General features: G+C 30.8%; 2 protein-coding genes across 2 annotated transcripts; both read right to left on the bottom strand.

Moving 5' to 3' along the window:
* Positions 1-19,748: 19,748 nt before the first annotated feature.
* On the bottom strand, positions 19,749-30,450 carry LOC132746250 (carbohydrate sulfotransferase 9-like). The gene is made up of 3 exons (XM_060735332.1): positions 30,219-30,450; positions 22,647-22,702; positions 19,749-21,161 (listed from the first exon to the last, which is right to left on the bottom strand). The coding sequence occupies exons 1-3, from the start codon at positions 30,328-30,330 to the stop codon at positions 19,938-19,940; spliced, it is 1,392 nt and encodes a 463-aa protein (XP_060591315.1). The 5' UTR covers positions 30,331-30,450; the 3' UTR covers positions 19,749-19,937.
* Positions 30,451-52,920: 22,470 nt separating this feature from the next.
* LOC132746251 (carbohydrate sulfotransferase 9-like) lies at positions 52,921-68,811 on the bottom strand. The gene is made up of 3 exons (XM_060735333.1): positions 68,585-68,811; positions 57,299-57,354; positions 52,921-54,284 (listed from the first exon to the last, which is right to left on the bottom strand). The coding sequence occupies exons 1-3, from the start codon at positions 68,673-68,675 to the stop codon at positions 53,061-53,063; spliced, it is 1,371 nt and encodes a 456-aa protein (XP_060591316.1). The 5' UTR covers positions 68,676-68,811; the 3' UTR covers positions 52,921-53,060.
* Positions 68,812-124,996: the final 56,185 nt, after the last annotated feature.

Raw genomic sequence — 124,996 nt, forward strand, 5'->3', positions numbered from 1 at the left:
TACAAACTGAACCATGTGACATTATTATTTGAAAAATGTCTACAAAATGGTAAATAGCACTATACGTATTTAAAACAATTTATGATATTTTTATTGGGAATATAATTATACGAGTATATATTACAAAAATTCAGAATTATATCTTTTAAATTCTTATTTATTAATTGATCAAACTTATTTAATGTTGACCAATGACAAAAATACTGTTAAAAATATTTTGTTCTGAGCTTGAATGTATTTTAATAAAACTTTATTTTCTGATGCAAACATTGTAACGAATTTTGAGTTCATAGGGAAACAAATTTCAGCATTTTATGAATTCGTATAGAAACAATTTTACTGACGGTTGAAAATTGATAAAATTACACATTTTAACTAGTTTCTTATACCACAAATTGTTATATTATATTAGCTTTTAAAATTAATAAAGAATTATCACATATGTTTTCATTAAACAAGCATTGTGTGTCCATAGAGGACAATATAACCATTTTTATTCATATCACCATTGAATAAATAACCATTTTTTAGCTCACCTGTCACAAAGTGACAGGGTGAGCTTTTGTGATCGCTTTTCGTCCGGCGTCCGTCCGTCGTCCGTCCGTAAACTTTTACTTTAAATGACATCTTCTCATAAACCACTAAGCCAATTTCATCCAAACTTCACAGGAATGTTCCTGTGGTGGTCACCTTTAAAAATTGTTCAAAGAATTTAATTCCATGCAGAACTCTGGTTGCCATGGCAACCGAAAGAAAAAACTTTGAATATCTTCTTTTAAAAACACTGAGAGCTAGAGCTTAGATATTTGGCATGAAGCATCTTCTAGTGAGTGTCTACCAAGTTTGTTCAAATAAAAGCCCTGAGGTCAAAATTGGCCCCGCCCCTAGGGGTCATTGATTTTCTCTATATACATATAGTAAAAGCTTAAAAAACTTCTTTAAAGAACTCAAAGAGCTAGAGCTAAGATATTTAGCATGAAACATGTTCTAATGGGTGTTTACCAAGTTTGTTCAAATAAATTCCCTGGGGTCAAAATTTGCCCGGCCCCAGGGGGTCATTGATTTTCCTTATATGTGTATAGCAAAAACTTCAAAAATCTTCTATGAAAAAAACCAAATAGCTAGAGTTTAGATATTAAGCATGAAACATCTTCTAGTCAGTGTCTTTCAAGTTTGTTCAAATAAAAAGCCTTGGGTCAAAATTGGCCCCGCCCTGGGGGTCATTGATTTACCTTATATTTGTATAGCAAAAACTTAAAAATCTTCTTTGAAAAATCCAATTAGCTAGAGTTTAGATATTAAGCATGAAACATGTTCTAGTGAGTGTCTACAAAGTTTGTTCAAATGAAAGCCCTGGGGTCAAAACTGGCCCGCCTCTGGGGTGTCAATGTTTTTATCTATATTTGTATAGTAAAACATAAAAATCTTCTTTAAAAAAACCAATGAGCTAGAGCTTAGATATTTAGCATGAAGCATCTTCTTATGGTTGTCTACCAAGTTTGTTCAAATAAAAGCCCTTGGGTTAAAATTGGCCCTGGCGGGGGGTTACATTTTGTGTGTGTAGTAAAAACTAAACATCATGAAACATCTTCTAATGGGTGTCTTCCAAGTTTGTTCAAATAAAAGCCCTGGGGTTTAAACTGGACCCGTTCCAGGGGCCTATATACAGGTGAGCGACCTCAGGGCCATCATGGCCCTCTTGTTTAAAAGTTATGATCAGCAGTTTGATTTTGTACATTAAACAGAAATAACAGTTAATTTCTGCATTTATATGGACTGACATTATCAATTCAAAGCAGAGACATAATTTATATTACATAACTCTTAGGGTGACCATACTTTAAATTGATTTCAGAAATGTTTGTACTGCTATAAAAATATCATAGTTAAAGGAAAAATCTACAACAGACTGTACATACACAATATCTTCTTCTCCTTGACTAGAGGTATAACTTGATATAGCCTCTATTTCAATAACATCTATGTATGAATGATTTCCAATTAGAATAAATATCATTGTGTCAATGAATACAACAGCTGGCATTTGCTGGTGTAAAACAATCCTATTTGATACTTTGGAAGATGAAACCATTGACAATACTAAGTTTAGGATAGAAGGCAATATGTCACCAAGTATATACGCAAGCGCTGCAAATGTTCTATATTCTTATTTCGTATGTTCAGATTTTTTTATTCCAAAAAAAAATAAATAAAATAAAAAAAAGATAATAAATAAATAAGTAATCTGATCTAAATTCATACCTCTGCAGGATGGAAAAGAATAAGGACATGTATGAGATGAGGTATCAGATGAAATTGATTTGGGTAAAGATAATCATATAATCAAAAGTTGTGTATCCGTCAAAAGTAATTATGACCAGTCTTAAAGGCATATTATGCCTCAGAGACGATTGAAAGTAACAAAATTTTATTTTGCCTTCCATGCAAAATACAAATTCACTATAATAGTCATTTTTATATATAGTTTATTGTCATTTTTACTTTATAAAACAGCGTTTAATTTTGCACAATCATGCATCGAATGAGGCAAGTAATGATCTTTGTTTATTTGAACAAATGTTAAATATAGGAGACAAGACGGCTTTATCGTCCCAGCGTCCCTGTACAGCAGGTGCCAAACTACTTGACATAATATAACACTCTCGTCAGACGGCTAAAGTAGATGCTTCATAGTCGTTCTATAAATCGTTTTCAAGTGGTAATAAAATATGAAATTCTACAGTATGTACCATGTTAGTACTCACTGTAAATTATAGGACCAATTTCCTGACAGATCTAAAGTACGTCCTTCTTCAACAGCAAATAAATCAATTGCCTTAATCGCAGATCGTTGTCAGTTATATTTCACTTGAAGAATTATAGCAATTCGGACGATCAAATGAAATCGAACGAAGGGTTTTATATTAAAAAATCGTGTCACATTATTATTTCAGTGCGTCGTCTTAAATGACACAGTAAACAGTTTAAATCTGCATTTTAATGTCTTGAAACGGTTACTAGATGGACAACCAATTGTATCTTTTTCAAATTGTTATACAATTTATTTTTATTTCCTAACTATTTATGCATACCTAGTACATTTATTTATAACTTTATTGTGACAAATTTTTCAAGGGCTATACAACATGGGGTTTCATGGTAAAATAAATTTCATAAATTTATTTTTTTAAATGTCCCAGTTTCTTTAAAAATAGGAATAGGTGCAATATTTGGGGATTCTTATCACTTTGTCATACTGTATGTAGGTCATATACTTTTTTGCCATTGCAATATTAATACTCATTTTTCATAACTTACTGAGAAGCTATTTAACAATGCAATTTGTTACAGTGAATATGCTTTGATATTAACCTGTTGATTATAGAAAATCAATTTGATATAAATAAGACTACAAAGGGAAGGAAAAGTCCGCTATGTAATCCATCAGTACAACAAGCCGGATATTAATTAAAGGAGTTGAATATGTTTACAGCCAAGATGTTTTATATGTAAAACGCGATGAAAAGAAACAGCAGGGTTTTATTGATTATCTTCTTCGATGTGAAACTCATGAGGACAAGAGTAACTAGTAAGTGCTATGGAAATGATATTTATATAAATTTTCATTGTTTAATATCATCAGGTATAAGTGTAAGAAGATTGATGACACGGTTATTACGCCTCATATAGCACTTCGGAGACATCTTACTACAATTGCAACGAATATCAACAAAAGGAAGTTGTATACGTCAAGATGCCTCATCACCTGCATCTTCATCATTAAAATCGCCATCACTTTCATCATGACCATCAACATCATAATCATAATTAACAACAACCTAATAATCATTATCATTTAAATCAGCATCACGTCAATCATTGTCAAAATCATCATTAATTCCAGCATTATCATAACCAACCATCATCATTTACATCAATACAATGAAGAATCATTTTTCCCCTGCATTTTCATTATAATCAGCAAAACATCACCTGAATCATCATCATTATTATATGGTAACTGTCACCTTATTTACCATGAGGATCATAAATATCACCTGTATCAACATTATGATCATCCGTTCTTCCATCATCAACAAAATAATAATAATCATGACATCCATTATCAAAATCTGCATCATCATCATGAAAATAATATAAGTTATCACCTCCAACAATATCATTATTGTCATTGCTCTATTACATGAAAGACCAATGGGTGTTTTAATGTTAAGAAAGGGGACCGAAATTGTTGTTTGATGAGACATATTGATATTTCAAAAATAACAGTTTTTAACTATAACATCAATCAACATCAGATAACTTGACTTGCTTAAATAAGGCCCTTATTTAAGAAAAAAATGCGTTTCACTATTCCGCATTAGTGGTGGTGATGATGATGATGATGATGATGATACTTCGATGATGATGATGTACAGATGATGTTGATAACTATATACTGGTGATGATAATGATGATGAACCATGTATTGATAATGTTGCTACTTTTGTTTGCGGACTTATGATGATAATGATGTATTTCCCATTGATGATGATAATGATGCTGAAAATGATGATGATGAAGATGGATGTAATGATGATTGTACAAATGATGATGATGATGATGATGATGTTGATGATGTACAATGTTAAAAATGACTAAACCTGTGTGTTATAATATTCACCCACATATGCCAAAAATATTAATTACTTGTTGACACTTGGGGATAGGTTAATGATGGAAGTGTTGACGATTTTGATGATGACGGCGATGATGATTTTTATAATGATGCAGTGATGATGATTTTCATGATGACAGAGGTTTTGCTGATTTTGATGAATATTGTTATGCCTTTGATGATGATTGAAATGTTGTTGTTGATGATGATGATGATGATGATGGTGATCAGGCACTTTTTCTGGGTGATGTTTTTTTATTTTCACCAACTATAAGACTTCGACTTATTTCGTTGAAGTCAGGCATCACCTTTGAATCGATGCATGTTTTTCGGAGAAAGTTCCCGGGAATTTTAACCGTGGGTACATGTACTGCAAATATATTCCCCTTAAACTTTCTGTCCATAATCCTATAGTTGATGTAATAAAAGAGGTCTTAAACAGTGTAACTTGCCTACAAAATTAATTATTAATTGATTGGTTTTATCGATATCAATTACACGCACTGCTTGACCTTCTTTCAAAATGGTAGATAAAATCAACTTTTGTCCTGGAAAAAAGTCAACCTTTGTCGTGGGAAAGAAGTCTACTTTTGCCCGGTTGGAATGTGATATAATCCAGATTTTATTATTGATTAAGAACATATGAGCACATAAATTAAAGTAACTCATATATCTTACGTTACAAAATTACTTAACGTTAATTCTTAAATGGGTAAATATTGACATGTATCTCATTTCTGCAACACAATCATGTTATAAATCATACATTATTCAAGTAGGAATACTAGAACGGCCTTTTACAAAAGTGACAAATAAAGTACATATTAAATAATGTGTTTTTATGTTGAAAATTAGATATGTAATGCTTACGCCAGCAAGTCAATTGGATTAAACAATAGATAAAAAATATATTTGAGCCGCGTCATGACAAAACCAACATAATAGGTTTGCGACCAGCATGGATCCAGACCAGCCTGCGCATCCGCGCAGTCTGATCAGGATCCATGTTGTTCGCTATCAGTTTCTCTACTTGTTATAGAGTTTGTAAGCGAACAGCATGGATCCTGATCAGACTGATCGTCGCAAACGCATTATGTTTGTTTTGTCATGGCGCGGCTCATTTCTTCTTCTTTATTTACAAACAAAATTAAAGTACATAAATTGCATCCAGGATCTAAGGCTCGTATGAAACTCTCTTCAGTTAGCGCTATGCAATGACATTTGGAAGGAGAGTGCAATAATGAAAATGATTTGGGATGATGATAACAATATAAATGCAAATATTAATCATATTTAAGATATGACATAAGTTATATTTACAAATCACATGTATTTGACTTAACTACAAACAACTTCAAACAACTTCATGTCTACATTGTCTTGATTCAAATTGTCCAGGAGACTTGATAAGAAGGATATCATGTTTGTATGTATATGTCTTGATTGCGAGTCGTCAATCACATCAACACCTTCTGTGTTGTGTCTTTATTTTGAAAAATTAAGGTTTACACCTTTAGCCTTTAGTTAAATGCCGTTATTCAGCTGTCAAAGATCTGTATAAAAATCATTTCGCTTTTTATCATATTGCCCAGGATCTTCAAGTTGACCAGACTGAACTTTGCCTTCACTCATAAATGACCTTCATCTTGCTTTTTATCCTGATTCGATGTGTTTCGGGTTAGAAATATTTTTTATCTAAATTGATGGCGTCCGAGTTTGTTTCGCTGGATTTGAATATTCCTTGATCGGCTGCATTTTGTTTAATTCACATTGTCCAGTTTGTTCTTTTCGTCTTGACTAATAATCGTCGCTTATTGCGGACAACTCTTTTGCTTTGATAGAGACATACATTGTTCTTAAAATTGATGTTCTTTGCTGTTAAGAATGAATAAATAATAATTGTCCGTCCAACATTATAATCTATGATAGACATTGTATGGTTATGTTTTTTTGTAACTTATATAGTTAGAAAATAACAAGAATAAAGATCAACAAGGCATAGGCAACGTTCACAGGACGCCGCCCCCGGACACACCCAAGTAGGACACCAATGGAATGTGCACAAGGTTTGATTTTACACGAATCCTATCTCAGTTCATATTTGTACTAGCTAATGACGTCAAACTAGATACCACAGCTAACCGTTCATAATAACATAGGAATATCTGATAGTGTTGAAATGTTATTATTATGTTAAGCACCCAGTATTCTTTTATATACAAGAGATAAAATTTCATTTTACACGCTCCATAAATATTTCACGTTTGCACTAAGTAATCTGGCAAAAAAGTAAAGAAACTAATTCTACCGTTATATATGGACAGAATAAAAATTAACTAACGAATATCTTTTAAATTTGTTTGCGACATCCTGCCAACATTTTGCATATTATTATGAGTGTGTTTTAAGAAAAAGAAAACAAGGAATAAAGTAAGTAAACTTTGTAGCAGTAACATGCAAATTGTACGAATAATGAGCTGAAGTTAGACAGGAAACAAAATTCACGTTATTTGTCTCATTTGAAGAAATATATCAATTTCCATTGTTGTCATGTCAACTTAGTTAACGTTTTCAGATTTAAAAGAATGGTATGGGTATTACATAATCATCTTTTACTTGTTGTTTTATGCCTGATTCATGCTTTTTTCAAAACAAAAGTACAATGCATAAAACATTTTCAAACAGATACATATTTGTTTTATACTTTTATACATGTTCCTAACTTTAAAATATATTTAAGATATATGTTACGATTACATTTAGACATATAGCACAATGTTAACTACACGATAGAATGTATTTGAACTTTGCATAAGCTAAGAATATGATAACAACATTGTCTGATCAAGCCTTGAAATATTGTTAATGTGTTAAACCAAAACGCTTACCTTTATAATATAAAATTAAACTGACCATCAAGATGCTGTAAATAAGTAATAGCATAGTTGAAGATCTTTTTGCTTTGTTGAGTAAATTCCGAATTTTCTCCATATTTATTATTCTTTATGAAACAGCTTTAAGAAAATCCAACAATACTCTATATTAGTTATTGAGAAATATTCATGTTTTAAGTGTGCAAACAGATGCTAGTGAAGAAAGAGTAATAAACAAATCAAGGCATATTAATAATTCACAAATTATCGCTCTTTTACTTGACAATAAGTTTTTGTCTGTCTTGAGTAAATAAGGTTTATCAGAGATATTATACGTTTTTACGATATTATGAATACATCATAGATATATATAAGTATGGAGTCAAATAGTTCGTATAGATATCAAATAATTTTGTAAAATTGCGGATGAAAGTAATGTGGAAGTGCTTATTACTGCCTGATGAATTGTGCTCCTGTCGCCAGTCATTCCGTAAAAAAGAACAATTATTTGCGTAAAATGTCAGTGTTTCAAAACTAATTGTGTTTTGCTTAACAGTTTAATAACAGTCATACATTATCAGTTAAAAATATTTTGACAGGTTATATTATACAATTATTGACTAGTGAGCCATTGAATATGATGTGATATTCACCGGCAGATGACATATTGACCGAGGCGATTGTTTTATTATATGAATAGGCTAAGAAATAAAAAAAATCACAAAAAGTACAACCTTATATACATGTACAAATTTTGCCTCGTTGAAGCGCGGGAAAAAAGACGCACGTGTTAGGCGTGCAACGACTTCGCGAACGCTGCGCATACAAAAGTAATTCAAGTTTATACTCAACATTGCGGTGTAGCCTTTAAGTAAAATGGTAATGTATTGATATTTTAATCGAGAAATATGCCATAAAGAACAAAAAGCAACAATTTTTTTTAAGTAACACGCGTATTTAACAGTCTACGGTGTATGAGTCTCAATCTATTTTTAGACTGGGAAAATCCAATTCAGCCAGTGAATATGATACTATACCCAGTAAATATGATTTTATAAAAAGTTCTGTTGATTATGTTTGGACCAATGAGATTGCAGATATATTTAAATCATATAATAATATTAGTTATAAAGAATATTAACAGGTTATAATTATGATCTTATGATAAAGGCTGTGTGGAAATTAAACCAAAGCCGCTAGGCGAGAATTATATTGCAAACAACCGTTTATATATGGCCATATTACCTGACAAAATATTTATAACGAATTTATAATGCAGCAAGCATGTTTCTTATGGAGGCTATTCGTTGCCAAAAATCCAGCCTTGTTGATCTGAGTTGAACAGTTTGTTTACGGACAAAATACAATTGTATTTCTTTGTATGTAAACTCCGATGTTGCATTTTTGGATTGAGTTTGCCGATTTAACATTGTAAACATGCATTTTTAATAAAAAACATTTTGTTAAACGACAAAACATTAACTGTTTTGCTGATAGTACCAATACCAAGTGTTCATCTTAACATGCTGAATACTCATTGTTTGTGTTTACGCCGACAAAAAAGAAGTTACTTTCTTAGCTTTACATTGTCGAGTCATCATGATTCGGATAAGCATAATACAGCTTTACACGTTTTTCAATTGGAGATCTAGATACAATAAGCTACGACCATTTTCCCGCCCACTACATTATCGAAAATAAACGTATTTATCCGCTCATTTTCGGTATTTACCGTCGGTGACAATAAGGAAACAAAAACACGCACCGGCGTAGATTCCGTTTACCGTTTAGTTATACATCAAACATAATTCACTTGCATGATTACCATTCTATGCTTTTATACAATCAACCTCAGCGGACTTTAAATGATTATAGGCATATGGGTTTCAAAACGTTGTAGATACCACATGTCCTAGAAAAAGAAACTAAACAAAAAATAATAAAAAACTCACCAGGTTACTTACTGCCTGGGGTTAAATATTTTTCAAGGAAGTAAAAACTATTAATAGCCTATATTCAACGACAAATAAATTTTACTGACGAGATTCCAATTTGCATAGGAATGAGTAACATTTACAGTTAAGCTGCTACCTTACCACTTTCAAATTTTCAAGTCATATCTGATAGAGATTTTGATACGACTAAATACTAATACAGACCAAATTCTGGCTGTTGTCTTTCCTAGTAGTATCATTTACTATTACAGTAATATCCTTAACTCTAGCGTATGACTTGATAAGTTAAAACTTTTTACAATAGTAAAATTAAAACCAACATAACTATTTATTTTTACCTTACTGTATAGATATATTTTCCGATTTTTACCAATTTTTTTCAATAATAATATTTAAATGAGTACAAAGGTATGTATATTGATTATCAATTTATGTATACTTTGTTTATTTTATCTCTTAGAAAGCCATCACATACACAACTTAATAAATATTCTGTGCAGTATTTCATGTACATAAAAATAGTTCTCTGCTTTTGATCAGATAGACAGCAAGTCTAGGTTACAGCTATTGGTAGCATGTATACACAGTAATTGATTAAGTACAATGTATAAAAAGACCTGAACCTACGCCAGCTTACATATATTTAATTATAAAAGGCAAAATTACATCCTATGACTCAAAATACCTCCCAATGGAGGTAAAAAGAGATGCTAGGGTACACTGAATATTTATTTCAACATTAAAATGGGACAAAATCACAAGTTGTTGGTTATACAACGGAATTATCGATAGTAAAATTTGAATTTTTCCGTGGTTAACACTTAGTAAAAAATATGGGGTTTTCTACAAGCCAACGTAGTCCTTTAAAGGGCACAGGCTTACTGTTCAGTTCTCTTTATTCGTGTTGCCAAAAGTGACTACTAGTACTTTTTGCTGAATGTAAAAGACATGCTTAAGAGTACAACCGTGTAACGTTTGAAGGCACACTATCATTAACTTCAAATAGTGGTATGTGTCATTATATATGGGAAACATTCCCTTATGTAAATTCACTAACTTTAGTTTTGCATATTATTATGCTCATTATCAGTATGAACGTTGTTAAATTGTTGCATTATATCTAAACAAATTTTGCATTACTTGAATATCCTGTACTAGAATACGTTTTAACAGTTCAAAGTCAACTGTAATGCAGTTGATGTATGTGAAATTTATAACAGTTTATATGTAATTTGAAATATTTTTGTACCAGCAAGAGTTACCTCTCTTTATATTCTGCTTTTGTGAAAATTAGCTCCGTCTATAAATTTTCGTCTATTTACGTGAATATTCCATATATGGAAGTTGCAAAATCGTTTACAAATGTTAAAAGCGTCAGACTGTAAAAGGCAAGTGTGGTGTTGTCAATCTGAGAGTGTCAAGTTGATGCAGTAACATTCTCAACGTCATGATGCACAGCAACTGAAATAACCTTTATTACGCCAATACCTTTAGCTGTCTTTTCATATTCATATTGAAGTTCCTCTTCAAATATGATGCGTATTTTTATTTATGCCATAAACAGCATCCGAGACATATGGTGAATTTAAGTTTCTTGAACTATATTCTTATAATTGCTTCTCAAATTAGATAGGTAAATGACGAATGAAATAATTTGTAATAAAACAATAAAAGATATTATAATAAGAACATTAAAGAAATGAATTTCTTAACACTGTCTTTTTTGTGTTTCATAAAATAACAACAACATATAAACAACAACAACAAACAAACAAACAGGAACAAGAAAAAACAAAAAGCAGTACCTGTTTGTTTTTTATTGAAAGTACCCTCTGCCAACGGTTACTTAAGTAACGTGATATGACGTTGTGAGTGGTGGGTTTCGGGAGTAAACTCGAGAGGATTTTGTGATAACTGTGACTTCTCTCGGATATATTTTAAGAACGACTTCACTCGGACCTATTTTAAGAACGACTTCACTCGGACCTATTCCAAGAAAAACTACACTCGGACCTATTTTAAGAACAACTTCACTTGGACCTATTTTAGAACGACTTAACAAAGACTTATTTAAGAACGACTTAACTCGAACCTTTTTTAAGAACGACTACACTAGGACCTATTTTAAGAAAGACTTCACTCGGACCTATTTTAAGAACGACTTTACTCCGACCTATTCTAAGAAAAACTTCACTCGGACCTATTTTAAGAACGACTTCACTCGGACTTATTTTAGAACGACTTAACAAAGACCCTCTTTAAGAAAAATTTCAATCGGACCTATTTAAAGAACGACTTCACTCGAACTTATTTTAAGTGAGATTTCACAAGGACCTGTTTTAAGAACGACTTCAATACGACCTATTTAAAGAAAGACTTCGCTAGGACCTATTTTAAGAACGACTTTACTTGGACCTATTTTAAGAACGACTTCACTCGGACATATTTTTAGAACGACTTCACTAGGACCTATTTTAAGAACAATCTCAGTCGGATCTTTATTAAAAACGACTTCTCTCGGACCTATTTAAGAACGAACTCACTCGGACCTATCTTTAGAAAGACTTCACTAGGACCTATATTAGGAACGACTTCACTAGGACATATTTTTTCGAACGACTTCACTAGGACCTATTTTAAGAACAATTTCAGTCCGACATATATTAAGAATGACTTCCCTCGGACCTATATTAAGAACGACTTCTCTAAGACTTATTTTAAGATCGGCTTCACTAGGACATATTTTTTCGAACGACTTCACTAGGACCTATTTTAAGTACAATTTCAGTCCAACTTATATTAAGAATGACTTCCCTTGGACCTATATTAAGAACGACTTCTCTAAGACCTTTTTTGTAAGAACGGCTTCACTAGGACATATTTTAAAAGGATTTAGCTCAATACAGGATTGGAGCAGTACCTCTAGACGCTTGCAGAAATCATGATCACAAAATAGACAAATATCGTTTTTTTCGCTGAATTTTACATGTTCCCTTGATTATCGTACTTGATTCGGTGTGAAAAGATGAATTAGACCTGTTAAAGTTCATTCCGTTGGGTAAAAAGACAAGATTTTAGCATTTTATCATTCAAGCGCCTTGTCCGGTATATACCGGAACACGGAATTTAGTGTGGTGCTCCAATCATTTTTTTAGTCACAGCCATTTTAAAAAACGACTTCACTAGGACCTATTTTAAGAACGATTTCAGTCGGACCTATATTAAGAATGACTTCCCTCGGACCTATGTTAAAAATGACTTCTCTCAGACATATTCTTAAAACAATTTCACTCGAACCTATATTAAGAACGACTTCACTCGGACCTATTTTTGAAATACTTAACAAAGACCTTTTTTAAGAACGACTTCTCTTGAACCTATTTTAAGAACGACTTCACTCGGACCTATTTTAAGAAAGACTTCACTCGGACCAATTTAAGAACGACTTCACTAGGACCTATTTTAAGAAATACTTCACTATGACCTATTTTAAGAAGAACTTCACTCGGACCTATTTTAAGAACAATTTCACTCGGACCTATTTTAAGAAAGACTTTACTAGGACCTATTTTAAAAGCGACTTCACTCGGACCTATTTAAAGAACAATTTATTTTGGACCTATTTTAAGAACGACTTCACTCGGACCTATTTTAAGAAAGACTTCACTCGGACCTATTTTAAGAACGACTTCACTAGGACCTATTTTAAGAAAGTCTTCACAAGGACCTATTTTAAGAACGACTTCACTCGGACCTATTTTAAGAAAAATTCCAGTCGGACCTATATTAAGAACGACTTCTCTCGGACCTATTTTACAACGAATTCACTCTGACCTTTTTTAAGAGAACAATTTCAGTCGGAACTATATAAAGAATGACTTCTCTCGGACCTATTTTAAGAAAGACTACGCTCGGACCTAGTTTAAAAAAGACATTATTAGGACCTATTTTAAAAACGACTTCACTCGGACCTATTTTAAGAACAATTTCAGTCGTATCTATATTAAGAACGTCTTCACTCGGACCTATTTTAAGAAAGACTTCACTAGGACCTATTTAAAGAACGACTTCACTCAGACCTATTTTAAGAACAATTTCAGTCGGACCCCTATTAAGAACGACTTCTCTCGGACCTATTTTAGAACGAATTCACTCGGACATAATTTAAAAACGACTTCACTCAGACCAATCTAAAGAACGTCTTCTCTCGTACATTCTGCCTATTTTGTGTGAAAAGTATAAAGGAGAATCTTTTAAAGTTTAAAAACCGCCTTCCATCAGTTTATTAAGTACATTGATTATTTATGGACACTCAGTCTTGTTTAAAGAAGATAACAAAGTACTTAGAGAAAATAGGAAATAGGTGAGAATAACCCAGTCTTTATTTGTGACTTTCTCCTTAATTTTTAAGATACGTGTAGAAGTAAAGAAAGTGCAGCGTAACCCGAGGTTACATAGCTATTTGATTTTCAAGAGGGGCGTAGCCCCCGAAAATAAATCAGATTGCCTAGTGTTTTGATGTTCTATATTTTTTGTCTTATAGGCAAAAATAATAAAAAAAAGCTCCCTGTCGTCACAATATGAAACCTTAGAAAAAAGTAAAAAATGAACGAGAATCTGAAAAATTATGATATTTCTATCGCTATCTCTTTCTCTGATGTCACAATAAGTAAACCCCCCAAAAAATTTTTTTTTAGTACTGAATGTCAGTAGCAAAATGCAAACGAAGTAGTATTTTGACTCTTCCGTACCTAATCACTATAACTGTACGTATTACCAAAAGGAAACATTGAGGTAATCGGTCAGTAAACTATTACGAGACACCGAAAAATAAAAAAAGTTGCTTTTTAGAAGTACATGTAAAACCATTTATTTTATGCTTTTGAACGGATAACTGATTTATCCGTCACGGTTAAAATAATATTTGATAATTTCACAGTGAAAACTTTCAATGACGAGAATACTTTTTTAAGATTTTCCCCATGTGGTACCTCAATTTTATTTTTGTTGACAATTTTGACATTGTCATGCCTGTTTAGAGAAAAGCAAATCTCGAATTGATAAATTACTTGAATTTCAAAAGTAATAAAAAGAAAAAAACTTACTTCAATTCATATAAAATAACAATCACAAAATATCGTCTCTAATGTTTTTGTTTCATTGTTACAGTCTGAAAAATACACTTCCTTCCATATGCAAAACTGCTCTTGGTGACATGTGAGCATAATTATCTAAGTATCCTACGAGTAATAACTGCCAAATGCAATATGAAAAATTGAAAAGCAATGACAGTGATCAGCCCGAAGAAAGAGTAAAAACCCAGCGTTTATAAGACAGCATTTCAACAATTCCATGTTATCCTAATCCGTAGCTGCTTTTTGAATGTTTACACATGTGTCAACAATTATTTATTGTCTGTATCAACCCTCAAATAAGTTTCTTTTCTTATAAAATGATGTATGATTAACAAATCCAAATGATATCCATCTGAATCAAACACAATTATTTTCATCTCGTTTAATACACAACTTTTATAAATGTCGGTCGCTTATATTCAAGCCTGGTCTAATATAAATTCGCTGTAAGTAACGGAAAAAAGTTCGAATGGTGTGACTTTTTCTTCTACTAGAATTGTTTGTTTTTATTTTTAAAACAACGGATCATTCATGTTTTGGAATGAAATAAATGATATCATCGCCATTTAACGTTGATTTTCGAACTTATTTTTTTCAGCTCAAGACTTCTTGTAAGTCCACAAAATGAGGCTACCAGTGAGGAAGCAGATTTTAAAATTAAAGTTTACATTGAGAACATTTCATTTAAACTTGTTTTTAAGCATAAAATAAAAATGAAATTTGTGTGCTTGTTGTGTAAGATGTAATTTTATTTCATCTTATGATCTTTAAAAACGGTATTCTCCCTCGTGGCTACGCCACTTGTGAGAGTACTGTTTCTACGTTCACTCGCTGAAATAAAATTTCATTTTACACACAAACATACAAAAATCCTATATTTCTTCTTTAAGCGTAGTATTGTATGGCATCATTTTGTTTGTCTACGACATTTCGCAGTGTTTGTTCACTATAATGGGGGCTATTTATTTCTGTACAAATGTTTGAATTGAAAATAATTGATTTATAGAAATAAAAGAAAGATCGTTAAAGTTGGTATTACTGTCTACTACTTAATGTTATATATGGACACTAAAACATAGTCTTGTTTGAATAAGCATGCCAGGTGCTTGAGGTTAATCATTAAAATGTGAGATTATATTGGCTATTCTATTTGTTTTCATCTCTTCAGTTAGGTGTCCCATAAAATTTCTTTATAAAACTATAGAATCAATCGAAATAGATACTTGCTTTTTGCAAAATGAATAAGTTGGGAATAAAGTCAATAATGTTCAGATTTATAGAGACTTCAGAGATTCAAATAGTTTATTTGGTAAACATAATGTTTCTTGTATATAGATACATAAAAAGAACATGAAAATTAAAATTTAGCTTTTCAGCTTTTTAAATATTTAATTCTTCATTAATATGCAAATGCCAAGTCAATTAAATAAAAACAAACATCATCAAAAAACTTTGAACCTTTTCATAGATACATAATTTTACATTGAAATCAATATACTTGGCCGATGAATTCAAACCCCTTTACCATGTGGTTTAAAATCCAATGACTTTAGATTCTTGCATGTAGAGAAGCTATCCTGCTAGCTTACGGAAAAACCGTGGTTCTATTATGGTGCATGTTCGTGCCTGAAATAATGAAGGGGCACCGGATGTCTTCCTCCACAGTAAAGCTGGAAAGTCGCCATATGACCTATACTGTATAAGTGCGATATAAAACCAAGTAAAAGAAGAAAACAAAAGAAACAAAGATTGTCAATATTGAATATTGAACAATTAAATACATGAAACTGTACGAAGATGTTATGGATATCGGGTGTACCTTTTATATTCATTATGACACTTTTGTTTAAACATAATTCTGGAAACAAAGTGATCCCTCGGAAGCATTAATCACAACAAAATAACATGAGAATTGCAGACTCGGTTTGATTGAGTCTGTACATGAGGGATAATGAATAAGTGCAACATCCCTCACGCCCCCTAGCACCGGCTTGAGCGGTATTCAATTCTCAACTAAGCCTAAACATAAAAATTCACTGCGAGATTTAGGCCTTACATTTAGAGTTTAAAGGAGGAGCTCTTTTGAGGTCATGTAGCCTAACACATAAATTTAAAGTCTTACATAGATCGAGTGAAGTACTTAAAATGCAAACATCTGCAAACGATAATTAAGAAATGCCCCCAGAATTAAGTTAGATATCGAATTTGTGTGCGATTCTTAACCGAATTTGTGCGAAAAGCGTTGCAAAAATTTTCATTTTGGGATCATTTTTTTATACTGAAATTATTTGTTCTGCCAAAAACTGGGCGAGGAAATGATCTTTCATGCAAATAAACCTTAGTGAAGTGACAGTTTTTTAATGATACGTTTTTGTGGTAGACATTTAAACATATTTCCCTTAAAAAAATTGTTAACGACTATTTTTAAAAAGTAGGTTAAGCCCCGCTATAAACAATAGCTCAGTAGCCGCGGTGCAATGAAAGCCAAGGGAAATACTAAAACATAAAAAAAAATCTTAATAGAGATATAATAAATAAAGTTAAAATCTGCATTTTAAGAGGAGTACTTATCGTATTTAAGGTCAAGGGGAGGAGCTATAAAATATAATGCCAACATGGTATAACATAGGCTGAGTATCTTATTTCTATATTTACAATGATAAAACAAAAAATATGATAAACAAGATCGACAAGGAAAGGCGGCATTCAATGAACGCAGCCCCCATCCGACCCAGCAACAAACTAACATAAACATATCAAACATGAACTGGTAAGCGCGAATGTAAAACATGTGCCAAGCATGTATGGCCAGTTAAACAAAATGCGTATTGCCATAAATTATGTGAAACATATGGTTCTCACATTTTGTCTAGTTATAACCTCTATTTATAACATGCTTTTCAGTGGACATTGAAATCATATCTTATAATTTCACGGTTAAATTATAAGATATGATTTTCACATTAGCCGGACTACACTTGAAGATGAAAGAATATAACTTTAATTGGAAATTCATGCCGTCGTGAGAAAAATGCGCTTAATTAAGAGAAGCACATGAATATTTGCACACGTAGAAAATTTATTTGCTTTATTTGTACGATCAAATAATACTTTACTCGTGAACACGAGATAGTTCTTACATTTTTAATCTTGGCTACGCTAATATGCAAAACAAACAAATATCATCTATTTACTGAAGGTGTACAAATGAATAAATAAAACAACACCTAATAGGATCAATTTATACCTTAGACATTTAGCTTTAAAAAATGGTATTGAACGGTGCAGAACGCAAAGAGTATTTTATTATACAAATTACTACACATAGACAGAAACACATGTTCTGCAAAACTATATTGTAGAACAATTAACAAAGCGAGCTCTTCAGATCTAAATAAGCAAAGTCGATCATTAATCCCATTAACAATTCATCACGTTAAACCCCAGTCACACTAGAGCTTACGATTACTTGCGACCACCGCCGACTTGTAAAACTGACGATCATCAGCGATTGTCTGCGACCGAAACCATTTTTGCACAGATAAATTTACTTTTGCGAGTATCGTAAGACAAGTCATCATTGACAATCGCACGACGGGTCATAAGTAAACGTACGATGGTCTCAAGATTGCGTGGGATTACTTACGACTACCCGTGACATAACATGCGATCACCTATAACTTGTCGTACGACCATCACACGATTACTAAAGACTACGTAAGATTATCAATGACTAGTGGCGATTTGTAAAGACTGTCGTAAGATTGTCGCACTTCCGAACGACCATCGTGCGACAGCCTTAAGACCTTAAGATCACTAGCGACCTATTTGATCGCAAGGAGGTTTTTGTGCAAGCTCAAAAACCTCTCTACGACTGAAATTGGTCGTGCGACCTAAATAAGATAACATGCGACTGTCAAAGATCATCGATGACCGTCGTAAGACGTTTTAAAGATTGTCCGCGACCAGAGGTCACTGGTGATCGTGAACTGGTCTTCACTGGTCGTAAGCTCTAATGTGACTGGGGCTTTACTTTTATACCATTTTTAAGATTGCATACCATATCATTATATGTCATTTACTGAAAATTAAAGCAACACATTTTAGAAACTTTTAGATATTTCCCCAGGGAACATTATGAAATCCTATAATTGTTATAAAGATAACGATATTTGTGATTAGATAAAATATTTATATAAAACATTTGAAAATGCTGGACATTATTTTGTACAACAGATATGATATTGTCGACTTGATTCACTGTCCACAAAAAAATGATTTGGAGTAATCAATCCCAAATAAAAAAAAAACACTTTAAAATCTAAATATACATGTATAATCTTTGGCACATTTATTATTTGTTCAAATGCAATTAATTTTAATTCACAAGAACATTTTAGAATAGGCTTTGATATGCCAATATTGAAGGTCCAACTGGGTATGCATTATTAAATCCCAATCAAATGGAGACAGATTACAATAAGGCTCAATCAAGTGGTCGAATGACTGTAGAGAGAGTTTTTAGGATGTTAAAGTAAAGATTCAGGTTTGGATAATTGTTATGTGAACAAAAAAAAGAAATAAAACAGGGATAGGAAAGTAAGTTTTAGACATCAAGAGCTTGGGACGTAATTTATAGACACTTAGATCAGCCCTGTTCACCCAAACAAATATGCTGACACACACTTATGGTCCTTCTAAAAACGCTTGTCGCGTTAGATTACTTGTAAGAATTTCAAACATACAATATTATATTTTTATATGAGTGGTACTATTTATGATAAATTGCATCATAGTTTTGTGATTTTTCTTCTTTAAATGTGTGAGAGTAAAATTGTAAACCCACACAACCACAGATTGTTAACTGGACTGTAGGGATAGGTTATCCTACTTCAGAGCATGCTCGTTGATTGGCTCATGTTTTCTGGGGATTTACTTATTGTGATGACAGGGAAAGGGATAACGAAGAAAAGTCATATTTGGATGCTCGTACATTGGTTACTTTTTCTGGGGTTTCATATTGCGACGGCAGGGAACGCGTTTTCAATGTTGCCTTTGATACAAAAGAAAAATAACACCAAACGACTCCGCAATCTAATTTATTACTAATTTGTTACTTATTACATTCGAAGGAGAGAGTTCCTTAAAAACATTATAGCTGTCAACTCATTCCATTTTCTTGTATTTGATTGTAATTATATTGAGTATATAATTATGTTTGATTGAAGTAAAATCAACTACAGTAATTTGTTTATTCGTGATACAGTAACAAAACTAAATGAATCACTAACATTCATTAATCAAACAAAGTTCTATTATATCCAAATAATTTAAAATCATACTCATACACAGAAATTATGTCATTCAACAAGTCCTTTGGTATTTTCCTGTATGCATCTAGCATCATTGTCCGTTTTTGTTTTTTTATATTGATACCCAATTTTTTTTGATTTTCTATAGTACTTAAGACAAAATCTGTAAATATTTCAGTCGTGCTATTGAGAAATGCTGTCTTGAGCAAATCATTCCTCGGGAAAGCCGTTCGTCTGTCTATATAGCCGTTATATTGAAAAGCTAACCACAGTCTCTTAGCAACATCGATTTTTTTGAAACATCCTTGTCGAATGGCATTTTCTAAATCAAAATTATATTTTGTTAAAGTTGTAACTTCTTCATGAACCATATCTAGTTTTGTTGTATTTTCCTTTAGAGATTGTAAATTAAACTTAGTCAATATGTAGTCGGCATCTAATCCAAACGATTCTTGTTTACCGATGACGTCATATTGCACGTGACAAGGGCTACACACCTTGTGCAATCTTTGCCAATGCTCATTCAATCCATTTTTATACGTCAGCTTTATAAATGTGAGAAACTCCTGAAAAGTTACATTATTTGCACAATATCTTTCATAATCTGTGGCATTTGGTCGAAGTTTTTTCACAACAAGCAAAGCGTCCGATCGCCAAAAGTCGGGAAGAAGAAACTTGTCTATATATGCTGACCATAACCTTGTGAACGGATCACGAACAAACATAAATGACTTTCCTTTTGTCATCAGCATCCGAGCGATTGGATTTTGCACCTTCCACTGTTGAATGTTTTTCATGGGACCGTAATGTACATAATTTCTATTTATGTCTGAGGGCTTTTGTACATTTTGATCTGTCCGGTAGTCTTTCCCTAGAAAACGAAAAATACGTTTCCAGAATGTACACCCAACCTTTGGGACTATACAATAATGTATATCCTCTTTTTCATATGTCAAAACTGTGCCACTCTGACGAATGTTCTGCCAGTATTCATCTTGCATGTAATGCGAACATCTCTGACGTATTAATGATAATCGTTCTTTCATAATTGTATCCTTTTCTTGAAATTCTGGACTTCTATTTGTATTACCAGATGAACTTTCTTTTTGTTTTGTCAATGATATGTCTTCTTGCCACATTAATTGTGTTTTTGTTGTCAAATTTTGCAATGCACCGTCTGTTTCTTTTATAACACGTACACTCGTATCCTGAAATAGAATAAATAAATGAATGAATGAATAAATAAATAAATAAATAAATAAAAATAAATAAATAAATGGACATTTTCCGGTCGAGGAAATTTAAAGGCACTTTATGTCTCAGAAATGCACATTTTTGTCAATTCTTAAGAAAAATCAAATATGTGTTTGATAAAAATTAAATAATGTATTTAGACCACACTGAGGGAATTAATGTGCCATAAAGTAGCAAAATGTAAACAAAGTAGTATTTTGACTTCCATACAAAATACTCATTCTCTATAACCATACCAATAACCAAGAAAAAAACAAATACAGAAAAAAAGGAAAAATGGGTGCTAAAATGTATTAATATTTGAACAGTGTAAAATGATACCAAAAATAAACGTTTCTGAGAAATGAAAATGATTGCATTATTTGGCTTTGAATGATGTTTGGAATAGAAATAATGATTCTTGATACATATAACTTCAAAAACATTCTTTTTAATTTAAACTAGATTTATACAATGTTATAGAGGAATTATAAATATTACATTTTACTTAATTTATTGACTTGTGTTCAGGGTGTAAGTCATTTAGCATAACCTGTATCTTTATATAAACGAGTGTGAACATTTAATAAAAAAACTCATTTAAAATTTTCTTCTGGCGTTTCATGCAATTATAAATAATGTATTTGTCACGTCGAGACAGAACGTGGGTGAAGCGGAATTATCTACTGTTCATTAAACAAATCTGAATATATAGAAGAAAGTTAAATCATACCCTCATAAGTCAGAACATAAATTTGAATGCTTTTCATACTCCTGATGTTCAACTTTGATTAAAACCCTCCACAATTAGTTATGCGTTTTTGTTGTAACAACTGACATAGAACAATTCTTAGTGAAACGCTACTAATTTAAAACATGAATTTGAATATTTTTCATACTTCTGATGTTGAACTTTGAAAACTTTGAATGGACCCTACCCCCAACACACATTTATTTACATGCTTATTCGTGTTTTTGTTGTTGCTATTTTATTTACTTCGCTGGTGTTGTTAGTTTTTTAAGTGATGAAAGCTCTTGGCAAAATGCATGTAACATCATGCAAACCTTTATTATATTATACCGGTATCTCCTATATCTCATATATATGCACCTGGATAAATTTGATTTAACAGACGTTGGTTTTAAAGGATCTCCACCGAACTCAAAAGCCTTAAAAATCAATTTAAATTTCCTACATAGATCAAGTGGAACATTTGAAACAGGCAGATATGCAACAAAAATACAATAATAATGAATTTATTGCATCGCTGTTCAATATTGGACAATTTATTTACAATTAGAATAATTATTCTAAAAAAACAAGTGTAGGCATGATCTGAAATTTTGCACACAAGGACCTCCATCAAATGGAACATAAAGAAAACAAAAAGATTTCCAGTCGAGGATAAGTATAGAACATTTCTAATTACAAACATCAAAGAGAAATATAAATAGCTTACAATGTCGGCACTGATTAACGATTGCTGGGACGGATCTTCTTGGAATAAAGAAGAATCTGCAAACATAGAATAAATGTAAATTTAATATATAATATCGTAACATATGATTGATACAAAATTCAACAACAACAACAATAGCAGCAGCAACAACAACAGAAGCAAAAACCCATAGACTTTAGCTGTTTTATGCATCAAACATTAAAGTATGAAAAAAAAAAACATAATTAATTTCAGTACAAAGTACAAAGACATTAAAGCTAAAGGTAGTTAAGATTCAAAAATAATAAAAAAGGTAAAACAAAAGACAAACATTAAGCGTAATAAGAAATATTTTAGAATCTTATTGTAAATTTTCTAGGCAATTTTATTTTTTATAAATCTAAACAGCAATTTAATTGTATGTTTTTTTTTCTATTGGTTATAGTTCCGTTCGAAAGGTAAACATATGCTACATAAAAGCTAAAAGTTAACATGTATTTCATTGACTTCATATTGCTGATTTTATTGAAATAGTTTGGCTTATCTAGAGGCATGCAGCCATTAAATATCATCAAATGTTGATAAAATTATGACTTGATTTCACTTTTCTACGGACAGTTCAACAAAAAAGAAAGGATGGTGCGTCTTAGCCAAAGACAAACAATTAAGCCGTCAGAATAAAATACACAACACATCATTGGTTCATTGTTGGAATAGTCAAATTATTGAAGACATTTATTCAAAACACAATTTGTGGAAATTGTATTCATTCATTTATTTCAAGTTTATTTCAATCATTAGATCGTCTTTTTTTATACTTTTATTCTAATTAAAAAAGTCTGAAATTGTTCTTGTTCTATTTTAATAATGCTAATTGTCTTGATTATAACAAGTGTATTCTTATTTACAACTTATGTCAAATAAATTATTTTGTCGTTCCTCTCAGGAAAATAATTCTGTTTTACTTATAGTTTTCTTTGTATGCACCAAATTTTGCTTGTTTGAATTGTGTATGTACAAATATGTATTAATGTAATTGTAAATAAAATAAGATATATAATGCCACTGCTATAAGAATTGTTAAGATACTGTTTCTTTCTCTTGCTTTTGGGCAATTTTCTACATTACTAACTAGAGGGCAAGGACCTTCCTAGGCATGCCGTATTAAATATGAAAGACATCGAGTTAAAAGAAAAAAAAAATAAATCTATTTTTACATCAATGACCTTGACTTGCCAGAATAGGAAACCATACAAGGTCCTATTTTCAAAGTGATAAAAAGGAAAATAACTGGAACAAATGGATTGCACAGTTATATAACTTTGAATATGATGTACTTTGTATGGATAAGTAAGTATGGAAATTTTAAAGCCACTAGTATAGATAGAAATTTAACATTTTCAAAGCGCTGGAAAAAGGTTTGTTTTGCATTTTCTTACTCTCTTAAAAATGTTTGTGCTATAATAATCGAAGATCATACAAAGTTTAGATTAATTGCAATATATAAAGGTCTTTTTTTCTGGCTGCCTATATGTCGATATGTAACTGTAGCATATGCCTTTGAGGATTTTAATTTTATTGTTATGACATAAACATCATGTATTTTACTTTAGACAATAATTGCTTACACACAATATTAACACATACATTAACAAATATTAAATGAATAAAATATCAAATATGAAAAAAGTAATAACGCATTTATGATATTAGAGTCATTACATAAAAAAACATCAACATGTCATTACTTATATTGAAAATTAGACAACAGCTTCAACTTTTCTACTTTGGACAGGAACAATTAAAAAATGACACTGGCCCCGTCTTCACAAAGATTTAAGGATCAGGATCAAGATAAGGATCAAATCTAAAAACTCAAATATTCTCCACCGTTTATCCTCATAGATAAATGATAAAAAAAGGCCTTGAAATAGAATATTTATGAAATTTTAGAATAAATCTATTGTTATTTTTGCAAGATATAGACATTTTACAGTTGATCCAAATATTGATCTTGATCCTAAAATTGATCCTTATTTTGATCCGATTATTTTTGTATTTGTTTTATTATTCATCAATTTTATCCCAAAATTGGTTTGTTTCTTTGCAAATCAGCAATTGTTTACATTTTGAATATGTAGCATTTAATTCTAGCAAAATATGATCAATATAAATTATATAAAATAAAGTAAAGAAAATCAGGATCACTTGATCCTGATCTTTTTTTTACTGAAAACAGGGCCAGACTCTACAGCATTCATGTTACTTGATTTCTGTCTCCCTTCTCCACGAAGAAAATCTTAAACGTGAAATAGCTATTAACATTTTAATGTATGCTATACTATCAAGATACTTATCTTTCCCAAATGTGCATTTAATTAAACAGTACGTGACAGGTTTATTTGAATTATTAATTTCTGAAAACCAATATAGCATGTCGATGATTATAAAATAGATAAGAAAAAACTAATCTTGTCCTATTGCCTTGGCGAATATGTCATCTGCCGGTGAATATCACATCATATTCAATGGCTCACTAGTCAGTAATTGTATAGTAATAGAAATATGAATAAATAGTCAATATTGTGTAAAATATTTAGTTCAGCGTTCTCTAAAAAAACACATTTCACGAGTTATCATTTGTACAACGGATATTATTCCTCATTTTAACAGCATATTTATTTTGACAAATTAAATATTGTTTAGAGCAAAATGTCACCAATGACAAATAAACTATTAAATCGTCTGGTAAAATGAAAACTGAATATCAAATCACAAGCGATTAAATGGTGGATAAGTTCTGTGGCAGATTTGGCCTGATATGTTTTGTTATATGATTATGTAAGCAGAGAATGCAATAATTAAAAGTAATTGATATGAAAAACACACAATTATTTCCTTGGAAACGAAGACGGTGATTTGGTTTAAACATTATTTATACAGCATTACATTTAACATGTAAACAATATTTACAAAACATTTTGGGATTGGACAGAAAGCTATAGAGCTTATGAGTGTCCTCAATTTACATTGGCACAGTTCAAAGCATTATCATACACAACGGTTAGTTGAAATATTCAACGGCATACACATAATAGTCAAGTTTTTTTTTTACAATGAAACAAAGAGCAAAAAGTATAAAGCAAAAAAGAGAAAAAAATGATTGAAAAATAAAGCAACCCTATAAAAAAGACAAAGTGATATTTTAGTATTTTTTTCGTTTTAGAATTTAACAAAATAGACAAAATAATATCTTATTTGATTGCTTATAGTTGCATATTAGCAGATACACAAAATAGAAATCACTGAATATTTAAAGAATAAAAAAGATATAAGAGAAAGGGAGGAAGAAATTGATGAACAATGATGGAACAATAACAAGGAACTCAGATGCATAATCTAGTAACTATCCAATATGTTTAGACATCTCTGATCTTAAGTACGCTCAAGGCGTTTTTTTTTTATCTCTGATATAGTTTTGAACTGATTTAAAGATTGATACATAAAAATCATAAGATAAAGTTGTGGAACCGGTACGAATAGAATTGATTGAAGGAATATAAAATTGGGAATAGTCCTTATAAATTCAGGTCGTAGGTTAGTATATTTAGAGCATCCAAGAAAGCATTTTCTCTCGCACCGGAGAGTTGGAAATACTCTTATCAAAAAGACGGCAGAAAGTGAACTACATTCTTTCATGAAAAAAATGTAACTTGCTCTCACCGCAAAGAAAATGGACATGTACCCTTGGCATATAAATATTTAGAAGTCGCTTAAATGACGTTAACGTTTTAGCAGTTTGTATTTGAAATGGAAGAGAGTTGTAATCACAACAAATAGTGATTTATTAAAGGATATAAAGACACTAATTTGGAAGTATATTTATGGATATTTACGATTTATTGCCTTATAATAGACAGCTTAGAGAACTTAAATCGTGATATTTTTCATTCTATTTGATTAGGCGGTTCACCTATTTCAATTTACGATCCTCTTTCATTTTTATCAGTTATTGCTTATAATGAAGAGGCAGATGAAAAATTGTTATATTCATTTCTAACAAATGAACTATGGAATTGAATAAAAACTATTAGAAGCAATTGAAGGTTTCTATCAACTGATAAAAGAAGAAATTCAGGTTCACAAAACAACCATTTTTTTCCTTAAATAAAATTTTCATGTTTCAGGGTTTCTTAAGGTAAATAGTTGTTATCTGGATATAAATTATTCTTAATAGAATTTACGGTGTATTTAAAGAAAGATGATATGATGGTGTTAATTTTTTTTTTTTTTTTTTTTTTTTTTATTGGGGGGGGGGGGGGGCACTTAAAATCTTTAAATCATTGAGAAAATGTTTGTTTTTTATTGGTAAGATTGCTGTCAGACAGCAAAATAACCTCAAGCACGGAAAGTCAGATACTGTACTTTTTCTTGTGCTGAATAATCCTTTATGCATCGTTGTTGTTGTTATTGTTGCCGTTGAAACTGTTTTTTTTCCAGTTATACATATCTCTTTTTGGCATTTTTAAGAACATTGAAGGCTTCCGAGGGATCACTTTGTTTCCAGAATTTTGTACTTCACAACAGCAGGTGTCAAGTGCCGTGCGGCAGCTGTAAAAAGTTGCCCCGTACTTCACTTCAGTGTTGTTATATTATCTGGTCTTTCGGGATCATTGATGCCAACACTATAAAGTGTTGAGGATTGAGTACCGCTCAAGCCGGTGCTAGGAGGCGTGAGGGATGTTGCACTTATTCATTATCCCTCATGTACAGACTCAATCAAACCGAGTCTGCAATTCTTATGTTATTTTGTTGTGATAAATGCTTCCGAGGGATCACTTTGTTTCCATGCAAAATCACATCATTAATTTGTTAATATTTACTTATCACAGGCCGCTTCAATACTTAATAAAGATGTTTATGCTTTGCAAATATTTATTTATGCGTGAAAATGTTTTCAAGATACTCAAAATAACTACATTAAGCATCTATTAAAGCTGAACACCTCCATTGTGTTAATTATATGATAAATAATAAATAATAAAATTAATTGAATAAAAAATAATAAAGGATAAAAATAAAAAATGTTGTAAAACGTTTGTCAAGTGCAGCATTGCGTGACTTTTAAAACGTGTTGACTGTAATATACTCGTATATTCTAGGTTATTCCTCGTAAACTACATGCCTAAGGATAGAATCCAAAGCTTATCGAATATTTAGACGTGCGTTATTTATAATGCATTAAATAATTAAATAACAGATCAATAAAATCTAACTACAACTAAATCGACAGAAAATCAATATATAATCGATTGAAATATATCATTATCAACCATTTCAAATTTAACTACTCATTCAATTCAATTTAATTTCAATTTAATTCATTTATTCCACTCAGATCATGCAAGCATGACGTCATGAGGTAACAATATATTTACATAATAGATGAGGCTTCAGAATCAGACAGTATCATTATAACGCGATATATGAATTATTAACTTAAATATTGCTGGAGAATTTGCAATTGCATGTTAATACACAGTTCTGACATACTCAGAAGAGCTATTTTAGAAACATGTTTATCAAGTAAAAATACTTATAAGCAGAGTATGCCTCAGAAACGAATCTTTTTGCCTTGTTCAGAAAAGACACAAATGAGTTTTAAAACAATTAAAAAATTGGTTAAAAGAATTTTATATATCTTTCACCTGAGCAAAGAAGCTACAATATTGAAATAATTTGTCATAAAAATAGTAAAATGTTAACATAGTAGTATTTTGACTTCCATACGAAATATTACGTATATAAAACTGTACTAATTGCAAAAGGTAGCAGCGGCAAATGATAGCTCAGGTGATAAGTCTAATAAGTAACTCTAACAGGGTACCAAAATATAAAAGTTTCTGAGAAATAAAAATAAAAGCATTTCTAAGGCATAGTGGGCCTTTAATAATTCAAATACTTTCAACAGAGATTACCTTCAACATAATTTACAACGTTACAAGTAACCCAGAAACTTGATTGTAAAAAAAAACATGTAGCACATCCTGATTTATTTGTATCTTTTAAAGTTTGCATATCATAAAAAATGTAAACACACATAAAAGCTATGTTCAAGTCGTATGAAATGTTTTATAACTTTTGAAATGTTTTATTATTTTTGTATAACTATTGTCATACCAGGCTTTTTAGCATCTTAATCCTAACAAAATGCAAAATCATGAAGGAACGACGAAGTAAAACATTTTCGTTTTCGCCTTTGGCATCACCGCCTTTTTTCACTGTATTGCCACATTCTTTACAATCCGGTTGTTCAAGCGTATGCTCACAACATTAGGAACGGTGAGTGCTTACAAAATGTGACAAAGATCGTAAATCAAATGTAAAATCATTGTAGTTAACATACTCGTTATATTTGACTCTATAACTACAGCGTGAGTTGACTTATGGCACATGTGAAATAAAAATTGGCATGCTGGAACGTATTGATGTGCGAGGATGCGATGGGCAAAAAGACAAAAGCAATATAAATTATGCAAAAATACGAAAATATGACAAATAAGAGGTATACACGCGAGACATATTTTGTCGCATAATTGCGAAGTGTTTTCGTCTACTAGCTTTTTCACCTTGAAATTAAAAGATGCAAAAATACTCAGGATTACAAAGTCAGAGTTTGTCCGCTGTTCGAACTCTTAAATGGCGAAAAGCGAAAATACGAAACGATGAAATGAAGTAGATATTGAAAAAGAAATTGAAAACAAGATATTTGGTAAAAGAATATCCAAAACAGAATAAATCAAACTGACATTGAAAATGATAACATTTTGCATCAGGTGGGCATTACTTTTTCAATGTTAAATGATATTAATAAGATCTTTTTTCTCAATATGTCACCAAGTTAGAACTTTCTTTTGTTAAATGGTTGTTAGTATTGCTGTTATTTCTCTTTTACATGCTATTGCATAACATAGCATAGTATATAACATAATAACATAACCCAAAGCATAGCATAGCATAACATAACAATAAATGTAATTACATTCATAGTCATATCAAATCGCATATTAAACAAACATATAAAGAGCAAATATATGATTAACAAAGGATTATTTTGTAACAATATCTCTTACATTTCAACATTTTCTGTAATTAAGTGAACATTAATATTAGACCACCTCTGTCAGAAATAATTTCTTAACAATTTCTTGTCTGGAATTTATTGCAAATAAGAAGCTTTATAAATGAATTTACTTACATTAATAGTATTTTTAGTCTATAAAGTGTCACATTCATTTCTCTTTATGCGTTAAATTTTTAACGCATATTTCTGCCAGGTTTGTTCATTTGTGCCTTAAATATGATATTTATGATTCTCAATCAATAAATTAATCAAATAGAGATCGTTAAAATAAACACATTCTTATTTATTGATACAACCATCCTGTCTGTTATATTACAAGTATATTTTCGGTTATTTAACTTTATCAAAAATATGTTTTATGCAAAAAACGATATGATATAATGTAACATTTGTATGCTTTGATAAAAACGGTTTAATTTGATCTAAAACAAAAATAAACTGTTACATACCATTTTTGATAAAAGTAAATACTAAGCACATTATGATTATTGTTTGTCCAATTAACAGTGCTTTAGAAAAACCACCCTTTTGTAATCTCACTTTAATAGCTGAAGATTTCATCAAGTAGATACAGTACACTACTTTATGTTTCAAATACAGAATACTATCCCCACTGCCTTTTAATAGTATTAAAATATCGCACAAGTATGGGAATAAATCCGCTTCAAATAAAACGTTAGCTTCGAGTGTTTCGCTATTCCTTTCATTATCTGTTCTGGATAGGGGCGTCGGCAATTTTTATACAAAACATACTATTTATCGTCTAAGTATTTTTTTTACAATCAGCCTTTAATTTTTAAGCGTAAACTGTCCGCTTTGATAATATTCTGTAGTGATTCTGGTGCAAATCATTTTTTGTCTTCTATTTTTCGAAGTAAATGGGTTTTAGGTTCCTCGTGAATACCGTACCCATAAATACATTTGAAAACATTAAAATAGAGAAAATAAGAATCCCTAAAGAAAGCCCAACACGGCAAAATTGAAAATGTTGCAGACTCGGTTTGATTGAGTCGGTACTGTCAAGTGCAAACTACCGTCCACGCTCCCTAGCACCGGATTAAGCAGATTTCAACATTTTAACATGAAATGGTAAAATGTTGAATTTAGAAATATCCACAGATGTGTTCATACGGCGGTTATCATGGAACCTTCAATATGACACAGTAGTGCCATTTCATGAAAAGCGGTATATGATCCCCAAGTAATAAAAAGCGTGTGCCCTATACGAGAAAACAATGGGCAGAACTAAACAAAAACAGTTTTCAACAGAGGTGCTTTCAATAAATGACGTCAACGCAGTCGATAACTCACTCAGTCCTGTACTGAATTTCACAATAATTAACAATGGAAGAATATAGATTTTTAGTGCCAAATGATTAAAAACGAGGCTCATGAAATAGTAGACAAATACTTTATTCAAATAGGTGTAATGTTAAAAATTTCAAATACAATAAATTTTGCTCAACCTTTTCAGCTTCAACTAAAGACATGATAAAATGAGTGTAGGTTCAATACTGGCTTTACTGAACGAGTTGAATAAAATTATATTATGCAAGTCTCAGGCGAGCAGAATATTATTTTATTCATCAAGTTCAATAAATTTTAGTAATGAACCTATATGAATACAATATTCTATTTACTACATACCCAAAATAAGAATTGTTTACAGCAGAAGCAATCATTTCTTTTTAAAGTGACGCACACAAATTGAAGCTGACATTACCGTACATTAATTAACGCTTACACTATGTTTTCATAATGCAAGTGACGTACGTCAAAATATATGCACAACTGGGCACTACCATTTTTACGGAAAATGTGCTATTATAGTATATAAAACTTGCAATCAAATAAAATGTTGTTATTGTTGTTGTTTTCCTTTGGCAATTTACAACTTCTATAAGCTTTGAAGAATAACAACATCAGATAATATTTGAATATATTTAAGAGAAAGTTTGTTTTTCTAAAATCATTTTTGTTCGTTAAATGATATGCTTAAATGGAGAGAAATAAATTCCCTAAAGAAAGTCTTAAACGCAATTGAAAATGTTGCAGGCTCGGTTTCACTGAGCCTGTTCATGGACGGTACTTTCAAGTGCAAACTACCGTCCACGCCCCCTAGCCTAGCATCGGCTTAAGCAGTATTCAACATTAAAACAACATGTAATGGTAAAAAGTTAAATTTAGTATCATCCGCAAATGTCTTCATGCGGAGATGATCATGAAACCTTCAATGTACATAGAAACAAATGGACGATTCTTAAAAATCTGGAAAAAGGATGATCCCCCGAACAAAAGTAAATATGTCTTCTTCAAACGTTTCTAATAAAGTTTTGATAGTACAAACCTTAGCATCAGTAAAACTATATTTTATAAGTCAGTATACAGATTAATAATAAAGACAGTTTAAAAGCGCTTTAAAGTTTTAAAGTTTTTTTAATCAAACTTTCCATATTTGTAATTTGATTTTTATATAATCATGATAAAAGTTTCATGTTTAAAAGTAACAGGTGTCATTGAAATAATTTTTCTACATAAAACAATATGATCATCTTAAAGCTTAAAATAATTAATTTTACCTTTATAGCATATGGTCACATCAAATAGTAAAACCATCCTTACTAGAATTAGAATATATATGTATTATTCTAGTTTTAACATGTTTATTGTAATCTTCATCTTCAGTTATCGGTATTGATTTGTAGATATCATATGTTTAAAAAAGGATAAATATTTGATTTAGAATATGAACAGCAAACTTCCCAATAAAGAGGGGTTTAATCCCTCGAAAAATTGGAGGTTGACACACTTTGTTAAATAGATAATTTATAATTAATTTTTTCTTGGGTGGTTTCTTATTGTAGTCTTCGCATCAAATTATATTAAAAAAAGAAAACAAAAATATATTAATAGGAAAATGGTATTTTTGCCGGAGACATTTTCTCTCTTTTTTAGAAATACTCGCATAGAATTAAATCGAGACATTCGCTTTATGATACTTTTACGACCTGACGCATATTTAACAAATTATTGTTATAAAATGCGAAATGGACTTTATTTCGTGAAATGGACATACCGCCTACGTAATGGACATTTGTTTTACAAGTTATGGTCTAACCTTGATAAATAATATCATTTTTATTATTACTTTACGTTTAACATATGACATAAAACTACAGATTGAACTACTTAATATTACCTTAGAAGTTTTTCCTAATTAATATTCACATTTCTGAAAAAGAAATCGTATCTAGCCTCTACGAAATGGATTTTTTGCTAACGAAATGAACATTTGTTTTACATTTTATGGTTTAACTGTTATGAATAGTATCATTTTATTACCTTACGCGTAACATATAATATAAAACTATAAGCTTAACTATGGCATTTATATCATCGAAACGGATTTTTTAAAATCTTATCTAGGCTCTACGAAATGGTACATATTCAAAACAAATAATGATTTTCGTTTTTTATTGGCAATTTAAATATATTTCAATAAGTTAGAAATATATCTTTTAGATTTGTTATTCATTATTAAGTCAAACTTATTAAATGCTGGCCAATGACAAAAATACGGTTGAAGATATTTCATTCTAAGGGCGCGGTATTTTTTAAAAACTTTATTTTCTGATTTCACATGGAAACATTATAACAAAATTTGAGTTCATTTGAGTTTCAGCATTTTATGAATTCGTGAAAATAAATAATTCAACATTTTCTGAAATTGATAGAAATACACATTGTACTCAACATTTTTCAAACACCTAAACAACAAAGTTCTTGTGCAAAATATTTTATATCTATAGATTTTTACGTAAACTAGAACAACATTTTACAAACGTCTGCAAAAAGCAACAATAGTCCGTTAAATTTGTACATACGTCTGAAACAATCATCTTTTCTAATGTTCTTGTTTGTTGAAAAAATAAATTTTTAGTTAGAATGTAAAGATACTTTTAATATTTAAAATTATGCAAAATAACATGTAGAAATTTTAACTGAAACATGAAAAAAAAACTGAAATAAAACACCGTCACCATTTTAATGATGACTTGCTGTTTTCAAAATGACTGACATATGAACTACGTCTGGCTCATTTGAACTGATTTTGACTAAATATATTGTTGTTTCCTTGTGTCATACAGCAGGAAATACCTATATGTTACAGCTTATGACAATTTTTGTGCCATAAGTTTTATGTGTTGTTTTCTTTCTTGCTTCAAATCGTTAAGTACCGTAAACTAAGAGGAGCACAGTATATAACTAGTACTAGTTTCTGGTGTCACACACGAATATATCATATTTTTTTAAGTTCATTTAAACAGACTATAAATGTTTTCATGTAAATAAGCATTGTGTCTATACGCTGTGTGTACATAGAAGACAAATTAGACAATATAACCATTTTATGATTCATATCATCGTTAAGTGATTTACCATTTTTTTTAAAGTGTTATGAACTGAATTCATATAAACAGTTAGATCTTTTATATTAAACAGAAATAATAGCGAGTTTCTGCATTTATACGGACAAACATTATCAATTTAAAAAAGAGACAGTTTTTATATGTCATAGCTCTTAGGATGGTCGTGCCTTTAATTGATTTCTTCTATGAAAATACAATGGTAAAAAGAAAAACTACAACAGACTGTTCATAAAAACTGTTTTGACAATATCTTCTTCTCCTTGACTAGAGGTATAACTTGATATAGCCTCTATTTCAGTAACATTTACATTAAATGATTTCCAATTAGAATAAATATCATGGTGTCATTGAATACAACAGCTGGCATTTGCTAGTGTAAAACAGTCCTGTATTTGATACTTTGGAAAATGAAACCATTGACAGTACTTAGTTTAGGATAGAAGGCAATATGTCACCAAGTATATACGCAAGCGCGGCCAATGTTCTATATTCTTATTTCGTATGTTCAGATTTTTTTATTCTAAAAAAATAAACAAAATAAAAAAAGATAATAAATAAATAAATAACACAAATCTGATCTAAATGAAACCGCAGCAGGACGGAAAAGAATATGTAAATGTTTGAGATGAAAGTATCATATGAAATTGATTTGGGTAAACGTAATAATATAACCAAAACTTGTGTATTTGTCAAAAGTACAGCAATTCCAATCAGAAACGAATGAAAGTTACAAAATGTAAACAAACTTTTATTTGGACTTCCATTCAAAATACTTATTCACTATAATATTATCATTTTTTACTTTTTAAAACAATGGTTAATTTTGCACAGTCATATATCGAATAAGGCAAGTATTTTTTTTTTATTTGAACAAATGTTAAATATAGGAGACAAGACTTTATGATCCCAACGTGCCTGTACAGCAGGTGCCAAACTATTTGACATAATGTATCACTCTCATCAGACGGCTAAAGTAGATGCTTTATAATCGTTTTATAAATCGTTTTCAAGTGGTAATTAAACACGAAATTCTCCAGCATGTACCATATTGGTTCTCACTATAAATAATAGGACCAATTTCCTGACAGAAATAAAGTACGTCCTTCTTCAACAGCAAATAAATCAATTGCCTTAATCGTAGATCGTTTACACTTATATTTCACTTGTAAAATTTAGAAATTTTGACGACCAAAGCATATACATGTATAACAAAAAGTTATATATAAAAACTTCGTGTCACATTATCATCTCAGTATGACGTCATCAATGGGGCGGTTAACAGTTTAAATCTGCATTTTTAGTGTCTTGAAAGGTTTCAAGATTGACAAGCGAATGTATCTTTTTCAAAATGTTATTCAATGTATTGATATTTTCTAACTATTTATGCATACATTTATTAATAACTTTATTACGTCAATTTTTTCCAGGTCTATATAACAGGGGCTTTCCTTTGGTAAAACCAATAATAACAGATTTAGATTTTTTAAATGTCTCAGTTTCTTTAGAAATAGGAAAAGGTGCAATATTCGGGGATTCTCATCTCTTTGTTATTCTGTTTATAGGTCATAAATGTTTTTGCCATTGCAATATCAATACTCATTTTTCATAAGTAACTGAGAAGTTATTTAACAATGCAATTTGTTACAGTGAATGTTGCTCTAATATTATCCCATTGATTATAGAAAATCAATTTGTTATAAATAAGACAACAAAAGGGGAGGTATAGTCCGCTATGTAATCCATTAGTACAACAAGCCAGATATTAATTAAAGGAGTTGAATATGTTTACAGCCAAGATTTTTTATATGTAAAACGCGATGAAAAGAAACAGCAGGTGTTTATTGATTATCGCCTTCGATGCGAAACTTAAGATGACAAAAGTAACTCGTAAGAACTATTGAAGTGATATTTATATAAATTTCCATTGTTTAATATCATCAGGTATAAGGATAAGAATTGATGCCACGATATTTACGCCTCATATAGAACTTCGAAGACCTGTCGACAGCTTACTACAATTGCAACGAATATCGCTCCTAACAAAAGGGAGTTGTATACGTCAAGATGCGTCATCACCTGCGTCATCACCTGCATCATTATCATCATCAAAACCGCCATCACTTCCAACGTGATCATCAACATCATAATCATACTTAACATCACCTCAATAATCATTAACATTAAAATCATCATCACGTCAATCATTGTCAAAATCATCATTACTTTCATCATTATCATAAAAAACCTTCATCATTAGCATCATTATCAAGAAATATCTGCCTCAGAATTATCATTATAATCAGCATAGCATCACCTGTATCATCATTATTGTTATAAGGTAACTGTTATAAAAATTAGTCACGTTTATTCTTCAATGGGTAAACATTTACATATACCTCATTTCTGCACACATTTATGTTATTCATCCAACATTATTCAAGTAGAAATACTAGAACGGCCACTTACAAAAGTGTCAAATAAAGTACACATTAAATAATGCTTTTTTATTGTTAAAATTAAATATGTAATGCTTACACCATCAGGTCTCCGATAATGCTTTAAACGGTTGGTTTTAGCAAGATTTATTTCATATTCTTCCATATGTTTAAACAAAATTATACAGGATTGGGTAGAAAACTCTCTCCAGTTAATGCTATGCAATGGCATTTGGACGGGGAGTACAAAAATGAATATGATTTAGGATGTTAATTAACAATATAAATGCAAATATTGATAATACTTATGATGTAACATAATTTATATTTACAAAAATTACATGCATTTGACTTAACTACACACAACATGATGTTTGCGCTTTTTGTCTTGGTTCAAATTGTTTAGTATTCTGGATAAGAAGCATCTCATGTTTGTATTATAATGTCCTGATTGCGAGTCTTCAATCAAATCATCACCTAGGTTTTTGCCTTAATACAAATCATATTTATCTTAAGAAATATAGGGGCTACACTATGGATTAAACTCACTACAGTGACACTACTAGCATTATATATATATATACGTTTGCAGAAATCATTTGTATTTTACCAAATTGCCCAAGACCTGTAAGTTGATCAGCCTGAACTTGATCTTGCTCTTTATCATGATTCGTTTTGCCTCTGGTTAAAAATTCGTATCTAAATTGATGTCGTCGAAGTTTGTTTCCCTAGATTAAAAATATCCCGTGATTTGCGGCATTTTGCTCTTTTTTTCTTGACTAATAATCTATAATTCGTGTCTTTTGTATTGAGTTAAATCGTTGCTTTTTAAGTACACTTCTCCATTGTGAAAGAAAAATGTATTGTCGATAAAAATGTTGTTCTTAGTCATAAAGATTAATAATTTATACTTTACGGTCCAACATTATAATCTATGGCATACATTTATAGTTATGTTATTTTGTAATTTATATAAGTAGAAAGTTCAATAGAATGTGCACAAAGGTTTGATTTTACACGGATCCTATTTAAGTTCATACTATTACTAGCTTATGACGTCAAACTAGATACCACAGCTGTTCGTTCATATTAAAATAGGACTATCAGATAGTGTTGAAATGCTATAATCATTTTAAGCACCCGGTATTCTTATATATACAAGAGATAAAATTTCATTTTTACATGCTCCATGATTTTTTTCTTGTTTGCACTACCTAATCTGACAAAAAGGAAAGAAACTTATGCTACCGTTATATCTTGACAGAATAAAAATTAACTACTGCATATCCTAGAAATACGTAATATCAAAATTAGTTAATCTGCAATACCCTGCCAACATTTTGCATGTTATTATGTATGTTTTTAGAAAAAGGAAACAAGGAATAATGTAAGTACACTGCGAATGTTTCAAAATTCAAAATTGTACCAGTCCATGTTAAATGTTGAATTATGCTTCAGCCGGTGCTAGGGGGTGTGGACGGTAGTTTGCACTTGACAGTACCTTTCATGAACAGGCTCAATCAAACCGAGCCTGCAACATTTTCAATGTTGCCGTGTTGGGCTTTCTTTAGGCACTCTTATTTTCTCTATTTTGTAGTAATAACATGCAACTGGTACGAATAATAAGCTGAACTTAGACAGAATACAAAACTTGCATTCTTTGTCTCATGTTAAGAAATATATCAATTTTCATTTTTGCCATGACAAATGAAATAACGTTTTAAGATTTTAATGAATAGTATGAGTGTTACATAATAACCTCTTGCTTGTTGTTAAATGTCTGTTTCATGCTTCTTTCAAAACAAAATTGAGATGCATATAACATATTCAAACAGATACATAATTGTTTTATTCTTTATACTACACGATAGAATGTATTTGAACTTTGCATAAATTTAGAAAATGATAACAACATTGTATGATCAAGCCTCGAAATACTGTAAATGTTTTAAACCAAAACGCTTACCTTTATAATATAAAATTAAACTGACCAAAATTAGTAATAGCATAGTTGAGGTTTTTCTTGCTTGGTTGAGTAAATTACGAATTTTCTCCATATTTGTTATTATAATCATATGAAACAGCTTTAAGAAAATCCAACAATGTTCTATATTTTTGTTATTGAGAAATATTTATGTATTAAGTGCGCAAACAGATGCTAGTGAAGACAGAGTAATAAATAAATCAAGGCGTATTAATAATTCACAAATTATTGCTCTTTTACTTGACAATAAGTTATTGTCTGTCTTAAGTAAATAAGGTTTATCAGAGATATAATACATTTTTACGATATTATAAATACATCATAGATATATATAAGTATGGAGTCAAATAGTGTTTCAAAAACTTATTGTGTTCTTCTTAATAGTGTGATAACAGTCATACATTATTAGCTATAAAGATTTTGACAGGTTATATAATTAGTTATAAAGAATTTTGACAGGTTAAATGATCTTATGATAAAGGCTGTGTCGAAATTTAAACCAAGTCGACAGGCGAGGATTATATTGCATAAGTCCAAGTATTATTTAAGTCCATAGTACCTGCCACTAATATTTATAACGAGTTTATAATGCAGCAAGCATGCTTCTAGAGGAATGTAGTAAGATTTCTTCATTAGTGTATATAAATCAATATAAACGTCCCGATAAACAAATGAAGCGACGTTACAAACGTGCAGTATTACCAGGCCCTATATAATACTTCACGTTTGTAACGTCACTTTTCATTTGATAATCGTGTAGTTTATATAGTTTTATATACACATCTGTTGTCAATTCATGAAGAAACCTCACTTTTCTCACTAAAAAATGATAATGTCTTATGGGAAGCTGGTTTAAATGATAGCGAGAATAAGCGTTCGAACAGTGCTTTGAATTATAAAACTCCCTATCTAATATTACAATCAAACCTTGTATACAGATTCATATAGATGATACAATATCTCAATGTTTATTATCACATCGCACGACAAGATTCTTGTTATATTAAACTTCAAATTCTAATAAGTGACAACAACTCAACTTTAACCATGATTTGCAGCACGTGAACGTACATGTATAATATACAATTGGAAAGATTATTGATTTTTTTACCAACAATCTATTTTCTCACGATTTGCACGTGCAATAAAATCTTAAGCAGGATTCAAGTGGTGAGGGGCAAATACTTTGAAAGCAACAACCTTTAATCACTCTATGTTGTTTGAAAAGATATTTGATGAAGGTGCAAGATATACAGAGGAGGAAATAAGTGACATCAAAATAGAGAAAAACAGAATCCCTAAAGAAAGTCCAACACAACATAATTGAAAATGTTGCAGGCTCGGATTGATTGAGCCTGTTCATGGACGGTACTGGAAAGCCTTAATGTGTCATATGTGTTTTCCATCTGCAAAGCAAAGTTGACGTAATGGAAAGTTTGCACATGTAGGATCATGCATTTCCTAACTTCTGACCAGAAAAAGAAGCGGATTGAATCTAAATAAATACTTTAACTTGTTCATGATTAGAAGGCAGATAAAGACAAGTTAGATCGAATTAACGTATCTGTTATTTGTATTCTTAATATTGTGTTCATTTCCTTATCCAAAAGTTGACGAAATGGGCCGAAAACATGCGATTGCTATCAAATATAATCATCGTTTTCTAAGAATAGCATTTTTCTTGGTATTTTTTATGAGGAAGCGAGTTATTTATTGACTTTAATTAATACTTTCACCTTGGCATAATGCGATGAGATCAACCGTTTTTTCTATTTAATGAATTAATGGGTTTGCTTCATTATCAACAATAAATGTTACATAAACCACCATACAGGATGATTTCTTCAAGTTTTATAAATTCAGATTGAACGACGGAAATACGTTTATATTGGATACCATTGTATTGAAAATTCAAACTCTAAATTGATTGTAACATTTTCCTCAGTATATAGTTACCATTGGTGTTATTAGTGTACATCATCATAAGGTAAAGTGAGATATCAAGAAAGGTATACACTTTATAACGTTTATATTTTCCTATTTGTCTTAAATTATTCTCCAAAATTTCTTTAGAATGTTTATTGTATTACTTTTCCAAAATTATAAGAAAGCTTATATTGCAGCTAATGCTCAAAGAAAAATTGTTTGACCCAAACTGAAAAACTTTTGATAATTTTTCAAGTTAGCTGACTACGGAATTGCAGGATATTGCAAGGTATCAATCTTTTAGTGATACAGATATTCCAAAAGAATGAGAAAAGAAATAACTGATTTTATTGTTTGTAAACAATGTATTAAATTAAATGGTTCATCAATTTTCGTGACTGTTAAGTATTGATATACAATGTCAACACCTGTACATATATATTGAAGTGTCATTTTTAAAATCCGTTTTTATAAAGCACCTTTTCATTTTGAATAGGCTCCATACATCATTTGATAATAGGCGTGTTCTTCAAATCATTAATTTGAAATAGCTTATTTATCGAAATGACCGGGCCGTTCAAATTGTTTTACGGTGTTCTACTATACATTATATATGAACACTTACTTTTGTTTATAGAAGATATTAGGTACTTATCGCATATGTCAAAAATGTGAGAATACTTAAGATCTTACTTATATCCATCTTTCAAGTAGATATTCATATTCTATTCAAGTATGTATTCTTTAAAAATAAATTGTCTAAATGGTTACAGATAAATGTGAAAATTTCACTTTTTGTGACATATTCATACGTATTTGTCATACATGTGACGTATTTGTATGCGTGAAATTTGATATTCCACAGAGCTATTATTTAAGAACGAATTTAACAGTCAACTTACAAAATAATATGTTACATGTGACATCATTTCGTAATATCACTTTAAAGGAACCCAAATAAGGTTTTTGGTTATGACGGGACTGGCAATCATCTTTCAAGATTTTTTATTCCTTTCGATGTATATCAAAATTTCAAATCAGTTACTGATTCCTTTCTTTCCTGAATGATTATTCTAATTGTGAAAAAAATGATCAAAAAGACATAGTATCTCGTGCACACCAGATTAATAAAAACACACACATGACACATTTGTGCCACCGTATGAAATAGCATGAAGTACGATTTTCATTCATTTTTTTCTGAGTACATTTCATAAATGTGTTTGTATATCTCTCTGAATTAAGTGATCAAGTAGAACTATGTATGAAATTCATTTTTAAAAAATTCTGGAAACGAAGTGATCCTTCGGAAGCATAAATCACAACAAAATTACATAAGAATTGCAGACTCGGTTTGATTGAGTCTGTACATGAGATATAATGAATAAGTGCAACATCACTCACGCCCCCTAGCACCGGCTTGAGCGGTACTCAATTCTCAACACTTAATAGTGCTGGCATCAATGATCCCGAAGGACCAGAAAATATAACAACAATGAAGTGAAGTACGGGCAACTTTTTACAGCTGCCACACGGCACTTGACACCTGCTGTTGTGAAGTACAAAATTTTGTAAACAAAGTGATCATTCGGAAGCATAAATCACATCAACATTACATAAGAATTGCAGACTCGGTTTGATTGAGTCTGTACATGAGAGATAATGAATAAGTGCAACATCACTCACGCCCCCTAGCACCGGCTTAGGCGGTACTCAATTCTCAACACTTATTAGTGCTGGCATCAATGATCCCGAAGGACCAGAAAATATAACAACACTGAAGTGAAGTACGGGACAACTTTTTACAGCTGCCACACGGCACTTGACACCTGCTGTTGTGAAGTACAAAATTCTGGAAACAAAGCGATCCCTCGGAAGCATAAATCACAACAAAATTACATAAGAAATGCAGACTCGGTTTGATTGAGTCTGTACATGACATCATTTAGGCTGTTTGACCTCAGTGGAGTTCCTTTAATATCTTATTCATTGTAATCTAAGTGAATTTGAAAAAGATGTTACTCAGAAATTATACAGAAATAAGTATAATTGTAAACAATAATTAATGTTGCAATCCTGATCCTATCAACCCCTGGGGAAAAGGATGCCTTTGAAGTTTTATCCGGTAAAGACCACGCGCTGAGCGGACAATGGGGTTGTTCAATCAACATTGCTATCCGCAAAATGAAAATATCTCTCAACCTTTCAACATCAATACAATCAAACCCTGTCGTTTTCCACTGGATAGTCTCTTGGCTGAGGACCAAACCGATGCCATGGAAAGGACCGAGTTCGCATGTGACGACCTGGCTAAAAGCTTACTGATATATCATTATGGTGTCACAAACATTTAATTCAGTTCATTTTGATTAAGCAACTAAATAGCCCCTGAGCTGTCAACTGAATTTTATTATACTGTATATCTCATTGACATCTTTTTACTAGTTTCTTTGGCAGTAACTTATAAAAGGGTATTTTGCTAAGACGTCGGATCCCCACACCTTTTCTTTGATTACTTTTTATTTCATGTAAACAACCGTTACCGACATACGGCAGACTACTAAGAACTTTTTTTAATACACGCTTTTGCTCTTTGTCGCTGAAGGATAAGTAAAATAAACTTTTTATCTTTTTTTGTTTAATTAAATTACTTTTTTTAAAGAATTTCACAATTTTAGAGTTTTCAAAAAGTCTAATTAAAAAGGGGGAAAAATAATTTGATATCCGACCTCAGAACTCTCTTTCAAAGGGGCAAACTTATATTTGATATTCCCCACAATAATTGTTATATTCATCACAATTATCAAATTCCATCTGGATTATTATTGTATTAATAAAGGCTGTGCCTGTAATCATTGCAAAAACTCTCTTGGATAATGATCAACTACATGTGTTAATTTTTTAGTACTTTACTTTTTTGTATTCATAAGAGGGTCTTGATGTGGCGAGAAATAACAGATTCATTTTTTTTTCGCAAAGCCTTCAATGTATGCGCATGCTTCACTGATGATGATATGCATATATAAATCACCATTAGAAGTAATTTCATTTGGCTTTATTAACGCAGATTAAACATGGAAATACACTTTGTTGGTGAGAAACGTTACTATATCACTTCACTGAAAATGCAAATTCCATATTGATTGCAGCATATACCCATCGTATAAAGTAACCACTAGTATACGAGTATAGTTTATACACGAATACAAGGTAAATTGATCTATCATCGTACAACTGAAATAACCTTTATCACACCAATATCTTTTGCTGTCTTTTCATATTCACCTTTGAAGTTTCTCTTCAAATATGATACGTATTTTTTATGCATAACATAAACAGCATCCGAAACATATGATGAATTTAAGTTGCTAGAACATTATTCTTATAATTATTTCTCAAATTAAATAAGTAAATGACGAATGAAAAAAATTGTAATTAAAAAAAATAAATTTCATAACAACATTAATAATATGATTATTTTAACAATATCTCTTTTTGCGTTTCATAAAAATACAACAGAAACAACAAACAAACATGCAAAAGCAGTACGTGTGTGCGTTTGATTAAAGTACTACAGTTTTCGTTATAGTTAGTTCAAAAGTGTCAAATCTCTGCAGCAATCACTTAAGTAAATCGAGAGGCGTTTTTTAAACGACTTCACACGAACATATCTTTAGAGCAACTTCACTCGGACCTATTATAAGAACGACTTCACTCTGACCTATTTTTAGAACGACTTCACTCAGACCTATCTTTAGAACGACTTCACTTGAACATATTTTAAGATCGACTTCACTCGAACCTATTTTAGAACGAATTTACTCGGACATATTTTAAGGGGGAATTAACCCGGAAATATTGTTGGAACGACTTCACTCGGACTTATTTTTAGATCGACTTCACTTGAACCTATTTTGAGATCGACTTCACTCGGACCTATTTTAGGACGACTTCACTCGGACCGATTTTAGAACGAATTCACTCAGACATATTTTTAGAACGATTTCAATCGGACATAGTTTAATATCGGCTTCACTCGCACCTATTTCAAGAACGACTTCACTCGGACTTATTTTGGTGTATTTTCCGTCTGTTTTGGATGAAAACTGAAAAGTATAAAAGAGAATCTTTCACAATTGACAATCGCCTCCCATCAGTTTAATAAGTACATTGATTATTTATGGACAGTCAGTCCTGTTAAAAGAAGATAAAGTTCTTAATGAAAATAGGAAATAGGTGAGAATAACCTAGTTTTTATTTGTGACTATCCCTTTAAATTGTACTGCAATATATTATATGGCATGGTTAACTTCAGATACGTGTAGAAGTTCCGTCTGTTTTGGATTAAAACTGAAAAGTATAAAAGAGAATCTTTCACAATTGACAATCGCCTCCCATCAGTTTAATAAGTACATTGATTATTTATGGACAGTCAGTCCTGTTAAAAGAAGATAAAGTTCTTAATGAAAATAGGAAATAGGTGAGAATAACCTAGTTTTTATTTGTGACTATCCCTTTAAATTGTACTGCAATAAATTATATGGCATGGTTAACTTCAGATACGTGTAGAAGTTATAGAAAAAGCATCGACACACGAGGTTATCTGATTTGCACGAGGTGGCGTAGCCCCCGAAATTAAATCAGATTACCTTGTGTTTAGATGTTCTTTTTCTTTTGTCTCAGAGGTAAAAATAATAACAAGCTCCCTCTTGTCACAATATGAAACCCCAGATAAAAGTAACCAATTAACAAGCATCTGAATATGATATTTCTATCGCCATCCCTTTCTCTGCCGTCAATATAAGTAAAATAAAGATATACAGAATCCCTAAATTGAAAATGTCGCAGGCTTGGTTTGATTGAGCCTGTTCATGGACGGTACTGGAAAGTGCAAGTTACCGCCCACGCCCCCCTAGCACCAAACAAAATGAAACAATCAAAGGGCATGAGCAGGAGTGCGGGTACCTGATACCTGCACTCCAGTTAATGCACTCTGCACGTACATGTTGTATACAATTTAACACTGACACTTTTTCAGCAGAAAATGTCCCCAAACTATGATACAATGGGCCTGTAAAGATAAAAGATAACATTCAGCATTAAGTTTATTCGAATTTCGAAATGGGTAATCCCTCGATAGCAATAAAATAAAAAAACAAAAACGTAACAAACACACCCGCACACTTAAAATAAAATAAATAAAAAAACTTATGATAAATAAATGAATGAAAAAAAAGTGAAAATAGCAGGCTCAGTTTTACTCTGTTTAATATGCAAGATAATGAAATATGAAATGTCTGCTTCACACCGTGGCACTCTCAAAATTCTGGAAGCAAAGTGATCCCTCGGAAGCATCAATCACAACAAAATAACATAAGAATTGCAGACTCGGTTTGATTGAGTCTGTACATGAGGGATAATGAATAAGTGCAACATCCCTCACGCCCCCTAGCACCGGCTTGAGCGGTACTCAATTCTCAACACTTTATAGTGTTGGCATCAATGATCCCGAAGGACCAGAAAATATAACAACACTGAAGTGAAGTACGGGGCAACTTTTTACGGCTGCCACACGGCACTTGACACCTGCTGTTGTGAAGTACAAAATTCTGGAAGCAAAGTGATCCCTCGGAAGCATCAATCACAACAAAATAACATAAGAATTCACTTTTCAAGTTCACTTTTCTGATTTGGATGTTGATCTCCCTTTTTATCAGCTATTAGGGAAAATCAGCTGATCTCTCCTATGTGATCAAGAACAGACAAAACAAAACAAAAACAAAACAAACTTGCACTTTCATGTCTGAATTTTAGAATAACATTTCAATGGTGAGTTATTAAAGGCACAATATGCCTTGGAATCGAGACTATTTTCCTTCTTTAAAAATAACTAACGTGTTGTGTTTTACAGTACTGAATGTCAGTAGCAAAAAACGAACAAAGTAGTATTTTGACTTCCATACTAAATATCACTGTACCTCAACGTATTGCCAAAGGGAAACATTGAGGTAATCGGTCAGTAAACTATTACGAGACACTGAAAAATAAAAAAAGCTTTTTAGAAACACATGTAAAACCATTTATTTTATGCTTTTGAATGGATTACATATTTATCCGTCACGGTGAAAATTATATTTGATAATTTAACATTGAAAACTTTTCAATGGCTAAACTACTTTTTCAAAGATTTTCCCAATGTGGTACCTCAAATTTATTTTTGCTGACAATTTTGACATTGTCAGTCCTGTTCAGAGAAAAGCAAATCTGGAATTGATAAATAACTTTAATTTCAAAAGTAATAGAAAGAAATAAAAACTTACTTCAATTCATTCAAAATACCAATCACCATATATCGCCTTTAATTGTTTTATTTCATTTTTACATTATGAAAAATACACTTCCTTCCATATGCAGAACTGCTCTTGATGACATTTGGGCATATTTATGTATCCTACGAGAGCAATATGAAAAATTGAAAAGCAATGACAGTGATCAGCCCGAAGAATGAGTAAACAACCCAGCGTTCGTAAGACATCCTTTCATCAATTCCATGTTTTCCTTATTCGTAGCAGCCTTTTGAATGTTTACACATCTGTCAACGATTATTTATTGTCTGTGACAATCCTCAAGTTTCTTTTCTTATAAAATGATGTATGATAAACAAATCCAAATGATATCCATGTGATATTCCCGTAAAATACACAACTTTAATAAATGGCGGCCGCTTATATTACACATAGCCTGGTCTAATATAAATTCGCTGTAAATAACGAAAATAAGTTCGGATGGCGTGATTTTTTCTTTTACTAGAATTGTTTGTTTTTATTTTCAAAACAAAGGATCATTCATGTTTTTGGAATGAAATAAATAATATCATTGCCATTTAACGTTGATTTTCGAACTTATTTTTCAGCCCAAGACTTCTTGTACGTCGACAAAGGTGACGCTACCAGTAGGGAAACAAATTTTAAAATTAAAGTTTTTAACTTGTTTTTAAACATAAAATAAAATTGAAATGTGTGTGTTTGTTGAGTAAGATGTGATTTTATTTCATCTTGTGATCTTTAAAAACGGTATTCTCCCTCGTTGCTACGCCACTCGTGAAAAGTTCACTCGACGAAATAAAATTTTATTTTACACATAAACATACAAAAATCCTCTATTTTATTGGACATTATTGGTCTTTAAAGCTGCACGCCTCCAGATTGTAATGTATGGCATCTTTTTGTTTGTCTACGACATTTCGCAGTGTTTATAAAGTATCAAGGGGAAGTTTATTCCTGTACAAATGTTTGAATTGAAAATAGTTGATTTATAGAAATAAAAGTAAGATCGTTAAAATTCGTATTTCTGTCTATTACTAAATGTTATATATGGACACTAATACTAAGTCTTGTTTGAATAAGCATGCCAGGTGCTTTAGGTTAATCATTAAAACCTGAGATTATATTGGCAATTCTATTTGTTTTCATCTCTTCAGTTTAGTGTCCTATAAAATTTTATATAAAACTATAAAATCAATCGAAATAGATACTTGCTATTTGCAAAATGAATAAGTTGGTAATTAAGTCAAAAATGTTTCAGATATATTGAGACTTCAACGATTCAAATACTTTATTTGGTAAACATAATGTTTCTTGTATATCAATACTTAAAAATATGGTAATTAGAATTAAGTTCTTCAGCTTTTTAGATATTTAATTTCTCATTAATATGCGCACGCCCAGTCAAATAATTAAAAACATCATCAAAGAACTTTGCACCCTTTCATAGATACATACTTTTACATTGAGATTATTAATATACTTGTCCGATGACTTAATGTTGTTGAATTCAAACCCCTTTACCCTGTGGTTTCAAATCCTACAAGTTACTTTGGATTCGTTCATGTTAGAAAAAAGAAAAGAAAAAATAGGGGGGTCGGAGAGGGGGTAGGGAGATTCAAAATATTCTATCTGATAAACATAATATTTTTTTGTATGCAAACACATACAAAGTATGAAAATTACAATGTAGCTTAAATAAATCAAAACACCATCAAAGAACTTTGCTCCCTTTCAGAGATACATAATTTTAAAGGTTGAAAGTCACCGTATGACCTATACTGTATTAGTGCGATGTAAAATTAGAGGGGGAAAAGATTGTCAATATTGACTTTAATAACACTGTTAGTTCATAGGATACGCCTGATATATAAATTATCAATGCTGCTTTCGTTAGAACGATTGTTTTCATTGTTTTTATGGATGTTTGTACAATTATATGCATGGAACTTAATTTAAATTCTTACATAGATCAAGTGAAGCACTTAAAATGCAAACATCTGCAAAGGATATCTCACAAGTAAATTGAATATCGAATTTCGTACGATTTTTAGCCCAATTTGTGCGAATAGTGTTGCAAAGCTTTACATTTTGTGATCATTTATTTACTATGAATATATTTTCTGCTAAAAACTGGGCGAGGAAATGATCTGTCATCCGAATTAACCTTAATTAAGTCCCTTTAAGACAGTATTTCTAATGATACGTATTTGTGGTAGATATATCACCATATTTGTCAAATAACAATTTTGTTAACCAGTATTTTTAAAAAGTATGTTAGCCCCACTATAAACAAAAGTTCAGTAGCTGAGCAATGAAAGCCAAAGGAAAACACTAAAACATAATAAAACTTAATAAAGATATAAAACAATAAAGTTAAAATCTGCATTTTTAAGAGTAGTACATGTACTTATCTTATTTAAGGTCAAGGGGAGGAGTTATAAAATAGCATGTCAACATGTTAAAACGTATGTTGAGTTTTTTCCCGATTTACAGTGATAAAACAAACTTACATAAAAAATCGAATATGAACTAGAATGCGCGAACGTAAAACATTTGGCATGCATGTATGGTCAAATTACGTGTAGCCATAATTCTTGTGAAACAGATGATAATTACATTTTGTCTAGACTGACCTCTATTTCAGTGAAAAGTGAAATTATATTTAATAATTTCATGGTGAAATTATAAAATGTAATTTTCAGAGAAGCCGAACTTCATTAGAGGATAAAAAGTATATGATTTTAATAAGTGGAAATATGTGCCGTCGTGAAAAAATGTGCTTTATTACGAGAAGCACATGAATATCTGCACACATAAACATGTGTTTATTTTGTAATATTTCACTCGTGAACACCAGCTATTTCTTACATTTTCACTCATGTCTACGTAAATCATGAACTATTACATCTGGTGTTCACTCTGTGAAATATATATCGATTTTACATGCAAAACAAACAAATATCCTCTATGTTTAAACTGAAGGTGTGCAGAATATCATGCGGGTATTTACTGGATAAATGAATGAATAAAACATCACCTAAATAGGATCAATTTATACCTTAGACATTTAGCTTTCAAATGGTATTGAACAGTGCAGAATGTAAAGCGTATTTTATTATACAAATTAGAATTACTAATAGAGACAGAGATACACGTTCTGCAAAACTATATAATGGAAACAATTAACAAAGCGAGCTCTTCACATCTAAATAAGCAAAGTCGATCATTAATTCCATTAACAATTCATCTATACATTACTCTAATACCATTTTTAAGATTGCATACCACATCATTATACTTTATTTACTGCAAAAATCATTTTAGAAATTTCCCATGGGAACATCATAATGGATCTTCTAAAAATTGATCTGAGTTTAGACTATTGCCTAGGTTTTCCCTTTCCTTAAGGGAGGGGAATATCCAACCGGCATTTCATTATATAGTGTCAGTGCTTGTGAATACCTTCCCCACACGCACACACACAAATTTATTATTTGTTCAACGGCAATCAATTTTAATTCACAAGAATACTTTATATTAGACTTTGATAAAGCCAATGTACTAACATCCAACAATACATTTAAAATAGTTTGTGAAGAATATTCATATTTATTAATTGAAAAGCAAACAGTTAAAATAAAACAGATCGCAATTAGATTAGATCTCCAAATGTGTGTCTGGTCAGTATTTAGAGTTTACAATTGAATAAAGTTTAGCTACTTTAATAATGTCTACATATATTCTAATTTCTATAAAATTTACACTATAACTTATTGGTTTGCGTTAATATTACTTGTATCATAGTTTGGAGACCTTTCTGTTGAAAATGTGTCAGGGTTAAATCGTATACATATACATGCACAGTGCGTTAACTGGAGTGCGGGTATTAGTTACCCGCACTCCAGAGCATGCCCATTGATTGGCTCATTTTTGCTGGGGTTTACATATTGTGACGACAGAGAAAGGGAAAGCGACAGAAATGTCATATTCATATGTTCGTTAATTGGTTCATTTTTGCCGGGGTTTCGTATTGTGACAACAGGGAGCGTGCTTTTATGTTTGACTATGATACAAAAGAGAAAGATCACCAAAACACTCGGCAATCTGATTAATACTCGGGGGCTACGCCCCCTCGTACAAATCAGATAGCCTCGTGTTACGGTGCTCTTTCTATTACTAGGAAACTAGTCTCTACTAAGAGTGAAAAATAAATGTAAAGAACTGATCAATGGAATAAATTGCATTTGAACAATTGTGAGTTTGTTGTCATTCACCGTAAACTACCATAAGCCAGGAAACAAATTGCTGAAATAAGCAAATAATTGATCGATGGCATGCAGAACACAAGAACAATATATGGATATGTCCTTTTTTCTACTTTCGTAATTATTTTAAGAACATGATTTCTGCTTTGAAACTGGCTATTCATTGTTCAATTCCAGGATACGCTTGTACCGTTCGAATTTGATTGGTTGAAATAATAACAAATAAAAAATGTGATAACATGTAGTAAGTTACAGCTTTAAAAGTTTAATATGTATAATAAGTTCTTATTTTATGTAAATTAAGGTTTCCAAGTGGCAGAGATCTGATAGACGTGTAGCATGGTTTTTATCAGAAATGTAGAATATCAATCATTGATGAAGCAGTTGACGGTTACTCTCATTCCAAAAAAATGTCACCCCTGGTGGAAATGAGAAAGTGTTTGTGTGCAGGAAAGGCAATGTTTGTTTTGTGAACTTCAAAAGTGAAAAATGTGATTAAATGAGTAGATTAAACGTCAAGAATTGTTAATTGTCAAATCTTAAAATATGAACATGACCAGTTTATATCTTCAAAAACAATCAGAAGCTAATAAGCTGAAACCTTTCACCAAGTTTGTCATAAATAGTGCCTTAAAGAATTGGCATAATGTAAAAAATACGTGGCGGTGTCGTAAATATTCAAGACTCTGTAACCATTTTCTCTAGTTTGCTACCAATTTTCTTACTTGAACCAAGTGTGCAACCACATCACGTCCTGTCCCGGGTCCTTGATTGAATGAAGTCATGTTATACACTTGTGTAGTAAAACTATTGCTATATACCTTTGTATTCTTATTTTCTTCAGGCAAAGAAATGAATTCTTACACGATTTTAAATATATAGTTTCATTTTTTTTGTATTACCATAGTGTCTTTCAAATAGAATTCTATTTGAAAGACCCTGATTATCATAATACTTTATCATTATCATTCATATGCTTTGTAATTGAGACCAACCAGGCTTTATGATATTAAATTACTGTGCATTGTAACCTTGCATTTTATCTACAAAAGTAAACTAAAATAGATATCTATTTGCTTAATATAAACATAATTTATCAGCTAAACAGGGACACTAAGAAAAGGATCAGATTGGCTACCGCTTTGAGGATTCTGGGTATGCTTTGAAGAAGTACCTATTAACTCCCCTTTTAAATCTAACAAATCAAATGGAGACAGATTACAATAAGCCTCATTCAAGTGGTCGGATGGTTGTAGATATTTTTAGTAAAGATTCAGGTTTGTTAAATTTTAATATGAAAAAAAGAAACAACCAGGGACTGGAAAGTAAGTTATAGACATCAAGAGCTTGGGACGTAATTTATGGACACTTCGAGCAGACCTGTTCACTTAAACAAATATATTGATATACACTTTCGGTCCTTCTAAAAACGCGGGTGGTGTTAGAATACTTCTTAGAATAACAAGCATACACTATTTTATATGTATGGTGCTATTACATATTTCATCATATTTTGAAGACATTCTCACTGAAAATGTGTGAAAGTCAAATCGTAAACACACACATGCACAGTGCGTTGACTGGAACGCAGGATAATGAAGAAAAGTCATATTCAGATGCTCGCACTTTTGTTTCTTTTTTTCTGGCGTTTCATATTGTGACGACAGGGAAAGCGTTTTTAATTTTGCTTATGATACAAAAGAAAAAGAACACCAAAACACTCTGCAATTTAATCTATTTCTTATTTATTACTTATTTCATTCAAAGGATATTTCTTGAAAAAACTTAAAGCTGTCTGCCCATTCCCGTTTCTTGCATTTGATTGTAATTAAATTGAGAATATATGTTTGATTGAAGTAAAATAAACTACAGTCATTTGTTTATTCGTGATACACTAACAAAACTAATTAAGCACTAAACTTTCATTAATCAAACAGAGTTCTATTATATCCAAATAATTCAAAATCATACTCATATATAGCAATTATGTCATTCAACAAGTCCTTTGGTATTTTCCTATATGCATCTAGCATCATCGTCCGTTTTTGTTTTTTTATATTTACTCTCAATATATTTTGATTTTCTATAGTTTTTAAGACAAGATTTGTAAATATTTCAGTTGTGCTATTGAGGAATGCAGTCTTGAGCAAATCATTCTTCGGGAAAGCTGATCGTCTGTCTATGTAGCCGTTATATTGAAAAGCTAACCACAGTCTCTTAGCAACATCGATTTTCTCAAAACATCCTTGTCGAATGGCATTTTCTAAATCAAAATTATATTTTGTTAAAGTTGTAACTTCCTCATGAACCATATCTAGTTTCGTTGTATTTTCCTTTAGAGATTGTAAATTAAACTTAGTCAATATGTAGTCGGCATCTAATCCAAACGATTCTTGTTTACCGATGACGTCATATTGCACGTGACAAGGGCTACACACCTTGTGCAATCTTTGCCAATGCTCATTTAATCCGTTTGTATACGTCGTTTTGATGAATGTGAGAAACTCCTGAAAAGTTACATTATTTGCACAATATCTTTCATAATCTGTGGCATTTGGTCGGATCTTTCTCACAACATGCAAAGCGTCCGAGCGCCAAAAGTCGGGAAGAAGAAACTTGTCAATATATGCTGACCATAATCTTGTGAACGGATCACGAACAAACATAAATGACTTTCCTTTTGTCATCAACATCCGGGCGATTGGGTTTTGTACATTCCACTGTTGAATGTTTTTCATGGGACCGTAATGAACATAATTTCTGTCTATGTCTGAGGGCTTTTGTACATTCTGATTTGTCCGGTAATCTTTTCCTAGAAAACGAAAAATACGTTTCCAGAATGTACAACCAACCTTTGGGACTATACAATAATGTATATCCTCTTTTCCGTATGTCAAAACTGTGCCACTCTGACGAATGTTCTGCCAGTATTCATCTTGCATGTAATGTGAACATCTCTGACGTATTAATTGTAATCGTTCTTTCATTATTGTATCCTGTTTTTGAAATTCTGGACTTCTAATTATATTACCAGAAGCATTTTCTATTTGTGTTGCTAATGATATGTCTTCTTGCAACATTAATTGTGTTTTTGTTGTCAAATTTTGCAATGCACCATCTGTTTCTTTTAAAACACGTACATTTGTATCCTGAAATAAATAAATGATTAAATAAATAAATAAATAAATAAATAAATAAAACTGTAGCTTGTAATATTTTCAATAGAAATTAAACAAAGAAGCACTGGCCTGAAAAAGCTGGACATTTTCCGGTCGAGGTCGGCTATTTTCGGTTCGGAAATTTACGGAAATTTAAAGGCACATTATGCCTCAGAAATGCACATTTTTGTTAATTCTAAGAAATATCAAATATGTCTTTGGTAAAAATTAAACAATGTATTTAGACCACATTGAAGGAAATAATGTGCCATAAAAAAACAATATGTAAACAAAGTAGTATTTTTACTTCCATACAAAATACTTATTCCTTATAACCATACAAATTACAAAGAAAAACAACAACAACAACAACAACAACAAAAAAATCAAACGCAAAAGTTGTGCTTAATTGAGTTAATGTTTGGACATTGTAAAATGATACCAATCATGAACGTTTTTGAGAAATAAAAATGATAGCATTTCTGAGCCATAATAGGGCTTTAATAATATTCGGAATAGAAATAGTGATTCTTGATACATATAACTTCAAAAAACATTTATTTTTTAATTTCAAAATACATATATACAATGTTCTAGAGGGATTATAAATATTATATTTTATTACTCTTTATTGACTTATGTCCAGAGTGTAAGTCATTTGTCATCACCTGCATCATTAGATATACAAGTGTGAACATTTAATTAAAGATTTTCTTCTGACGTTTCATGCAATTATAAATAATGTATTTGTCACGTCGAGACAGAACGTGGGTGAAGTAGAAATTATTTACTGTTCATTCAATGTATGAATGTATAAAAAATAAATGCTAAGTGAGACTCTTAAACGTCAAAACATACAGGTTATTACTCCTGATGGAAACCCTCCACAATTAGTTATGTGTTTTTGCTGTACCAACTGACATAGAAAAAAAATTCTTTGTGAAACGCTACTACTTTAAAACATGAATTTGAATGTTTTTTCATACTCCTGATGTTGAACTTTGAAAACTTTGAATGAACTCTACCCCAACACACATATATTTACGTGCTTATTTGTAAGTGTTTTTATTGTTGATATTTTCATTACTTCGCTGATGTTGTTCTATTTTTCAAGTGATGAAAGCTCTTGGTAAAATGCGTGTTACATAATGCAAACCTCTATGATATTATAACGGTATTTCATATCTCATATATATGGGCACAGATAGATTTATTTAATTTAAAAATATTCGTTTTAAACGAACTCAAACAAGGTCAAAAAGCCTAAATACATAAAATTTGAATTTGCTACATGGAGCAAGTGGAACATTAAAAACAGAAAGATATACAAAGATATTTTTGAAATACACTTATAATAAATTGAAAATGAAATATTATTGTGCTACTTTAGCCTGAATTGAGTGAGAGGCGTTGCATCGCTGTTCAATTTTGAATCATATATTTACAATTAGAATGATTATTCTGAAAACAAGGAGTAAGCGAATGATATGAAATTTTAACACAAGTTATTGGTGTACACCTTCATCAAATGAAACATTTATTTCGAAAAAAAGAGTACCAGTCACGTCATGTCAAAAACGAAAGAAAAAAAGCACATTGGGGTCTTTTTAAGTGTGAGAAATATACAGTAGGAGATGAAAATGCTTTTATTATAGTGCTTGTATTCATCTTATACAAATGTAAGACAAACAAGACAAACACACACAAAAAACCCAACAATTTTATATTAAATCTTTCGACTCCATGAACATTTAATTCACTGTTTATGGAAATTATAATATGTATAAACTTACTTAATTAATTTGGTATATATGCAAAAACCAACATAGGAACGGGTTTTCAAGAAATCAAAAGAGATATCAAATTGTTGCACCTGTCTTAATTTATTAATATACAAAATGTACGAGTTATACATTTCTACATACGACATTACGTTAATAGTAAGTTCCTCAAGAGAATTGTTGCAATCTTTGCAAGTTGCTTTCATTTGTAATGTCATTAAATTAAAATATTTAATCAAATCGAACAAATATCAGTCGTCTTATACCTCATAAGAAAGTTTCCACAAAGAGCATATTTTACGTAAGTTATTATTGTAGTCAGTTTTAATAAAGCATACATTTTGCAGACTGCAATAGATATGTTTATTTGTTTACCTTTACAACTAAAACAGCGATCCTGTTAATAATTTATGATAATTAATGATAAGATAGGAACAATGTTTACATATATTAGTCACACATCTATAAGTTACTTTCAATGGATTCAAAAGCATGAATTCATATTACACAATTTACATAATTTATTTTTCAAAATAAAAATGACCTTTTCAGAACAGAATAGTTTATTGAATTTAGCATAACAACACATAATTAATATTATAATATGACCAATCGGAATCTGGATGTTTTTTTCACAGTCTCTCTGTTTAAAACTAGCATAAGTCAAGATGTAGAATATTAAAAAATCTCAGTTTATATCAACAGAAGTGTCAAAAACCTCCATCTAGTTACCTTTTTCTCTTTTCTATAATAAGAATAAGGTAATGCAGTCAGCTAAATATTTAAATTTGATGACGCAATTAAGAACTTGAAAGTTCATTTGTGATTTTAAAAGATAGACTATGCTCAAATGTGATATTAGAAAATATTGATAATTGCTACACAGGTACATGTACACAGGCTATTTGTAAATATAAAATAAAAATGTTTTGACGTCACACCAAGCAGATGTGTTATGTTAAAAGCTCTATGCACTACACGTGAGCACAATATGAGGATAAAGTGTCATTAAAAAACTGGCAACTGGCAGTTATTTTTTTTAGAAAAGACCAGTTTTGTTTGACCCGTAATGGAACACAACCTCCCATACATAGTTCATTCATTCTTTTATTCAGTAGGAATTTTATATATTTCAATAAATTTCCATGATTCAAAATATTTACTCTAGGATAAGTGTAGAATATTTCTAATTACAGACATCAAAGAGAAATATAAATAGCTTACAATTTCGGCACTGATTAACGATTGCTGGGACAGATCGTCTGGGATTAAAGAAGAATCTGCAAACATAAAAAAATGAAAATTTAATATATAATATCGAAACCTGTGATTGATACAATATTCAACAACAGCAACAACAATAACAGCAGCAACAACATCAATTACAACAACCCATAGACTTTAGCTGTTTAATGAATCCAACATTAAAGTATGAGAAAAAAACCAACATAATTGATTTATAAACTACAAAGACATTTAAGCTAAAGGTTGTTAAGATTCAAAAATAATGAAAAAGGTAAAATAAAAGACAACGATTAAGCGTAATAAGGAATATTTTAGAATCTTATTGTAAATTTTCTAGGCCATTTTATTTTTTATAAATCTAAACAGCAATTTAATTGTATGATTTGTTGTCTATTTATTATAGTTCCATGCGAAAGCTATACATATCGTCGCGTCAATTCCAAAATGTTTTTTTTTAAAAAAAAATGAAGATATTTATACCATTGGAAAGCTGTTGAAGAGACCTTCATAAACGAATGACTTAGAACATTATATCTCTAATTTTAAGAAAGGTAATACCAATTCAATTATGTTCTATCTCAGAAAGTGGCCAACACTTTGATTCCAATATGTTCTATCTTCTGGACCAATGGGATGTACAAGATCTTACCACGTGACGCTTTATTTACACTTTCAATGTACACATTTTCAATTTGTTTAACACAGGAAAAAATTACAAAATATGTAAGTATATTGCTTATATTCATAGATAGGTTTTCATAGATTTTGCATAATATTTGTATTAGAAACAATCATAATTGACCAGCCTAATAGATTAAAAATACTAATTGAATAATAGGTCTTTGAAGTGAAAGTCATAGTAGACTTTACCAGATGTACGGATAACATTTTTGGATAAAGTAAATATACAGGCTATGTAAATCATTTCATCTTTTGTTTCTAAAGTGATAAAGTGATAAGAAATGTGACATTATGTTAAATTATTCTTACTAATTTAAATTACTCTTTTCTGCCTGACGAGGTCCTTATTCGAATTTTGAGCAACCTTGATATCCAGTTCTTGTTGAAGTCAGTTTGCAGAGTTTCTAAGAGATAAAGCTTCATAATAAACAGGTATTCAGTGCTTTAAAGAGATTTCAAATTTGAGCATCCTTTGACACTATCAGAGAATGATTTTCTTAATATCTTAAAACATTCAAGACAGTTTCAGACAATGATGTTACCTTACACAACCTTTAGGTGTGAGGTGCCTAAAATAGACATACTTTTCTGTAGGCATTTTAGTGGATCGAATTTATTTTGGCTGAATTATAACAGATGTCCTATATCAACAATATGTTTCCTTAGAGATTTTCCAAAACTTGAAATACTTGACCTCTCTGAATGCAGTAATCTAGTAGATGATGACTTCAAAGCCATTAAAAGCTGCAGGCATCTTAGCCAACTGAATGTTGCATTTACACAAATTACACCGTCCATGTTAATTGAATTATTTGGATGTTACTGGTGTGAAATTAGGCCTTCAGGATTGTGAAGAAATCTTATCTGAACAATACAACACATTGTTTTATTTCCAGATATCCCTAGATGACACAGTTGACTTATCTGAATTCAAAGACTTGAATTGAAGAGAGATACATGGATTGTTCGATCAGAGTTATAAGTCATGTAAAGAATAAGTCTTTTTGATGCAATAAACATTGTGACTGTAGACAGTAATGATACTAATTGTGTTATTGAAAATGTAGAAACTGAAAAGTGTCTAAATGCAACTAATAGTGATAATGAGCCGTGCGAAGGAGACCAAAGTTTACATGTGTTTCACACTGACGATAATGACATTTCAGAAATTTTACAAGAATTATATGATGTGGTTCCCGATGAAATTGTATAACATGATGAACCTAATGAAAACCTTATAATTGAAGAAAATGGTAAAACATACTTAAATCTCGACTTAGTCGAACAAGGTAGTCGTTCTATAGATAGTACGGATGTTAACAATAATACTCAACAGGAATCCGAGTCACCAGTATTACAGATAAATGATTGTCATACTGCTATGCCAAAGTCTCCTGGGGAAAACAACAGTGATAGCCAGCAAAATCAAAGTTTAAGTAACCAAGATAATAATGATACTATGATCGAACATGAAGGAACGTCATCTGTAGACTACAAACTGAAAAACCCAGAGATAGAAAACGAGTGAAAGATGAGAGTAAATGGCAAAAGCATATTAGAAAGAGAAAGTACTAATCTGGTGAAGAGCATATTAATTCTTCAGGTAAAATATGTAGGAAGCGTGAAGTGCTAACAAAGAAAGATTGCATGGGAAATTGTAGATTTAAATGCAGCCATTATTTTTTGAATACTGATAGGAAATTTTTGATTAATTCTGGAAATCAGATAAAAACGTTTTTATTCTACTACTACAGATAGATCACAAAAGGTTTCAAAAAGGTTATCAAATGCTTTGCGAAAGAATTTTACATATAAATATTATCTATTTACAACAAATGATCAAATTAAAACAAGAGTGTGCAAAGAGTTTTATCTTACAACACTTGATATCAGTCAACGAAGAATACAATGGCACTACAACAATATAATGAGCCCAAAATAGAAAAAACAAAGACAAAATAAGATTTTAGAGGAAAGTTTGAATTTCATAAGGCAACATATAAAATCATTTCCACGGATACCTTCCAATTATTGTAGACAAAAGACGCGAAGAAAATACCTTGAGTCTGGTCTTTCAATCGCAAGAATTTTTGAACTTTATTCTGAAAAGTGTCAGAAGAAGGGAATTGTTGCTCAGAAAAAGCATACATACAGTAAGGTGCTCAATCAGGAATTTAACATTGGTTTTTATATTCCAAAAACCGACAGATGTGATTTATGTGAACTACATAAAAACGTCTTAAATGACAGTCTAAAGTCGGAAACTCTTCAAAAACTTAAAAAATCATCTAGCTGACAAAAATGACACACAGTTAGAACATGATCATGATCGAGAAATATCGCTGAATAAATACCAGGCTACAGTTTGTTTTGAACTTCAAAACGTTATCCAGTGCCCGAGAGCAAATGTTTCTAACTTTTTTTTATAAACGAAAGCTGAATGTATATAACTGGTTATTGTTCAGAAAACAAAGGTGCTTATAATACTTTATGGAACGAGACACCTGCAGGTAGAGGTGCAAATGAGATATCATCTGCCTTGTTGTGCATCTTGTCAGCCATTAAACATGATTTACCAAGTATTTCTAAGTTTATTTTGTGGTCAGACTCATGTACACCTCAGAACAGAAATTCTTTAATGACATACGCTCTTAAAACCTTTATAAAAGATAATCCTTGCATAACTGAGATAACGCAGAAGTTTTCCACTGCTGGTCACTCTTCTATCCAAGAGGTTGATAATATCCACAGTCATATTGAAAAGCGGTTGCTAACATGTGAAGTGTATAGCCCTATTAGTTTAGTTCGAAATTTAAAAACTGTACGTTGGAAAAAATCAATGAGAATCATCCAATTGCAAAAACATTACTTTTTTGATTTTCAGAAATCAAGCTCACAATTTAAGTTCAATGAAATTCCATATACTAAGGTTAAGTGTCTAAAATATATCAGAGACCAAGATTTTTTGTTGAATATAAAAAGTCATTTCAAGAATGTACCTATAAGAAGGTTAACATAGGTAGAGTTATAACTAGAAATGGCCCAGCACAAGTGTTAAAAAGACCGTGCTTACTTCGTAAAGAACCTACTATTTCACCAGATAAAGTGAAAAATATAAAAAGCATGTTACAGTATATTCCTGAAATTGAATGTAAATATCTTAGGACAATTCTTAAAATTGGGAAAAGATCATCCACTACGAATCAACAGAGTGAAACATTAAAAAAGAAGATGAAACGATAAGATAATCAAGGTTCGAAATTCAGCGTTGTGTTTTGTTGTTCACAAAGCAAATATGGATACCACTGATATAATGTGTTCCTTATTAACAATAAGCTCTTATTACTCTTGTTGTATAAGACCAGAAAGGCTCAGAAAAAATATATGAACTGTTCAATTTTTTTCAGATTTGATATAAAATGTATTATTTTGATCAAGAATGTGAAGATACATGTATTTATCAAAATCTAAAATAATGTTATCTGACTGTTTTTCACATTTTTACATAAATTAGTTGTTTTATTCTTTTGTTTGTAAATTTTACTGCATAAGTTTAAGCAGAAATAAATAAAAAAGAACATTGTGTTTCACAAAAGTTTTGTTTCGTTACGTCTAAAATGTTCTATCTTTGTAGGACATTCTGGAATTAATTTGAAATGTTGAATGTTTGAATAAAAGTGTAACTTTATTGTTTTAGCATTCTGATTTCATCATAATATACCCTGATTATTTACATAGAAAAATGCATGCATGCTCACATGTATACACAGATGGCATGTACCAAAAATGAAAGTTTTATGTCGAATAATTGTTGAGATATGATACCTAAAAATTTTCAACTCGGTTTTCTAAAAAAATATTTTTGTCAACTTAGAAAATTATGGAAATGAGATGACGATATGCTACAAAAAAAAAGCTAAAAGTAAACATGTAGATCATCGACTTCATATTGCTAATTTTATTGAAATAGTTTGGCTTATCTAGAGGCATGCAGCCATTATTTCTCATCAAATGTTGATAAAATTATGACTTGTTTTCACTTTACCATGGAAAGTTCAACAAAAAAGAAAGGATGGTGCGTCTTAGCCAAAAACAAGCAATTAAGCCATCAGAATAAAATACACAACACATCATTGGATCATTGTTAAAAAAATTCAAATTATGAAAGAAATTTATTCAAAACACGCTTTGTGGAAATTGTATTCAGATTGCATCTTTTCAATCATTTATTTCAAGTTTATTTCAATCATAAGATCTTCTTTTTTATACTTAAATTCTAATGAAAGAAAGTCTGAAATTGTTCTTGTTCTATTTTAATAATGCTTATTATCTTGTATATAACAAGTGTATTCGTATTTACAACTTATGTCAGATAAATTATTTTATCGTTCCTCTCAGGAAAATAATTCTGTAATACTTAAAGTCTTCCTTTTTTGTCATTTTTGCTTGTTTGAATTGTGTATCTGCAAACATGCATGCATGTAATTGTAAATAAAATAAGATATATAATAAAACTGTTAATTTACTGTTACCTTTTTCTTGCTTTTGAGCGATTTCCTTAATTAGCGCGTTTTATATGCTAAAACCCACTTTTTGAAATACGAAAAATAAGCAGGACCAAGTTCGTCTGAACATTAAGGGGTCTCAAATAAGGGTTCAAAGCCTTAAAACATTAAATTTGATATTCTTTCATAATTCATTCTAGACAAAACGCCAAATATTCAAGTGATAATAAAACATATTCTCAGAATTAAAATATCAATCGATTTTGTTTTCTTAATGACATTTTTTATGTTGATATGTTGAGTTATTATGCACAATAATTGAATGTTCTGGAAAAACGAAGTTAACAAATGATATGAAATTTTGCTTATAAGTTAGTTTATAAAAGACATCTGTTTAAGAACAAGTTTACACCTGTAAAACTATATAAAACTATTTTTATATTGATGACCTTGACCTTAACCAAAATAACCCTTAACTATACCCAAAGGGCGAGGACCTACCTATGCATGTCCGTATTAGATATGAAGGACATCGACTTATGAGCAAAAATGTTTAACTTTATTTCAAATTTACTTCAGTGACTTTGACCTTAACTTGCCGGAAAAGTTCACGATACAAGACCGTTTTTTCCAAGTGATAAAAAAAGGAAATAAATGGAATAAATGTTATTTAAAGTACAGTTATGTAACTTGGTAATATCATGTACTTTGTATCGATAAGTAAGTGTTGAAATTATAAAGCCATTTGTATAGAAAGAACTTAAACATTTTCTAAATGCTGAAAAGTGATCTATTTTACATTTTCTTACTCTTTTAATTTTTTTTCTGTTATAATATTATATGATCATACAAAGTTTAGATTATATTGTATTATAAAGGTTTTTTTCTGCCTATATGTCAATATGTAACTGCAGCATATGCCCATTAGGTTTTTATACATGATTTAGTATGTTATTGTTATGATATAAACATTATAAATTTTACTATTATTAATATTGGCATACACACAATATCAGCAAATACATAAACAAATAAAATAAAATGAATAAAATATCAAATATGAAAAAGTGATGTTGCATTTATGATACCAGAGTCATTACATAAAAAGCATGATTATGTCATAAATTATATTGAAAATAAGACAACAGCTTTAACTTTTGTACATTGGACGGGGACAAAAACAATGATATTCATATTCCACCGAATCCATACGAGTATTAAATGTTAAACAAAATCGTTCACTTTGTCTCCCTTTAACGCAAAAAATATCTAAAACGTGAAAGAGCTATTAACATTTTAGTGTTTGCTTTACTATCAATATACTTATCTTTCCCAAATGTGCTTTTAATCAAACAGTACGTGTCGAATTAACTTGAATTATTAATTTCTGAAAACCAAAATAGCATGTCGATGATAATCAAATAAATAAAAAAAAACTAAGTATTGAGCTATAACCTTGGTCAATATCAGATCATATTCAATGGCTCACAAGTCAATAATTGTATAAGAATAGCAAATTGAATAACTAGTCAATATTGTGTAAAACATTAGTTCAGAACAAACGCTGTCGTTTCTAAATAAGACACATCCATTACACGAGGCGGATATTATCTCTCATTTTTAACAGCACATTTATGACAAATACAATGCTATTCAGAACAAATTTTAGCAATGACAAATTAATTATTATTTCGTCTGGTGAAATGACACCCGGATATCAAATCACAAGCTATTAAATGGTGGATAATTTCTGTGGCAGATTTGGTCTGCTATGTTTTGTTATATTACTATGTAACCAGAGAGTTTACCAGAGACTGCAATGATACAGAGTAATTGACACTAAAAACATACAATAATTTCCTTGGAAACGAAGACGGTGATTTGGTTTAAATATACAACATAACATGCAAACAATATTACAAAATACGTTTTGGGATTGGGCAGAAAGCTGTAAAGCTTACACATGTATGAGTGTCCTCTCCAAGCTATACAAATTTACATACACAACGGTTAGTTGAAATTTTCAAAGACATTCACATAATATTCAAGTTTTTTACAATGTAACATATGTAATTGCAAGCATTAAAAAAGAAATTAAAAGAGAGACAAAAAAGGAAAGATTGAAAAATAAAGCAACATGTAAAAAAGACAAAGTAATATTTTAGGAATTTTTGTTTCGTTTTAGAATACAACAAAAAGAAGCAAAGCAATATCTTATTTAATTACTTATATTTGTATATAAGCAGATATAAGCTAAATATTTAAAGAAAACTGATATAAAAGAAAGGGAGGAAAAAATTGATGGACACGGATGGAACAATAACGTGGAACTAAGATGCATAATGTGGTAACTATCCAGTATGTTTAGAAATCTCTAATCTTAAATACGCTAAAAGCGTTTAGTATCTTGGATATATTTTTGAACGAATTTAAAGATTGATACATAAGAAGCATAAGGTAAAGTAGTGGAACTGGTAAGAATGACATTGATGGAAGGACTACAAAATGGGAAAATAATCCTTCTTAGTTCAGGTCCTAGGTTAGTATATTTAGGGCATTCAAGAAAGTAGTGATAAGCATTTTCTCTCGCACCACATTCACACAAAGGAGAGTCGGTAAGGTTCTTACATAATAAATCGACAGAAAGTGAACTGCAGTTTCATGTAATACGTTATCTTGTATGACAAATTTGTAATTTGCGCTCAGGGCAAAAGAAATGTACAGGTACTCTTGGCATATCAATATTAAGAGGTCGCTTAAATGATGTTTACGTTGTACCAGTTTTTTGTAATTTTAAGAGAGTTGAAATCCCTAACAACAGATGTTGATATATTAAAAGAAATAACGACACTAATTTTGAAATATATTTATGGATATTTATGATTTATTGCCTTATAATAAACTGCTAACAGAACACAGATCGTGATATTTCTTTTTACTACTTGATTAGGCAGTTCACTTTTGGTACTTCATGAGATAGATTTATTGGGTAATATATTTAACAAGTGTCCGAAACAGCCACAGAACAAATGACAAAAGATTAAAACATTTGAAAATAAAGTAATCATTTTCGAATTACCATCCTCTGTCATTTATATCAATTGTTGCTTATTACCCGGAGGCTTATTATACGAAAAATTGTTAAAACCATTTTTAACAAATGAGAAGTAATTGAAGGCTTTTATCAACTGAAAAAAGGAGAAATTCAGAATTATTACGATAAGTAAAAAAATTATGATATGTTTGTTAAGGGTTCGTTAAGATAAATATTTATTGTCTAGGTATAATCTATTATTTTATGTAGAATTTACGGTGTATTTAAAGAGAGATGATTTGATGGTGTGTTTTTTGGGGACACTTTAAATCACTATATAATACCATCGAGATTTGTTTTTGTTTTTTTATTTGTAAGATTGCTAACCGTGTGCAAAAATAACTTTAAGCACGGAAAGTCAGAGACTGTTATTTTTTGGGGCTGAATGATCATATTTGCACCTTTGTTGTTGTTGTTATTGTTGCCGTTGTTATCTTTTTCAGTTATTCAAATCTCTTTTTTGGCAAATTGAGAAGGCTTTTAAGAAGATTGAATTTTTTTAAAGATTTAATTATAAAAAATATCCTAATTTTACCAAATTGAATGTTATCATATTCTAGCAACTATGTAATAAAAGGTGCATCTTGTACAGATATTAATTATTTTTAATTTTTTATACATGTCATGCAAAATCACATCAGTAATTTGTTAATATTTACTTATCACAGGCCGCGTCAATACTAAATAAAGATGTTTATGGGCAAATATTTGATTATGCGTGACAACTACATTAAGAGTCTATTTAAAGTCACACACTTCCAGGGTTGCTGTAAATTTTATGATAAAACATATATCAAAATAAATAAGATTAAAAATAAAAATGGATAAGAATAAGAAATGTTGAAAAAAAAACTTGTCAGGTGCAAACATTGCGATCATGACTATTAAAACGTAAGTACGGTAATGAATATTCATTGTCAATCCGCCTAAGGATGGAATCAAAAGTGTATCGGATATTTAGCCGTGCGTTATTTATAATGCATTAAATAATTAAATAACAGGTCAATAAAATCGAATAACAACGAACTCGACAAAAAATCGATATAAAATCAATGAAAGTATAATATCAAATTATCAATGAAAATATAATATCACTAGCAAACATTTTACATTGAACGACTCATTAAATTAAATTAAATTTAAATTCCAATTATTCCACTCAGATTACGCAAACATGACGTCATGAGGTAACAATATAATTACATAATAGATGAGGCTTCAGAATCAAATAGTATCAATATAACACGATATATAATTTTTAACTTAAATATTGCAGGAGACTCGGTATTTCTCAATTGTATATTATATACACAGTCCTGACATACCGTATTAAAATTTAAACAAAGTAGTATTTTGACTTCCATACTAAATATTAAAACTCTAAAACTGTACCAATTGCCAAAGATAAAAGCAGCAAAAGATGTTTCAGGTGATAGGCTAATGAGTAACTCTAACAGGACACAAAATATGAAAGTTTCTGAGAAATAAAAATAAAAGCATTTCTAAGGCATAGTAGGGTTTAAAAAGGCACATGCTTTCGACAGAGATTACCTATAACATCATTTACATCGTTAAAAGTAAGGCAGATACATGATTGATAAAAATGGTACATTATGATTTATTTGTGATCAAACATGCAAAGTGCCACTTGGATTGTAAATGAATTAACATGTCTCCTTCTTAAGTTTGCATGTCATAAAAATGTGTATGTTCAAGTCGTATGAAATGTTTTATAACTTTCGAAAAAATTGGTATCGATATAATGATTTATACAAGTCATGTCTTAAAATCTGAAAAAATAATTTAAAACGAACAATGGCATATGTGAAATAAAAATTGACATGCAGGAACGGAATGAAATGCGAAGATGCGAAGGGCAAAAAGACAAAAAAATGACACACAGAGAAACATAATAATGCGCAAAAGCTAAAATGTGAGTAAACGTGTAAACGTCAATTAAAAAAGAGCGAAAACACGAAAAATAAGAGGTTTACACACGAGACATAGTTTGTCGCATTATTGCAAAATGTTGTCGTCTACTTGCTTTTTCACCATGAAATTAAAAGAACCAAAAATACTCAGGATTACAAAGTCCGAGTTTGTCCGCTATTAGAACTCTTAATTGGTGAAAAAGCGAAAGTACGAAACGACGTAAATGAAGTAGATATTGAAAAAAAAGATAAAAAAGAAGATATTTGGTAAAAGAAAGTCTTAAACAGAATAAGCTGACTTTGAAAATGATAACATTTTGTATGCGTGCCTATTACTTTTTTAATATTGAATGATATAAGTAAGATCTTTTTTTCTCCATATGTCACCAAGGTAATCTTAAATATGTTAAATGACTGTGAGTATTGCTGTTATTTCTTTTTATACATAACATACATAGCATAGTTTATATCATAATAACTTAAAGCGTAAAGCATAACATTACATTTAAATGTTTTAACATTCATAGACATATCAATCGCATATTAAACAAACATATAAAGAGCAAGTATATGATTAAAAAAAGAATTATTTTGTAAAAATATCTCTATCATTTCAAAATTTTCTGTAATAAGGTGGACATTAATATTAGATCACCTCTGTCCGAAATAATGTCTTAAAAATCTTGTCTGGAATTTATTGCAAATGAAAAGTTGTATAAATTTCATTTACTAACATTAATAGTATATTTTAACTATTTTAAGAGTGTCTAAAGTTATATTCATTTCTCTTTATACGTTAAATTAATAACGCATCTTTCTGCCATGTTTGTTAATTTAATGTCTTTATGATTCAATAATAAATCAAATACTGATCGTAAAAATAAACATTTTCTTATTTATTGCTACAACCATCATTTCTGTTAAAAAAACTACTAGTATATTTTCGTTTATTTCACTTATTCAAAAATATGTTTTATGCAAATAAAGATATTATATTGTAACATGTGTATGCTTTGATAAAGTTTATTTAAAACAAAAATAAAATGTTACATACCATTTTTGATAAAAGTAAATACTAAGCACATTATGATTATTGTTTGTCCAATTAACAGTGCTTTAGAAAAACCACCCTTTTGTAATCTCATTTTAATAGCCGAACATTTCACCAAATAGATACAGTACACTAGTTTCAAATACAGAATACCACTGCCACTGCCTTTTTATACGATTTAAATATCGCGCTAGTATTGGAATAAATCCGCTCCCAATAAAACGTTCACTTCGAGTGCTGTTTAGCTCCAAATCGCTATTCCTTTCAATATCTGTACTGGATAAGGGTATCGATATGTCTTATATAAACATACTATTTATCGTCTGAGTCTTTTAAAAATCTAAAGCATTCAGCATTTTACAGCGTAAATTGTCCGCTATGGTGATCTTGGTACGAATCATGGAAAAGGCATTTTTATTTTATTTTCTAGTATTTTAAAGTAACTAGACGAATATCGTACACTTAAATCTGTTTGAAAACATCAAGTTTTTAACAAAAATGTGTTTTTATTCGAATTAAAGCCAACGCAGTCGATAACTGAATTTCTGAGTAATAAACGATGGGAAGAAAATATATTAAGAAATAATATTGTCAAAATTATTAAAAACGTGGCTCATGAAATAGAAGACATATATTTAAATAAGTTTAATGTTAAGAGAATTTAAATACATTATGTTCTGCTTAACATTTTTTAGGTTCAACTAGAGTCATGATGGACAAAGAATATGGAATAAGTGTAGGTTCAACACGGAATTTATTGAATGAGTTGAATAAAATAATATTATGCGAGTCTCAGGCGAGCAGAATATTATTTTATCCAACAAGTTCAATAAATTTAGTAATGAACCTTCATGAATATAATATTCTATTCTATTGAAGTATAAATTTTAGCATCAGTCAAAGTGTATTTCATAAGGCAGTATACACATCAATAATAAAGATAATTCAAAAAGCACATGATGATTTTTCATCAAACTTTCCTTGTAATTTTAATATGATTTTTGTATAATCATTATAAAATGTTCATGTTAAAATAACTGATGTCGTTGTAATAACTTTTTTCCAATAAAACAATATGTTCAACTTAGAATTAAAAATGTTAACTTTTACCTTTATGACACATGGTCACATGATATAGTAAAACCATCCTTACTAGAATTAGAATACATATCATTAAGAGTATTTTTTGCATCCGACAGTACATCTTATAGTAATATTTACCCCTAACTCAGTTAAATATAGAGATTCTTGTGCTACTATTCCGTTTTGTGTATATGACTTCCACTTTTACAAACGAAAAGTTCAAAGTTCATAAATATTATTAATACAAATAAATATGCCATAAAGTAAGGCTAACAAATAATTTATGGCGACATCAATATCAAGACAGTTCATCCTATCTTTTGCAAACATTTATTTTTGGTCAAATAACAATTTCTATAAATAAGTCATTTCTTTGTGTGTCAAGTAGTCATTTACTACTATTTTATGGAAGGACGTTTTGATTTTTTACTGAATGTCAGAAAGAACTTATGGACCAAATGCTAGATTAAACAATGTAAATATATTTATTTAATTTTCTTTCTTTTGGTGCAAAAATCAGTCAATCAGTCTCTTATAAAATGAGTGACCCTGTCTTTTGAAGTTTATTCAACTTAAGCACAACGCATCATAAATTGATATATGTAATAAAAGTTATAAAATTCAGGTCTGGATGCAATAAGTAAAAGAGAAATTTAATAAGAAATTAGCTTGTTGTTTTTGTAAATAAAAACAGACAAAAACAGACAAGAACAGAATGGAACATTTATTTGTCTAACTTGAACATTTTCAATTCATCTTTACATATATACACACGCACATGCACGCACAAACGCACATACACGTACGCACACACACACGCACACACATGCACACGCGCACGCACGCACGCACACACGTACGCACGCGCACACACACACACACACGCATACATACACACACGCACATACATACATGAATTTGAATAAATATATATTTATATTGCTGTTATTAAATTTCAAATTCATTATATTTTCTTTTAAATATATGTTTTGAGAAATGCAAATGCATGAGTAAATTTTAATGACTTTTTTCAAGGTGATTTAGGTGAATTTTATCGAAAATCAAATGCTTTTTACAATAATTGGCTAATTTATTCAAAATGTTTGCATTTGTGCATTGCAACAATTCAGTAAATTTTAACATACTTGGGCGTGTTAAATAATATCTAGGAAAGCATTGTTTCCTTAATGTAGTATCAGCTGAACAAATTTATACAAAATAAAATTCATCTTCAATATCATTACATTGGCATAGTTGGCATTTCGTATCATTTTTATCAATGTTTCTGTGCCTACCAGTTTCAATAAAAAGTTGAAGAGACGACAAACGTATTTTAGCAAGAGTATATCTTGAAATTGGACATTTCATCTTGGATAAGTTTTATTCAAAATAAGGATTTATTTCTTTAAATAATAAAAATAAGATCTTGAAGATATGTCCTGTCTTCAGTTAGTTACATATATATCCTGATGTCTTATATGAAACATTATCTATATCTACTGAAGAAGGAAACAACCAAACATCAAAACCAGTATTATGTTATAAATATCTTACATATGAAGCCCAATTGACAACATTATTATTTTCAGCATCATGTCTTACTTATTGTACTTGATAAAATACAATTATAGATATTTTCATCATGTAACTTTAAAAAATACTTTGCAATCCTTTATTCTCTACCTACATATAAAGGGTATCTTTACAACACACCATAAATAGCAGAACTTGTCGTAGACGTTTTAACATTCAATAACCATTTCATGAATTTTCTATATACATTTTCAACATTTTCTGCTTCATAAAACCCCAAACTTCACTCGAATTATTAAGTACATGTATGAATAAAAGAATTCAACATTCAATATTTTCAGGCACTTCTAAATCTCTCGTTATGGCAAAAAGGGACCCGTTGCTTTTAAAACCTTGTCTGTTTATGTTTTAGTTGCATTCATTAAAGATCAACCTCTGGAAAAAAACAATATGAAACAATTTCTAATATTTCTCCATAATAATACCGATGTTAATCTTTATTCATTCTTCCCTATCTTGAAAACAACAAACTTTGTTTTTCAACCTTCAATTTTTATTTTCACTTCTGACAATAATCTTTTAAATTATTAAATGATTGTTTTAGTCCGTCTGCCGTTTCTGATAAAATGACGTAATTGACATTTACAATATCGTTCTTCCGGTCTAAATATTTGAATAAATAAAATGAAAGAAAAAATATATATATATAAGTTTGTGTTGTTATAAAATAAAATAAAATCGTATTCATTTTTTCAGCACGTGAAAGATTATCAAAGAAAATGTATAATTTCTTCACAGAACCTTCGTTTAAAAGAAAAACTTCAAATCACGCTATCTATTAATAATTCATGGAACTGATACTTGGGTGTTCTTATCTATTTGCGGGAAATGGTGTGACGTACATTACTGATAGGGATAGTCCTATGTCATGAAAGAGTGTACGTAATCACCTAAAAGAGTGGCAGAAATGAACGGTTGCGTTGCTGACAAAAGAATGCGTTTCTGAAACACATTTTCTTAGGATAAGGAAATGTATTATTCTAGTTTTAACATCTTTATTCTATCTTCACATTCATGTATCGGTATTTATTTGTAGATATCATAGGTTTTAAAAAGGCTATATATTTGATTGCAAACTCCCTGATAAAGAGGGGTTTAATCCTTCGAAAAATTAGAGGTTGACACACTTTATGAAATAGATAGTTAATAATTAACTGTTTCCAGGGTGGTTTCTTATTCTAAAGTTCTCATCAAATTCTAAAAATAAAAGAAAACAAAAATTAAAATAATAGGAAAATGGTATTTTTTGCCGGAGACTTCTTCTCTATTTTTTTTTAGAAAAGCATGCATAGAATTAAATAGAAACATTCGCTTTATGATACTTTTACGACCTGACGCATATTTAACAAATTATTGTAATAAAATGCGAAATGGACTAACCGCCTACGTAATGGACATTTGTTTAACAGGTTATGGTCCAACCTTGATAAATAATATCATTTTTAGCTCGACTATTCGAAGAATATGAGAGCTATTGTAGTCGCCCCGGCGTCGGCGTCGGCGTCAGCGTCCGCGTCGGCGTCTGCGTTGGTTAAAGTTTTTTGTAAAGTCAAATATCTCAATTATTACTTGAGATATTCAATTGAAACTTACAATACTTATTTATAGTAACAAGGTACATCAGATTGACAAGTTGGATAACTCTGCCTACAATATTGACAGAATTATGCCCCTTTTTAACTTAGAAATTTTGGTTAAAGTTTTTTGTAAAGTCAAATATCTCAATTATAGCTTGAGATATTCAATTGAAACTTACAACACTTATTTATAGTAACAAGGTACATCAGATTGACAAGTTGGATAACTCTGCCTACAATATTGACAGAATTATGCCCCTTTTTAACTTAGAAATTTTGGTTAAAGTTTTTTTATAAAGTCAAATATCTCAATTATTGCTTGAGATATTCAATTGAAACTTACAATACTTTATTTATAGTAACAAGGTACATCAGAACAGATTGACAAGTTGGATAACTCTGCCTACAATATTGACAGAATTATGCCCCTTTTTAACTTAGAAATTTTGGTTAAAGTTTTTGTAAAGTCAAATATCTCAATTATTGCTTGAGATATTCAATTGAAACTTACAATACTTATTTATAGTAACAAGGTACATCAGATTGACAAGTTGGATAACTCTGCCTACAATATTGATAGAATTATGCCCCTTTTTAACTTAGAAATTTTGGTTAAAGTTTTTTTATAAAGTCAAATATCTCAATTATTGCTTGAGATATTCGATTGAAACTTACAATACTTTATTTATAGTAACAAGGTACATCAGAACAGATTGACAAGTTGGATAACTCTGCCTACAATATTGACAGAATTATGCCCCTTTTTAACTTAGAAATTTTGGTTAAAGTTTTTTGTAAAGTCAAATATCTCAATTATTGCTTGAGATATTCAATTGAAACTTACAATACTTATTTATAGTAACAAGGTACATCAGATTGACAAGTTGGATAACTCTGCCTACAATATTGATAGAATTATGCCCCTTTGGAACTTAGAAATTTTGGTTAAAGTTTTTTTATAAAGTCAAATATCTCAATTATTGCTTGAGATATTCAATTGAAATTTAAAATACTTTTTTATAGTAACAATGTACATCAGTTTGCAAAATTGCATAACTCTGTCTGCAAAATTTGCAGAATTATTTGCCCCTTTGAAAGTTAGAAATTTTGGTTAAAGGTTAAAGGTCTTCAAAGATATTTACTTGAAACTTTACACATGCACTTAGGGTCATAATTGGAGGGTCATAATTGTATGTCACTGACCAAGTTCCATAACTCTATCTTGCATTAAGGCTGATTCATATTCCCTTTTCTACTTAGTCTCTTGGTTAATGTTTACATGCAAGTTTTACATATCTCAATAACTATTAAAGATATTTATTTAAAACTTCACATATGCATTTAGGGTCATAATTGTAGGTCACTGACAAAGATCCATAATTCTATCTTGCATTTAGGCTGATTTTTCCCTTTTTTCAACTTAGAAATTCATGGTAAAGTTTTGCTTGTAAGCTGTTAGCTGTTATCTCAATAACTACTGAAGGGTTTGTGCCTTTTTTGGGACAATTTTATGCATTCATAATAATAAAGCAGTGATTTACTTGATAAAACATCTTAATAACAAGCCTTTGTACCTTTTCTGTCAAATTTATGTATTCATAGGTTATTAGTATTATTATACTCAATTAAACACCCTTGTGACATTACCTTCTGAATAGTCAAGCCAATACTGTATAATTGGCCTATAACATGAATTTATAAAAAAAAATTGGCCCTTTAGTGAACTTAAAAAATTTAACATTATGAAGGCTCTTTTACTATCAAGCACTTAGAATAGTCGAGCATGCTGTCCTACTGACAGCTCTTGTTATTATTACTTTACGTTTAGCATATGACATAAAACTACAGATTAAACAACTTAATATTACCTTTTTCCGAAATAATATTCACATTTCTGAAAGAAAAATCGTATCTATGGATTTTTTGCTAACGAAATGGACATTTGTTTAACAACTTATGGTTTAACTGTTATAAAGAGTATAATTTTTGTTACCTTACGCTTAACAAATAATATAAAACTACAAACTAAACTATGTGGCATTAATGTTTTCCAAACGTGATTTTAAAAATAATCGTATCTAGACTCTACAAAATGGTGCATAGTATTGTATATATTTGAAAAAACATATGATATTCTTTTTTATTGGCAATATATCTATATATCAGAAATATAATAGAATTGGTATTCATTTATTGGTAAAATTTATTTGATATCGGTCAATAACAACAACAAAAAAAAAAAAACGGTTGAAAATATTTTATTCTAAGCTCGCGGTATTTTGTAAATGATACGAACGTTATAACATCATTAAATGAATTATTGTTTACGTTTTATGGGCTGAGTTCATATGAACAGTTCGATTTTATATATTAAACAGAAATTAACAGCGAGTTTCTGCATTTATATGGACATACATTATCAATTCAAAGCAGACACAAAATTTATATAACATAGCTCTTAGGGTGGCCATACCTTAAATTGATTTTAGAAATGTTTGTACTGCTTTGAAAAAATCATTATTAAGGAAAAAAACTTCAACATACTGTTCATATAAAAACTATTCACAAAATGATTTCTTCTCCTTGACTAGAGGTATAACTAGATATAGCCTCTATTTCAGTAACATTTACGTATAAATGATTTCCAATTAGAATAAATATCATGGTGTCATTGAATACAACAGCTGGCATTTGCTAGTGTAAAACAGTCCTGTATTTGATACTTTGAAAGATGAAACCATTGATAATACTTAGTTTAGGTTAGAAGGCAATATGTCACTACGTATATTCGCAAGCTTGGTCAATGTTCTATATTTTTATTTTGCATGTTCAGTTTATTATCTTATTTTTAAAATGAAAAAGATTAAATTAAAAAAGATAATAAATAAACAAGTGACACAGTTATGATATAAATTCATACCGCAGCAGGATGGTAAAAAAATAAGAAAATGCATGATATGTAAGTATCAGATGAAATTGATTTGGGTAAATATAATCATATAACCAAAACTTGTGTATCTTCCAAAAGTAAATCTAACCTTAAAGGCATCTTATGCCTCAGAAACGAATGAAAGTAACAAAATTTATTACATGCTTTCCGGTGGTTTATTGAAATATATCAGTGATATATAAACTGGTAATTTCACTGTTTGAAACAGTGCAATTATCAATTTGATAATTTCACTGTTTGAAATTAAGCCCCTTACGTTGACTAAATGTTATTCCAGCGTGCACAGTACTGGAAACCAACTTAATGATGAAAATGACGTCACGCTGTAATATCATTTGGCCCGCTTTAATTTAGTACTAGGTTAAAATGTCTTTTTAAACGTTTCTTTGCATGTAATTACAAGATTGCATTTGAGAAAAATGCTATGCCACTGCATGGTTCAAATTTCATAGCTGTACATTAAAGGACAATAATGTAGGTCACATCATCAAAATCAAGGTCAAAGTTCAATTTTACAACTAAAACTGTGCACATGGTCAAAATGTCATTGCTGTACATCACAGGACAAGAATGTAGGTCACTGTCCCCTTAGGCAAGGCATAATTTTGACCAGAGGGTTTAAAAACAATCTTGATACAGGTCCACCAAACAACATTTCAAGTCAAATATCTAAGCTATAGCTTTCTCCCATTCAGAAAACATTTGTTATATTTTCTGTTTTTACTATGTGTACATAATGAGAATCACTGCCCCCGGGCAGGGCCAATTTTGATATTTTAACAACTTTGGTAGAGGCCATATAGATGATATTATATATCAAACATCAAAGCTCTATACCTTGAACCTTCAGACAAATTTTTTTTTTCACTATATGTACAGAATGAAAATCAATGACCCCCGGGGCAGAACCAATTTTGACCCCAGGGCTAAATTTAAACAATCTTGCTAGAGGTTCGCTACACAATGTTTCATGCAAAAGATCTTAACTCTAGCCTTTTTAAATTTAGAGAAGATGATTTTTTAAGTTTTGACTATATACATATAAGATAAACCTATTGCCCCCAGGGGCGGGGCTTATTTTGACACAAGAGGCAAATTTTGAACAACTTTGGTAGAGTACCTTTAGATGATATTATTTAACAAATATTAAAGCTCTTAACCTTGTACCTTCAGACAATAAGATTTTTTGATTTTTTGACTATATGTATATATTGAAATCAATGACCCCTAGGGCGAGGGCAATTTTGACCCCAGGGCTATAATTTTAACAATCTTGCTAGAGGTTTACAACACAACGTTTCATGCAAAATATCTAACCTCTAGCATTTGTCAATTGCTAGAAGATTTTTTTAAAGTTTTTACTATATACATATAAGATAAACCAATGACCCCTGGGGCGGGGCCGATTTGACCCCATGGCTATAATTTGAACAATCTGGGTAGAGGTCTACCAGACAATGCATTACGCAAAATATCTTAGCTCTAGGCCTTTTCGGTCTTTACAAAAAGGTGTTTTAAGTTTCTACTATATGTACATATAGCGAAAATCAATGACCCCAGGGCGGGGCCGATTTTGACCCGAGGGCTATAATTTGAACAATCTCAGTAAGGGTCTACCAGATGATGCCTTATGCAAAATATCTAAGCTCTAGGCCTTTTGGGTTTTTACAAGATGGTATTTAAAGTTTTTACTATATGTACATAGTGAAAATCAATGACCCCCGGGGCGGGGCCAATTTTGACCCCAGGGCTATAATTTGGAAATCTTGTTAGAAGTCTACCAGACAATGCCTTATGCAAAATATCTAAGCTCTAGGCCTTTTGGGTCTTTACAAGAAGATTTTTTAAATTTATTCTTATAATTCCTTTTGGTTGCCATGGCAACCAGATTTCTGCATGGAATGAAATTCTTTGAACAACTTTGGAAGCCCTTCAACCAAGGAACATTCCTGCCAAGTTTGGTTGAAATTGGACTAGTGGTTTTTCACAAGAAGATTTTTTAAGTTCACTATATAATCTATATAACACACACACAAACACACCAACACACACACACACACATACACACATGTGAATCGCTATATGCCACCGCATCGCAGATGCTGCGGTGGCATAAAAAGACAATTTGTTTAGTTTAGTGTCAGATCTAAATATTTTTCATCGCGTGAACACCAAAGGTTCAATTTCACTCGTAGCTTCGCCACTCGTGAAATATATACCCTTTGGTGCTCACTCGGTGAAATATATCCCAATCTTACACTGAATAAAACAACTATCCTCTTTGTATACTAAATTTTATTTTGAGTTCCATTCAAAATACTAATTCCATATAACATTATCTTTTCCTCCTTTTTTGAATTAACGTTTAATTTTGTACAGTCATACATCGAATAAGGCAAGTAATGATCTTTTTGTATTTGATAAATGTTAAATATATGTGACAAGACGACGGATGTATGGTCCCAGCAGGTATCAAACCATTTGACACACTATATCACTCTCATCAGACGGATAAAGTACATGCTTTATCATCTTTTTATAAATCGTTTTCAAGTAGTAATTAAACATGAAATTATCCATCATGTACCATGTTAGTACTCACTATCAATTATAGGTCCAATTTCCTGACAGATATCAAGTACGTCCTTCAAATCGATTGATTTAATCCCAGATCATTTTCAGTTGTACTTCACTTGAAGAATTATAGCAATTTTGACGATCAAATTTAACGAAAAGTTATAAATAAAGAAATCGTGTCACATTATCATTTCAGTACGACGTCTTCAATGGCAAGGTAAATATTTTAAATCTGCATTTTCAGTGTTCAAGATGGACAGGCGAACGTATCATTTTGATAATGTCATACAATTTGTTATTATCTATTTTTTATGCATACCTAGTACATGTTTTAATAACTTTATTACGTCAATTTTCTACAGGTCTTTACAACAGGGACTTTTCTTTGGTAAAATCAATAATGATAGATTTAAATCTTTTAAATGTCTCAGTTTCTTGAAAAATATATAGGAAAAGGTGCAATATTCGGAGATTCTCATTACTATGCCATTCTGTTTACACATCGGATAAAAATATTTGCCATTGAATTATCAATCATTATTTCTCATATAAAATGGAAGCTATTTAATAATGCAATTTATTACAGTGAAATTGCTCTATAAGAATAATGTCTATCAGCATCCAATTGATTATAGAAAATCAATTTGTTATAAATAAGACTACAAAAGGGAAGGTATAGTCCGCTATGTAATCCATCAATACAACAGGCAAGATATTAATTAAAAGGAGTTGAATATGTTTAAAGCTGAGATGTTTTTATATGGCAAATGCAATGATACGTAACAGCAGAGTTTTATTGATTATCGTCTTCGAAGCGAAACTCATGAGGACAAGAGTAACTCGTACGTGCTATAAAAATATTTTTTATATATAAATTTTCATTCTTTAATATCATCAGGTATAAGGTTTAAGGGTTAGAAGATTGATAACACGGTTGTTACGCCTCATATAACCCTTCGGAGACATGTTGCAATTTTACTACAATTTCAACGAATGTCGCTCCCATCAAAAGGGAGTTGTATACGTCAAAATGCCCAATCACCTGCATCATCATCAAAATCATCATCACCCCCATCATCACCATCATCATCAAAATCGCCATCACTTATATCATGAACATCAACATTATAATTAACATCACCTCAATAATCATTATCATTAAAATTATCATAACGTCAATCATTGTTAAAATCATCATTACCTCAATCAGTATCATTAAAACGCCGTAATCATTAGTGTCATTATCAAGAAATATCTTCTCCTGTATCATCATTATAATTAGCTTAACCTCACCTGTACAACATTATTATTACATGTATAAGGTAACTGTCATCTTCTTTATCATGAGGATCATAAATATCATCTTTATCACCATTATGATCATCCTTTCTTCTATCAACACAATAATCATGATCATGACATCTATCATCAAAATCTGCATCATCATCATCAAAATAACACCTTATCAACTCCAACAATGTCATCATTGTCATTGCTCTATTGCATGAAGTCTGGTGGGTGTTAATGTAAAGAACGGGGACCGGAATTTTTGTTTGGTATTTAAAAATACATTTTAACTATAGCATCGATAAACGTTTGATAAATTGACTTGCTTACATATGAGGAGACCTTTATGTAGAAGGAAATGCGTTGCGTTTTTAAAGGTGATGATGATGATGAGGATACATCGAAGATCATGATGATCATGATGATTTCCTGATGATGATGATTTATTTATGATGCTCATTAAAATTATGGTACTGATGATGTTGGTACCAATAATGATGATGATTATGTTGATGTGATAATGTACTATTGAGAATGTACTGATGATTATTATAGTGATGATGATGTTCAGATGATGATGATCACTATATAGAGGTGGTGATAATGATGATGACGTTGTATTGATGATGTTGCTACTATTGATGTGGTACTGATATTGATGATGATATACACATTCTGATGATAATATGATAATGATAACGATTGTGATGCTGATAATGATGAAGTTGGATATAATGATGATCGTACTGACGATGATGATGATAATGATGTACAATGTTATAATGACTAAATATGTGTGTTTTAATATTCACCTACATATGCCAAAAACATGACATGCTTAATTGGGGACTTTGGTATATGTTCATGATGGAACATGATGGAGGTGATGACGAGTTAAATGATGATGAAGGTGAACACGATTTAAATGAGGCAGGTGATGATGGTTTTAATGATGATGCAGGTGATGATAATTTAAATGATGGTGATGATTTTAATAATGATGCAGGTGATGATGATTTTGATGATGACAGAGGTTTTGATAATTTTGATGAATATTGATGTAAAGATGTTTTGATGACGATTGTTATGATTTTGATGATTATTAAGATAATGATGCTGATGAGGCACTTTTACATTTCTTGATGACGTTGTTTTTACCGACTACAAGACTGAGACTTATTTCTTTGAAGTCAGGCATCAACTTTGAATCGATGCATGTTTTTGGAGAAAGTTCCCGGGAATTTTGAACTAAACTTTACTTACCCGTTTGAACTAAACGTAATTGCTAAATGCATTACAGGGCAGCAGATAACGCTTTCCGGGGCGCTATATATATTCATGGAGAAAAAATACCGTGCCAGTGTCGAGTAAATCAGGTATAAGGTTATACATGTGGTTATGTTTTTCTATAAACTTTCCTGCGGCTTTGTTTTACTACTTTGCATATTAAATCTTTAGCAGATATAAATTTTGATGAATTATATAAAATTATATATATAACTGACAATATTTATTGATTTGCAGTTAAATGAAACAAAAGAGCAAATAAATGCTTGCTTTAAAAGATTTTGTCAAACGTGTGTAACTGCTTGTCCACTGCTTTGTTTCTAACTGGGATGGCAAGAAATAGCGAAATTTTGAGAGAACTAGTACAAAACCACAAACGGGTAAGCAAATACACCCCCCTTAATCTTGCTGTTCACAATGCTACTTATTTGAAGTAATAAAAGAGGTCAAATAACTTGCCAACAAAATTAATTATTTATTGATTGGTTTTATCGATATCAATTATACGATCAATCAGATCAAGCACTGTTTGACCTTCTTTCAAAATGGTAGATAAAATCAACTTTTGTCCTGGAAAAAAGTCAACCTTTTTCCTGCAAATGTTTAACTTTTGTCCTGGGAAAGAAGTCAACTTTTGCCCGGTTGATATGTGATCTAATCCAGTTTTTTATCAATAAATGAAGCTAATTAAACTAAAGTAACTTATGTATCTAATGTTACAAAAATTAGTCACGTTAACTTTTCAATGGGTAAAAATTTACATGTACATAATTTCCGCAAAAAGCATGTTATACACCCTTCAGTATTCAAGTAGGAATACTGGAACGGCCATATACAAAAGTGTCAAATAAAGTACAAATTAAATAATGCTTTTTTTAAAAAAAATTAAATATGTAATGCTTACACCAAAACGTCTGCGATAATGCTGTTAAAGTTTTGTTTAAACAATATTTATCTCGTCTACCATATTTATAAACAAAATTACACAGGATTGAGTAGAAAACTCTCGCCAGTTAATGCTATGCAATTGGATTTGGACGGGGAGTGCAATAATGAAAATGAATTAGAATGATAATTAACAATATAAATGCAAATATTGATAATACTTAAGATATGACATAATTTGTATTTACAAAAATCACATGCATTTGTCTTAACTACAAACAACATAATGTTGCGCTTTTTGTCTTGATTCAGTAGTTTGGATAAGAAGCATCTCATGTTTGTATGCTAATGTCTTGATTGCGAGTCTTCAGTCAAATCATCACCTGGGTTTTTGCCTCAATACACATCATTTTATCTTACAAAATATAGGGATTTAACTCACTACAGTGTTGGAGTAGTATCTATATACGCTTGCATAAATTATTTGTATTTTACCAAATTGTCCAAGACCTTCAAGTTGATCAGCCTGAACTTGACTTTGCTCTTTATTCTGATTCGTTTTTGTGTCAGGTTCGAGTTTGTTTCGCTGGATTAGAAATATACCGTGATTTGCGTTTTTTTTTAGCTCGACTATTCGATAAGAATAAGTAGAGCTATTGTAGTCACCCGAGCGTCGGCGTCTGCGTCGGCGTCGGCTAACCACTTATGTTAAAGTTTTTGTAATACCCCAAATATTTTCAAAGTCCATTTACATATGGCTTTGAAACTTCGCACACTTGTTCACCATCATGACTCCAACATGTAGACAGGAGGAGGTAACTCTATCAAGCATTTGGACAGAATTATTTTTTGACTAAGAATTTATGTTAAAGTTTTTGTAATACCTCAAATATTTTCAAAGTTCATTGACATAAGCCTTTGAAACATGTTGTAATCTTATACTCTTCTTTGACAGCATAATAGGACTCTCTCCAAGGCCTATAACTGTAATATGGATTTAAGAAAAAATTTGCCTTTTTCTTTACCTAGAAAATTTTACCTTTTACTCAAGGCCTTTTTTACTATCAAGCTCTATGAAAAGTCGAGCGTTGCTGTCCTACCGACAGCTCTTGTTTTAAATTCAAATCATTCAAGGTTTGCTCTTTATGTCTTGACTTATAATCTATAATTCGTTTCTTTTGTCTTGAATTAAATCGTCGCTTTTGTATAAAACTCTTCCGTTTTGAAAGAGACATGTATTGTCCATAAAAATGTTATAGTCATAAAGATTAATAATTAATATTTTATGGTCTCACATAATAATCTATGATAGACATTGTATAGTTATGTGTTTTTTGTAACTTATATAGGTAGAAATTTCAACTGAATCTGCACAAAGGTTTTTGATTTAATACGGGTCCTATTTCAGTTCATATGTGTACTCGCTAATGACGTCAAACTAGATACCACAGCTGTTCGTTCATAATAACATAAAAATATCTGATAGTGTTGAAATGCTATCATTATTTTAAGCACCTAGTATTCTTTTATATACAAAGGATAAAATTTCATTTTTACATGTTCCATGAATTGTTCACGTTTGCACTAACTAATCTGACAAAAAAGAAAAGAAACTTATTCTTTTATGCTTTTCAATGGATTACTGATTTATCCGTGAAAATTATATTGGATAATTTCACAGTGAAAATTATCAAAATATAATTTCACACTTTTCAATGACGAAACTACATTTGATGATTTTCCCCATGTGGTACCTCATTTATTTTTGCGGACAATTCTGACAATGGCTGAAATTGATAAATAACTTAAATGTCAAAAGTAATAAAAAGAAGAAAACTAACTTCTATTCATTCAAATTCCAATCACCAAATTTCGTCTCTAAATTTTATTGTTTCATTTTTACAGTCTAAAAAATACATTCCTTCCACACGCAAAACTGCTCTTGATGACATTTGGGCATATTGAAGTATTCTACGAGCAATAACTGCCGTATGCTTGATCAAAAATTGAAAAGCAATGACAGCCATCAAGCCCGTAGAATAAGTAAACAACCCAGCGTTCCTGAGCCAGCTTCAATGTTTTTTATTTTCCTCGCTGCTTTATAAGTGTTTTCACATCTGTCAACACTTATTTTTTTGTCTGTTACAATCCTCAAATAAGTTTTACTTTCTTTTAAAAAGATGTATGACTAACAAATCCAAATTATATCCCTCTGAATCAAACACAATTATTTTCCTCCCGTGAAATACACAACTTCAAAAAATGGCTGCCGCTTACATTTATCAAAGCCAGGTCTAATATAAATTCGCAGTAAGTAACAGAAATATGGATGGATGGTTGGACGTTTTCTCCTACAAGAATTGTTTGTTTTTATTATTAAAACAAGCGATCGTTGATATTTTTTTAATAAAATGAATAATATCACCGTCATTTAACGTTGATTGCCGAACATATTTTTTAAGTCAAGACTTCTTGTATTTAATGAGAAATTCGGTCTAAATGGGGCTCTCAATGGGGAAAATAGATTTTGATATTAACGTTTATATTGTGGAAATTTCGTTTTAACTTGTTTTTAAGCATAAAATAAAAAGAAAAAAAAATGTTTGTTGTGTAAGATGTAATTTTATTTCATCTGGTGAACTTTAAAAACAGTCTTTTACCAAATTGTCCATGACCTTCAAGTTGATCAGACTTTACTTGACCTTCACACATAAATAACCTTGACCTTGTTCTTTATCCTGATTCAATGTATCTCAGGTTAGAAAGATTCTTATCTAAATAGATGTCGTCTGTGTTTGTATCCCTGGATTTAAATATTCCTTGATTTGCTGGTTTTTGTTTAATTCATATTATGTTTTTGTAACTTATATAGGTAAAAAGTTCAATGGAATGTGCACAAAGATTTGATTTTACACGGATCCTTTTTCAGTTCATATTTGTACTAGCTAATGACGTCAAACTAGATACCACAGCTGTTCGTTCAAAATTACATAGGAATATCTGATAGTGTTTAAATGCTATTATTATTATTATTATAGCACCCGTTATTCTTTTATATACATGAGATACAATTTCATTTTCACATGCTCCATTAATCTGTCACGTTTGCGCCAACTAATCCGACAAAAAAGGATAGAAACTAATTCTACCGTTATCCGGACAAAATAAAATTTAACTACATGATTTCCTAGAAATACGAAAAATCATAATAAGTTTGTTTGTATCCCCCTGCGATCATTTTGCATATTATTATGTATGCTTTGTTTTAGACAAAGAAAACAAAGAATAAAGTAAGTAAACTTTGTAGCAATAACATGCAAATGGTAGAAATAATGAGCTGAACTTAGACAGAAAACAAAATCTACGTTATTTTTCTAATATGAAAAAAGTATCGATTCCATTGTTGCCATAGTAACTGAAATAACGTTAGAAATTACTAAAGCATGGTATGAGTATTACGTAATCACCTCTTGCTTGTTGTTTTATGCCTGTTTCATGCTTCTTTCAAAACAAAAGTGAAGTGCATAAAACATATTCGAAAAGATACAACTGTGTTTGATACTTTTATACATGTTCGTAACGTTATTAGCTTTTATTTAAATAAATCCATTTATTAAATTTTACCCATGAAATATGGTGCTATATCAGTCAAATATATTTGGAGTATTGAAAACTCAGATGTAGGGTTCTTAAAATGTAATGTAATGTCTGCAGCATGACTTACAGTCGAACGTGGGAAAAAGCCAGATAATTGCAGTAATTCAGCTTCTAAGTGTAAAGCCGTACTTCAATTCATCAATATTTTACGAAAACCCTTTTAATTGCCTCCAATGTAATTGATCCTTCGGTCTAAATCATTTGAATAAATAAAATTAAAAGAATATAAAATTGTGTTGTTAAAAACAATCGGTGACATTAGAGGAAACAAATTGTATTCATTTTTCAGCACGTGAAAGAATACCAAAGAAACTGTAAAGTTCCGTTTACAAGAAAAACTTCAAATCACGCTATCTATTAACAATTCATGGAACTGATACTTCGCTTGTCGGAAATTGCAAGACGTACATAATTTATAAGATATTCCTACGTCATGAAAGAGTGTACGTAGTCACCAAAAAAGAGTAGCAGAAATAAACGATCGCGTTACTGACAAAAGAATGCGTGTCTAAAACACATTATCTTGGGATAAGGAAACGTAATATTTTAGTTTTACCATGTTTAGTGTTGTAATCTACATCTTCATTTACCTTTATTTATTTATGTGATTTAGAAACTACCTATTAAAGAGGGCTTAATCCCTCGAAAAATTGGAGGTTGACACACTTTGTTAAATAGATAGTTGATATTTAATTGTTTCTTGGGTGGTTTCTTATTGTAGTCTTCGCATCAAATTATATAAAAAAAGAAAACAAAAATATATTTAAGACCTTTTCTCTCTTTTTTTAGAAATACATGCATAGAATTAAATAGAGACATTCACTTTATAATACTTTTACGACCTATTAAACAAATTATTGTAATAAAATGCGAAACGGACTTACCACCTACGTAATGGACATTTTTTACAAGTTATGGTCTAACCTTGATATTAAATAAATAAATATCATTTTTATTATTACTTTACGTTTAACACGTGACATAAAAATACAGATTGAACTACTTAATAATTATGACTTTGTTCCTAATTAATATTCACATTTCTGAAAAAAATCGTATCAAGCCTCTACGAAATGGTTTTTTTGCTAACGAAATGGACATTTGTTTTACAAATTATAATTTAATCGTTATAAAATGTACTATTTTTATTAAATTTAACTTAACATATGATATAAAACTACAAACTGAAATATGTGGCATCAAAACGAATTGGTGCATAGCGTTATACATATTTAAAACAAATCATTATATTATTTTTATTGGCAATATATATATAAGTCAGAAATGTATCTTTAAAATTTGGTATTTATTAGTTGGTAAAACTTACTTAATGTTGGTCAGTAACATAAAAATACAGTTGAAAATATCTTATTCTAAGCTCCCGGTATTTTTCAAACTTTATTTTCTGATGCAAGCATTATAACAAATTTTGAGTTCATAGAGACATGCATTTCAGCATTTTATGAATTCGTATAAACAAACAAATTAACATTTTATAAAACTGATAAAAATACACATTATAACTAGTCTCTTATGTCACCATGGATACATTATAATAGTTTTTAAATTTCATTTAAAATTATTATATATGTTTTCATTGTGTGTACATAGAAGACAATATAACCATTTTTTTATTCATGTCATCATTTAATGAATTATCATATTTTTTAAAAGTCTTATGAGCTGCGTTCATTCATTTAAATAGTTTGATTTTATTGATTAAACAGAAATAACAGAATTTCTGCATTTATATGGACTGACATTATCAATTCAAAGCAGTGTGAGAAACTTATATGACATATCTCATAAGGTGGCCATACCTTAAATTGATTTCAGAAATGTTTGTACTTCTAAAAAATATCACAGTTAAAGGAAAAAACTACAACATACTGTTCATAAAAACTATTTACATAATGAATTCTTCTCCTTGACTAGAGGTATAACTTGATATAACCTCTATTTCAGTAACATTTACATATAAATGATTTCCAATTAGAATAAATATCATGGTGTCATTGAATACAACAGCTGGCTTTTGCTAGTGTAAAACAGTCCTGTATTTGATACTTTGGTAGATGAAACCATTGATAATAGAAGTAACACAGTTATGATATAAATTCATACCGCAACAGGATGGTAAAGAATAAGAAAATGTATGAGATGTAAGTATCAGATGAATTCTAACCTTAAAGGCATCTTAAGCCTCAGAAACGAATGAAAGTAACAAAAATGTTTACATGCTTTCCGGTGGTTTATAGAAGTACATGTATATCAGTGATATATAAACTGGTAATTTCACTGTTTGAAACAGTGAAATTATCAATTTGATAATTTCACTGTTTTGAATTTAAGCCCCTTACGTTGATTAAATGTTATACCAGCGTGCACAGTACTGGAAACCAACTTAATGACGTAAATGACATTATGCTGTATTATTATTTGGCGCGCTTTTCATTTAGTACTAGGTTAAAATGTCTTTTTAAACGTTTCCTTGCATGTAATAAAAAAAAATGTTTAGTTTAGTGTAAGATCTAAATATAATTCACCTCGTGAACATCAAAGGTTCAGATTTCACTCGTAGCTACGCCACTCGTGAAATATACCCTTTGTTGCTCACTCGGCTAAAAAATATATCCCGATCTTACACTGAACTAAACAAATACCCTCTATGTAAACAAAATTTTATTTTGAGTTCCATGCAAAATACTTATTCACCATAGCATTATCATTTCTCACTTTTTAAATAAACGTTTAATTTTGCACACTCACACATCGAATAAGGCAAGTAATGATCTTTTTGTATTTGAACAAATGTTAAATATATGTGACAAGACGACGGATTTATGGTCCCAGCAGGTGTCAAACTATTTGACACACTATATCAATCTCATCAGACGGGTAAAGTAGATGCTTCATCATCTTTTTGTAAATCGTTTTCAAGTGGTTATTAAAAATGAAATTATCCATCATATACCATGTTAGTACTCACTATAAATTATAGGACCGATTTCCTGAAGTACGTCCTTCTTCAACAGCAAATAATTCAATTGCTTTAATCGTAGATTGTTTTTTTAGTTTATTTATTAATAACTTTATGAACTAAAGTCAATTTGTCCAGGTCTATACAACATAGGGTTTCTTTGGAAAAATCAATAATAATAGATTTAGATTTTTTTACATGTAAAATAGGGAAAGGTGCAGTATTCTGGAATTCTCATCACTTTGTCATACTGTATATAGGGCATATAATTTTTTTGCCATTGCCATATCAATACTGACTTTTTATAACTAACTGAGAAGCTATCTAACAATGCAATTTGTTACAGAAAATATTTCTCTATAATATTAATGTCTATCAGCATCCCATTGATTATAGACAATTAATTTGTAAATAAAACTACAAAAGGAAAGGAAAAGTCCGCTATGTAATCAATCAGTACAACGAGCCGGATAGAAATTAAAGAAGATGAATATGTTTAAAGCTGAACTTTTCTTAATGTAAAACGCAATGAAACGGAACAGCAGGATTTTATTGATTATCGTCTTCGGTGCGAAACTCATGAGGACAAGAGTTACTCATACGTACTATCGAAGTAATTTTTAGGTATTAATGCATTTTTTTAATATCATCAGGTATAATGGTATTAAATTATGCCTCATATAGCCCTTCAGAGACTTGTCGGGACCTTACTACAATTACAGCGCATGTCTCTGTTGTAAACGTCAAGATGCATCATCACCTGCACCATCATCATCAATCCATCATCATCATCATCATCATCACCATTATCATCTAAATCGCCATCACTACCCTAGTGACCATCAAAATCATAAATAACATGACCTCAGTATTCATTATCATTAAAATCATCATCACGTCAAACATTGTCAAAGTCAGCATTACCTAAATCATTATCATAAAAACCCCGTCATCATTAGCATCATTATCAAGAAATATCTTCCTATGTATCATCATTATAATCAGCAAAACATCACCTGTATCATCATCATTATTATAAGGTAACTGTTTCAAAGATTAGTCACGCTTATTCTTCAATGGGTAAACATTTACATTTACCTAATTTCTGCACACAATTATGTTTTACATCCCACAGTATTCAAGAAGAATATTTGTTAGAATTAAATATGTAATGCTTACACCATTAGGTTTGCGATAATACTTTAAACGGTTGGTTTAACAAGATTTATTTCTTCTTCCATATTTATAAACAAAATTATACAGGATTGAGTAGAAACTCTCTCCAGTTAATGCTATGCAATGACATTTGGAAGGGGAGTGCAATAATAAAAATGATTTAGGATGTTAATTAACACTGCAAATATTGATAATATTTTAGATGTGACATAATTTATATTTACAAAAATCACATGCATTTGACTTAACTACACACAGCATGTTGTTTGCGTTAATGTCTTGGTTCAAATTGTCCAGTAGTATGGATTAGAAGAATCTCATGTTTGTATGTCAATGTCTTGATTGCGAGTCTTAAATCAAATCATCACCTTGGTTTTTGCTTTAATACAAATCATTTTTATCTTAAAAATATAGGGGCTACACTTTGGATTTAACTGACCACAGTGTTGGAGCAGTATCTATATACGCTTGCAGAAATCATTTTATTTTACCAAATTGTCCAAGAAAATATGACAAACAAGATCAACAATGAAAGGCGGCGTTCAATGAACGCAACCCCCATATGATCCAGCAACAAGAACTAGTGGCAAGGAGCCCAGGCGGACCCCAAACAAAATCAGGACAGGGCAAAGACAGAGCACGGACAGGTTAATCATTAAATGATAAATTAATTTTAACTGATTAGAAATTCAAAGAAAAGAATAATAGGCCCACAAAGGGGAAGGAGACAGGAGACCGGGGGAAGGGGAGGGGGGTTAATCAAAGAAATAAAAACAATAGGTAATGGGGAAGATACTTACCGTAGACGAGAAAACAACAAGGGACACAAGCAAAAGTGTCACCAAAACAGTATGAAACAACATAGACATACATCTGAGGAACACATAGGGGCGCCGCCTTGGAACGGTCAGCAGCATAATAATGACTGCTGGGGAGTTTAAACCGGTTAATGGTGCACCAAGACCTTCAAGTTGATCAGCTTGAACTTGACCTTGCTCTTTATTCTTGATCCGTTTTGTGTCAGGTTAGAAAGATTCGTATCTAAATTGATGTCGTCCGTATAAGTGTGAAATATTTACATAAAAGTAAGAAGTATTACATACATACCTAACGATTAACGCACATTAAAGCATATGTCGTGCTTTGATGGTACCTATGTGTTAAAAAATGAAAGGGTACCTGTGATATGAAAATTCAAATGAAGAGAGGTAGCCCGTGCCGCTACAAATCCGAAAGTAGGCTGTTTTTATGAATTTTTCATTTATGTTTGACAATATACTGCCATTTGTCCGAAGATGCTATGTATATGAACATATTAAATATGTATGATGCATAATTTATATAATCAAGCCACAGGTTCATTTTAGCCCGAAATTTTTTTTTCTTTTTTTTTCTTTTTTTTTTTTTTTGAAGCCCAAGAGGTAACTCCGTTTATTGTCCCCGTAATAGGTAACATAGTTTCGGGGATCTATCCACTATTTTACCTGACAATTTATTATAATGTTACAAAAGACATATTACGGGCATTTATATCATACATTATTTTATAATACATACAATACACAGAAGATAAATGTTCTCTTGGGATTCAGAGTATTTCATTTCCACCAAAACTGGATATAATATACACAGACTGTAATATATAAGTAGTTAATTCAAAAAAGGTTCTATCTATTTGCTATCATATCAACTAATGAGTACATAGATTTTTTAACTTTTGTATAACTAACTATTGAAGATGCTAGCTTTAAACTGCAGACAAGGCCTTGTAAAGATGGTATTATCTCCCTCCTCTTGCACAAGAATATATATCTTTTTAATTCTAGACAAAAAATATTAAATTGACATTGATCACCTTTTTGATACCCTAAAATAAATGTTTTACAATCAACCTTCCAATCAACATTATGACATTTTAGCAATTGTTGCACATCTGAGATAAAAGTTTTTATAACCGAACAATTCCAGAATAAATGAGATAATGTCTCTTTTTCTTCTTTGCAGAAAGTGCATTTATCAGATTGTGTCAATTTCATTTTAGACATTAAATAGTTTGTTCCTAGAATTCTATGGGTGATTCTAGTTTGAAGCCATTGAAGGTAACTATCATTAGTTTCAGTGTGAACCCATTCAAACAGGTATTTCCACTCAGTATCATCAATGTTAAAATAAGCATTCCATTTTGATATGCATGTAGGTATTTGACAATTATCAATAAAAACATTAGTAGCCCGAAAAATATGTCGAGGTGATGGGCGAAGCAAGACATGTCGATTTTTTGTAGCTTATTGTGAAGTTGCAGTACATAAAAATCGGGCACATGACAAATCAGCATATAAATAAAACATTCTAGTGTTCCGTGGTATACATCTTTTCTACGTGTCATACCTCCTTTCCTTATTACAATGAAAGTTTACTGGAGAGTTATTCTTCGCTGGTTTATTTTTAGCAGAGAATGGCTTGTGCATGTTCAAAGAGGGTACCGTTTGAGCAGATTTCGCAAAGAGGGTACCGATATGGATATGCACAGTGGTATTTTGTTTTGAGTTAAATCGTCGTTTTTTTAGTAAAGCTCTTCCGTTTTGAAAGAGACATGTATTGTCCATAAAATTGTAGTTATAAAGATTAATAATTAATATTGTATGGTGTCACATAATAATCTATAATAGACATTGTATAGTTATGTTTTTTTTTTATATAGGTAGAAAGTTCAATGGAATCTGCACAAAGGTTTTTGATTTAATACGGTTCATATTTCAGTTCATATTTGTACAAGCTAATGATGTCAAACTAGATACCACAGATGTTCGTTCATAATAACATAGGAATATCTGATAGTGTTGAAATGCTATCATTATTTTAAGCACCTAGTATTCTTTTATATACAAGGAATAAAATTTCATTTTTACATGTTCCATGAATTGTTCACGTTTGCACTAACTAATCTGACAAAAAAGAAAAGAAACTTATTCTAACGTTATATCTGGACAGAATAAAAATTAATTACTGCATATCCTAGACATGTCCTCAGGTTTTGTTTAAATAAATCAGTATATTAAAGGAATATGTTACGTTACATAAAGATATATAGGGCGATGTATTCTATACAATGGAACGTAGTTGAACTTTACATAGTCTTAAAATATGGTTATAACATAGTGTAAATGTGTAAACCAAAACGCTTACCTCTATAATATAAAATTAAACTAACCACCAGAATGCTGTAAATAAGTAACAGCATAGTTGAGGTTCTTCTTGCTTTGTTGAATAAATTCCGAATTTTCTCCATATTTGTTAATATATATGAAACAGCGTTTAGAAAATCCAACAATGTTCTACATTAGTTATTGAGAAATATTCATTTTTTATGTGCGCAAACAGATGCTTGTGAGGAAAGCGCAATAAACAGATCAGGGTTTATTAATAATTCACAAATTATCGCTCTTTTACTTGACAATAAGTTATTGTCTACCTTAAGTAAATAAGGTTAATCAGACATAAATACGTTTTTACGATTTGACAAATACATCATAGATATATATAAGTTTGGAGTCAAATAGTTCGTATAGATACAAAATACTTTAGTAAAATTGCGAATGAAAGAATTGTGGACGTGGTTATGACTGTCTGATTTATTGTGATCCTGTCGCCAGTCATTCCGTAAAAAAGGACAATAATTTCCGTAAAAAAACAGCGTTTCAAACACTTACTGTGTTCTTTTTAACTGTCATTAATTATTGGTTATAAAGATTTTTGACAGGATATATTATAAGTTATAAAGAATTTTGACGGGTGTTTGAAAATATTATCTGTCAGGAATATTTATAACGAACTTATAATACAAGAAACTTCTATTTTTGAAAGGAAAGTGAGATTTTTTCATAAATTGACAGCAGCCGTGAATATAACACTTTATTACCCTTCCAGATTTTTTCCGCCTTTCTGATAAGATATTGATCACCCGAAAGAAATTGATATTATCAAGCCAGACGGGTAATCGTATACACACTAAATTTCCCCGTTGGGTACCCCACGTTGTAAACAACATGCGCTGAGGTGATGCGCGTACGGTTCGATTTTACGCAGTGTAAATTCCGATTTACAAGCACTTTTTAACTGTTAAATGATAAATATTTACCAAAGTAGAGTATGATTCATATTCTCATCTGTATTAAAAAACAAATATGACCTCATGAAAGCTTGATATTAATTACAAAAAAGTGCGTTCAATAGACTTCTCCTTTTCTCTTGTTTACATTCGTTAGGTACGGGAAAAATACGTCATGTATTTATGTGACGTCATGTAGTGATGAAAGGGTACCCTAAAGGGAATCTTATTTGGACGTTTCATTTGAAACAGCAATGCTTTTTTAAAAAATCGTCTTAACTCGGCAGGGGAAGGGTAATAAAATTATTATTTGGGTTAAGAAGTGATGTATGTGGATATATTACCTGCCAAGATAAAATATCACCCTCGCCTACCGGCTCGGGTGATATAAAATCTTAGCAGGTAATATGTCCACATATAAAACTCAAAAACCAAAATAACATATAATATGAACGTCACGATTATTCAATAAAAAGCGACGTTACAAACATGCAGTATTATGATATTCAATATAAGATGAAGATAAAGATGATATAATCTATGATATTATTAGTTATAAATATTTTTGACAGGTTATATGACTTATACATAAACGGTTAGAGAGTGTTATATTCCAAACAACCTATTATATACGTCATATAATATGTCAAGAATGTTTACAACGAATATATAATACAGGAAACTTACCTTTTTAGAGAAAAATACAATGTATATAAAAACATGATAAAATGACAGAAGCTGAGAGTATAATTTATAAACACGGTACGATTATCCAATGAAAAATGGCATTACAAATGTGCAGTATTCTAAGACATTTATTACAATATTAACCAATATATTAAAGGTATATGCCGTTTTACAATTTGACATAGAGCACAATGAAAACTACAAAATTGATCGCATTTAATCTCTGTATGCTCTTAGAATACGGTTATAGAAACAGTTTAAACTTTTTCGAGTTTTCAGCCCTTTAAATTGGAAAGTTCTCTTATTTCAAGAGCAGATAATTTACAACCAATGTCATATGTTTTTGTTCATTTCATGCAGCTGACTTCAATTAAGTTTGTTTGAAAAATGTTAAGAACATTTAATGAAAACATTTCACTAAGTCTGCAAACATAAATATTAGTTCTTTTTTAATTAAGCTATCTTTCAATAAAAATGATGTTAGAAACAAATAACATCGACTTTACTTTAAATAGATTTTAAACCAATGTGAGAATAAAATTTGCAAGTGCCCATTTTTTTTACAAACGTTCATTTACTATAAGAGTAAATAATTTAGCAAAACAACTTATCAAAGAAATATCTCTTCAATTTGTAGGTAAACACTTGAATCCCCCTTTTTAAAAACAGGTATAATCTTTAACAAAGAAAACATTTTATCTTAAATAAAATTGCTAAAGGTTTATAAAAATTATCGATTCCCTATTTGAAGAATTCGTACATTTTACTATTGAACGAACATTGAACGAACAAATTTTATTTGCCCGCAAAAATTCATTCTTATTTTAGTAACAGTAAACGGTGCATCTAACTCATCAAATGTACAATTTATGTCTTTTACAGTTACATAGTTATTTACAAAGGTTTCTATATTAACATATTTTTCTATTGAAAAACCCAGATGTAAGGTTCTTAAAATGATAAAAAAAAAATCTACCATTTCAATCAAACACTTATACATGTATACAACATGACTTACAGTCGAGCATTGGGAAAAGGAAATAATTGAAGTAATTCAGCTTCTTAGTTTAAAGTCGTGCTTCAATTCATCACTATTTTATACGAAATATTTTTAATTGCCTCTATCCAATTGATATTTACAATATCTTTCATCTGGTCTAAATTACTTGAATAAATAAAATCTATAAAAATATATATATTTGTGTTGTTAAAAAATCGGTGACATTAAATGAAAATCGCATTCATTGTTCCGCACGTGAAAGAATATGAAAGAAAATGTAAAGTTTCTTTACGGAACCTTCGTTCGCAATAAAAACTTAAAATCACGCTATCTATTAACAATTTATGGAACTGATACTTGGATGTCCTTATTTCTTTGCAGGAAAAGGTGAGATGTACATAATAGATAGGGATATTCCTATGTCATGAAAAAGTGTACGTAATCAGCTAAAAGAGTGACAGAAATAAACGATCGCGTTACTGACCAAAAGAATGCGTGTCCAAAACACATTTTCTTGGTATAAGGAAATGTAATGTTCTACTTTTAACATGCATATTGTAATCGTCATCTTCATTTACCTGTATTGATTTATAGATAGCGTAAGAAAAGAAGATTGATATGTGATTTAGAAAATAAAACAGTAAACTCCCTGATAAAAAAGGGGTTTAATCCCTCAAAACATTGGAGGTTGACGCACTTTGTGAAATAGATAGTCAATAATTAACTGTTTCCAGGGCGGTTTCTTATTCTAGTCTTCGCATTTACTTCTATTTAAAAATAAAAGAAAACAAAATTAAATTAATAGGGAAATGGTATTTTTGCCGGAGACCTTTTCCTTTGCTTAGAAATACATGTATAAACTAAATAGAGCCATTCACTTTGTGATACTCGAACGACCTGGAGCATATTTAACAAATTATTGTAATAAAATGCGAAATGGACATACCGCCTACGTAATGGACATTTGTATTAAAGGTTATGGTCTAACATTGATAAATAATATCAATTTTTATAAAACTTTCGTTTAACATATGATATAAAACTACAGATTGTACTAATAAATATTACTTTTTTCCTAATAAATATTCACATTTCAGAAAAAAAAAATCGTATCTAGCCTCTACAAAATGGATTTTTTGCTAGCGAAATGGACATTTGTTTTACAAATTATGGTTCAATTGTTATAAAAAAGTATTATTTTTATTGACTTAAACTAAACATCTGATATAAAACTACAAACTGAACCATGTGACATTATTATTTGAAAAACGTCTATAAAATGGTAAATAGCACTATACATATTTAAAACAATTGATGATATTTTTATTGGGAATATAATAATATATATATTTCAAAAATTCAGAATTATATCTTTTAAATTTGGTATTAATTAATTTATCAAACTTATTTAATGTTGACCAATGACAAAAATATTAAATATATTTTATATATTAAAAATATTTTGTTCGAAGCTTGCAGTTTTTTTAATAAAACTTTATTTTCTGATGCAAACATTGTAACAAATTTTGAGTTCATAGGGAAAAAAAGTTCAGCATTTTATGAATTCGTATAGAATCAATTTAACTGACGGTTGAAAATTGATAAAATTACACATTTTAACTAGTTTCTTATGCCACAATTTGTTATATAATATTAGCTTTTAAAATTTATATAGAATTATTACATATGTTTTCATTTAAACAAGCATTGTGTGTCCATAGAAGACAATATAACCATTTTCATTCATATCACCATTAAATGAATAACCATTTTTTAAAAGTTTTATGATCAGCAGTTTGATATTGTAATAACAGTAAATTTCAGCATTTATATGGACTGACATTATCAATTCAAAGCAGAGACATAATTTATATTACATAGCTCTTACGGTGACCATACTTTAAATTGATTTCAGAAATGTTTGTACTTCTATAAAAATATTATAGTTAAAGGATAAAACTACAACAGACTGTACATACACAATATCTTCTTCTCTTTAACTAGAGGTATAACTTGATATAGCCTCTAATTCAATAACATAATCATTTATGTATAAATGATTTCCAATTAGAATAAATATCATGGTGTCAATGAATACAACAGCTGGTATTTGCTAGTGTAAAACAGTCCTGTATTTGATACTTTGGAAGATGAAACCATTGACAATACTAAGTTTAGGATAGAAGGCAATATGTCACCAACGATATACGCAAGCGCGGCCAATGTTCTATATTCTTATTTCGTATGTTCAGATATTTTCATTCTAAAAAGTAAATAAAATAAAAAAAAGATAATAAATAAATAAATAACACAATTCTGATCTAAATTCATACCGCTGCAGGATAAGATGAAAGTATCAGATAAAATTGATTTGGGTAAATATTATAATATGATCAAAAGTTGTGTATCCGTCAAAAGTAATTATGATCAGTCTTAAAGGCATATTATGCCTCAGAAACGATTGAAAGTAACAAAATTTTATTTTGACTTCTATGCAAAATACAAATTCACTATAATATTGTCACTTTTACTTTATAAAACAGTGTTTAATTTTGTACAATCATGCATCGAATTAGGCAAGTAATGATCTTTTTTTATTTGAACAAATGTTAGATATAGGAGACAGGACGGCTTTATGGTACAAACGTGCCTGTACAGCAGGTGCCAAACTATTTGACATAATATATCACTCTCGTCAGACGGCTAAAGTAGATGCTTCATAGTCGTTCTATAAATCGTTTTCAAGTGGTAATAAAATATGAAATTCTACAGTATGTACCATGTTAGTACTCACAGTAAATTATAGGACCAATTTCCTGACAGATCTAAAGTACGTCCTTCTTCAACAGCAAATAAATCAATTGCCTTAATCGCAGATCGTTGTCAGTTATATTTCACTTGAAGAATTATAGTAATTTGGACGATCAAATGAAATCGAACGAAGGGTTATATATTAAAAAATCGTGTCACATTATTTTTTCAGTGCGTCGTCTTAAATGACACGGTAAACTGTTTAAATCTGCATTTTAATGTCTTGAAAAGGTTACAAGATGGACAACCAATTGTATCTTTTTCAAATTGTTATACAATTTATTTTTATTTCCTAACTATTTATGCATACCTAGTACATTTATTTATAACTTTATTGTGACAAATTTTTCAAGGGCTATACAACATATTTATCTTTTTAAATGTCTCAGTTTCTTTAAAAATAGGAATAGGTGCAATATTTAGGGATTCTCATCACTTTGTCATACTGTATATAGGTCATATACTTTTTTGCCATTGCAATATTAATACATTGTACTCATTTTGCATAACTAACTGAGAAGCTATTTAACAATGCAATTTTTTACAGTGAATATTTCTTTAGCCTGTAGATTATAGAAAATCAATTTGATATAAATAAGACTGCAAGGGGTAGGAAAAGTCAGCTATGTAATCCATCAGTACAACAAGCCGGATATTATTTAAAAGAGTTGAATATGTTTACAGCCAAGATGTTTTATATGTAAAACGCAGTGAAAAGAAACAGCAGGGTTTTATCGATTATCGCCTTCGATGCGAACCTTAAGAGGACAAGAGTAACTAGTAAGTGCTGTGGAAATGATTTCATTGCTTAATATCATCAGGTATAAGGGTAAGAATTGATGCCACGATATTTACGCCTCATATAGAACTTCGAAGACCTGTCGACATCTTACTACAATTGCAACGAATATCACTCACAACAAAAGGCAGTTGAATACGTCAAGATGCCTCATCAACTGCATCCTCATCATTAAAATCGCCATCACTTACATCGTGACCATCAACATCATAATCATAATTAACCTAACCTCAATAATCATATCATTAAAATCGTCATCACGTCAATCATTTTCAAAATCATCAATGATTCAAGCATTGTCATAACAAACCATCATCATTTGCATCATTATCATTAAAATCGCCATCACCTCCATCGTGAGCATCAACATCATAATCATAATTAACAACACCTTAATAATCATTATCATTTAAATCATCATCAAGTCAATCATTGTCCAAATCATCATTAATTCCAGCATTATCTTAACAAACCATCATCATGTGCATAATTGCCATGAAGAATCATTCTTCCCCTGCATCATCATTATAATCAGCATAACATCCCCTGTATCATCATCATCATTATAAGGTTACTGTCTCCTTATTTATCATGAGGATCATAAGTATCACCTTTATCACCATTATGATCATCCGTTCTTCCATCAACAAAATAATTATTATCACGACATCCATCATCAAAATCTGCATCATCATCATGAAAATAATATAAGTTATCACCTCCAACAATATAATCATTGTCATTGCTCTATTACATGAAAGACCAATGGGTGTTTTAATGTTAAGAAAGGGGACCGAAATTGTTGCATGATGAGACATATTGATACTTCAAAAATTACAGTTTTTAACTATAACATCAATCAACATCAGATAACTTGACTTGCTTAAATAAGGCCCTTATTTAAGAAAAAAATGCGTTTCACTATTCCGCATTGGTGGTGATGATGATGATGATGATGATGATGATGTACAGATGATGTTGATTACTATATACTGGTGATGATAATGATGATGAACCATGTATTGATGATGTTGCTACTAATGATTGCAGACTGATAATGATGATGATGATGTATTTCCTATTGATGATAATGATTATTATAATGTTGATGATTGTGATGCTGATAATGATGATGATGAAGATGCATGAAATGATGATTGTACTGATGATGATGAAGATGATTATGATGTTGATGATGCACAATGTTAAAAATGACTAAACCTGTGTGTAATAATATTCACCCACAATAAGTCAAAAATATTAATTACTTGTTGATACTTGGGGATAGGTTAATGATGGAAGTGGTGACGATTTTGATGATGACGGTGATAATTATTTTAATAATGATGCAGTGATGATGATTTTGATGATGACAGAGGTTTTGATGATTTTGATGAATATTGATGTAATGAGGTTTTGATGATGATTGTTATGCCTTTGATGATGATTGAAATGTTGTTGTTGATGATGATGATGATGATGATGATGGTGATAATGATGATGATGATCAGGCACTTGAACCTTTTCTGGGTGACGTTTTTTTTATTTTCACCAACTATAAGACTAAGACTTATTTCGTTGAAGTCAGGCATCACCTTTGAATCGATGCATGTTTTTCGGAGAAAGTTCCCGGGAATTTTACCCGTTTGAACTAAATTGAATGGCTCTCAAAAAGCGCAGCGGGTAACGCTCTCCGGGAAGCTATATTCCCGGAGAAAACATACCATGCCAGTGTCGAGAAAATCAGGTCTATAGATATACATGTGGTGGTGTTTTTCTATAAACTTTCCTGCGACTTTGTTTAAGAACGAAACGTTCTATTTTACATGTTAAATCTTTAGCAGATATAGATTATTTTGATGTTAAATATATATGTATAACTCACAATATTCATTGTTTTCCAGATATATGAAAAAAGAGCAAATTAATCAAATCTGTTTTTGAAGCTTGTCAAATGTGTATAACTAGCTTTCTTGTTCATTGTTTTGTTTCTAACTGGGATGACAAAATAGCAAAATTATGAGAGAACTAGTAAAAATCCACAAACGGGTACATGTACTGCAACAACTATATTCCCCTTAAACTTGCTGTTCATAATCCTATATTTGATGCAATAAAAGAGGTCTAATAACTTGCCTACAAAATTAATTATTAATTGATTGGTTTTATCGATATCAATTACACGCACTGTGTGACCTTCTTTCAAAATGGTGGATAAAATCAACTTTTGTCCTGGAAAAAAGTCAACCTTTGTCCTGGGAAAGAAATCAACTTTTGCCCTGTTGGAATGTGATATAATTGATTAAGAACATATGAGCACATAAATTAAAGTAACTTATATATCTTATGTTACAAAATTTCTTAACGTTAATTCTTAAATGGGTAAATATTGACATGTACCTCATTTCTGCAACACAACCATGTTATACATCATACATTATTCAAGTAGGAATACTAGAACGGCCACTTACAAAAGTGTCAAATAAAGAATATATTAAATAATGTGTTTTTATGTTGAAAATTAAATATGTATTGCTTACACCAGCAAGTCTGTGATAACGGTTGAACAATAGATTAAAAAATCAATTAGAGTACATAAATTGCATCCAGTATAAAACTCTCTTCAGTTAGCGCTATGCAATGACATTTGGATGGGGAGTGCAATAATGAAAATGAATTGGGATGATGATAACAATATTAATGCAAATATTGATCATATTTAAGATATGACATAAGTTATATTCACAAATCACATGTATTTGACTTAACTACAAACAACTTCAAACAACTTCATGTCTTCATTGTCTTGATTCAAATTGTCCAGGAGACTGGATAAGAAGGATCTCATGTTTGTATGTATATGTCTTGATTGCGAGTCGTCAATCACATCAACACCTTCTGTGTTGTGTCTTTATCTTGAAAAATTAAGGTTTTCACCTTTAGCCTTTAGTTAAATGTCGTTATTCAGCTGTCAAAGATTTTTCCCCATTTTGTCTTGAATAAAATTGTCTGTATAAAAATCATTTCGCTTTTTATCATATTGCCCAAGATCTTCAAGTTGACCAGACTGAACTTGACCTTCACTCATAAATGACCTTCATCTTGCTCTTTATCCTGATTCAATGTGTCTCAGGTTAGAAAGATTTTTATCTTAATTGATGTCGTCCGAGTTTGTTTCGCTGGATTTGAATATTCCTTGATCGGCTGCTTTTTGTTTAATTCATATTGTCCAGTTTGTTCTTTTCGTCTTGGCTAATAAATGTCGCTTATTGCGTACAACTCTTTTGCTTTGATAGAGACATGCATTGTTCTTAATATTGATGTTCTAAGCTGTTAAGAATAAATAAATAAGACTTTTCGGTCCAACATTATAATCTATGATAGACATTGTATGGTTATGTTTTTTGTAACTTATATAGTTAGAAAGTTCAATGGAATGTGCACAAAGGTTTGATATTACAAGGATCATATTTCAGTTCATATTTGTACTATCTAATGACGTCAAACTAGATACCACAGCTGTTCGTTCATAATAATATAGGAATATCTGATAGTATTGAAATGCTTTTATTTTTTAAGCATCCAGTATTCTTTTATATACAAGAGATAAAATTTCATTTTCACATGCTCCATTAATCTGTTAGGTTTGCGCCAACTAATCTGACAAAAAGGATAGAAACTAATTCTACCGTTATATCCGGAAAAAATAAAAATTAACTACTGAATATCCCAGAAATACAAAATATCATAATAAGTTAATTTGCGTCACCCTGCCAACATTTTGCTTATTATTATGAGTGTGTTTTTAGAAAGAGAAAACAAGGAATAATGTAAGTAAACTTTGTAGCAATAACATGCAAATGGTACGAATAATGAACTGAACTTAGGAATCAAAATCTACGTTCTTTATCTCATATGAAGAAATATATCAATTCCATTGTTCCCATGGCAACTATAATAACGTTTTAAGATTTAAATGAATGATATGAGTATTGCATGATAACCACTTGCTGGTTGTTTTATGTCTGTTTCATGCTTTTTTCAAAACAAAATTGAAATGCATAAAACATATTCAAACAGATACATATTTGTTTTATATTTATACATGTTCGTAACGTTATCAGCTTTTATTTAAATAAATCAATATATTTAAGGTATATGTTACGGTTACATTTATACATATAGCGCAATGTAAACTACACAATACTATGTATTTGAACTTTGCATTGGCTTAGAAAATGATAACAACATAGTATGAACAAGCCTTGAAATATTGTAAATGTGATAAACCAAAACGCTTACCTTTATAATATAAAAGTAAACTGACCACAAGGATGCTGAAAATAAGTAATAGTATAGTTGAGGTTCTTCTTGCTTTGTTGAATAAATTCCGAATTTTCTCCATATTTGTTATTCTATATGAAACAGCTTTTAGAAAATCCAGAAATGCGCTATATCAGTTATTGAGAAATATTTATGTATTAAGTGCGCAAACAGATGCTAGTGAAGAAAGTGTAATGAGCAGATAAGGGCTTATTAATAATTCATAAATTATCGCTCTTTTGCTTGACAATAAGTTATTGTCTATCTTAAGTAAATAAGGTTTATCAGAGATATAATACATTTTTACGATATTATATATACATCATAGGTATATATAAGTATGGAGTCAAAGAGTTCGTATAGATACCTAATACTTTTGTAAAATTGCAGATGAAAGAAATGTGGAGGTGCTAATGACTGCGTGATTATGCATCGTGCGAGACACGTGACTCCTGTCGCCAGTCATTTCGTAAAAAAGTACAATATTTTCAGTAAAATGTCAGTGTTTCAAAAAGTTATTGTGTTCTTCTTAACAGTGTGATAACAGTCATTAAGATTTTTGACAGGTTATATTATTTGTTATAAAGATTTTTGACAGGTTATATGGCCCTATATAAACGTTGTTTGAAAATATTATCTGTCAGAAATATTTATAACGAATTTATAATGCAAGAAACTTCTATTTTAGAAAGAGAAGGGAGATTTCTTCATAACTAGCAGCCGTGAATAAAAACTTTATAATACTGCACGTTTGTAATGTCACTTTTCATAGGATAATCGTGACGTTTATATAGTTTTATTAACACACGGCTGCTGTCAATTCTCTTAGAAATCTCACTTTTTTTTCTCAAAAAAGGAAGTTTGCTGTATTATAAATTCGTTATAGATATTCCTGACAGGTAATATGGCCTTGCGGCTCGGGTTATATTTTCAAACAGCCATTTATATAGGGCAATATAACCTGTTAAAAATCTTTAAAACTAATAATATAAACGTCATGATTATCCAATGAAAAGCGACGTTACAAACGTGCAAGATGAAGAGATAGATGATAGTATCAATTATAATTTTTTACAGGTTATATAGCCTTATATATAAACGTTTAGAGAGGGTTATATTCTAAACAACCTTTATATACGGCCATATAACATGTCAAGAATCTTTATAAGTATTTGTAATACAGAAAACTTACCTGGTTAGAGAAAAATATAGAATTACATGATAAAATGACAGCAGCTGTGTATATGAATTATGTAAACGCTAAGATGATTCAATGAAAAGTGACATTACAAACGTGCAGTAGTATAAGACATTTTATATAATAATAACCAATATATTAAAGGTATATGCTACGGTTACAGTTTGACATAGAGCACAATGAAAACTTCACAATAGAATGCATTTAATCTTTACATGATCTTAGAAAATGATTACAGAAAAGTTTATACTTTTTCGAGTTCTCTGCCCTTTAAATTGGAAAGTTTTCTTATTTCAAGAGCAGATAATTTACAACCAATGACATATGTTTTTGTGCATTTCATGCAGCTGACTTCAATTCTATTTTGTTTGCATAATGTTAAGAACTTTAATGAAAAAAAAAATCATTAAGTCTACAAAACATTAATATATTTCTTTTTTTTTTAATTAAGCTATCTTTCAATAAAAGAATGTTAGAGACAAATAGCATCGACTGTACTATAAATATATTTAAACCAAACTGGGCATCAGTGAGAATAACATTTACAAGTGCCCATTTTTTACAAACGTTAATTTACTATTACCGTAAATAATTTAGCAAAACAACTTATCAAAGAAATACCTCTGCAAATTGTAGGTAAACTTGAATCCCTTCTTTTAAAAACAGGTATTATCATCACCAAAGAAAACATTGTTTATCTAAAATATAGTTGAATAAAGGTTAATCTTAAATATCGATTCCCTTTTTGGAATATTTGTACATAATACGATCGAACGAACAAGCTTTATTCGTCCGCAAAAGTTCATTTCTTATTTTAGTAACAGTAAAAGGTGCATCTAACTCATAAAATGTTCACAGTTACATAGTTATTTAAAAAGGTGTCTATTTAAACATCTTCTTCTACTGAAAACTCAGATGTAAAGGTCTTAAAATGATTAAAAATATCTACAATTTCAATCAAACACATATATACAACATGACTTACAGTCGAGCATTGGGAAAAGGACAAATAATTGCAGCAATTCAGCTTCTAAGTTTAAAGTCGTGCTTCAATTCATAAATATTTTACAAAAATCTTTTTATTTGCCCCTATCGCATTGATGTTTACAATATCGTTCTTCTGGTCTAAATTATTTAAATAAAATTTTTTTTAAAAAATGATATATTTGTGTTGTTAAAAAATCGGTGACATTATATGAAAATCGTATTCATTTTTCAGCAAGTGAAAGAATACGAAAGAAAATGTAACGTTTCTTCACAGAACCTTCGTTTCCAAGAAAAACTTCAAATCACGATATCTACAAACAAAGCCGTGCTTTAATTTATCAATAGATTTTACGAAGACCTTTTTAAATGATTGCCTCAAAAGTAATTGATGTTTACAATATCGTTCTTCCGGTCTAAATTATTTCAATAAATAAAATTAAATATACAGTATGTATAATATAAAAATTTGTGCAAAAAGGAAAATATTTTTTAAGCATTTAAAGATTATTTATTTCCTTATTGAAAAAGCTTCCCCAATGGGAATTTTATTTCGAAAATTCCATACTAAAAAACCAAGGTAAATATGTTTAAAAAATTTTCTTTACATTTAAGAATTAACCCTCCCCTTTTTTGTCAATTTTACAGTTCCTTATAGTGCCCATTAGGGATGTACTACCTTAAGAAAAGAAAATTGATGTGTGATTTAGAAAATAAAACACTTAACTCCATGTTAAAGAGGGCTCTAATCCCTCGAAAAATTAGAAGTTGACACACTTTGTAAAATAGATAGTTGATAATTAATTGTTCCTTGGGTGGTTTCTTATTGTAGTCTTCGCATGAAATTATATTAAAAAAAAAAGAAAACAAAAATAGATTAATAGGAAAATAGTATGTTTGCCGGAGACAATGTCCTTCTTTTTTAGAAATACATGCATAGATTAAATCGAGAAATTCACTTTATAATACTTCTACGACCTGAGGCATATTTAACAAATTATTGTTATAAAATGCGAAATGGACTTTATTTCGCGAAATGGACTTTCCGCCTACGTAATGGACATTTGTTTTACAAGTTATGGTCTAACCTTGATAAATAATATCATTTTTATTATTACTTTACGTTTAACATATGACATAAAACTACAGATTGAACTACTTAATATTACCTAGAAGTTTTTCCTAATTAATATTCACATTTCTGAAAGAAAAATCGTATCTAGCCTCTACGAAATGGATTTTTTGCTAACGAAATGGACATTTGTTTTACAACTTATTATGGTTTAACTGTTATAAATAGTATAATTTTTATTACCTTACGCTTAACATATAATATAAAACTATAAGCTGAACTATGTGGCATTTATATTATCAAAACGGATTTTTTTAAATCGTATCTAGGCTCTACGAAATGGTGCATAGTATTGTACATATTTAAAACAAATTATGATATTTGTTTTTTTATTGGCAATTTATATATATTTCAATAAGTTAGAAATAATCTTTTAGATTTGTTATTCATTATTTAGTCAAACTTATTAAATGATGGCCAATGACAAAAATACGGTTGAAAATATTTCATTCTAAGGTCGCGGTATTTCTTAAAAACTTTTTTTCTGATTTCAGATGCAAACATTATAACAAAATTTGAGTTCATTTGATTTTCAGCATTTTATGAATTCGTATAAATAAACAATTCAACATTTTCTGAAATTGATAAAAATACACATTATAACTAGTACTAGTTTCTGGTGTCACACATGAATATATCATAGTTTTTTTAAATTCATTTAAACAGACTATAAATGTTTTCATGTAAATAAGCATTGTGTCTATACGCTGTGTGTACATAGAAGACAAATTAGACAATATAACCGTCATCATTAAGTGATTTAACTTTTTTTAAAAAGTTTTATGAACTGAGTTCATATAAATAGTTAGATCTTTTATATTAAACAGAAATAATAGCGAGTTTCTCCATTTATACGGACAAACATTATCAATTCAAAAAAGAGACAGTTTTTATATGACATAGCTCTTAGGATGGCCGTGCCTTTAATTGATTACTTCTATGAAAATATCATGGTAAAAAGAAATACTACAACAGACTGTTCATAAAAACTATTTACATAATGACGTCTTCTCCTTGACTAGAGGTATAACTTGATATAGCCTCTATTTAAGTTACATTTCGTATAAATGATTTCCAATTAGAAAAAATATCGTGGTGTCATTGTATACAACAGCTGGCATTTGCTAGTGTAAAACAGTCCTGTATTTGATACTTTGGAAGATGAAACCATTGACAATACATCATTTAAAAGTTATATATAAAAACTTCGTGAAATTATCATTTCAGTGTGACGTCTTCAATGGCATGGTTAACAGTTTAAGACTGCATTTTTAGTGTCTTTAAAAGGTTTCAAGATGGACAAGCGATTGTATCTTTTTCAAAATGTTATTCAATGTATTTATATTTTCTAACTATTTATCCATACATTTATTTATAACTTTATTACGTCAAGTTTTTCCAGGTCTATACAAGAGGGGTTATCCTTTGGTAAAACCAATAATAACAGATTTAGATTTTTTAAATGTCTCAGTTTCTTTAGAAATAGGAAAAGGTGCAATATTCGGGGATTTTCATTTCTTTGTCATTCTGTTTATAGGTCATATAATTTTTTGATTGATTATAGAAAATCAATTTGTTATAAATAAGACATCATGACCATTAACATCATAATCATAATTAACAACAACCTAATAATCATTATCATTAAAATCATCATCACGTCAATCATTGTCAAAATCATCATTAATTCCAATATTATCATAACAAGCATCCTCCTTTGCATCATTACCATGAAGAATCATTCTTTCCGTGCATCATCATTATAATCAGCATAACATCACCTGTATCATCATCATTATTATCAGGTAACTGTCACCTTGTTATGTTAAGAAAGGGGACCGACATTTTTGTTTGATGAGACATATTGATATTTCAAAAATTACAGTTTTTAACTATAAGATCAATAAACATCAGATAATTTGACTTGCTTAAATAAGGCCCTTATTTAAGAAAGAAATGCGTTTCACTATTGGTGATGATGATGATAATTCCATGATGATGATGATGATGATGTACAGATGATGTTGATTACTATATACTGGTGATGATAATGATGATGAACCATGTATTGATGATGTTGCTACTAATGATTGCGGACTGATAATGATGATGATGTATTTCCTATTGATGATAATGATGATTATAATGTTGATGATTGTGATGCTGATAATGATGATGATGAAGATGCATGAAATGATGATTGTACTGATGATGATGAAGATGATTATGATGTTGATGATGTACAATGTTAAAAATGACTAAACCTGTGTGTAATAATATTCACCCACATATGCCAAAAATATTAATTACTTGTTGATACTTGGGGATAGGTTAATGATGGAAGTGGTGACGATTTTGATGATGACGGTGATAATTATTTTAATAATGATGCAGTGATGATGATTTTGATGATGACAGAGGTTTTGATGATTTTGATGAATATTGATGTAATGAGGTTTTGATGATGATTGTTATGCCTTTGATGATGATTGAAATGTTGTTGTTGATGATGATGATGGTGATAATGATGATGATGATCAGGCACTTGAACCTTTTCTGGGTGACGTTTTTTTTTTATTTTCACCAACTATAAGACTAAGACTTATTTCGTTGAAGTCAGGCATCACCTTTGATTCGATGTGTTTTTCGGAGAAAGTTCGCGGAAATTTTACCCGTTTGAACTAAATTTAAATGGCTCTCAAAAAGCGCAGCGGGTAACGCTCTCCGGGAAGCTATATTCCCGGAGAAAACATACCATGCCAGTGTCGAGAAAATCAGGTCTAAAGATACGTGGTTGTGTTTTTCTATAAACTTTCCTGCGACTTTGTTTAAGAACGAAACGTTCTATTTTACATGTTAAATCTTCAGCAGATATAGATTATTTTGATGGATAATATATATAAATATAACTCACAATATTTATTGTTTTCCAGATATATGAAAAAAGAGAAAAAAAATCTGCTTTTGAAGCTTGTCAAATGTGTATAACTAGCTTTCTTGTTCATTGTTTTGTTTCGAACTGTAATGACAAAATAGCAACATTATGAGGGAACTAGTAAAAATCCACAAACGGGTACATGTACTGCAAATATTTTCCCCTTAAACTTGCTGTTCATAATCCTATATTTGATGTAATAAAAGAGGTCTAATAACTTGCCTACAAAATTAATTATTAATTGATTGGTTTTATCGATATCAATAATACGCACTGTTTGACCCTCTTTCAAAATGGTGGATAAAATCAACTTTTGTGTTGTTGTTTTTTTTAAGTTGAAAATTAAATATGTAATGCTTACACTAGCAAGTGATAACGGTTGGATTAAACAATAGATTAAAACATCTATTTCTTCTTCTTTATTTACAAAACAAAATTAAAGTACATAAATTGTATCCAGGATCTAAAGCTCGTATGTAACTATCTTTAGTTAGCGCTATGCAATGACATTTGAATGGAGAGTGCAATAATGAAAAGGATTTGGGATGATGATAACAGTATTAATGCAAATATTGATCATATTTAAGATATGACATAAGCTATATTTACAAATCACGTGTATTTGACTTAACTGCAAACAACTTCACACAACTTCATGTCTTCATTGTCTTGATTCATATTGTCCATGTGACTGGATTAGAAGGATCTCATGTTTGTATGTATATGTCTTGATTGCGAGTTGTCAATCACATCAACACCTTTTTCGTTGTGTCTCTATCTTGAAAAGTTAAGGTTTACACCTTTAGCCTTTAGTTAAATGTCGTTATTCAGCTGTCAAAGGTTTTTCCCCATTTTGTCTTGAATAAAATTGTCTGTATAAAAATCATTTCGCTTTTATCATTTTGCCCAGGATCTTCAAGTTGACTAGACTGAACTTTGCCTTCACTCATAAATGACCTTCATCTTGCTTTTTATCCTGATTCGATGTGTTTCGGGTTAGAAATAGTTTTATCTTAATTGATGTCGTCCGAGTTTGTTTCGCTGGATTTGAATATTCCTTGATCGGCTGAGTTTTGTTTAATTCAAATTGTCCAGTTTGTTTTTTACGTCTTGACTAATTATCGTCGCTTTTTGCGTACAATTCTTTTGCTTTGATAGAGACATGCATAAATATGGTAATATTTAAAATATGGTAATTGTAATAAAAGACGGCGCCCCGGAAAGCCATGGTGGACTGACCGCTTATCAGATTTGTGGAATAACGTATGTATGTCTGAAAAGGCATGGCTTTCACGTAAAAACAAAGCAAATTGTTCTACATTAAAGTCTAATTATGTAAGTACCCGTAAGTTATTTGATCGCGAAGTTCAGAGAGCTAAGCGTTTCCATTGGTACTCGTTACAATCTCAGCTATTAGATGAGTGCGCTGTTAATACATCAGAGTTTTGGAAATCTATTGGCAAAATTGGAGTGAATTGTAAAAAAGTAATGATATTCCAGTGGAAGTTGTTTTAGAGGATGGGTCAATCTCAAGTGATATAGATATTGTTTTATCAAAATGGAAAAATGATTTTAGCTCCCTGTTCCAAACGACAAATAATGTTACGGATACATCAAATGATAATGATATTTTTGATGACAATCTCAGTTTTAATACTCATATATCTTTGTTAGAAGTTCGAAAAGCTATTAAATCTGTTCATAAAGGTAAGGCTAGTGGTATAGACAATATTCCTGTTGAAGTACTTAATAATGATACAACAATCTCTTTTTTACATGTTTTATTTAATGTATGTTTTGATAATAGCATTGTCCCGTCGCTTTGGAGTAAGTGCATTATCAACCCCATTCCTAAATCATCCACATTGGATCGCAGAGACCCCTTGCCCTAGCCCCTTCTATATATAAAATTTATTGTTCTATTTTAAATAGTAGGTTAAATGCTTGGTCCGAGAACAATGATAAAATCTCTGACGAACAGAATGGTTTTAGAAAAGGTCGGAGTACTACAGACCAAGTACGTTGCTTAACAAATTTAATTGAAACTAGGAAAAAGTTACGTAAATCCACTTTTTGTGCTTTCATAGATTTTAAAAAGGCATACGATACTATAGATAGAAGTATTTTATGGAAGCGCTTATCTGATATAGGCATAAGTGGTAAAATGTTTGGAGCTGTTAAAATCATTTATATGTATCGGTAAAGTCATGTGTTAGGGTTAACAATCATAGGACAGGTTGGTTTGATGTTAATTGTGCCTACGTCAGGGATGTATCCTTTCACCTCTTTTGTTTAATTTATTCATTAACGAGTTGTCCATTTATCTTAAATCATTTGGTAAAGGTATAGACATTGAAACCGAGAACGTTTGTATTATGCTGTACGCCGATGATATTGTTATACTGTCCGAATCAGCAGAGGATCTGCAAGTGTTATTAAATGCTCTAGATTGCTGGTGTTCGCTTAATAATATGAATGTTAATGCCAGTAAAAGTAATGTTGTACACTTCCGACCGAAATCTGAATTATGTACCCAATTTATGTTTACTTGCAGAAACGAATCAGATTTGTATTGTTGATAGATATACTTACTTAGGCGTAGTACTTAATGAACATTTAGATTATGATATTACTGTAAAATCTGTTGCTCAGAGTGCCAGTCGTGCTTTAGGATTGCTCATTGCTAAATGCAAAGTCATTGCTGGTGTACCATACGATGTCTTTACAAAATTATACGACACCGTCGTTTTGGCCAGTTATTAATTACAGCGCTCCATTATGGGGTTTCCGGTCATATTCGTGTATCGAGGGCCGTTCAATAACAGAGCTATGCGTTTCTTTCTTGGTGTCGGGAAATAATTCACCTAATGATGGTGTAGCAGGCGATATGGGTTGGAAACCCCAATTGTCCGACAATGGAAATGTATTTCTTTATACTGGTCTAAGCTATCATGTATGAGTTCGGCAAGAATTAATAAACGTTTGGCACTCTGGTCTTATAATAAAGCTAGTCGCTCATGTAGAAACTGGTATTTTCAAGTTAGAAGTTATTATGATGTCAATGATTTACATTTGTACACCAGTTTTATCAGTCCTATACCTCGTTCTTTTGCCCATGATGTTGAAATGAAAACATTTAATAATTGTATAAGTATTTGGTATAACAAAATCAACAATGTTATTGGGCCCTCTGGTCGTGGACGTAATAAGTTACGAGTGTATAGTAAATTTAAAACTGAGTATAAAGTAGAAAAATACTGTAAACTTGTATTACCACCAAGTCATAGATCTGCTTTCTGTAAATTCAGTATTGGGGTCGCTCCCATAAGGATTGAAACTGGGAGGTATGAAGGCTTACCAGAGCAAGCCAGGATGTGTTCTTTTTGCAATACTGATAGTATAGAAAACGAATTACATGTTATCTTGAATTGTTCTCTTTACAATGATATAAGGCGGGATTTGTTGGCTAAAGCATGTTCCTTAAGTAACAGTTTTTCGACACTGTCTGATGATGACAAATACTGTTTTCTTTTTTCAAACATAGATATGATTCGTTTTTGTGCCAAAACCTGTTTTAATATTTTACAAAGACGCCGGTTTTCATTATGTAAATAGCTTCGTATTCATGTAAATATTTCTAGCTTTTACATTTGTATGAAATACTACAGCTATTCTTCTTAGCTATTCTTATTAATTTTTTTTTTCTTTTTAAAGTAAAATAAAGTCGTTATTTTAGTTATTTTTATACGATTTCTCAGTTTTAATGTTGTATGCTTACTATCTTAAATTGCTTCTTTCAGGTAGTCACGATGTTTCCTTTTATTAGTCTATGTATAGCAATGGTTTCACAGTTTTATCACTTAAACGTGCTGTTCTAATGATTTATGTATTTATATATATATATTTATATTCTAATATTGTGATAGATTTTTCATCTCTTATAACTCCATGCTGGAGTGGCATTGTACTTTTATGCTGTAACTTTTTTAACATTGTGTATATGTCTGTACAATGATGAGATGTAAATAAAGATTACTACTACTGCATTGTTCTTAATATTGATGTTCTTAGCTGTTAAGAATAAATGAATACTACATTTCGGTCCAACATTATAATCTATGATAGACATTGTATGGTTATGTTTTATGTAACTTATATAGTTAGAAAGTTCAATGGAATGTGCACAAAGGTTTGACTTTACACGGATCATATTTCAGTTCGTATTTGTACTAGCTAATGACGTCAAACTAGATACCACAGCTGTTCGTTCATAATAACATAGGAATATCTGATAGTATTGAAATGCTTTTATCATTTTTTTAAGCATCCAGTATTCTTTTATATACAAGAGATAAAATTTCATTTTCACATGCTCCATGAATTTTTCACGTTTGCACTAACTAATCTGACAAATAGGGAAGAAAACTTATTCTACCGTTATATATGGACGGAATAAAAATTAACTACCTAATATCCCAGAAATACAAAAATATCATAATAAGTTAATTTGCGTCACCCTGCCAACATTTTGCTTATAATTATGAGTGTGTTTTTAGAAAAAGAAAATAAGGAATAAAGTAAGTAAACTTTGTAGCAATAACTGGTACGAATAATGAGCTGAACTTAGGAAACAAAATCTACGTTCTTTATCTCATATGAAGAAATATATTAATTCCATTGTTCCCATTGCAACTATAATAACGTTTTAAGATTTTAATGAATGGTATGAGTATAACGTTATCAACTCTTGCTTTTTGTTTTATGCCTGTTTCATGCTTCTTTCAAAACAAAATTGAAATGCATAAACATATTCAAACAGATACATATTTCTTTTATACTTTTATACATGTTGGTAACGTTATCAGCGTTTATTTAAATAAATCAATATATTTAAGGTATATCTTACGGTTACATTTAGACTTATAGCGCAATGTAAACTACACGATATATTGTTTTGAACTTTGCATAAGCTTAGGAAATGATAACAACATTGTATGATCAAGCATTGAAATAGTGTAAATGTGTTAAACCAAAACGCTTACCTTTATAATATAAAATTAAACTGACCACCAGGATGCTGTAAATAAGTAAAAGCGTAGTTGAGGTTCTTTTTGCTTTGTTGAATACATTCCGAATTTTCTCCATATTTGTTATTATATATGAAACAGCTTTTAGAAATACCAACAATGCTCTATATTAGTTATTGAGAAATATTTACGTCTTAAGTGCGCAAACAGATGCTAGTGAAGAAAACGTAATAAGCAGATAAGGGCTTATTAATAATTCACAAATTTTCGCTCTTTTACTTGACAATAAGTTATTGTCTGTCTTAAGCAAATAAGGCATAATACATTTTTACGATATTATAAATACATCATAAATATCTATATGGAGTCAAATAGTTCGTATAGATACCAAATACTTATGTAAAATTACAGATGAAACAAATGTGGGGTTGATGAAATGATGACTGCGTGATCATGCATCGTGCGAGACACGTCACTCCCGTCGGTCATTTCGTAAAAATGAACAATAATTTCAGTAAAGTGTCATTGTTTCAAAAATAAATTTTTGACAGGTTATATGGCCTTTTATAAACGGTTAGACAGGTTATATTCTAAACAACCCTTTATATACGGCCATATAACATGTGAAGAATATTTACAACGAATTCATAATACAGAAAACCTATCTGCTTAGAGCAAAATATATAATTACATGACTGTGTATATAATTTATATTTTATATACACGGTACGATTATCCGATGAAAAGTGGCGTTACAAACGTGCTGTATCATAAGATATCATATGTGATATATATTTTATGTTCCAGTACGTTTCTATAAGAAAACTTAACATTACTATATTTTTATTTTATATTGTATGCAGACTTAAGATTGTATTTTATGTTATGCTGTTCTGAGCTAAGCTATCGTATCGTATCGTACCGTGTTTTATCAACAAGTCTTGTATTACGCTATTTACAAAAAAAAATGGTTCAATACGACCAAATATTAAAATTTTCAACTTTTAGATTACCGGATTCTTTTCCATTTAAATAAATTGAACGTAAAGCGAAATACATTGTACAGTTTTTGGAAGAAGGGAGATAAATGCATGTAGACGCTGTATAAGTAACCAAAAGATTAGCTCCCGTGAGTTTTGTTTGTGACGGATTATCCAAAACCTAACTTATCTCCAAATTTTTATTTAACTGTCCTTCCTCGCTTTTCAAAACGTCATTAAGAATCTGCATGTTAGAATCAAAGATATTCAGGCATCAGAGGCTAACCTATCTTGTCTGGCCTAGCCCTTGTGTTTTATCATCGTACACAAATATGGCATCTATGTCAAATATAAAACGTGATCAAATTCAATTTACACCTGAATTAAGAACAAAATCCAATTAAATATCAATTCAAATTAGATAATTTATCGAGACTGATATTTGAATTATTTTTAAGTCAATGAATCAAACTAGGTTTGAAATTGAGAAAGATGTTACACGTGTTAAAATGGTAACAGCAACTAAAGTACAAATAAGAGCTGCAGGGATTATTTAAAAAAAAAAACACATCACGATTATGAATTCAAGATAAACAGAAAGAACTTGGGTGGATGTCGTTCAATGAATGATAAAATATCCACTTATAAAGCTTGTTATAACCTATTACATTTTATATATCTGAAATTTTGACTTTTTCCAGTAATGACTTTTTCAATAATTTAATATCAGCATCACATAATGACACAGTTAAACCTAAACACCGCACAAACTAAGGTAAAAATACGTTTTGTTAGAATGGTGAAAAGATTTGGATTATAATTCCATCTAATATACGTTCTTTTAAATATCTGACATCTTTTAAAAATGAGTATAAAACATATCTTGCAGATCAAATAAATATCTTAAAAACTCTGTAATTATGTCATTATGTTATAATACTTATTTAATATTTTATATCTAAAGGAGCGTTTGTCAAAAACGTTATAGGACAAGGGCGTTACAAGGTGGGACAAGGGCCTATGTGTTAAACTCTATCTATCTGGCCTGTAAACTAGAGAAGCTTTATCTTTGGTATTGCGTCTTTCCATTTTGAAGCGGATAGGCCTGCAATTGGTACATTTTCCATATGTATTTAAAATATTGAGAAAAGCAATAGAAATGCATCATTTGGATATATTCTTAGAATAAAATGTTGATACAGTGATTTAGAATGAACACCTCTCTGATGAATAATAATATTTAGTTTTAGAACATCTTATTTTCTGCTCTAAAATATACACAATGTATATATAATATTCAGTTTCATCGCTTGAGTTTAAACTCTTAATTTTTACGCTATATACGTCACAGTATTTTTGCAATGACCTGTATATTTGGCTCCTCCTCCTAACAAGTCATTCAATCTCGTACGCGCATGCTTAGTAGACTGGTTATATAAACCGAGCACGCTTCTGCAAATTCCTTTTCGATCCAGTCTCCGAGCTCCTGAAGCTGCCCTGAACCAACACGGAAAATTACCCACCCGCCCTTCCCATTTGCCTTGCTGTTATCTCTTTTTTTCTGTTTTCAGGTAATAATGACCGCCGCGGTACTTAGCCCTTCTTTGTCATGACTGGAATTATCATTTCAACAGTCAATATTGGTTTATTCGACATCCGGATGTTTACCAACGTCGTCTGCCAGACCCTTATCATTTTAATCCGACGTCGGTTCAAACCATACATTTAATAATTAGTATGTGAGAAGTTAGCAGTTAAAAGTGAGCTAAGCAAAAAGGCATTACGATTTATATAGGGAAATCAATGATCTGCTGTTATGCTCAGCTGGGTAAGCAATCTAGCAGAGCATTCCAAAATAAAGTGTAGAAATGCTTTGCTGGTATGCTCAGCTGGGTAAACAATCTAGCAGGCCATTACTAAATATAGTGTAAAAATGCTCTGCTGGTATGCTCAGCTGGCTAGGCAATCTAGCGGGGCGTTCCAAAATATAGCATAAAAATGCTCTGCTGGTATGCTCAGCTGGCTAGGCAATCTAGCAGGGCATTCCTAAATATAGTGTAAAAAATACTCTGCTGTTATACTCAGCTGGCTAAGCAATCTAGCGGGGCATTCCAAAATATTGTGTAAAAATGCTCTGCTGTTATGCTCAGCTGGCTAAGCAATCTAGCAGGGCATTCCCAAATATAGTGTAAAAATGCTCTGCTGTTATGCTCAGCTGGCTAAGCAATCAAGCGGGGCATTCCAAAATATAGTGTAAAAATGCTCTGCTGTTATGTTCAGCAGGCTAAAGCAATCTATCGGACATTCCAAAAATATAGTGTAAAAATGCTCTGCTGTTATGCTCAGCTTGATAAGCAATCTAGCGGGACATTCCAAAATATAGTGTAAACATGATCTGCTGGTATGCTCAGCTGGCTAGGCAATCTAGCAGGGCATTCCTAAATATAGTGTAAAAATGCTTAGCTGTTATGCTCAGCTGGCTAAGCAATCTAGCGGGACATTCCAAAATATAGTGTAAAAATGCTCTGCTGAATTGCTCAGCTGGCTAGGCAATCCAGCAGAGCATTCCTAAATACAGTATAAAAATGCTCTGCTGGAAAGCTCAGCTGGCTAAGCAATCTAGCAGAGCGTTCCAAAATATAGTGCGAAAAATGCTCTTCTGGTATGCTCAGCTAGCTAGGCAATCTAGCAGGGCATTCCAAAAAATAGTGTTAAAAATGCTCAGCTGGCTAGGCAATCCAGCAAAGCATTCTGAAAAAATTAGTGTAAAAATGTTCTGCCGGAATGCTGAGCTGTGTAGGCAAAACTAGCAGGGCATTCTTAAATAAAGTATAAATTTCGTTGGTCTGCAACTGATTATTTGGCACTCGTAGACTTTCTAAAATATTTAGTGCCAATGCAGATAATGACATTTTTTTACTTCTACGGACCCTTAAGTGTCTATTTCTTTGGTCTCCGACTGATTCTGGGACGATCGCAGACTTTCAGGAATTTTTGGTGTTAATGCAGATAATGACATTTGTGAAATTTAAGGACCATCCAGAGTCCATTTCGTTGGTCTGCGAAATGTTTCTGGAACACTCGCAGACTTTCAGAAATTTTCGGTGCCAATGGAGATAATGACATTTGTACTTCAAAAGGACCCTCCTGAGTCTATTTCGTTGGTCTGCGACTGATTCTGAGTCACTCGCAGACTTTCAGGAATTTTGGTGTCAATGCAGAAAATGATATTTCTGACTTATTGGGACCTTTCTGAATCCATTTTTTTGGTCTGCAACTGATTCTGATGCACTCACAGACTTTCAGGAATTTTTTATGTCAAGGCAGATAATGACATTTTCTACTTCTAGGGACCATCCAGGGTCCATTTTTTTGGTCTGCGACTTAATCTTTGACAGTCACAGACTTTCAGGAATTGTTGTTGCCAATAGAGATAATTACAATTTATGACATTTTTGACCATCCAGAGTCTATTTCGTTGGTCTGCGACTGATTATTGGGCACTTGCAGAACTTTCAGGAATTGTTGGTGCCTAATGCAAATAATGACATTTTAGGGTAAACATGCTCTGCTTATGACTAAGGGGTCCTTAAAAGTAAAAAAAGTCATGATCTGCAATGGCACTAAAACATCCTGAAAGTCTGCGAGTCTCAAGGAATCAGTCGCAGACCAAAGAAATGTACTCTGGCGGTTCCCCTAAAAGTCAGAAATGTCATTATCTCCATTGGCATCAAAATTCCTGAAAGTCTGCAAGTGTCCCAAAATCAGTCGCAGACCAGCGAAATGAACTCTGTTGGGGTCGCTAGAAGTCAAAAATGTCATTATCTCCATTGGCACCAGAGATTCCTGAAAGTCTGCGAATGTCTCAGAATCAGTCGCAGACCATAAAAATGGACCTGGCGGGGCCCTAGAAGTAAAATTTTGCCCATCATCTCTATTGGCACCAAACTTTCCTGAAAAGTCTGCGAAGTGTCCAACAATACGCTTGCAGGCCAATGAAGTTAACTCTTAAAATGTCCCTAGAAGTCAAAAATATGATTATTTCCATTGGCAAACCAACCCCAATCCTGAAAGTCTGCGAGTGTCCCCCAAAATCAGTCGCAGAGACCAAAATGGACTCTTGAGGGTCCCTAGAAGTCTTAATTGTCCAATATCAGCAAAATTGGGGGCACCAAAAATTCCCTGAAAAGTCTGCGAAGTGTCCTTCAAAAGTCGCAGGACAATGAAAAAGTCTCTTAAAGGTCCTTAGAAGTCAAAAAATATTATTATTTCTATTGGCACCGAAAACTCCTGAAAGTCTGCGAGTGCCTCAGAATTGCCTAGAAGTCGAAAATGTCAATAAAACTTTGGCAACAATTAATCCTGGAAATCAAAATTAGTCTGCCAACTGAGCATTCCACCAGAGCATTTTTTAAACTATATTTCGAAATGCCCTGCTAGATTGCCTAGCCAGCTTTAGCATTTCACCAGAGCATTTTTTACACCATATTTAGTAATGCCCTGCTAGATTGCCTAGCCAGCTGAGCATTCCACCAGAGCATTTTTTCACTATATTAAGGAATGCTCTGCTAGATTGCCTAGCCAGCTGAGCATTCCAGCAGAGCATTTTTTACACTATATCTAGTAATGCTCTGCTAGATTGCCTAGCCAGCTGAGCATTCCAGCAGAGCATTTTTTCACTATATTAAGGAATGCTCTGCAGCTGAGCATTCCTGCAGAGCTTTTTAAACACTTTATTTAGTAATGCCCTGCTAGATTGCCTAGCCAGCTAAGCATTCCAGCAGAGCATTTTTAACTATATTTCGTAATGCTCTGCTAGATTGCCTAGCAGCTTAGCATTCCACCAGAGCATTTTTACACTATATTTAGAAATGCCCTGCTAGATTGCCTAGCCAGCTTAGCATTCCAGCAGAGCATTTTTACACTTTATTTAGCAATGCCCTGCTAGATTGCCTAGCCAGCTTAGCATTCAAGCAGAGCATTTTTTACACTATATTTAGTAAATGCCCTGCTAGATTGCCTAGCCAGCTTAGCATTCCAGAAAAGCATTTGTTCACTATATTTAGTAATGCACTGCTAGATTGCCTAGCCAGCTGAAGCGTTCCAGCAGAGCATTTTTTCACTAAAGCTAGGAATGCTCTGCTAGATTGCCAAGACAGCTGAGTATTGCAGCAGAGCATTTTACACTATATTTAGGAATGCCCTGCTAGATGCCCAAAAACAGCTGAGCATTACAGCAGATCATTACCTTCCCTATATAAATTGAAATGCCTTTTTGCTTAGCTCACTGTTCACTGCTAACTTCTCACATACTAATAATTAACTGTCCTCTGCATGCGCATAAGCATAAACTCTTTCATTTCGAACACCTGTGGGATGCAACTGACTTTCGTATATTTGTAGAATAGTCATTAGATAACTTGTAACCGATGACGGTACAAAACAAAACACTGTTTTCAAATGCCATCATTAACTTAACCCATGTGAAAAATAAAATAAAATAATTACATTGTTATACATGGTTTCAAAGCAAAACTTACATTAAATATCACACTACCTTCTACTATTTAATTAAGATAATATTTTCTTATAAAGAAACGTTTCCTTTATTGAGCTGTAATGTATTTTTGTATTTTGTATTTATATGTTTATTGGCATATCTGAAGCAGGTCTGTTGTTCTATATTCCGAGGAAAATAGTCCCCCCCGCTGGAGGAGGTTTTTTTTTTTTCCCTCCGTTTTGCAATGCCAAAACGGATGCTACGGTTTTCCTCTTAAAAAGGGGATTTACGTAGGCGGCCCAGTTATTCCTAAGACGAATAATACGATCAAAAACTGTTTGTTTGAAAATGTCCCTAGACAAATTCTATGGCAGTTTTGATCGTGATATTGCTTGATAAAATGTTAAAATATAATAAAACACATGCTTGTATCACACTTCCTTTTTAAAAAATTTAACGTATTTTATTGATAACATTTATTAAAAACATTTTTTATAACCTTCGATATCAAGTTTTTTATCAATATCTGGCATTTGTCCCAAAACGTTTGTTCCCCCTTTTTAAAAACATAATTTTAAATTTGATTATTTCTGAATAAACCATAATAAATCCTTCCGATATCCGGAGCCCAATTTAATCAAATGTTCACTTTCCCGACTGTTCCGGATATGAGCTTTAGGGTCAATATAAATATTAATAATTGAATGATACATGTAATTGTTAATATTATTCTATTAGACAAATTTGTCTGGAATATTTAATGCTCTATTCCAAGCCATGGAATAAGGGAAAATCTAAACAAATACAAATTACAGGTTTTTGCAATCGTGAACGAAAGCTAAAACCTTATTTTAAAAATATTCCTATGTAATATAAAAAGGGGTTTAAAATTTTATTAACTTTTTTATTTTAAAGACCGTATGACCGGGGAAAATTTTAAAAACCAAACCCTAAAAAAAAAGGGGTTAAAAAATATATGTTGCTTTTAAATCATTTTTTCCTTTTAAAAGTAAAGTTAAAAAAATAATATGGGTTTCATTAATCATTTGCCAACAATTTTCCTTAAAAACATTTTTTCGTGATTTAAACTAATTTTAAACTTATATGAAAAAATTTTAAGGGCAACTATCGGCATAGATATTAGTTCACCCTTTGCAGCTCAAGGGGGTGGGTGCCGTGGCCCAAAGTCAAATTTTAGTTCTGATACCAAGATATCAATACATGTACAATGAAATATCTGCTCTTTCGTGGAAATTGTACCTGTATTCTAACTAATATGTTAATCTTTGACCTTTGTAACACCGCACTTTGGGGTCAAACGCACTTTTGGATCAAAATCGAGAAGTTGACCACCAAAGTGCGTTAATATGCTACATATCAACGCACTTTGGGTTCAAGAGGTCTGAGAGGTGTCATCGGAGTTCTGCTTAAATACTGAGTACTGACTTATTTTCTATCTGCGACATTGGAATATTGAGTTGGAATTCAAGATGGCGGTCAATACTCTTATAATGCTTAGTGATAAAAGTTTCATTAATGTTACCACTTTGCATTTTTTTTTGTTTTTAGTTTTGTATACATATTTTATTGAGTTTTGCATACAATATTTTTTTCAGTTTTGCATTCATATTTTATTTTGTTTTTCGTACATATGTTATTTTTGTTTTTTCATACATATTTTAACCAATCAAAACAACCTTCAAATCTCATAACAGCCCATAGTTGAGTATAAAACTAGCAGAGTGGTTAAGTCACATTTCGGCCCATTTTTGGAATCGGCCCAGTCGTTTCGACCGGGCAAGTCTGGTTTCGGCCGACCCTTTTCGGCCCATTTTTTATATCATATGTATTTTATTTAATTATTGTTTTTTTTATTATTATATACTGTTATATTATTGTCTATTTGGAAAGGGCTGTTGATTTGTGATCAGTTATTAAATTCCATGAATATGCACCACTCAAACCTCACCCTCTGAGAATTGAGAATTATGAAACTTAGGTCATCCAGATAATGTACAGAACTTTATGCAGGTGTGCCGGATCAAGGTCGGGGTCACAGCTACATGTCAAAGGATATTAAAGAGTTTGGTCTTTCATGTCCACTCCTTATCTCCGAAACCCCATGAAGGATCTTAAGGCATCTTGTGACAAATGTTAACCACAACGAAACCATATGCAGAACCTTTCTTTGGGTTACCGCGGATACTAAAAAATGTAAATGTTGGTATTTGCAAATGGCATACTGTAATTTACAGATGGCGAAGTGTTTGAAAATGGTGTTTAACTATTGGTGTAATTATCCAAAAAACCTCTACTTTGCAAATGACGTCATGTAAAAATATGTACGAATAAACAAAAAAAAAATTGTACAAAAAAATAAAATAAAATATGTATGCAACTAAAAAAGAATATGTATGCAAAACTAAAATAAAATATGTATGCAAACTAAAAAAAGAATATGTATGCAATCTAAAAAAAAGTATGTATTCAAAACTATATGTAAAAAAAATTACGACAAACAAACAAAAATATGTACGAAAAACAAAATAAAAGTATAAAAAATACAAATGTCACTTTTATGCCACCGTTCAAAATACTCTAGTGCAAAAATTGTGTAATTCCTAGAATTAAAAGATGCTGCGAAAAGTATCCCGTTCTGTCGGTCATTTACTTGATAACTTTTGGTGCCATATTGAGCCCCATTTTAAATAGGTTGGGAATGAAAAAAAATGCAGTTAATGTCTTTTTCAAGTTCTATAAATATACTCTATTACAATGTTCTGGTGAATTTTTTTTTTCGATCGGACTATAAATAGTGATTTTTACAAAAACATTATTAAGCTTATCAACAAACTTAAGGGTTTTGTAAGCTCCGTAACTACCGTTCGCCAGAGGTTTTTTATTGGAAATCTTACATACTTCTTAAGAAAGAGCAAACATGAATTTTATAATGTTTAAAATAATGGTATCTGAGAAAATGTAAGATGCTTTGTTATCTAAAGAAAGTAGCGATAACTGTGATATTATTCGTCATAAAAGAAACGAACACTGTAGTATTTGACTTCCATATAAAACACTAATTCACTATAACTGTACTTATCCATTGCCAAAAAGCAACAGATGAAAAAGATGGTTCAGGTAAATTGGCCAATTATATATTTTTTGGATAATATATTTTTGGATGATATAGAAAAACATCAAAATAAGAAAGCTTTTAAAAGAAACAAATAAAAGCATATTGTGCTTTTAAAACGTTATTTTAACCCTCGGGGGATCAATACCCCAACAATCCCCTCTATACCCCAAAAGAGAATTTTACATTATTCTGAAGCTCCGCTCATAATTTGCGACTACCTAAAATAGTTGATATTTTTAGTACTGCCTGTACAGACTGACTACTTAAAGCCGCACTACACCTCAGTCAAGTTTCTTATATTCACTTTTGCTAAATAAAATGGCCCTTTCAAGATATTATCGGCATGTTTTTTTATGAAATGTTTTAACTAAGATTTCCCCAAAGCATTTATTAAAACCTTTGTCTATGCTTAAGACTATCATATTTCTTAAAAATGTGTAAATAAAAAAACGGGAAAAATAATGCATTAAGCTAAAAACAATGGAGTTAAATGAAGAGGTGTACTTCCCTTTTAAAATAAATGGAAAATTTGAGAAAAATATGTTTAAGTTAAATAACAAATACAAAGTTCTTAATTGATGATTTATTTGGTGAAACTTCTTCCCATCTAAAATAATAAGATCATTTAAATCCCTATGATTTTTATAATTCAGGGGACATGTTTTTGTCTAAATTTTAAAGCCCTTTATTTTTTTTTTTTCAAAATTTGGGTTTTTACAATATATTATTTAAAACAAATGAAA

This window comes from Ruditapes philippinarum, unplaced genomic scaffold (assembly GCF_026571515.1).
Source record: "Ruditapes philippinarum isolate M1 unplaced genomic scaffold, ASM2657151v2 ctg5543_1_1_1_1, whole genome shotgun sequence".
NCBI lineage: Eukaryota > Metazoa > Mollusca > Bivalvia > Venerida > Veneridae > Ruditapes > Ruditapes philippinarum.

Coding starts and splice junctions, on each gene's coding strand:
- LOC132746251 (XM_060735333.1), bottom strand. CDS start 68,675: ATGAGATTACAAAAGGGTGGTTTTTCTAAAGCACTGTTAATTGGACAA. Junction 57,355..68,584: donor ATTTACTTTTATCAAAAATG/GTATGTAACATT, acceptor TTATGTTTGCAG/ATTCTTCTTTAATCCCAGAC. Junction 54,285..57,298: donor CGTTAATCAGTGCCGAAATT/GTAAGCTATTTA, acceptor TATTTATTTCAG/GATACAAATGTACGTGTTTT.
- LOC132746250 (XM_060735332.1), bottom strand. CDS start 30,330: ATGAAATCTTCAGCTATTAAAGTGAGATTACAAAAGGGTGGTTTTTCT. Junction 22,703..30,218: donor ATTTACTTTTATCAAAAATG/GTATGTAACAGT, acceptor CTATGTTTGCAG/ATTCTTCTTTATTCCAAGAA. Junction 21,162..22,646: donor CGTTAATCAGTGCCGACATT/GTAAGCTATTTA, acceptor ATTCTATTTCAG/GATACGAGTGTACGTGTTAT.